The 144,179-nt window shown below is 38.8% G+C and overlaps 2 protein-coding genes and 1 non-coding gene across 3 annotated transcripts; 1 reads left to right on the plus strand and 2 right to left on the minus strand.

The window, feature by feature from the left end:
• Positions 1-26,080: 26,080 nt before the first annotated feature.
• On the minus strand, positions 26,081-92,540 carry LOC124802800 (cilia- and flagella-associated protein 70-like). The gene is made up of 4 exons (XM_047263802.1): positions 92,463-92,540; positions 90,969-91,099; positions 49,019-49,139; positions 26,081-26,199 (listed from the first exon to the last, which is right to left on the minus strand). Exons 1-4 carry the CDS (start codon positions 92,538-92,540, stop codon positions 26,143-26,145), a joined length of 387 nt encoding a protein of 128 aa, XP_047119758.1. The 3' UTR covers positions 26,081-26,142.
• Positions 92,541-116,753: 24,213 nt separating this feature from the next.
• On the minus strand, positions 116,754-135,807 carry LOC124802801. The gene is made up of 5 exons (XM_047263804.1): positions 135,776-135,807; positions 133,813-133,985; positions 128,889-129,034; positions 119,753-119,899; positions 116,754-116,873 (listed from the first exon to the last, which is right to left on the minus strand). The coding sequence occupies exons 1-5, from the start codon at positions 135,805-135,807 to the stop codon at positions 116,754-116,756; spliced, it is 618 nt and encodes a 205-aa protein (XP_047119760.1).
• Positions 133,550-133,624, plus strand: Trnat-ugu. The gene has a single exon. It is a non-coding gene; the product is annotated as a tRNA-Thr (tRNA).
• Positions 135,808-144,179: the final 8,372 nt, after the last annotated feature.

A 144,179-nucleotide genomic window follows, 5' to 3' on the forward strand; every position in this document is an offset into this window, starting at 1 on the left:
CTTGTGTGTGTTTGCAACGTTACCGTCCCATTGAGTACATTTTTGGAGTAAGGGACATCTGTTCACCACAGGGCGAGAGGAGGGTGCTGAGCACGATACATTTCCTCTCTTTGGTAAGCATTTTTGTATGTTTTATACTTTTGGAATTTTGCTTTTTCATGTTGAGTTCAAAATGACCTTTTTCAAGATTGAAATGTACTAACTTGATATTTCCTCACATCAGGTCAACTTGTGTGTGGTTGCAAAGCTACGCTCCCATTGAGTACATTTTTGGAGAAAGGGACTTCTGTTGCACCACAGGGCTGGAGGAGGGTGTGGAGCACGATACATTTCCTCTCTTTGGTAAGCATTTTTGTATGTTTTATACTTTTGGAATTTTGGTGTTTCATGTTGAGTATAAAATAACCTTTTTCATGTTTGAAATGTACTAACTTGATTTTTCCTCAAGGCAGGTCAACTTGTGTGTGGTTGCAACGTTACGGTCCCATTGAGTACATTTTTGGAGAAAGGGACATCTGTTGCACCACAGGGCGGGAGGAGGGTGGGTAGCACGATACATTTTCTCTCCTTGGTAAGCAATTTTTTATGTTTTATAGTTTTGGAATTTTGCTTTTTCATGTTGAGTTTAAAATGACCTTTTTCATGTTTGAAATGTACTACTTTGATTTTTCCTCACATCAGGTCAACTTGTGTGTGGTTGCAACGCTATGCTCCCATTGAGTACATTTTTGGAGAAAGGGACATCGGAATTTTGGTGTTTCTTGTTAAGTATAAAATGACCTTTTTCATGTTTGAAATGTACTAACTTGATTTTTGCTCGCAGCAGGTCAACTTGTGTGTGGTTGCAACGTTACGGTCCCATTGAGTATATTTTTGGAGAAAGGGACATCTGTTGCACCACGGGGCGGGAGGAGGGTGCGGAGCATGATACATTTTCCCTCTTTGGTAAGCATTTTTTTATGTTTTATACTTTTGGAATTTTGGTTTTTCATGTTTAGTTTTAAATGACCTTTTTCATTTTTTAAATGTACTGACTTGATTTTTCCTCACATCAGGTCAACTTGTGTGTGGTTTCAACGTTACGGTCCCATTGAGTACATTTTTGGGGAAAGGGACATCTGTTGCACCACAGGGCGGGAGGAGGGTGTGGAGCATGATACATTTTCTCTCTTTGGTATGCATTTTTGTATGTTTTATACTTTTGGAATTTTGATGTTTCATGTTGAGTATAAAATGACCTTTTTCATATTTGAAATGTACTAATTTGATTTTTCCATGCAGCAGCTCAACTTGTGTGTGGTTGCAATGTTACGGTCCCATTGAGTACATTTTTGGAGAAAGGGACATCTGTTGCACCACAGGGTGGGAGGAGGTTGCGGAACACGATACGTTTTCTTTTGTGGTAAGCATTTTTTTGTGTTATGAATCATGTCGAATTTATTTTAAGAAACTAAATATAATGACTGTGCCTGGCCTGTATATTTATAACTGCCTTGTCTTTGTTAAAGGGAATCTTAGTAAATTTGATTTAAGAACAGTTCATTACCATAAGTGGCCATACAATTTATATGCCATATGCTAGGCTTGCAAAGCACATAACAGTTACAAATATCTTGTACCTGTCTACTTCAACAAATTACCTGAAAATGCCTACACAGTGCCAGTAAATAAATTTAAAACTGGTCTTTTGAGGTGGATCAAATGTAAAGTAGTACTTCATTCTGTTCAAGAGTTCCTTGAGTATGTGACAGATGACCCACTTTCCTTATGAGAATGAACTATAAATTAACTTCAGACTAAACATATGTCACACTGTGCAACTATTTTGTTACTGTTTCATGTACTTATTGTTAATTATCTGTTTGATTATTTATTTTTCATACACTGAACTGTGTAGTTCATTTATCTTGCAATTGATCTATTAGGAAAATTCTTGTTATTTACATTTGCACAAATATGTATTGCATCAATCCTGGATTATTACATTGTAGTTAATAACATCTGTCATGTTGAAGTGTATATTATTATTATGTAAACATGGACGACACCAATTGCATGTAAATATGCTCAACGATGGAATAAAACATTTGTATTTAAATTGCAAAGGAAACGCGCCATATACTGCAACAAAACACAGTGCTCATATAGGTGTCTGCCAACAGCAAAATGTGTCAAAGGCTTTAGGAAGACTATGCAATACTTCGTAACAACAAATTGCCTCCAATGAGCGTGACGTCACAACTGTTTACATTAGATTCATTTTAGCCATGGAGGTCTCCATGGTTTTAGCAGTTACGAGCGGGATCATGCGCATGCGCAGTTGAGTAGTACCTTCTCCCGCTTCTGGGTACAGGAATGTGGTTGTTGGCTGCTTAAGCAGTCACAGCAAGCATCCGGATGCTGCCGGGAAAATTTTTACTGCAGCGCCCAAGCTATTAGATTCATGCATGCGCAGCAGGCCCAGATCTAGGTGGGGGGGGGGGGGGGGGCAAATTCATATTCTTGAGAGGAAAAAACCTTGTTTCACAAAGCGACTTACCATCCAGTGCACGTTAGTCTGTCGATTATTCATATGACTTTGAAACGCATCCCTGTCGGTTTTTGAACACATTCTAAGTTGATTTCTGAATGGATCGTAAGTTAATTTGTGAATGCGTGCATAGTGTACATGATGTTTCTGTCAAGGGAATCTGCGTCGCATATAGAAACAAACTTTCCTACAGACAAAAGGGGCTATATGAGCTCAGCGGAGGAAGGCCGAACGGATGAATGCCAACCGCTGATTAGATTAGATTAGATTAATACTTGTTCCATAGATCATGAATACGACACTTCGTAATGATGTGGAATGTGTCAGGTTAATAAAAGATGTCTGTACAAGATATTACATTACACAAAATATTGCATGACACTAATGTTTAAGTTGTTTTTTTTCTCTCCTTTAATTTATATCTAAAAATTCAGCCAATGAGTAGAAGGAGTAGTCATCTAGAAATTCTTTTAATTTATTTTTAAATGTTGCTTGGCTGTATGTCAGGCTTTTGATGCTGTTTGGTAGGTGACCAAAGACTTTTGTGGCAGCTTAATTTACCCCTTTCTGTGCCAAAGTCAGATTTAACCCTGCATAGTGAAGATCATCCTTTTTCCTGGTGTTATAGCTATGCACACTGCTATTACTTTTGAACTGGGTTGGATTATTAACAACAAATTTCATAAGTGAATATATATACTGTGAGGTTACTGTGAGGATCCCTTGATCCTTAAATAGATGTCTGCAGGATGACCGTGGGTGGGCTCTAGCAATTATTCTGATTACACGTTTTTGAGCAATGAATACTTTTCTACTCAACGATGAATTACTCCAGAATATGATGCCATACGAAAGCAGTGAATGAAAGTAGGCATATTAAGCTAATTTACTGTGATTCTTATCACCAAAATTTGCAGTAACCCTAATAGCATACGTAGCTGAACTCAGACGTTTCAGCAGACCATCAATGTGTTGCTTCCAGTTTAACCTCTCATCAATGGACACACCTAAAAATTTTGAAAATTTTACCTTAGCTACAGACTTCTGTTCAAAGTCTATATTTATTACTGGAGTTGCGCCATTTACTGTACGGAACTGCATATACTGTATTTTATCAAAATTTAAAGAGAGTCCATTTGCGTAGAACCGCTTAATAATTTTGTGAAAAACTTCATTTACAATTAGATCACTTAGTTCTTGGTTGTGTGGTTGATTGGGTTTGAGAATTATGAGCGTTGTTATAATCCATAGATTCAGACAACAGGAGTGGAAATAAACGAATAACAGGTAAGAAACACCTGGGTGTATCCAAGAAAGTGAAATTTTGGCAGAAAATTTTTGGCCAGATCGCTGTACTAGTAATGGCCAGTTGTACAGTCCCCGGCTAGCAGTCGCTTAAGTTCTATTCTGGAAGAAGTGCGGAAAACACGTTGTATGAATATGTAACAATGCCTAGCTGGAGAATAATCGCTGGATAACTAAACTGGTGATTCTGGCAGAGTTAGTGAAGTTAACCTGCGAATAAGCTTTGACATTGGCAGGAATAATTACAGAATTAGGGATAACAAATCTGTTTGTAGGAAGGAGAAGAAACGGGGACATTACACAAATTATGGAACAATATGAAGAATCCAAGTCTGTATACAAATTTCGTACTACTACTTTTCGATCTCATGCTTGAGAAACTGGAGTGTATGAATGAAGTGTGAAACTATTTCATAATGTAAAGCTTTTTGATTGTAGTAGGCCTAATAGGCATTTGATATTGGTACTTCGTGAATTATATTCTGCCATTACAAAAAAAGACCGTTTGTGGCAAAATAGTCTCGTTTATTTGGAGTGTTACAATAGTTGCAGTATTAGAAAGACCTATTTTGTTTTATCTAGCAGACAGTGACAAAATAGACGTAATCTGATCGGGAAACCACACCAGTATTGGGTACTGTTTTTATTAACAGCTTTTTCAGTATTAGACAACAACATTTCGATTTTTCATGTAGCAAAACGTTTGACGAGCTTTGATGAGGTAGTAGATTCTTTCACAGAAAGGAAAGCGTGCCATGTAAAGCTGTAGCAAGATTAGAGAGAAAAAACTCTAGGAGCTAAGGATTGAAGAAATGTGTATTGTCTTGCTTGTCTCATGTCTTTACTGGGTTTCTGTATCCTATATTTAATTTTCTGTCAAACAAAGCAGCAAGTTGTTAGCTCATAGGGATAAAGAGTGCAAATTTTCTGAAGATTTTTTTTAAAAAAAGAGGGATAGGATGTCAAACAGGCCGACTGTAAGCAGGAGAGGCATCACAGGACATTTTAATTTCCACTGTCCTGAATATGGTTTGATGGCATCCATTACATGATATACACGTTTCAATTCCACAGAGTGAAATACAGTGACGTGCGATAGAAGAATGCTGTGTGAAGAGGCATGGCACTGCACTTTGGCTCACATCAAATAACGAGCATTACATTTCCTTGCACTCATATGTTTTATGCATCAGACTCATCAGAAAGATGTGCGCTACAAAATGAATATATTTTTTAAAATTCGATTTTTTTAAAATTTTTGACGTCCTATCTCAAACGCTCGAGGGAGCGGCGGGGTATTGCCCCGGTTCGGAAATATCATAGATCCGGGGCTGGTGCGCAGAGAGTCCGAGTAATAGTGGGGAAGTGGGTAGTCTCCACGTGGCCAATTGTTTACATTTAGTGATTTTGCAGTTTCCTCTTCGTTTACAGATCTCACGTCAAATGAAAACAAAACAGATTTCTGTGGCCGGGAGCTATCAAGTGAATTAAAATACGTTTACATAATTATGGAAGGCTAAAATGTGTTATTAGTTGTAGATTTTATTTTATTTCCACATTTGTCACAGTCAAGCATTAATTTCCTTGCAGAACAATGAAGTTATTTTCTTTTATTAATCTTTTCCACTGAGGCAGACAATATATTTGAAACGAAGTGTTTAATTCCACACACTGTTCGCTGCATTTCAAGAGCACGTTTTCAACTTCTAGACCGTATGGCATTATGCCATAATAAAGAATGAAAGATAACACAGTACTGGTGCTCTAGGAAAATTTACAGCCTGAAAACCACATTGAAAAGCTAAATATCAGGTCGTGGCCTACCTCACTGGGAATCTGGACATACGAATTTGCACTTTAAATATGCACTTTAAATGTGCACATTTTAGCATGGGTCACGAAATTATGATGCTCTTGGAGTATCCTCTGATGTCTTGTTTCTTTTATGTTTTACACGTACGAACATACGGGCTCCCTACGACATCGTAGCTGCTCTAGTTTGGTGACGCCTGTCATCTGGCTCTCTCTGGCAACTGCAGAAACGAACCTATTTTTAACAGGTCGTGGGAAAATATTCCGAATGGTGGTTTGAAAAGTGTTACCATCAGAGTAAATTTCCTTTTACACAAGTTGATTTATGTGCGAGAATGTATGGTGAATTTCTTAAATCACAGAGTGTTTGACTCACATTTAAAAATGAACTCTTTGATGACAAGTCCATTTAGATGAATTTTGGTACCAGAAGATCAGACATTTATGTCGTTATTAAAAATTTTACTAGCACATTTGTGTGATATATCTTAAATTGTAATACGCGCATAAAAGAAACCAACATTATATGTGAAAGCTTAGCTTCTCTTGCAGCGTATTAATTTTATAGATCAATATTATATGTGAAAGCTTTATGTTTCGTGTAGCAACACTATGTATATTAATTTAAACCATTAACTTTTTCCGTTTGTGTATTCGTGCTACTTGAGAGTGATGTTTGTGGTGGAATTCGAATTTATACTTTCGTAATATGAAATTATGCAGCGTACATGTTGCTGCACATCAAAGATCTTTCAAAAACGTGTTTTTTCACAGTGTTTAGTTTTCTTAAGTGCCAGGTGTTATATACACTGATCAACACCCACATGATAATAAAATTTGCTTTATTAGGTGTAGCCAGGACACCACTTAATTTTACAACAGATAACCTCCTTTGGAAAATAAAAAGGCTTTTCTCCTGTCCAAAAATTTAGTTTCAAACACGAATATACAATCTTAATAAAATTGACTTTTATAACTGAACTGATTTTACGTTCCTTGTAGTGCTCTCTCGATGCTCTTCAACGGATGCCGAGGAGTTCTGCGCGCCACTTCCGGGTCGAAGACTGACGTATTGAAGACAGGCACCTGGTCGATCCGGCTGCGACGATGTTTCCCTCTGGCGGCGGTCCGCGGTGGGTTGAAAGACGCCTCTTTCCTTTCCTGCCAGCTATTTAATATGGCGGCTCTAGTCTTCCTCCACGGATTCTGTCGTGAAGATTGGCGGCCATTTGCGATACTCTATTGGTGGATGGTGATGTCATCGTATTACCCTCCCGTCAGAAAAAGGGGTCGCGGACGTGCGTATTCCACAGCTGCTTTCATGTTTGGCGGGAAACGCCCCTAGTGCCGGCTGGCGGAATGCGCCGGAACTACGTTGCAGGTGCGGCTTATTCTGCAGCGGTAGCCACCCGTTGTATTTGCGTGCCTGTGCACGCCACGGCACTGGGGAAATTCTATCCCCATGTAGAAAACCATAATCATTCAAAGGACTAATAAGTTATACAGTTCCGACAGAAAATATACTGTCAGTTAACAGGGAAAAAGTATGTTTTCACCCTGGAGAAAGTGTCTTTTTAATCAGGAAATCCTGGAATTTTTTTTCCTTGTCCGCATATACACCCTGAATTTCTTCTTCTGTCACGTCATCAGACAATTCCTTACTTCTCAACAGACCACCTGCATGGCTCTTCCCACCTATCCACTCTGTCCTCTGCATTTAACAGTGGAAGTCTCATTACATTCTTTGAGTTTCACTTAAAGTTGTTTTGTCTTTTCAGTGTGCTGAGTTAGTCCTTTTGATGATCATTTTTCCTATAGCCATTTTGCCTCCACTTCCCAAAGTTCCTACGTATTTATTTCATTCATAAGTGATTTATATTGCCATATCCTGCCTTTCCCTGGAAATTTTTGTGCTTATTTCTTTTGTCAATCATTTGAAGGGTTTCTTCTGTTACCCAAGGTTTCTTCACAATTCCCTTCCTTGTACCTACATTTTTCTCTCCAAGAGTGCTCTTTTTGGAGATCGCCTTTCCCCATCAACTGAACTGCTTACTGTGGTATTCCCTATCATAGTATCCATGTCTTTAACAAACTTCAAACATGTCTCATCATTCACCAGTACTTCAGCATCCCACTGCCTTCCACACTGATTCTTCTATACAGTCCTCTTAAACTTCAGTCTGCTTTTCACCATTACTAAACTGTGATCTGAGCCGTATATCTGCTCCTGGCTGCACCTTATAATTTCAGAATATCTGTCTGACCATGATGTAATCCAACTGGAATCTTCCCATGTCTCCAGGCCTTTTCCAAGTATACTCCGTAATCTCCGATTCTTAAATAGAGTAGTTGCTATTACCAGCTGACATCTATTACGGAGCTTGATTGGTCTTTCTCCTGTCTCATTTCTTCTACCAAGTCCTTATTCTCCAGTAATCGTTGCTTATACTCCTTCCCCTACAATAGCAGCATAACAATCCCCTATGATTTTTATACTGTAATTGGATAGTTAAAAAAATTTACTCATCAAGCAGTGGCAGAGAAAACACACATAGAGGTACTAATCAAGCCATGGAAAATCCAGGATGAAATGTAACAATACACGAGAAGGAAAGTTGCCACTCACCATATAGTGGAGATGCTGAGTCGTGATAGGCACAACAAAAAGATCCACACAATTGTAAATATAGCTTTTGGCCATTAAGGTCTTTGTCAGCAGTAGACACACGCGCACACACACACACACACACACACACACACACACACACACACACACACACACGCAACTTGCACACACGTCTGCAAGTTGTGTTTGCATGAGAGAGAGAGAGAGAGAGAGAGAGAGAGAGAGAGAGAGAGAGAGAGAGAGAGAGTGAGTGTGTGTGTGTGTGTGCGTGTGTGTGTGTGTGTGTGTCTATTGCTGACAAATTCGCTAATGGCCGAAAGCTATGGTTGTGTGAATCTTTTTGTTGTGCCTATCACGACTCAGCATCTCCACTATATGGTGAGTGGCAACTTTCTTTCTCTGGTATTGACACATAGAGGTACTGAAATTTGCAAGCTTCCAGAGTCAGTGCAAGGCTTTCAGAGCCAGTGGCCCCTTTGTCTGGCAGAAGGGTTGAAGGGGTAGGAAGAGGGGTGAAGGAAAAGGACTGATGAGGTTTATTTTGATGTATTACCCCATGAGTATTAGATTTTTCTCTCTCTTTTCACATACAGAATTTGCCGTTCAGTGTCCTCACTCCCTTCGTTTTCTCATTGTGACATTAGCATGCATATCTAAACTATTGTTATTATCAATAGACACACAAACAAACACAAACATACACACAAAATTCAAGCTTTCACAACAAACTGTTGCCTCATCAGGAAAGAGGGAAGGAGAGGGGAAGACGAAAGGAAGTGGGTTTTAAGGGAGAGGGTAAGGAGTCATCCCAATCCCGGGAGCGGAAAGACTTACCTTAGGGGGAAAAAAGGACAGGTATACACTCGCACACACGCACATATCCATCCACACATACAGACACAAGCAGACATATTTAAAGACAAAGAGTTTGGGCAGAGATGTCAGTCGAGGCAGAAGTGTAGAGGCAAAGAAGTTGTTGAAAGACAGGTGAGGTATGAGTGGCGGCAACTTGAAATTAGCGGAGATTGAGGCCTGGCGGATGACGAGAAGAGAGGATATACTGAAGGGAACCTATCCGAACTCCGGAGATGGGAGCTTTCCCTTCAGTATATCCTCTCTTCTCGTCATCCGCCAGGCCTCAATCTCCGCTAATTTCAAGTTGTCGCCACTCATACCTCACCTGTCTTTCAACAACTTCTTTGCCTATACACTTCTGCCTCGACTGACATCTCTGCCCAACTCTTTGTCTTTAAATATGTCTGCTTGTGTCTGTATGTGTGGATGGATATGTGCGTGTGTGCGAGTGTATACCTGTCCTTTTTTCCCCCTAAGGTAAGTCTTTCCGCTCCCAGGATTGGGATGACTCCTTACCCTCTCCCTTAAAACCCACTTCCTTTCGTCTTCCCCTCTCCTTCCCTCTTTCCTGATGAGGCAACAGTTTGTTGCGAAAGCTTGAATTTTGTGTGTATGTTTGTGTTTGTTTGTGTGTCTATCGACCTGCCAGCGCTTTTGTTCGGTAAGTCACCTCATCTTTGTTTTTATATATAATTTTTCCCACGTGGAATGTTTCCTTCCATTATATTGCTATTATTATTATCATTTGTTTGCTGTCAAAACTGATGAGAAGAGCTCTTTCACTGATCAGAAGAGCTCTGTCACTGAGCTGTTCACTGTAGATTAGCCTTTGTCCTATCTTCCTTTATATAACAAATACTACTACTGTTATACAATTTTCTTCTGTTGTGGAGATTATAAACTATTATAATCTTTGGATTTCCATTTTCATATTTTCTAGCTTCCCTACCACGAAGTTCTGACATTCCATATTCTGTATCCTTTCGTTGGTTATTCCATTTCTTTTCCCAAGGTTACCTCCACATGGCAGTCCTCTCCCAGAGAAGGGGGACTAATCCAGAATCTTTTACCAATGAAGAGATGATCATGACACTTCTTTCAGTTACCGGCAATGTGTTCTTTGGATACACACTGCGTGTCTTTAATGCAGTGGTTTTCATTGATATGTGCTCTGTTTGCTGTTGATCATTGCTGTCTTTTGCCTTTTAGGGGCAGTTTCCCTTTCTGAGGACAACAGAGTGCCCTGAACCTCTGTCCACTTCTCTACTCTCTTTCAGAAGGCCATTGATAGAATGAGGTGATTTCTTTGGCTAGAAGTGTTCAACCATTATTGTTGATGAATTTTTATTCAAAAGATAAGCATTGAGTAGTTTGAACTGTGGACCCAGGAAATTTTGATTATTAATGAAAGTTGACATCCCCAGACAGCTAGTTCATCTTACACTTTATGAAGACTGTAAATGACTGCATAATCTGCAAACAATCTAAGAGGGCTGCTCAGATAGTCTCTTAAATCATTTATGTAGGTTAGGAACAGCAGAGGGCTTGTAACACTTCCATGGGAAATGGCATGTATCACTTTTGTTTCTCTTGATGACCTCCCATCAGTCAGTAAAAAATGTGATGTATCTGACAAGAAATCATTAATACTGTCCACAAGTAAGATGATACCCCACAGGAAAGCAGTTTTATTAAAAGCCAGTTATGAGGATTGTTATCAAAAGCCTTCTGGAAATATAGAAATATGACATCAACTTGAGATCCCTGTTGATAGCACTAATTACTTAAGTGAGTAAAGAGTCAGCTGTAATAATAATATGAAAAGGATAGAGTGCTACTCACCACACAGAGGAGGCACTGAGTGACAGACACACACAATCAACAGGGAGTGCTAGACATTGAAAGGTGTTGGACTAAATCCTTCACCTGATGTAGGTAAAATAAAATACACAGCTTTTCACATGCTTCACACACACACACACACACACACACACACACACACACACACACAGTGAGAGAGAGAGAGAGAGAGAGAGAGAGAGAGAGCAAATGTCATCTATAGGTTCTAAGGTCCAACTGCGACAGATTCTGAGATGAGCAGCAATGTTTGCTGGGGTCGATAGTGGGGGTGCAGAAGAGCTGTGGAAAGATGAAGGGCAGGGAATACAGGATATGAATGGGGATAAGTGTACTGTTACATGTTCAGGGCAGCAAAGTAGTCTGCTAGGTGCAGCATTAGGAGGCTGTGCAGGGAGGGGGAGGGTAAAAGGGAGAAGAGAGAAGCAGAGAAGAGGGAAAGACTAAGCAGGTGCACTGGGAGGATAGAAGGTGGCTGGAGTGGGGCAGGGGAGGAAATAGGCATGTGGTGGAAGGGACTATGGAAGGTTGAGGCAGGGGGGGGGGGGGAAGGGGGAAAGGGGGAGTTTACAGGAATGAAGGGTATGTTTCAGGTCGAGTACACACCAGTGCTGTTCAGAAAAGCTGATGTTGCTGAGAAGAAACCATTCGGTTTGTCACATCTGATATGACAAGCAGAACCTCTCTAAATATGCTAAGGATATTAGTAAAGCCCACACAGATTGAAATTACTCTCCTAACCTTGTCCAGAAACAGTCTTCCTTGCTTTGTCTCCCAGTCACCTGCCATCCCCCACATACCCACTGTCCAGGCCCAAAAGAACACTCCTCTCATGACTCAGTATCACCCAGACCTGGAACTATTGTATTACATTCTCCACCTCATTCTCTTTTCACGGCCTGAAATGAAAATATCCTTTCCAACCCCTGCACAACGGCATCCTGCCATCCACCCAAACTACACAGCATCGTTGTCCCTCCCTACTGCTCGTGGTTAATACCCGTGAAAAGACGTAGAGGAAAGATCTGCTCCTGTACATCCTCCTATTACCACCTTCTGCGATCTGGGAACAGGCTTATCCTACCCAATTGGAGGCAGGGCCACTTTGGGGTCTACCAATTTAGCCACAATCTACTTTGGCATGACAACTACCAGTCTGTCTGTCAGCAAGAATGGCCACCTGCAAACTGTGGCCACAGACGGCTGGACCACTCAGTTGCTGAGCATGCTGCCAAACATGATGTGCTTCATCACTTCAATGACTGCTTCACATCCTGTGTGTTTGGATTCTTCCCATCAACACTGACTTTTCTGAATTGCACAGGTGGGAGCTCTCTCTGCAACATGTCCTTAACTGCTATAAACCCCCCCTCCCCCTGATCTCAACTGTTGTTAGTCCCTTATCCCTTAGTCCCTGTTCTCCACCTGCTTATCCCTTTCCTGCTCCAACACATGCCCTCTATCCTTCTCATCTCTGTCCCCCTTCTGACACAGACAGCTGCTGGGCTATAATACTTGAAGATGACATAGCCGTGTGTGTGTGTGTGGGGGGGGGGGGGGGGGGGGGAGTTTTTTTGTGATGAAGGACTTTGTGCAAAAGAATTTCCAATTTCTTTTTTCAATAAGCCTGTCTGCCACTCAACGCCTCCTCCATATGGCAAGTAGCACTCTATCCTTTTCATATTGTTGTTAATCCATCTCAGATATTCCATTTTGTAAGAGCAAATTGTTTTTGTCATTAATGATGTTTTCTAAATCTGTGATGGCTGTTTGCCAGTATATACTTTCTTTGGGGTATTTTATAGAGCTGAAACACAGTATTTATGCAAAAATCCTACTCTGAATTGATGTCAGTGATATTGGTTTATAATTTAATGGATTACTTCTACTTCCTTTCTTGTGTACTGGGGTATGACTGGTGTAATTTTCCAGACTTTAGGTACATTTCTTTCTTCAACTGAGTGAATGTATGACTGTTAAAAATGGAGTAATTTCTTCAGCATGTTCTGAAAGTTACGTAAATGGTGTAAAGCAAAAAGAATCTTGTCATGCATTATTTCATAAACTAATCATTCTAACTGCTCACTCCTCACATGTTCACAAGATTGTAATCTTCTTACATAACAGACACAAATTATGCAAAGAGAAGTATTTTAGCCACAATACTTCACAAGAACAAAGAGACTTTTATGCCTAACACACATCAAGTGAAATTATGTACCTGGGGATGAAAATATATAATTAATTAATAGGCAGTAAAATACTAATTATGAAACTGGATACATAAAATAATACTGTAACAGACTGTGTGTGAGAAATGCTACTGTTTTGTAGAAGAATTTAACCTTTATTTGCTTACTTGAGGACAACAGCTTTTTTTCTCTCCCCCCCCCCCCCCTCGAAGGAGAAGGAATAGTAGTAAGATAAACGAATGTCCTTGCATAATGCAAGCTATTTTGTTTGATCTGGTGCTGCACAAAATTTAACTATTAAATAGGGCCATGTGTTTGGAGACATAGATTTAGTATTGAATTAATTCTTTGTAGAATCGTATAATTACTTGGTTGGGATCTAAACTGAATGAGTAAAGTTAAGAGATGTTATCACTGTTCTGCTCTGTCACTGTTGCTGAAGTCTAACAGTGATTGTACAATCTCTGGTCTGGTATAACCACACATAAGCATTGGTTAACACTACTTTTGCAGGTACTTTTAGTGTAATTCCTTACTGTCTCTGTTTTTGTATTTACTGTGATTATTAAAAAAAAAAGTACCCACAAGAGTACTAGGGGAACTCTTAGTCATTAGATCACAAACTAATTAGAGTAAGAATAACATGAATTAGTTAACAATAATGAGCTAACCCCTTGACCATTGCGAACCCACTATATTAATTGGTATGGTTAAGGAAGTATGTGATATCGTGGCTTACATGCTAACAGTGCCAAATATAATCCTTGCAGCATACCCCAGATGCATGGTTAAAAGAAAGGGTAATATATGTTTCTGGCTATGTGTTCGTAGGGAATTGGAAAAACCTATATGCTACTAACATCACATGAAACAGGAGAAGGGTTAGGCAGGTGTAAATAAACATGTACCATAGCTAACTAATGATATGGTAAGATCTGGGCAATACCCTACTGAAGATGATGTATGGATATCTTGAGCTTATAACATTGAAACACTCGCAGGAGGGCACTTTAGCAGTGTAGTGACTGTGCAAGTTCAATATATAGAAGTTAGTTCTAGATGCACAAAGGATTAGGTTATATAAAACATAAGGTGTACAGACACTTCATATGTTGGTGTGCATTACAGTTGCAGACAGTCAACATGAGTCTGGACAAAGAGAGCAGGATTTTACTCATAAAGTTCTTTTATCAAAACAACAGCAATAGTGCTGCTAGTCTTTGTGAGTATCGATGCATCAAAGTAATAGAGAGAAGTCGATTTTCCGCACTATTGTTGAAGAACATGATTTGGAAATTTGTATTAACTGGTGATTTGGGATTTGCTCTTGGGAGAAGCTGACAGCCAGTTGTGCCACAAATTGTTGAAGAAGTTAATATTAGCATGGCTGAGAATGCTGAATGCAATGTGGGATCTTCAAGCAGTGCATGAGCTCAACATCCCATGGCCACCATTCAAAAATTTCTGTGAACAACTGTGAAATGGTATATCTAGTGTGGTTTTGTGGTTCCAGAGTGTGATGGATGCAGATGGTCATCACATTGAGCAATGTTTGAAACCTTGAATGTAAACATTGTATAGAAGTAAGAAATGTTACTCCCTCATCTGGAAATTAATATGTGTTTCTTTCAATGGTTCATTCATTTGCTCTCTTCCACATGTCCTTGCAAAAGTTTCCACAAAGTTTCACTGTCCTATGATCAGTCACTTTTCATGGGGCCCTCTCGACCACCAAAATTTCATTATAAGCACCCTGAATATATAAATTTGTGTAAGAGAATGATGGGATGGACAAAAGGATAACCTACACTAAAAGGGGAGTTAGGGAAATAATACAAGGACACTATCTCAGCAGAGAACAATGATCATATAGGCATTGCCTTTCAGTGATGATTAGTGTATGTGACAGTGTTTATAACGGTAGTACACTATTGTTAATTTTTAGGTTTATTCCAAGATAGTGAAATAAACAAACTCACTGGGTGCTGTAATCATGAAAAAATTCAAATGAACAATGAGACAGTGGTCTGACCTTTCTTTTTGCAATAATGACATAGAGAGTATAAGTGTATTGGTAGTGATAAAAGAAACAGAAGTTTGAAAATACCAATCAGCATGAGACTTCTCTGAGATGAGAATTAGATGATTTCAAATTCAAAGATACATACTTCAGTATATGTTGCAGCGTATATCCCAAGAATTGTCTGGGGACAAACCCAGTTCAATAATGGTTACCAGGTTATTGCTATGCATTGTGGAGGACCTATATTTTTGAGTTGGTAAAATATCTGTTGTATATGGATTAATACTTGTACCTTTGACAGTTTATAGTCATGTGGAATATTTGAAGTACCAGGTGGAGTTCATAAGTACTTTTCTCAGAGGAGGTTAGTTTCAGCTTAGGATAAGTAATCTAATCAATGGTTTTAACTAAATTTCTGAATGAAATGAATAGAGGAACTTATTCATGCTTATCAGTTCCTTGAGTGTCCGTATAGAAATATGAAGATGAACCAGGTGCCCAAGAGGTGGTAGTAACTAAGTGGAGGTTATAAATAACAAAGCAGTTGATTTCTGTTGATAGTCCACACACAGTGATCTACATCTACATCTACATTTATACTCTGCAAGCCACCCAACGGTGTGTGGCGGAGGGCACTTTACGTGCCACTGTCATTACCTCCCTTTCCTGTTCCAGTCGTGTATGGTTCGCGGGAAGAACGACTGTCTGAAAGCCTCCATGCGCGCTCTAATCTCTCTAATTTTACATTCATGATCTCCTCGGGAGTTATAAGTAGGAGGAAGCAATATATTCGATACCGCATCCAGAAACGCACCCTCTCGAAACCTGGCGAGCAAGCTACACCGCGATGCAGAGCGCCTCTCTTGCAGAGTCTGCCACTTGAGTTTGTTAAACATCTGCATAACGCTATCATGGTTACCAGATAACCCTGTGACGAAATGCGCCGCTCTTCTTTGGATCTTCTCTATCTCCTCCGTCAACCCGATCTGGTACGGATCCCACACTGATGAGCAATGCTCAAGTATAGGTCAAACGAGTGTTTTGTAAGCCACCTCCTTTGTTGATGGACTACATTTTCTAAGGACTCTCCCAAAGAGTCTCAACCTGGTACCCGCCTTACCAACAATTAATTTTATATGATCATTCCACTTCAAATTGTTCCACACGCACACTCCCAGATATTTTACAGAAGTAACTGCTACCAGTGTTTGTTCCGCTATCATATAATCATACAATAAAGGATCCTTCTTTCTATGTATTCGCAATACATTACATTTGTCTATGTTAAGGGTCAGTTGCCACTCCCTGCACCAAGTGCCTATCCGCTGCAGATCTTCCTGCATTTCGCTACAATTTTCTAATGCTGCAACTTCTCTGTATACTACAGCATCATCCACGAAAAGCCGCATGGAACTTCCGACACTATCTACTAGGTCATTTATATATATTGTGAAAAGCAATGGTCCCATAACACTCCCCTGTGGCACACCAGAGGTTACTTTAATGTCTGTAGACGTCTCTCCATTGATAACAACATGCTGTGTTCTGTTTGCTAAAAACTCTTCAATCCAGCCACACAGCTGGTCTGATATGCCGTAGGCTCGTACTTTGTTTATCAGGCGACAGTGCGGAACTGTATCGAACGCCTTCCGGAAGTCAAGAAAAATAGCATCTGCCTGGAAGCCTGTATCTAATATTTTTTGGGTCTCATGAACAAATAAAGTGAGTTGGGTCTCACACGATCGCTGTTTCCGGAATCCATGTTGATTCCTACATAGTAGATTCTGGGTTTCCAGAAATGACATGATACGCGAGCAAAAAACATGTTCTAAAATTCTACAAGAGATCGACGTAAGAGATATAGGTCTATAGTTTTGCGCATCTGCTCGACGACCCTTCTTGAAGACTGGGACTATCTGTGCTCTTTTCCAATCATTTGGAACCTTCCGTTCCTCTAGAGACTTGCGGTACATGGCTGTTAGAAGGGGGCAAGTTCTTTTGCATACTCTGGGTAGAATCGAATTGGTATCCCGTCAGGTCCAGTGGACTTTCCTCTGTTGAGTGATTCCAGTTGCTTTTCTATTCCTTGGACACTTATTTTGATGTCAGCCATTTTTTCGTTTGTGCGAGGATTTAAAGAAGGAACTGCAGTGCGGTCTTCCTCTGTGAAACAGCTTTGGAAAAAGGTGTTTAGTATTTCAGCTTTACGTGTGTCATTCTCTGTTTCAATGCCATCATCATCCCGGAGTGTCTGGATATGCTGTTTCGAGCCACTTACTGATTTAACGTAAGACCAGAACTTCCTAGGATTTTCTGTCAAGTCGGTACATAGAATTTTCCTTTCGAATTCACTGAACGCTTCACGCATAGCCCTCCTTACGCTAACTTTGACATCGTTTAGCTTCTGTTTGTCTGAGAGGATTTGGCTGCGTTTAAACTTGGAGTGAAGCTCTCTTTGCTTTCGCAGTAGTTTCCTAACTTTGTTGTTGTACCACGGTGGGTTTTTCCCGTCCCTCACAGTTTTACTCGGCACGTACCTGTCTAAAACGCATTTTACGATTGCCTTGAACTTTTTCCATAAACACTCAACATTGTCAGTGTCGGAACAGAAATTTTCGTTTTGATCTGTTAGGTAGTCTGAAATCTGCCTTCTATTACTCTTGCTAAACAGATAAACCTTCCTCCCTTTTTTTATATTCCTATTAACTTCCATATTCAGGGATGCTGCAACGGCCTTATGATCACTGATTCCCTGTTCTGCACATACAGAGTCGAAAAGTTCGGGTCTGTTTGTTATCAGTAGGTCCAAGATGTTATCTCCACGAGTCGGTTCTCTGTTTAATTGCTCGATTTTCGGATAGTGCACTCAGTATAATGTCACTCGATGCTCTGTCCCTACCACCCGTCCTAAACATCTGAGTGTCCCAGTCTATATCTGGTAAATTGAAATCTCCACCTAAGACTATAACATGCTGAGAAAATTTATGTGAAATGTATTCCAAATTTTCTCTCAGTTGTTCTGCCACTAATGCTGCTGAGTCGGGAGGTCGGTAAAAGGAGTGAATTATTAACCTAGCTCGGTTGTTGAGTGTAACCTCCACCCATAATAATTCACAAGAACTATCCACTTCTACTTCACTACAGGATAAACTACTACTAACAGCGACAAACACTCCACAACCGCTTGCATGCAATCTATCCTTTCTAAACACCGTCTGTACCTTTGTAAAAGTTTCGGCAGAATTTATCTCTGGCTTAAGCCAGCTTTCTGTACCTATAACGATTTCAGCTTCGGTGCTTTCTATCAGCGCTTGAAGTTCCGGTACTTTGCCAACGCAGCTTTGACAGTTGACAATTACAATACCGATTGCTGCTTGGTCCCCGCATGTCCTGACTTTGCCCCGCACCCGTTGAGGCTGTTGCCCTTTCTGTACTTGCCCAAGGACATCTAACCTAAAAAACCGCCCAGCCCACGCCACACAACCCCTGCTACCCGTGTAGCCGCATGTTGCGTGTAGTGGACTCCTGACCTATCCAGCAGAACCCGAAACCCCACCACCCTATGGCGCAAGTCGAGGAATCTGCAGCCCACACGGTTGCAGAACCGTCTCAGCCTCTGATTCAGACCCTCCACTCGGCTCTGTACCAAAGGTCCGCAGTCAGTCCTGTCGGCGATGCTGCAGATGGTGAGCTCTGCTTTCATCCCGCTAGCGAGACTGGCAGTCTTCACCAAATCAGACAGCCGCCGGAAGCCAGAAATGATTTCCTCCGATCCATAGCGACACACATCATTGGTGCCAACATGAGGGACCACCTGCAAATGGGTGCACCCTGTACCCTTCATGGCATCCGGAAGGACCCTTTCCACATCTGGAATGACTCCCCCCGGTATGCACACGGAGTGCACATTGGTTTTCTTCCCCTCTCTTGCTGCCATTTCCCTAAGGGGCCCCATTACGCGCCTGACGTTGGAGCTCCCAACTACCAGTAAGCCCACCCTCTGCAACTGCCCAGATCTTGCAGACTGAGGGGCAACCTCTGGAACAGGACAAGCAGCCATGTCAGGCCGAAGATCAGTATCAGCCTGAGACAGAGCCTGAAACCGGTTCGTCAGACAAACTGGAGAGGCTTTCCGTTCAGCCCTCCGGAATGTCTTTCACCCCCTGCCACACCTTGAAACGACCTCCCACTCTACCACAGGTGAGGGATCAGCCTCAATGCGGGCAGTATCCCGGGCAACCACAGTCATAGTCCAATCAGGGGATGCGTGGGACGAGCTGGCCGTCCCCGACAAACCCCCATCCGGACCCCCAGAGTGATGCCCATTGGCAGCAGCCTCAAGCTGTGTGACCGAAGCCAACACTGCCTGAAGCTGGGAGTGAAGGGATGCCAACTCGGCCTGCATCCGAACACAGCAGTTGCAGTCCCTATCCATGCTAAAAACTGTTTTGCAAAGAACGTCTGAACTAATCTACAGAGAGCGCAAACAAATCGACAAAATTTAAACGGTTATTAAAATACAAGATTGCCTAGTAAATGCAGTAATGCTGCTACTTGCGCACTGCTGACACTGCTCGGCGGCGGAAGGAGACTAAGCGAAATTACACTATTCAGGTACTAAAACGCGATGCTACACTCAAAAATACTATAATACGCCCAAAATTTATGAATTAAACAATGCAAGTACCAAAAACACGCAAAGAAATTAAGAATTAAACTATGTAACAAATGAGTGAGCTAGGAGTATACGACTTGCTGCTCAGCTGCTTATCCAACGGCGGCAGGGAGCACACTGACTGTGACCAACCAACACTGGCCGTTCAAAACAAAAACAGTAGACAAACGACTACGCGAATTTACACTATTCAGGTACTAAAACGCGATGCTACAACTCTCAAATACTATAATACGCCCGAAATTTATGAATTAAACAGTGCAAGTACCAAAAACACGCAAAGAAATTAAGAATTAAACTATGTAATAAACGAGTGAGCTAGGAGTATACGACTTGCTGCTCAGCTGCTTATCCAACGGCGGCAGGGAGCAGTTTTTAAATGATAGGTTGCAGTTCTTTTTGTGGATGTGAGGTTGATTTCTATATTGAGGGATTTTGGGAATGGTGAGGAGGCAAGGTTGGATGTTAAGAAACTCAGGAAAGTTAACAGGGAATGATACGGGAGCAGTGTGGGCTGATAATGGTTAAATGAAGGAGTAAATTGAGTCAGAAAGGGTTCAATATTGGTTTTGGGTCGAGTCTCATTGGTAGGAATATTGGCAAAAAAGTGTTTCCACTGTAGGGATTGGCAAAAGAAGAGAAGGTGTGTAACAAGCATGGTATGACTGAATTTTGCAGCAGAAACACCACCTTGTGGTACAGAGGCTTTCGGAGGACTGGCTCACAATTATGTTAGGAGTCTGTTTAGGCTCTGGGATCTGGATGAAGGTTGAGGACATACTATCCACATTCCTCTAGAACCTCAAAATCTGCTCTCTCATTCTATTCACCTCGTCCAAAATAGCCGAAAATGCTACCTTTTATGATGTTGATGTCCACCTCAGTACATCCTTATATCTCAAACCTGCTGCCTCCTTTTTGACAGCTGCCACCAGTTGCAGACCAGGAACCCATGATCATTGCACCTGTAGTTATGAGCTTTCCTCCAAATATGCCAATAGTTTCACTGAGGTCTTCACAGACTGAAATAACCCTCCTAACCTTGTGGTTGAAACAGATCTCCCATACCTTTTTTCCCCAGTCATCTACCACCCGCAACATATCCACTGTCCAAACAGAAAATGGCATTTCTCTCATGACTCAATACCACCCAGGACTGGAGCAACTATATCACATTCTCTACCATTGTCTTAACTACCTCTCATCATGCACTGAAATGAGAATATCCTTTCCAGTCCTCCCACAGTGGTATTCTGCTACCCAGCCAACCCATGCAATATCTGTGACCATCCCTACTTCACACTTGCTGCCAATGCCTTGCCTCATGACTAATACCTCAACAATAGACCTAGATGCAAGACCTTTTCCATACATCCTCCTACTACCACCCACACCAGTCCTACAACATACTCTTTGTTTCCGTAACCTCCTGGCCTCAAGTTCTGATAGCCCCTGTCCTCCACATGCTTTTCCACATCCCTTCTTCCACACCCGTGCCACACATCCCTTCTATCCCATCAATGCACATACATAATCTTTTCCCTTTCTCTGCTCCCCCCCCCCCCCCCCCCCCGCCCCTCCTCCCTCCAAAGCACAGCTTTTCGATGATGCAATTAGCAGCCCTATCCTGCCCCACCCTGTCACTGCATGCAGTTAACAGGTAGCCTACCACCTTCCTCAACGCCATCCCTGCTGTCCCTCCCATTTCGTGCCCCACTCCTCTTCCGTACCCCCATTTCTCAACACAATCAGGTTGCTACTCACCCTGGATGCTGTCACAGCTGGGGCTTAGAGCCTGATGACAACAGTGGCCATGTGTATATGTGTGAGTTGTGTTGGCGTGAATGTTTCGAGTTTCCTACTTGTGAAGATTTTCAGTATTGATAAATCTGGAAGTTTTACTAGACAAACTGACTTCATTATGTTGAGTAACATCACTAATTGTAAGTAGTTGGCATAATAATAAGAAAGACAATCTAAAATTTTCGTTACTGTTACAGTGGCACATTGAAAATGTTGCCGGCAAGACACTTACAGTTATCAGTGGCTCTTGTGGGAAAATCTGGCACTGCCATGAGATTGTATGTTCATTTAATGTGCAAGATCAATCTTACTACTATTATTGATCTGAAACTTAACATTCAAGTGATCCAAAATAATAGTAGTTCTTGTTGTAGAGAAAATGTAAATTAGAAGACATATTAAATTTCCCTATGGAGTCATATATATTGTGAGCACTGTGGATGCTGTATTTGAATTTATTACTGCCCCACAAAAATGTTGCTGTGCAGGATATTTTCTTAAATCAATTGATCTGTACAGTGTATTGTTTCTGATGTGCATAAAAACTTTCAAGAAATATTTTCTACTGCAGTGGGCTGGTAGACTACAACCATCCTGCTTTACAATGTTTATAATTTTCTCCAATATGGTGGTTTGTACAATGAAGTACATGAATACCATCTAAGATATTATTATTACCGTTGTTAAAAATATTTAATGCCAGCTGATCTAACTTGCTTCTGAGTTCCTGATTACTCTAATGAAATATGCAAATTTTATTGCTATCATCAATTTGAGTCATTGCAATTGTTCAAATCAATCATGGTGAGCCATGTATTTAGTGAAGTAGATGTACTTGCTGTGCTGTTTCTACATTGTTTGTCATGATGGTGCTACTACTGTTGACAGCCGTTGATTGTTGTGCTGATATGATTCTTTGTATAGTTGTATAGTAGCTGTCTTCATTTCTCTCACTGCCACTATTGCTGCTGTTTGTGTTGGTTCTGCTGTGGCTGATATTGGGTTTGCTGCTAGTGTTGATATTGGTACTGCAGCCACTGATGTTGGTTCTACTACCACTATTGCTGATGTTTGTTTTCTTTTGTTGTCATCATCATCATCAACAACATCATCGTTGTTGTTGTTGTTGTTGTTGTTGTTAGTGGTGATGCTGCTACATTTGTTGTTCTTACTGCTCCTCTTTTCTTTGAAGATACTGGTACTGCAGCACACAGTATGTAATGTTTCCCCACTTTGGTTTTAATCTTATTCTTATTGTATCATTTGCTAATGTGACCTGCTGTTTTCTCTTTGTCTCTGATTTTATCTTGCAGCTTTAATAATGTATCATTGGATGGTACGGAGCAGGCTTTGGATGCAAGTAGTCCAGAGAGACAGTTTGAACAATTTATTATTTAAATAACATCTATCAGATCAAAGTTCACTAGTGCAACTAATTTCACATAACTGGAGAATAGGTCATAAATTTTAAAAACACCATTAATCTATCTGTTTACATTAAAAACAGGCTGGCCAAACAAAACTGAACAAATAATCAAAAATCTAGAAAAAGATTATAGTGTAGTAGGAGTAAATTTAGACCTCTCAAAAGCTTTTGATGCTGTGAACCAGGACATTCTCTTAGAAAAATTGGAATCGTTGGGTATACATGGGATAGGAAAAAAAGGTTTGAATCATACCTAAAAAACAGAACACAGGTTGTAGGACTGACACCAACTTACTCCAACCACAAAATAAATTCAGTATCAGAGGCAAAAAATGTAGAAATAGGAGTACCATAAGGCAGCATCCTAGGGCCCATAATGTTTCTTGTCTATATAAATGATTTTCACACCTCAGATGATGCAGCCAAAGCAATAATATTTGCAGATGATAATAATGTGATAATAAGTGCACCAAAGCAATTGCTACCAACAACTGCTGATAAAGTACTAAATTACATCCACTCTTGGCTCAATGCAAACAGGTTGACATTAAATGTAAATAAAACAAATTATATGCAGTTTGGGAAAAGATGTCAAAATGTAAATCTCGATCTGGTGTGGGGTGACAAAGCCTTAGACAGAGTGACATCCACAAATTTGCTGGGGATTCATGTGGATGAAAACTTAAATTTTAATGACCACGTAATAAAACTTGCACAGAAACTTAATTCAGCCTGTTTTGCTCTCAGAATTATTGCAAATGTTTGTACCTCAGAGGGTGCCAGAATGGCATATTTCGGCTATTTTCAATCTCTTGCCACATACGGAATAATATTTTGGGGTTCCACAACAGGGCACCTAAAACAAATTTTTTTGTTGCAGAAGAGGGCCATCTGAATAATAACTCACAGTCATCCACAGACACCCTGCAAACCAATATTCAAAAAGTTTAGAATACTTACTATACCATCATTATACATATACAAATGTGTATTGTATGTCAGGACCCACATTGCAGATTTTCAGACCTAATGCCGACTTTCATAACTACAATACCCGTAATAGTGCAGCACTCCATACTCAGCGAACAAAAAGAACGAATACACAAAGGCATGTGAGCCATATCGGTGCAAAACTGTACAATGCACTGCCAGTCAACATCAGGCAGTTACAAGATGATAACAAATTTAAAACAGAATTTAAAAAATTTCTAGTAGAACAATGTTTTTATTGTGTAAATGACTATGTAGGTCAATAAATTTTTTCTAATGATATTTATAAAGGCAAAATGGAAAATACTCAATATGTACCTAATCATTCATTACCTAATCATTCATTACATTTACATACTTAAAGGACAGCTGTTGTGTGATGTAAATATATACTTAAACAGTGTTGTGTATATAAGGACTTGCGGTTTAGGGAGGACAAAACTAAAGCCTTATGAAAAACAGACTATGCATTTAAAATAACAAGCAGGGATGTATATAGGCTATATTACTTTCATTGTATTATTATTAATCTCATTGTATTATTTTGTTTTGTACTTTTATACGTATATATTGTTTGTGTCCATTTCTTTGAAATGGCTTGACAACATCCATACAATATTTATTGTCAATGGATGGATAAATAAAATAAATAAATAAAATATTTTATATTCTGTCCAGCAAACTGGCTCACTTATATAACATCACAATCTGATCCATTGGTCAGTATACAAAATGCTTCAGGTCTCGACTTTGCCGCAGCAGGGTGGTACCCAAGTTAATCACAATGTAGATGCTCCCCTGCTCATCCACAAAGAAATGTCTTGTTATACTGTCAGTGACCACCCACATCCACTGACTGTAGTGCTGGCACTTATCTAACACGTACTTGTAGCAAAATGGCCACAATTTTAATGCACTTTAACACTTTAAATAGTCCCCCAAAATCTTAATAACTTCTGTCATCATTAGCATGAATATCAACTCTGGCCATAGTGCCATTTAAGTAAGCAGGTAGCATACAATTTTAATCTTACACTATTCTAAAAGACTTGATAATATATACAATTAAAGTAGCATGCCCTTTTAAATACAGCAGTGCTTGTAACATTCTCCTGAAGTGCACCCATTATATTAGATCTGAGTTCAGTGTGACTTGAAACACCTGCAAGAGTCATGCAATGTACAGTAAGGATGCACGTTGTTTTAGCACCTACAGAGCACAACAGTTGTGTGGACACAACCACCATGCTGATAACACCTTCTTATCACAGCAACATAACACAGTACATATTAATTCAAGTTGCATTAGTCAAATATCTCTGCTACGTACCATTTATAAACACAGTGTATTTCACTCTGCCTAAAACAGAAAACTAATAGAAGGTGTGTTCTTCTGCCATGAATTCTGTTTAAAAGAGTTCACTTACTGTTTCGACACAGTGTCCAACAGCATCATTCAATTGAGCAGATTCAGTCTTCATGCAGTCCCACAAGCATATGTCAATGGTAATGTCAACATTGAGTGCAGGCTGGACAGCTTTCCCTTCCAGACCACAGGAAGCAGTAGTATCCAGCAAAAGTCACACTGCTTGGGTGGGATATACAGGTCTATCTGACAACCAACTGATGACTCCTTTGTTAGAAGTCCATTCTATCTGCCTCATACTGCTCAATGATACTGACTGTCCTAACTGCTGCTGAGTATGCTTCTTGCCACTGCCTCAGGGTGGCACTACTGTACTGTACAGATTACTTCATGCTAAACATGTGCCAACTCATGGCATAATATGTCATAAATAACATTTGGATCTTAGTTTACTGAGAATGATTTTCTGAAAAATTATTTTTGGTGGTTGATGGATATGTAATGCAGTAGTTACATGGCTGCTGCAAAAAGAATGAAAATTTTGAGTTTCTCTTTTTTCAATTTTAATTTAATATGCTTATCAAACTACATGATTCCTGCTAGTATTACACCACTTTAAGCTTGATATAGTGTTGAGTTTTCTGTCGTTTGCTGTGTCACATATCACATTGTTGTCCTTTTTTTAAATGGGATCCATATGATGACGTGTTTCTTCTTTATCATCAGTAATATTTTGATTCTGTGAAAATATCATTTTTCAGTATAACATATAAATCTTAATTCTGCATAGCTATATAAAATTCATGTCAATATATAAGAAAGTAGTCAAATTTAAATGTATTTCATATGAAGAGAAAAAAAATTCTTTGCATCAGTATCTGTCAAAATTATGAAAATGCACACAATAAATAAGCCAGCTTTGACACACAATGTAACCCAATTACAACAAATTCTCCATTGTATATAAAATATCATCGTCACATGGATCACATTATTCTGGATAACGAAGATGGATTATGAAAATGGACAAAGCCCAAAGCTAGTCAGCCAGTAAATAAACAGCAACTTTGGTGTTAAACATTAAAAAATGTCTTTTTTTCAATAATTGAGAGCTGCAAGACATGACATAATAATAATGTCCATCCTAGAATGTTGCTCAAGTGAGTGGAATCCATACAAAATTGGACTAATAGGGTTTACTGAACATATGCACAGAAGGACAGCATGAATGGGCACAAGTTTCTTTGACTCATGGGAGAGTGTTATAGAGATGCAGAAGAAACTGAACTGGCAGACTCTTGAAGATCATGTAAATTATCCCTACAAAGCCTGTTTACATAATTTCAATAACTGGCTTTAAATGATGACTTGGAATATACTAGACTTCCCCCTCCCTTTACATATTACTCCTGTAGGGATTATGAGTGCAAGATTAGATTAAGTACAGCACAAATGGAGGCATTTCAATAGTTATTATTCCCACATTCCATACATGAATGGAATGGGGCAAACTGTGGTAACTTGTAAAGTGGGGTGTATATTGTGTCATGCTCTTCACAATGGTTTTCAGAGTATAAATGTAGATTCCTTCTTTTTAGTAGCACTGCATTTGTTTATACTTGCAAGCATGAATGAGAAATATTAGTTGTAATTTTTGTCTGTGCAATGTAATACCTTTAATAATTGCCTGTAGCACTGACTGTACTCCTCTTCTCTGTCTAAGTGAAGATTGACAAGGCAAAGGTATGCCCAGATATTGGGACACTGTGGATCTAGCATATTAGCCTCAGTAAATGCTTTCTCTGCTTCTTCCACGTCACCTGCCTAGTAGAAGGAAAGATTTACTTACATGATCATGATAATTATGATTTCATACAGAGTACAGTACTACTTTGGAGTAATTCACTGGGTTTCTGTACCATATTCAAGTGGCAGAAGAAAGCAATTAGATGTAAATTAGGTCTAGCACAAATACAAAGCTGCAAAAATCACATTGAAGTACATAAGGTAATGACATTGCCTAGGAGGTATACCTACATTTGTTTAATATATGGTAAAGAATTTTAACTTAAGATACAAAGTGCATGTCAGTAATACTAGTAGTAATAGTAATGTAGATCTTTCATACTCAGGGCTGACATTGACACATAAGAGCCATAAGTAGCTAAGTTTGAAATTCATAAATTCATAAAGACAGTGAGGAATCGAATTCTTAACAGCTTTAAGTACGTCATGGAAGTGCGGTTCATATTCACACATTAGTCCCATGCCTATCGCAATGTACAAAATGTGCATGATATAGGACATTGTCATGTAAATACAGAATATATGTTAAACACAATATATAGGTTACATAAGAGAAAATAAACACACAAAAATGTTTTGCCTTTTATTATATAATTTAAGAACAGATTCAAATTGGGGAATAGGTTTTATCAGCTAATCAAATGTTCAAAGTCTTAAAAACACACACAAATGAAAGGTATTATGATTGTCACCTTCCTCCCTTCCTCGTTATTATAATGATAATAATGTCAATGACTAGTGTAGGTTTGCCTTCATGCACTTACACTCATCAGCAGTGTGGAAAATATTTTTTGTAAGTTATTCTTTTTTTGACACTTTTTTTAAATGTACTTTTGTTCCATGTTATGGTGGAGCAAATAAAGAAAATGGCAACATGTTTGCTTCCTTAAAAGTTGGTTTGGTTATAGTATGTGGAACTAGACAATTAATGATTTTTAAGATTTTTAATTTTCTTTACTTATTTTTTACATTAAGAATTTTTTTCTGATATTAACATTTCCGTCTTCTCCTCTGAAAGGGTTGCCACATTAAATACAAAATGTACCAAACTATGGTATGCTGTTTTTGCTGTATTAATGTTGCAGGATTGGCTAGGAATTCTGATAACATAGAAAAGGCTGTTTAATTTCTTTAGCAGTTTTTCTCTATTTTTTTCCCATTGCAGTTAGTTATCAGTCCATACACCTAAGAATTTAGTGGTGACACTTGCTTGATTTTACTGTCTTCTATTTCTACAGTCACTATGTGGGTCAAGTATTGTCTGGATGTATAGAATAAAATGTGTACTGTTTTGCTAATATCCAACAGCAACCCATACTTAAAGTCAAAATAGTAGCCTGCTAATAGCATCTCTAAACTCAGTTCTCATTTACTGAGCTGAGCATGATTATTGCATTATAAGAAGATCAAGACAATGTTATTTGTCATTAACTCTTAATTGGAGAGGAAAAATACCATAAAATATCCCAAATTTTTCTTTTCATATTGGTGATCATAAATTTTAGACAACATTATTAGATCCCTTGTTACTTAACTTTGGAAAATTTCTAGTTTCTTTCAGCTACAAAATCCCTCTCTTGGAACAATAAGCAGTGGACCATATTTGTCTCAAAAAGCAATCATCATATAAAAATTCAACGAGAGCCAAAAACCTTTCTGTTTGGCAGTCAAAAAAAAAAAAAGTGAGAGAAACAGAGTTGCATCTGGAATTTTATCCTACATGCATTAATTAAATGTTCCTGGCTGAAACAGAAACAGTTTACCCACATTTGGTACAGCTTTTGTGACAGAATAATGGGTGAGGTAATCAATGATCAACTCCAATTCAATGGAATGGTGCTGCTGTGGGTGGGATTGGTACCAGATGCCTGGAGGTAAATGCAGCTTGTGTTTCCATCATTGGGATTCCTTACTGCGGCTCACACAGTGTCTAAAGGATTAGTAGAGCTGCTGGCCATACATCCATACATTAATCCTTGTTCCATAGATCATGAATACAACACGTCATAACGATGTGGAACATGTCACTTTAACATAAGTTTTCTTTACACAAAATATTTTTTTTTAATACTACTTCATATCTATGAATTCATCTATTGAGTAGAAGGAGTTGTCATTCAGAAATTCTTTTAATTTGCTTTTAAATGTTGGTTGGCTATCTGTCAGACTTTTAATACTATTTGGAAAATGACCAAAGATTTTTGTGCCAGCATAATTCACCTCTATCTGTGCCAAAGTGAGATTTAATCCAGAATAGTGAATATCATCCTTTCTTCTAGTGTTGTAGGTATGCACGTCGCTGTTATTTTTGATTTTATGTGAGTTATTAATGACAAATTGCATAGGTGAATATATGTATTGCGAAGGTACTGTGAATACCTGTTCCTTAAATAAATGTCTGCAAGGTTATCTTGGGTGGGCTCCAGCTATTATTCTGATTACACGCTTTTGTGCAATGAATATGTTCTCTCTTAATGATGAATTGCCTCAAAATATGGTACCAGATGAAAGCACTGAATGAAAATAGGCATAGTAGGCTGATTTACTGATATGTTTATCACCAAAATTTACAATAACCCTAATAGCATAAGTAGCTGAACCTAATCGCTTCAGCAGATCATCGATGTGTTTCTTCCAATTCAATTTCTCATCAGTGCACACACCCAGAAATGTTGAGTATTCTACCCTAGCAACAGACTTCTGTACATAGTCTATGTTTATCAATGGTGTTGTGTCATTTACTGTACAGAATTGGATATACTGTGTTTTCTCAAAATTTAGTGAGAGAGCATTTGCAGAGAACCACTTAATAATTTTCTGAAAGACATTATATCCAATTTACTCAGCTGATTCTTGCTTCTTGGGTGTGCTTACTATTCTTGTATCATCAGCAAAAAGAACTAACTTTGTATCTTCATGAATATAGAGTGGCAAGTCGTTAATATGTATTAAGAACAATAAGGGACCCAAGACTGAACCCTGTGGGACACCATTCTTGATAATTCCCCAGTTAGAGCACTCTGCTGGTTTTTGTAGACTATCTGTACTGTTAATTTCAACTTTCTGCATTCTTCCACTAAAGTATGAATTAAACCATTTTTGCACTGCCCCACTCATACCACAATATTTAAGCTTATCTAGAAGAATTTCATGATTCACGCAATCAAAAGCCTTTGAGAGATCACAAAATATCCCAATGGATGATGTTTGGTTATTCATTGCATTTACTATGTGATCAGTGAAAGCGTATATAGCATTTTCTGTTGAAAAGCCTTTCTGAAAACCAAATTGACATTTTGTTAGTACTTCATATTTACAAATATGTGATGCTACTCTTGAATACAGTACTTTTTCAAGAATTTTGGAGAAATCTGTCAGAAGTGAGATTGGGTTGTAGTTGTCAGCATCAGATCTAGCCCCTTTTTTATGCAATGGTTGAACTATAGCATATTTTAGTCTATCTGGAAAAATTCCCTGTTTCAGTGAGCTACTACATATGTGGCTGAGAATCCTACTTATTTGTTGGGAACAAGCTTTTAGTACTCTGTTGGAAATGCCATCAATTCCATGTGAGCTTTTACTTTTGAGTGAATTTATTATTTTTCTAATTTCAGTAGGAGAGGTGGATTGAATTTCAATTTTATCAAATTGTGGAGATACTGCCTCTTCCACATACTGCCCTGCATTTTCTAATAAATAGCTGGAACCTATTTTCTCTGCAACACTTAAAAAATGATTATTAAAAATGCTTTCTACTTCTGACTTCTTGTTAACAAACTTTCCATTGTGTTTGATAGAAATACAGTCTTCCTGTGCTCTCAGTTGGCCTGTTTCCCTTTTCACAATATTCCAAATTGTTTTAACTTTATTATCAGATGTGCTAATCTCAGACATAATCCACATACTTCTGGACTTTTTAATAACTTTTCTTAATACAGTGCAATAATGTTTCATTGTTTTGGGATGATTACTCCTCCTAGCTATAAGATACATTTCCCTTTTCTGTTTACAAGATATTTTTATCCCTTTAGTAAGCCATGGCTTTTTACATGGTTTCTTACAATTATATTTCAATATTTTCTTAGGGCCACTCTTTTCCAATATACGCCCAAAGGTATCATGAAATAGGTTAAATTTTAAATTAGCATCATGTTCCCTGTACACCTCATCCCAGTCTAAGCTTGCAAGCTTTCCCTAAAATTTTGAAGAGTTAAATCGTTAATGGAATGCACTATTTTTGAGGACTGTTTTCCATTACTGTATGGAGCTACATCATATACTGTAACTAGCTGTGCATCATGATCAGACAGACCATTCTTAACAGGAAAAGTTTTTATTTGATTGAATTTATCTTGGTCTATGAAAACGTTATCTATCAGTGTGCTGCATTCCTGTACCAGCCGAGTAGGAAAATCAATAACTGATCTCAAATTGAAAGAACCAAGTAATACTTCAAGGTCAAGCTTTCTGTCTGACCCTTTCAGAAAATCTACATCGAAATCCCCACAAACAATAATTTGCTTTCCTTTGTCTGACAGGTGGCAGAACAAAGAATCAAAGTTTTTCAAAAATAGTTGAAAATTTCCCAATGGGGACCTATACACAGCTACAATTATAAAAATGGCTTTATTTAGTTTAAGCTCACATGCACATGTTTCTATGTGTTGCCCTATACAAAATTTTTTAGTTTCCAAATTTTTCACACTATGACTGATTTTAACATGGCAACTCCTCCTCTTTCCATAGTGTCTCTCCTTACATGTGCTGAAAGCTTATATCCACCTATATATACCACTTCCATATCTGTGACTATATGATGATAACTATATCTGATCCTGTCTAGAGGCTTCATGAATCCCAGGTGAGCAGATGTTGATGTGCTGTAGGAAAACTTCAGGATAGCTGGTCATAGAAGAACTGGAATTGCAAGCACCATTTCTCATGTACAATGTTCCCTTTTATTAATTTTAATTGTTGTTTGGTCAGTTCCTCTTTCTTCAAGGCTTCTATGGTTTTCAGCAGTGCTGTATCTCCTCTCTGTCCAGCAGCAATGCCATTTAATGCAGCAATGACAAGTTTTACCCATACTGCTGTGTTCTGCCTGAGGATTCCTTGAAAGGCAGTCAATGTGCTTGCATTTGTGTTTAGTTTTGTAAATCACTGTGATGTCATATCTCTGAAGTCTCAGTGCCCATCATGCCAGTCAGGCTCCAACTCTGGGTAGGTGTATGAGTATAACTACAGAGCAGCAAATTGAGTGTTCAACATTTTGTGTTTTTTCCTCGTAGTATATTTATTAAATTTTGTGCATGTTTCCCTCTTTAAGAGGTTTAATATCACATTTTTGTAAGTATAAATTCATTCAGTCTCTAGCACAATGGTTGCTCACTGAACAGCCAGCTATATAGCTCATTAACATTTCAGCATCCACTGGTGACACATCAGGAGGATAGCTAATTGCATTTCTAAACTGTCTGCTTTACTTGTTCACCTCTTCAGTTAGTCTTGCTAAGATGGCTAGAATGTGTGCGTGCTGTGAGCAGATGCAGGAGGAGCTGGGCACAGTTCACAAACAGCTGAATGTGCTTTTGGCTATGGTCAGTCACCTTCAGGCTGCTGCCTCAGGGTGTAACAGTGGCAGAGAATCTGGTGCATCATATGGAACATCTCAGGTTTCACTTGTTTTGCCCAGGGGCTCTGCTCCTGAGGCACCTCCTAGTGCACTGAATGTGATGGATCCACCCTCACAGCAGGGTAAGTGGCGCGTGGTAATGCATTCGCATCACTCAAGGTGGAGGGCCAATGGCCAATCATGTACAGGGGGGAGGGGGGGGGGGGTTACTAGTTATTGGGAGCCCCAAACTTTGGCATGTTACAGACTCCCTTAGACAGATAGTGTTCAGAGCTGTAAATGAAGCCAATGTTCACACAGTATGTCTACTGGGGGAGGGCTCATCTGAGATGTTGAAGTGGCCTTGCCTGTGGCTATTGAGGGAGCAGGGTGCAGTCATCTGCATGTTGTGGGTCACGTTGGCACCAAAAACACCTGTCACATGGGCTCTGAGACTTCATTTTGCATAGGCGGTTGTCAGAGGTGATGAAGACTGCTGGTCTTGTGCACAGGCTGCAAGCACAACTCATAATTTACAGCATCATTCACAGAGTTGAGGAGGGTCTTTTCATTTGGAGTTGAGTGGAGGGTTTCAACCAAAGGCTTTTTTGACTCTGTGATGGTCTTGGCAGCAGATTTTTAGGCCTGCATTATCATGTGGGGATTTGTAGGACTCCCCTTGATAGATCAGGTGTGCACTACACAAAGGAAGCAACTACGTGGGTAGCAGAGTACTTGTGGAGTGCACATGAGGTTTTTTTTTAGGCTAGGCAGTAGTTTGAGGTGCTCTGATGAAAACTTACCATTCGATACACAGCAAGGGAAGTCAGTGTTCAGAATAAAAAAACTTCAACCATCAAAATTTTATCAGTAAGCTGTCAAAATATTCATAATAAAGTTCCTGAATTTATTGCCCTCCAGGAAAGTTCTTGCATTCAAATTATTCTTCGGACTCAGAGCTGGCTAAAACCTGAAGTGTAAAGCTCTGAGATATTTAGGGAATTGTGGAACATATATCAGAAAGACAGATTAGAGGCCATAGGAGTGGAAGTGTTCATTGTATTTTACAAAAATATTGTCTCTACTGAGGTTGAAGCTGAGTGTGACCGTGAAGTCATCTGGTTGCTTATAACAGGTGTAGGTGAAACCAAGTTCATCGTTGGATGTTTTTACCAGCCACCTGATTCCACTGTGACAGTTATATAGTCATTCAAAGTAGGTGTACGGTCAGTAGCGCATAAATACTAGTTAGAGGCAACTTTAGCCTGGGGTGTCTATGTGTTCATTGTGGAAGGGGTGCTACAGGCAGAAAGTTATGCAAAATACTTTTGCACACTTTTTTTGAAAATTATCTTGTGCAGCTAGCTCGGCATTCCACAAGCAATGGAAATAGCTTAGACCTTATAGTTACAAATAGGCCTGACCTTATTGACAATGTCAGTATAGAAACAGGGGTTAGTGATAATGATGTCATTATAGCAATTATGATTATGAAAATTAATAAATCAGTCAAGAAGGCTAGGAGAGTGTTTCTGCTAGATAGAGCAGATAAGCAGATTGTAAGTCGTGATCTGGAGAGTTATGTGTCCAGTTAGTGGATAAAGGATAGAAAAGACTCACCATGGTTTAATAACAAAATTAGGCAGTTGCTGAGAAAGCAGTGGTTGTTGCACTCTCAGTTCAAAAGGGAATCAACAAATGATGACAAGTGAAGGTTAATAGAGAATCATGCATCTGTGGAAAGATCTGTGCGTGAAGTGTACAACAACTACCACCATCACACCTTAGTGAAAGACCTGGCAGAGAACCCAAGAAAATTCTGGTCTTACATAAAATCTCTAAGCGGGTCCAAGGCTTCCATTCGTCATTTGCTGACCAGTCTGATGCAGCAGTTGAAGATAGCAAAACGTAAGCTTAAGTTTTAAATTTCATGTTGAAGAAATAGTTCACATAGGAGAATTGTACAAGCATACCATTGTTTGACAATTAAACAGCTCCTATATGGACAACATAGTAATAAGCATTCCTTGCATAGAGAAACAACTGAAAGATATGAAGGCAAATAAATTACCAGGTCCGGTTGGAATCCAAGTTAGATTCTACAGCATTGGCCCCTTACCTAGCTTGGATTTATCATGAATCTCTCGTACAGCACAAAGTCCCAAGCAACTGGAAAAAAAGTGCAGGTGACTCCAGTATATAAGAAGGGTAAATGAACATACCCGCAAAAATACAGACCAATATCCCTGATTTCTGTTTGCTGCAAAATCCTTGGACATATTCTCAGTTCGAATATAATAAACTTTCTTGAGACTGAGTAGCTTATGTCCACAAATCAGCATGGTTTTAGAAATCATTGCCCATGTGAAACTAAGCTTGCCCTTTTCTCACATGATGTACTGCAAACAATGGATGAAGGGCAACAGGCAGATAGCATATTTGTAGATTTTCAGAAGGCATTTCACACAATGTGCTAGTGCAGGCTGTTAACAAAGGTACGAGCATATGGAATAAGTTCACAGATATGTGAGTGGCTCAAAGACTTTTTAAATAATAGAACTCAGTATGTTGTCCTCAATGATGAGTGTTCATCAGAGACAAGGGTATCACCAGGAGTGCCCCAGGGAAGTGTGATAAGACTGCTGTTGTTCTCTATATACATAAATGATTTGGCAAACAGGGTGGGCAACAATCTGCAGTTGTGTGCTGATGATGCCGTGGTCTACAGTAAGGTGTCAAAGTTGAGTGACTGATGGAAGACACAAGACGACATAGACAAAATGTCCATTTGGTGTAATAAATGACAGCTAGCTCTAACCATGGACAAATGTAAGTTAATGTGGAAAAGTAGGAAGATCAGGCCTGTAATGTTCATATACAGTATTATTAGTGTCGTGCTTGACACAGTCAAGTCATTTAAATATCTGGCCATAACACTGCAAATTGATATGAGGTGGAACAAGCTTGTGAGAACTGTGGTAGGGAAAGCGAATGGTCGACTTTGAATTATTGAGAGAACTTTAGGAAAGAATGGTTCACCTGTAAGTGAGACCACATATAGGGTGCTGGTGCAACCTGTTCTTGAGTACTGCTTGAGTGTTTGGGATATGTACTAAGTTGGTTTGAAGAAAGAGAATGAAGCAATTCAGAAGCGGGCTGCTAGATTTGTTCCTGGTAGGTTCTAACAACATATAAGTGTTATGGAGATGCTTCGGGAGTTCAAATGGGAATCCCTGGAGAGAAGGCAATTTTTTTTTTTATTTTTTTTTATTTTATTTTATTTTATTTATTTTTTTTTTTTTTTGGTTGAGAAAATCTACAGAGAAAATTTAAAGAACTGGAATTTGAAGCTGACTGCTGAACGATTCTACTGCTGCCAACATACATTGTACATAGACAGTCATTTCTCCCTCACTCTATTTGCGAGGGAATAGAAAAGGAAAAGACAACTAGTGGTACAGGGTACCATCTGCCACACACCATGTGGTGGCTTGTGGAGAATTTATGTAGATATAGACCTAACAAGGTAGTGGAAGGTGATCTGTCACACCAGAGAATTGTTTGCCAAATAAAGATGGCTGGAACTTGCTGTTGGTCCAAATAACCACAAGTCGCTCTTTTCCAGATGTAGAGTAGTTCATCTCAGTCTTGGAGAGCACTCTGGAAACATAGGTCAGCACCATTTCAGCACCTTCCTGAATTGGTGCTAGAATTGCACCTATCCCATAATCACTTCAATGTGAACTTCTATCTCCACATTCTCATTATACTATGCTAGGACTGGAGAACATACTAGTTCCTTCTTAAGGACAAGGAAAGATCTTCTTGTACCTTGTTCCTCAAAAATTCAGCATTGTCTTGCAGTAGTTCTTGCAAGAGATGGGATTTGGTACAGAAATACTTTATGAATCACTGGTAGTATGAGCACATTCTGAGAAAACTTCTCACATCATGAATGTGCCAAGAAGTTGGAAAATCTCTGACTGATCTTACTATCTCTGGATTGTGACAGACTCCTTTGGTATTCATTAGGTGCCACAAGCTTTTTTTTTTCCTTCCTTGTGTGATGAAGAGACACTTTTTCAGATTCAGGTCGAGGCCTGTATCTGAACACACTTCAACATGGTTTTTAGACAGCTTAGAAGGTTTTCAAACATTGTCAAAAATTGATGATGTCATCCAGATAACAAAGACACATTGTCCTTTTAAAGTGTTGAAGCAGGTCATTCGCCATACCTTTGAAGGTTGCTGGAGCACTGCATAGTCCAAACAGCACAACTTTGAACTCATAGAGGCTGTCATGAGCTATGAAGGCATTTTTTCCATCACCTCATCGACCTTGATTTGCCAGTAGCCCTGGTGCATGTCTTAAGTTGAAAAAAACTATGCTTCTTTCAAGCAGCCTAGCATACATCAATGTGTGGCAGACTTATTTTTCTTAATTTTGTTCAGTCATGTACAGTTATTCTTTACAAGGATCACAGGAGAGGACCAACAACTGTCTGAATGTTCAATGAAGTCATCTTGCAACATCTTCTCCACTTCCTCTCAGATTATCTGTCATTCAGCAGGTGACAAGCTATATGAGTACTGGCTAATTGGTCGATGATCCCCAGTGTTGCTATGGAGTCTGGAGCTAATGAAGGAACTGTCAGTTTATGTTGATGATGTATTGTTAGCCACACCCACCGCAAAAAGCATTGTAACTATTTGGAACAAGTATTGTGTTGGTGGAGACATTTGATGAATCTGTCAAGAAATTAGAGGGAACAGAATAGGCATGATCATTTGAAGCATTTAAAACACAATTTGGGCTTGCAAAAACACCCAAAAATGAAGGTATATTATAAAATACACAAAGTGGTATTCTTTCGTTGGTAAAAGAGAAATCAGGAAGACTGGAAGTAGTGATTTCTGAGTCAACATGTTGATGCTCTGAATAACCTGATTCACAAAAGCTATGGTCATTATTCTGGTCAAAAGTGTATAGCTTAATTACAAGAGACACTGATTTTTAAGATCATGTGAACGTGGGTGCAGAAGTGGATCAATGCATGTGACCAGGTCAAAAAGTATAAGCTGCTTCTATACCAATTCAGCGCTTTTGTCAAAGCATTCAAGTGGAAGAACCAGGCAATTAATCACTGTGAATCTGTTTGGTCCATTGGCTGTGCCAAGAGGGAGCTGCTCAAGCCCAAGCCAACTGCTAATAATCCAGGGGACTTGGTGTTGGCAAAGACGAAAGAGAGGTCAAAGAAAGTGCCACAAGAAATCAAAGAGTTCTACTAGTGTATCATGGACCATTTCTTGTGCAGTGTTCACCACATACCAATCTTTATCACCTGGTCTACCCAAAATCTAGAAGAGTTTTTCGGCTAAGGAATGTTCTTCTTTTTCTTTTGCCTTTGTCCTGCTTTGACACAGTGTCGGCATTGTTGTTAATGAATTTAGCATGGTCAGTTTAAGGGGTGACTGGATGTCCTTCCTGTTGTCATCACATAACCCTCCATGGATGGAATATGTGTACCTAGCTGTCTGAATGTAGTGTTATTCATGTTAAAGTGAAAGAAATTTTTCAAAATACAAATCATGTGACTGAGGTGGGACCTGGGTACCAGCCCAATATTCACCTAGTGGGTTGTTGGAAGTAATTTAAGAACTACATCCATGCTGGGCAGCACACTGACCATTGTTGTTAATCTGATAGGTTGATTCGATCCAGGGCCAGCTCACCTCCTGGTCCTGGCAGCTGCACTGTAACGTGTACAATTACCTGGGTGGGTGGTGTAAGGAATTTTCTGGACCTAAAAAGGTACATTCAGTAAGTATCGTATTGTTATAAGTGTAGGGGATTTCCTGTGCTTTTGAAATGAACAGAGTTAAGATAAAATAGAAACTAGTCATTATTCTGGCTAAAGCAGGATCTGGGAGTTATGGTCAAAGATAGTGGCACCTGAATAATGTTTGAATGGTTTAAGCTAAAAAGATTTAATGAGGTCTAAGTATGTAGGAAATATGAATGGAAATGAAGTATCAGTTTGAAATGTACAGTACGTATAAGGGAAAGGTTTAGTTTTAAGGAGACAAATGCCTTGTGACAATGACAGTTGAATAATCTGTAAATGTTGTGCAGTAAGCTAAGAAAACAGACTGAGTAGCATATAGCTCTAGAGTAATATTAAGGTGAGAAATCATAATATTTCATGCTGTTGGTAAATTCTGGACTGAGATGCATCAAACACCAGAGTAGGGTTAGATTTTTGAAAGTGCATAAGACTAGGATTATTGCTGTGAAATAAAAACTGGGGTGCTGTATGTGCCAGAAAATGTGGAGAATAAGTTGTGTACGTACTCAGATATCTAATGGTCTAACCAAGAAAGTGTGATAGTCAAATAAAACTTTGTGCATCTGATGTAATGAATGTACACAAACCAAACTGGGGGAACACTGGACCTCAACAATGTATTGAGATTTTATCAGATTTGTTTGCTGTTCAGATATCGATGTGCTAACGTCTCCCATAGTGTTGTTTTAGAGTAATGCATAATCAGATTTCATACGTCGGGGCACTGTTTACTGACAACTGCACTGCAGCTAAGGGCCAGTATGTTTAAGAGGATGAGGGTGTGCAGTTGGAATTCAAAAGTGCAGGCACCAACAGGTAGGTTTACATTGCAACTGAGTCACACAACCCTGTTAGGCCTCCCCTCCCTGGTACAGTCAGTTTGTTCAATAGTGCCTTGTTGGTTAGGATTTGGGCAGTTATTTTCTTTTGATGTAAGCCAATGTGTTTTGTTGTAATTATCACCAAAAAGACTAGATTCAATTAACTTCAAACATGCGAGGAAGTAATGGAGATACTCCAGGTTGAAGCACCTGGACAGATTGGCCATAAATGACGAAGATGTCGATGAGATTTCCTGGCATCTTAGCAATACTGTCATACATAGAGAATTTCCATTTGTGGCAGCCTCACCTTCCTAGATGGTTGTCTTGCTTAGTATTCCTGACTTTGCCTGTGAGATGAGTGGCCGGGACCTGTTTACAGTGACAGAGAATGGCTACGGCATTTGGGGAGTAATCTCATCCAGGGTAAGGTGACAGGCTTTGTTCAATTTGTTGATTATAACTCTCTGCAATTGACACATGAATAGGACTGCTGTAATGGCTGGTATCTTGAGGCATAATAATCACTCAACACTCATATTTTTTCTCAACAGTAGCATACAGTATGTCCACAGTTGAAACATACAGGTATGTTGTCATTCACCCTCCAAATGTCTGCTCTTTAATGGGGGAGGAGATGGTTGTACTTCAATTGGTCAGGTGCTGGACTGTTTTTTGATGGCTGTGGCATGAATCCAAGTTGCCCAACTCCATATTTCATGGTGTATTTCAGTGGTCGCAGGTACTGAAGACCACTAAAGCTCTTTTTCAACATTCTCATGATGCACTGATCAAAAGTTGTGGCTGCTCTTTCTTGTGCACTCAGTCCAACATTTATGACTACCATAAAATTGCTTGAGGTGCTGGCACCACTTGATAAAGTGAAGGGGGTCAACAGAAGTGAGTGCTCACCTACAAGATCTATATGTTCAGTTAAATTCAAAGGCAAAAGCAGTAAGATAAATAATTTATGTAGTAGACAGTCCTTTCTAGCTATATGTATGGAATTATGAGTTACTATCATTTGATGTATTCAAAAAAACAACAGGTAAAGTGATCATTCCAATTGTAACTGAAGTGAGAGTTAGCACTTTTTCTGCCGACCCCTTAAGTTGCCATGTTGATGTTACATCCTGTTCCAGAACAGCTTGGTATATGTCTTCTGTGACCCCTTTCATCAAGTGTGACATTTTGTCAGTTTCTGTTATAGTGCCTTCTGTCCACAAACCAACACAGTTTTAGGAAGCATTGGTCATGTGAAATTCAGTTTTCCCTTTTCTCACATGATATCTTGTGAACCATGGATGAAGCACAGCAGTCAGATCCATATTCCTAGACTTCTGGAAAGTGTTCAACATGGTGGCCCACTGCAGACTGTTATCAAAGGTACTGCTTCCCAGGTACATGAGTGGCTCAAAGACTTGTTTAGTACTAGAACCCAGTGGGTTGTCCTGGACAGCAAGCATTCACCAGAGACAGATGTATCATCAGGAATGCACCAGGGAAGTGTGACATGACCACTCTTGTTCTCTACATGCATAAATGATCTGACGGACAGGGTGAGCAGCAATCAGCAGCTGTTTGTTGATGACACTGTATTGTACACAAAGGTGTCATCATTGAATGACTGAAGGAGGATGTAAGATGACTTAGACAAAATATCTAGTTAGTATGAAAACAATCCTATAATATTAGAATACAACATGAGCAGTGTGCTGCTTGACACAGTCATGTCAATTAAAAATCTAGTCATAACACTGCAAAGGGATATGAAATAGAATGAGCATGTGAGGTTGGTAGTTGGGAAGGTGAACGGTCAACTTAAGTTTATTTGGGAAGTGTGATTCATCTGTAAAGGAGATTGTGTGTGGAACACTAGTGGGACTGATTCTTGAGTGCAGCTTAATATGTGAGATCCCAACCAGGTCAGATTAAAGGAAGATATTGAAGCCATTGAAGCCATTCAGAGGTAGGCTGCCAGATGTCTTTTCATGACATTATCAATTTCATTCAACTGATTCTGTGTGTCCATTTCCATCTCTTACATAACTGTAATATTAACAGTAGACCTTAATTTTTTTGTCTCCAGGAATTTTATTACCTTTACAAATATCCCCATAGTTCTAGAATCATCCCCATAGTTATCATTAATGTTTGATATGTTTGCAAATTGAATAACATGGATGATAGGGTACAGCTCTGCTTCACTCTCTTCTCAACTACTGTCTTCCTTTTATGTTTTATGGCAGCAGCCTTGTTTCTGTACAAAATGTAGATAATACGTGAGACCTAAGTTTCTCCCAACATATACAATGTTCAAATAATTTATGGGAATGCATATAGGTGACATCATCAGCAACTGTTGATATTTTGACAGTAGCAGGCCCTGTCATTCTCAAGGCAGAACTGCAGCAAGTAAGTGATGTGAAGGGAATTTAAAACCTTGTTTTAAACACACCCTCACTTGGCAAAGGGTGAATATTTTCCACCCAAGGGTAATATAACAACAGCTGAAAGGGCTGCTTTACATTCACTTGGAGTTGATCCAGATATTGTTATTTCACCCACAGATGGGGGCAACTCTACAGTTGCTTCGGACAAGCAAGATTATGCTCAAAAGATGCAGTGTTTTCAGCATATTGCAGTATCAGTGCTGATCCCACAAATAGTGTTGGGAGAAAGATTTAACAACCTTGTGAAGAAAAGTTGCTTGTCACAGGAGACTATCAAGAGTTTTCATTCTTATTGTTCAGTTTCCTGTAGGTTGTATGGTCTCCTAAAGGTCCACAAGGAAGGGGTTCATCTCATGTTGATTGTGAGTAACACTGGTACTCCGACATATTATGCAGCAAAACAACTTGCTATTCTGCTAGTAGGTCCATGTGAGCATCACATTAAGAACCTGGTAGAGTTCTTATATCACTTAGAGGGAATCCATTTGAATGAGTCTGATGTTCTAGCAATTTTAATGTGGTCTCTCTCTTCACTCATGTTCCTCTGTCTGATTCATTGCAGTTGACTGAGGTTAGGCTTGGTGTTGAATTAATAAACCATTTTTGACATGTGTTGACTTTCACTTACTTTTTATTCAATGACCAGAAGCATAAGTAGACAGGTGGAGTTGTGATGGGAAGCCCATTGTCACGTATTATTGTCAATTTGTTTATGGAAGACTTTGAGGAACATGCCTTGGAGTCATCAGCTTAGAAACCTGCATGTTATTTTCTTTTTTTTTCAGATATGTAGACAATACTTTTGTTGTTTGGCCCCATGGCAGTGAGAATTTGAACATCTTTTTAGAACATGTGAATTCAATCCACCCAAATACTTGTTTTACAGACCGATGACCTCACTGTTTGGTCTCTTCCCCCAAAACAACCACAACCCAACTTGTTTCACAATGGGTGTGGAAAAGGATGATGTATAAAATGTGTGGCAGGAACTACAAATTGGCTAATGCAAGGCTGTTGAAGCATGTATAACTAGGAGTAATATAGATACCACGTATAATAAGATTAAAGAGACCTTCCGAGAAAAGCAAAGTGACTGAATGAATATCAAGAGCTTAGACGACAAGCCAGCACTAAGCAATGAAGGGAAAGTTGTAAAGTGGAAGGAATATGTAGAGGGACTCTGCAAGGGAAACGAACTTGAAGACAATGTTATAGAAATGGAAGAGGAAATAGATAAAGATGAGATCTGGAATATGTTACAGCAAGAAGAATTTTATGGAGCACTGAAAGTCAAAAGAAGACCTCTGGAACAGATGACATTCTGTCTGAATCATTATAATCCCCAGAGAGTCAGTCATGACAAAATTATTCACCTGATGTGCAAGATATATGAGAAAGCATATACCCTCAGTCTTCAAGAAGAATGTAATCATCCCAACTCCAAAGAAAGCAAGTGCTGACAAGTGTGAATTTTACCAAATTGTCAGTTTCATTTGTAATACATGCAAAATACTGACAGGAATTATTTACAGAAGAATGGAAAAACTGGTAGAAGGTGGCCTCAGGGAAGATCAGTTTGGGTTCCAGAGAAATGGAGAAACATGTGAGGCAATACTGACAGGTGAACAGAATGTATTGTGTCTTGAAAACAGATTATAAGATGAGCATCAACAAAAAAGTAAAACAAAGGCAATGGAATATGGAAATTAGTTGAATTAATTCAGGTAATGCTAAGTGAATTAGATTAGGAAATGGGACACTAAAAGTAACAGATGAGTGTTCTTATTTGCATGGCAAAATAACTGTTGGTGGCCAAAGTAAAGAGAATATAAAATGCAGACTGGCTATAACAAGAAAAGAATTTCTTAAAAAGGAACATTTGTTAACATTAAATAGCAATTTAAGTATTAGGAAGTCTTTTGTGAAGGTATTTGCCTGCAGTACAGCCTTGTATGGAAGGTAAAAGTGTAAAATGAGCTGTTCAATCAAGAACAGAATAGAAGCTTTTAAAACGTTGTGCTACAGAAGAATGCTGAAGATTAGATGGGTAGATAGCATAACTAATGAGGGGGTACTGAATAGAATTGAAGAGAAAAGAAATTTATAACACAACTTGCCTAAAAAAAAAAAAAATAAATAAATAATGTAGACGGCCATGGGTTGAGCGCAGTCAACAGGTTCACAGGTTCTAGTGGATGTAGGTTGCAATAGTTGTTTGGAGATGGAGAATCTGGTACAGAACAAACTAGTGTGGAGAGCTGCATCAAGCAGGATTTCAGACTGAAGACCACAACGACAACAACAACTATAATCACCTCTGTTCTCCTCTATTATTTCCTGCTTTTATTTGTTTTTCACTTCAGTATTATCTCTTGAGCTAAACTCTACAAATTGTACTTCTGGAATTTCATGATAATTAGTCTGTGTATTAATACTACTGTATTTTTTCCTGCACCTCCTACCTCTTATGAGTCAGGATTGGAATAATTTTCTTTCATCTAATGCCTACACATCTTATTCTGCTATTTGTATGCTTGCACTCTTAGTTTATCTCCTAAAAAGCTGCTTAAAGAAACCTAGATACTAAATAATTATATTTTTAATTTTTCGCTGTCAACAAAACTTCAGTTGCTCCTTTTCACAAGCTCCTGAGCACATTACGGTATATTGATAACAGGTGCATGCATGAAACTGAGGAAGACAGGACTACAAAAAGTTGAAGATGTCCTGAGCACGTGATCATTTTTTGTCTCAATTTCAATTCTGTGTATTCTTAGAGATTTTATTTGCATCTAATTAAAAAGTTCTGAATGAAATTATATACCAGTAGCCTATAAAACAAATGAAATGGAAATATTTCTGACAATGCTGCTGGGCATCAGAAATAACATTAAAATCAAGGCAAGGTGTCGTAAGAGAAATAAAGTAAAATGCAATAGTGCCATGCAAGTGTCAATTTCCCTATTATACAGCATGAAGAAAAATTGGCACACTTGGATTTTGCAGTGTGATTCCTCACATACTAGCAATACAAAAAAGTATCTCACAAAGTTTCGTCCTGCACGTATTTCCAGCAATAAAGTGACATTGAAGATTGGCTGTCTGGCAACACAGTAATCACATATATGGTAACTACCTCTGTCAGGATACAGTAGTAGTGCTGTGCAGCTGGTGCAATGGATAGCGTGTTTTGCAAAGGTGCATAACAAAAACGTGGTCAGACAAGTTAGAAATACAGCTGAAACAAATGAACTGTCATAGGACAGAATAACTACAAAAACAATATCAATTTCGAGATGCTAAAGGTGGCTGCACAGTTAAATAACTCAACACCTACTGTTCATTTATACTACATGCAGTTTGTCCACTCAAACACCAGATGTAACACAATAGCAACCACTGACATTAATAATTTCCATATTAATGACTGCATGACATTTGCAAAAGAATACATTGTCCTTAGATGCTCAACGTGAGCCCCTTGCATGTCCAAACATTGTGCAATGTGCTGGTTTATACAGCTCTAGACTCTGCAACATGACTGCATACACAGATACAAGAGCAGCATGAAAATGCACTATCAGTTCTTCCACATGTGTTGACAGAGTAGAATACACATGCGCCTAAAGCATCCCCACAGGAAGGAATCCAGGGTATTTCAGTCAGGTGATTGCGGAGGCCATACTGCTGGACCTCAACCTCCAAGCCATTTTTTCTGGAAATGATCTGTCTAAATACCGTCTCACATTTATTTCAAAGACTGGGGGTGCACCATATGTTGGAACCATAACCTCTGTGAACATAAAGTGGAACATCTTCCAGTGTGTCAGGCAGATAGTTTGAGAGGAATGCATGGTATTCTTCTGCAGTAGTCAACTGGTCAGGCAACAAGCAGGGATCTACACTCCTGTCTTGTAATATTCTGGACCAGATGTTGATGCCAAAGTAAACTTGATATCCACAGTCGCAGGTGAAGTGCAGGTTAATGCCACAACCAATGGTTGGCACTGCACATATTGAAGACAGCCTCACAAGTGAACACTGCTTCACCTGTCCATATTACTGTGTTTATTAAGTTGTCATAGGCTTCCTGTTGTTGTAACTATTCACAGAATTGCATCCGCAGATGGCAGTTTCCAGGATGCAGGAGTTGCGTTAAAGAATAATGATAGGGGTGCAGCCCATACTTCAGCATGTCAATGACTGTGCATTGTGAGACATGCAGCTACCTTGCTATGCTATGTGTACTTTACTGGGGTTCTTGGTGTATGACCTCCAGAATAGCTTCCTCAGTAGCTGGAGTATGGTGCGTCTGTGGATGACCTCTGTCATGCGATGGTGGAGGGAGAGGACTTGTGCCCCGAAAATGAAGCTCCAGATGACAAAACATATTTTTATCTGACTCACATCAACCAGAATATCTAGCAGCATATTCATGAGCACTGACACCAGCCTGGTTATCAGATGTACTAAGGACCAGAAGCATATCCACATATTCATTGTTTGTATATGTCATATGTCTGCCACACTGCATTGGATTAACAGAAGAAGAAAATATGTGTACAAATATACATGGAGTCTGTCAGGAGCACCTTACCCCACCACTATCAAGTGGTCCTTGTTTGGTGAACAGCACATACAGTATAAACACATCATTAATCACAGCTGGCTGTTCCACCTAACATGTGTCACCTCTCTTATAGCTTTTCTTCTGCATGATTCATCATGACACTGCTACTTGTGAAATGTTTGTTTTCGAATTACACTGTTTCCTTAATGGTAATGAACGTCATGTTTCCACATTTCTCTCAATTATAATAATAACAATGATAGTAATGCATGGAGTTACTTACTAAACAGCATGTGCTTATACACTCAATGTTGAAGGGCATAATTAGTGGTTTCATGGTGATAATACATACAAATGATAACTGAGCTTTGAAATGTAATGGACCTGAATGTGAGAAGAATAATAGTAGGTATTAATCAGTGGGATCTTGGGGAGGCTACACAGAAAATAGGGTTGGAATCTAGTAGATGCAATAGTGCAAAGCAATTCATTTTGTAGAAGACCCACGTTAATCACTGTATGGTGATTAAGATGCCAGATACTGTACCATACAGACCACATTTAGCAAATAAAAGCAAATATTCCCAGACCCAGAACTAAACCCTCAACCTCCTGCATGCTAACATAAAAATGCTATCCACTGCTCCAACTGCACAGCACTACTCCTACATGCTGACTGAAGAAGTTACGCCGGCCGAAGTGGCCGTGCGGTTAAAGGCGCTGCAGTCTGGAACCGCAAGACCGCTACGGTCGCAGGTTCGAATCCTGCCTCGGGCATGGATGTTTGTGATGTCCTTAGGTTAGTTAGGTTTAACTAGTTCTAAGTTCTAGGGGACTAATGACCTCAGCAGTTGAGTCCCATAGTGCTCAGAGCCATTTTTTTTGAAGAAGTTACCATACATGTGATTACAGTGTTACCAGATTGCCAGTCTTTAACATCCATTTACTGCCAGAAATATGCACAGAATGGAATTCTAAGAGACATTTTACGTTATTAGTATGTGAGGAATCATGCTGCAAAGCCCGAGTGCACAAATTTTACTTCATTCTGTTTATCAGCAAAAATTTTGCATAGAATATGAGGGTCACTCCAAAAGAAATGCACACTATATATTTTTTAAATCCATCTTTTATTCTACATGTTTGAAAGTTTTGCAGTGTGTAGATACATCCTTTAGGAACAATGTTTTCATTTCTTCACATAATTTTCATTTCTCTCAACTGCCTTATGCCATCTTCGGACCAGTGCCTGTATACCCGCACGGTAAAATTCTGGATCAAGCTGTTGGAGCCACTGTTTAGCACCATACACAAGGGAGTTATCATCTTCAAACCTTGTTCCGCAAAGAGAGTCTTTCAGTTTCCCAAAGAGATGATAGTCACATGGAGCCAGGTCAGGACTGTAAGGCAGATGTTTCAGTGTTGTCCATCCGAGTTTTGTGATCACTTCCAAAGTTTTTTGACTGACATGCAGCCGTGCATTGTCATGCAACAGCAAAACACCCTGCTTTTGCCAATGTGGTCGAACACGACTCAGTCGAGCTTGAAGTTTCTTCAGTGTTGTCACATATGCATCAGAATTTATGGTGGTTCCACTTGGCATGATGTCCACAAGCAAGAGTCCTTAAGAACTGAAAAACACCATAGCCATAACTTTTCCAGCAGAAGGTGTGGATTTGAATTTTTTTTCTTGGCTGAATTTGCATGATGCCACTCCATTGATTGCCTCTTCATCTCTGGTGAAAAATGATGGAGCCATGTTTCATAACCTGTCACAATTCTTCCAAGAAATTCATCTCCACCATTCTCGTACTGTTCCAAAAGTTCACTGCATACTGTTTTTCTTGTTTCTTTGTGAGCCACTGTCAACATCCTGGAAACCCACCTGACACAAACCTTTTGTAGCGCCAACACTTTCAGTATTCTGCAAACACTTTCTTCCCCTATTCCAATGAAGCGCGACCATTCGTTCACTGTGATGCATCTGTCAGCAGTCACCACTTCATTAACTCTCTGCACATTGTTTGGAGTGTGTGCAGTACAAGGCCTGCCACTGTGAGGACAATCCTCAAAATTGCCGTGCCCGCTTTCATCACATAACCTGCTTGCCACCGACTAACTGTACTGCGATCGACAGCAGCATCTCCATACACCTTTTTCAACCTCTTGTTGATGTTTTCCACTGTCTCATTTTCACAGCACAGGAATTCTATGACAGCGCATTGCTTCTGACAAACGTCAAGTGTAGCAGCCATCTTGAAGACATGCTGTGACGGCACCACTCACGGGAACAGGTTGAACTAAGTTTGAAAACAAGCAGGAAGGATGTATCTACACAATGTAAAACTTTCACATATGCAGAATGAAAACTATTTTTACAAAAATAGTGTGCATTTATTTTGTAGTGACCCTCGTACAATTAATGTGTCAATATTTGTAACATTCTCTTACCATGAAACAAGCAGAACCATAACCTAACCACGTTCTTGGGGTTGGAGAACTGAGACACGCTTCAAGGAAATTTTCTTTTGCTTTTTGAAAATTGTTTATTTGCACATTATATATTCCAAACCTGAAAGAAAACATTTATCATTACTACTATATTTTCTCAGCTGTAAATAGAGGCATTATGGTAAACAGTTTCATTACATTCTGAAGTAATAGGTTACATTTATAATTTGTTATAGTGCATGGAAACAAAAATAATTGTGCCTGATTGTACTGTGACTCACAAGTTTGTAATCAGTTCTGTTCAGTTCAGAAACTACAACTTGTGTATGTACTATATGCTCTTGCAATACAGATTGTGTTCCAAATTCTCTTTCCTGGTCTGATTCTTTTACATCAAAAGAAGAAATGAGAAGACAGTTTCATAAAAATTACTTAAAACTGTTTTATATAATCCACAGTGCATATTTGTACATTAAAATGAGATAAGAAGTTGCTGTTCTATTATTATATTAATGTAATTTATAAATGTGCCAATGTGCAGTAGAGTAGGTACACATCCTCATCTCTGTATACCGTTTCCAATCGAGAACATAATTATCACAAAAGTATAAGATGAGTCATTAAATCATCCAAATAATAGTATGTGAATGTGTGCTCATACTTCACTGCAATTTAATTGTAAGCATATTAAGCATTGCTGAAATAATAAGGCATGCATGGATGGTACAATGGGCCATGCACCCTCCAAAGGCAGACATATAGATTTAATCTCGGTACAGCACACAATTTTAATATATCACATACCTTCATCGCAACACATGCCCCATTACAACCTAGAAATATGTCATTTCAGAAGGAGGCAATGTTATAGTTCAGTAACTTATACGTAGTTATATCTAAATCATTGCTTCATATTTATTAACTTCTCTATCATTTCAATCTGACAGTTGCACTGTCCATTAATTTTTCTTCTGTTTCAGACAGTAAGTAAAAAAATATAATTTTGTAGCAGAATCAAACAGTAATAATACTGCATAAAGTAGATACCATAACCACATATCTTTCAAATTATCCTTTGGTTATCTGTCTTGTGGCAGGTTTAGATTTTATAACCCTCCATGCTTCTCTGTTCTTTACTTTCCTCTCCATTCTTTGGTACTCTCCTTGTGGTTTACTGGGAATCAATCCAGCGTCTAGTATCTTCTTCTGCCCTTCCCTGGAATAAAACCTTCAATTGCCTCTACTAGAAGGCAATCTTATGTAAAATTATGTCCTATCCAGTTTAACTTCCTGTTCTTCACTGTCAGCAAGATCATCTGATTTCCTCCAAGCCATCTCAGTACTTCCTCGGTCCTGACTTTATCTGTCCAGATGATCATCCTGTGCCATATCCACATTTCACAAGTTCCAGTTCTTTCAGAGGAGGGTATTGTTTCTAACAATATGGTGACTTTCAAGATAAATGTGATTCTTGCAACTATAGAAAAAGATAAAAAACTAATTTCCATTTAAATTGTGCCTTTCTGTGGTTCTTAGGGGATTTTCTGAATTTTGGTACAAATACTTTTGATGATCTCTCACCAAGGATAATGCAAGGATTGGAAATTGTGCAAATGCAAAAGAAAAGCAAATGCCTCCTTACTACTACTACTACTACTACTACTACTACTATGGTAGTAGTAGTGCTAGTAGTAGTACTACCTACCCCTTCTATAAACTTTCTGAGTATCTCAATTCAAGAACTTAAGTTTCCTGTTTACTTACTTACTGATCAGCACTACAGTCCTTGTACAGGGTGAAGCAGAGGAAACTCATGTTTTTTGAACCACTAATATGTCGTGACAAGAGGGGGTATTGACCTTGAATGAATGTTGGCAGACTGCCCATACAATGCAGTTTCAGTTGCTATGGAGCATTGGAGCATAGAGCATCATGTGTTCGTTGTCGAGCAGTACTTTTGAAACAATGATTGCGTAGTCACAGTGCAACGTCTTTTCTGTCAAAATTTTAGAGTTTGACGTCGAGGTGCAGTGCTTGATTAAAATACTGTACACTGATGGGTTGCAGCGTTTAGAAATACTGGATCTGTAATGAAAAAGAAACCACCTGGTCTTCCCCATTTCAAAGATGGGGATTGTTGAACCCTATTTTTTTGAAGAGGAAGGAACTGCAGTTACTGTGACATCAGCGGGCTACGTTAAAATGTGAAACATTTTTCTTCATCTAGAACTTGAAAGGCATCAAGTGAACATGAGAGAAATATGGTTTCAGCAGGATGGTGCCACAGCTCACATGGCAAGAGCATCCATGGAAGTGGTTCAACAAATGTTCCCAGGACATATTATTTCGAGATTGTGATATTTGCTGGCCCATTCGCTCACCCGATTTGTCGATATGCAACTTATTTTTGTGGGGATATTTAAAATCGAAAGTCTACATGAACAAGCATCACACAATCAATGACCTGAAGAATTCCATTCATCAGGAAATTGAAGCGGTGCTGAATGAAATGTTGGAGAGAGCCATCCATAACTTTCGGGAGAGAATCCAAATTTGTATCCAGCAAGAAGGACGTCATCTCCAAGACACTATTATCCGAACCTAATTAAAGTATGTATATTTCAAAACTCCATTAAAGATCTATCACTTAATGCTTGTTTTTATTATTTTTATCAAACCGTGTCCCAATCATTAAATAGTGAAAAAAATGTGTTTCTGCTCCACCCTGTAGAACCTTGGCCTCCTTTGTCACCTGCCTATATCCTTCTCTGTTTGTCACTTTCCTTCTCCAATTCTTGATGCCCATTGCTTTGATATCCTCCTCCATATCTTCAAGCCACATTTTCCCTTCTGCCTTTGAGCTTTACTAGAAACACTTTCTTAACACTTCAAGTTTCTTGCATTCTCTGTATATGTCCTGCCCATCTTATTCTTCATTGCTCAGTTTTCACTATGATGCTCCTCTGTCTAAAAAGCACCAGTAGTTCTGCAAGTTTTCCTGTTCTCCAGCTTTCTTCCTCTCTCACTGCCCCAAATATCTTTCTCAAAATCTTCCTTTCCCATCTTAATAACCAGCCTTCCTCCTTTGTGGTAATCATCCAATAATTTACTGTAGATCTTAATATAGTCAAATATATTTGGATTTCTGTACTCCTGCTAACAATTCTGGACATGAATATATCCTGCAAGGAATAATAACATCAGTTCCCATCTGCTACCCTTTCTTGAATTTTTGCCGCTGTCCTATTATCTTCTGTTATCATCGTGTGGGGTGGCGGGTGGTATAATTGTTAAATGTTCCTTTTATTTATTTAATGCTGTTGTTTGCCGTTCTCAACACTGGCTCTCTAACTACAATATTGGCAACCAGAAAGTGATTAGCAAAATGTGAAGCCTGTAATTAGAATTCTTAGTGCCCACTTCATCTGAGAAATACATTTATAGCTACAGCTTATAGCTCTGAGGAATTAGGAGATTGTCTGGGATTCATAATCAAAAGCCATTCTCTCTAAAATGTTCACTATATTCTGAAAGTCACAGACCAAAAAGAATCCACACAATCCAACTACCAGAGCAGTTCAGAGTCTAATGCACTGATGCAACTATAACTGTTCAAATTAAATGTTTAAGTGAATGGTCGCCATAATTTGATGATAATGTTCATCAAACACCACGCTAATAATGGTAGAATGTCTGTCCTGCGGCGGCACATGAAAATACGACATACACAAACTAAAGATAGATCATTAACGTCATCCCAAAATTAACACTTCACTCAAAAATGATTTCATGGTTACGCGTATCCCAAGTAACTTATTACTGCATCCGAGGCTGTTTATATCAATGATACCGACACGACGCGACTCCCGGCACAGGTGGTGTGCTAATCAGCATCTGGAGAGAACTGGGGCCTTCCTTTTCTCGCACAGCATTCTTACATATAAAGCCGCAGTGCGGACGGCTAAGGGAATGCCTGATCAAATCTCCTCTCCCGACTAGCCGCTGGGCTAGTAATGCACCACTTTAAGTTATCGAATAAATCATTGCTTCCTTTGCTGATGGCTGATGAAGCTCTCAATTTAAATGTGCAATCAGCACACAGGTAAGTAATCATAATAAAAGTCTGATGTGGCAAGTCAAATATTTTGGGCGAGATAATTAATTTAATTACACTACACGCAGTAGACGAGCTCTGAACTTGCCCTTTGGAGATACGCTATCGCTATAGTTTTATAACTATTCAGTTGAAACTTCTCACATCTTTGTGATTATAGCGGATCTCCCTTCTACTTAAATTTAAACATCCTAGCTCTATTTATTCGCCTTCTTAATCTATCTTGCTTCCTTAATTTCTAAGACCAAAACCAGAAAATCATGAATTTCAACTAAAATTTTAATTTGTGAGATCCAGTATACTGTTTCTACTAAATTATTATGCAAAAGGAACCTAAATATAAATTTTTTAGTTTCTAGCTCTTTTCTGTTGTGCCAATGATTTTCACAGAAAAACGTCCAAATTTCGAAAATGGTTAAAGTTATTGAACTGATATCCAACACGTATTGATTTTGTATTACTCCTGACATGCTAGAAACGTTTCAGGTTATTTACTTCATTTTTAAAGTATTGCGCAACATTTATGACGTCAGAGCTAGTTACAGCGGACTGGCTGGCTCACAATGGAAAGACTGATGTGAATTTTATAAGGCGTGAGTAGACTGTTTCCCTACAATCGGAGCAAGGTATTTACCAGTCTTTGGTACTCTTTCCCATTTCTCTATCACAACCAGGCTCTCCCATTTCAATACACTTTGTTTTACTTGTATTAACTTCCAGTCCTAACTCCTGTGCTGCTCCTTCTAATGCGACCTAATTATCCTTCAAAACCACAAACAAATAATTAAGTAAAAAAGGCAATCATTTTCTTGCAGATAAATAACATGTAGCTATGCAACCACATTTCAGAGGGCAGTAAAATCACATTTATTTTTGTTGGTGGGACATCCACAATGTTCATGATTGAAATACGCACTGCAGTTTTACATCAGCAAAAATAATCAATTTTTGAAAATATAATGCAAGTCGATAGATAACAATTGTGAATTGTGATTTGTTAGTCTCATAACATACACTTACAAATCATGTGATTTGGTACAGGAGACACACCAAAAATTACAAACTAGAATCTAATATTAATTTTTAAAACTATATTTAGTCTATGTAGCAGTACCTACATTTTCTTATAAAATAAGCATAGGTAAATATCTTTCTTGCTAATGGACAATTTTTTTTTCCACAATGTGATGCTAATTTATGGTTGGATTCTGCTCAAATTATCAGTTCATCTCCCATGAACTCTTCTAATGAGTAATAACATTTGTGTATAAGAATTTCATGTAACTTCTTTTTTAGTATCCTTAGTTCCATGTTTAGTACGTTTTTGCCTTTAAGTTTGTTATAGTCTTTCATGCCCATATATTGTGGGGTCTGAGCATATAATTTCAATCTATGGGCACGAAGCATAAAATTATCTTTATTCTTTGTACTGTATGGATGATCAAATTAGTTTTTAATGAACAATTCCGGTTTGTTATGTAAAAATATCATTAGCTCGTATATGTATAGGCAGTGGACAGTCAAAATTTTTAGTTTCTGTAATAATGGATGACATGATTCTCTTTGCTGTGCAGTACACATATTTCTGATAATTTTCTTCTGGTGCTTCAGTACACGAAATACACTCCTGGAAATGGAAAAAAGAACACATTGACACCGGTGTGTCAGACCCACCATACTTGCTCCGGACACTGCGAGAGGGCTGTACAAGCAATGATCACACGCACGGCACAGCGGACACACCAGGAACCGCGGTGTTGGCCGTCGAATGGCGCTAGCTGCGCAGCATTTGTGCACCGCCGCCGTCAGTGTCAGCCAGTTTGCCGTGGCATACGGAGCTCCATCGCAGTCTTTAACACTGGTAGCATGCCGCGACAGCGTGGACGTGAACCGTATGTGCAGTTGACGGACTTTGAGCGAGGGCGTATAGTGGGCATGCGGGAGGCCGGGTGGACGTACCGCCGAATTGCTCAACACGTGGGGCGTGAGGTCTCCACAGTACATCGATGTTGTCGCCAGTGGTCGGCGGAAGGTGCACGTGCCCGTCGACCTGGGACCGGACCGCAGCGACGCACGGATGCACGCCAAGACCGTAGGATCCTACGCAGTGCCGTAGGGGACCGCACCGCCACTTCCCAGCAAATTAGGGACACTGTTGCTCCTGGGGTATCGGCGAGGACCATTCGCAACCGTGTCCATGAAGCTGGGCTACGGTCCCGCACACCGTTAGGCCGTCTTCCGCTCACGCCCCAACATCGTGCAGCCCGCCTCCAGTGGTGTCGCGACAGGCGTGAATGGAGGGACGAATGGAGACGTGTCGTCTTCAGCGATGAGAGTCGCTTCTGCCTTGGTGCCTATGATGGTCGTATGCGTGTTTGGCGCCGTGCAGGTGAGCGCCACAATCAGGACTGCATACGACCGAGGCACACAGGGCCAACACCCGGCATCATGGTGTGGGGAGCAGTCTCCTACACTGGCCGTACACCACTGGTGATCGTCGAGGGGTCACTTAATAGTGCACGGTACATCCAAACTGTCATCGAACCCATCGTTCTACCATTCCTAGACCGGCAAGGGAACTTGCTGTTCCAACAGGACAATGCACGTCCGCATGTATCCCGTGCCACCCAACGTGCTCTAGAAGGTGTAATTCAACTACCCTGGCCAGCAAGATCTCCGGATCTGTCCCCTATTGAGCATGTTTGGGACTGGATGAAGTGTCGTCTCACGCGGTCTGCACGTCCAGCACGAACGCTGGTCCAACTGAGGCGCCAGGTGGAAATGGCATGGCAAACCGTTCCACAGGACTACATCCAGCATCTCTACGATCGTCTCCATGGGAGAATAGCAGCCTGCATTGCTGCGAAAGGTGGATATACACTGTACTAGTGCCGACATTGTGCATGCTCTGTTGCCTGTGTCTATGTGCCTGTGGTTCTGTCAGTGTGATCATGTGATGTATCTGACCCCAGGAATGTGTCAATAAAGTTTCCCCTTCCTGGGACAATGAATTCACGGTGTTCTTATTTCAATTTCCAGGAGTGTATGTTATTGGAGCTCCCCCAGAAAATAATGTCACATCTTATCACTGATTCAAAGTAACTTAGATATGCTACTTTGCGAGTGGACATGTTAGTAGCTCTTGATAATATATTCATGGCATATGCAAAGCTACCCAGTTTGCTGCACAGGTACTCAATATGTGTGTTCCAGTTTAAATTCTTATTGAGGTGTAGACCTAGAAACTTGGCAGAATGCACTTCTGTTAATTCTTCACTTTTATAATATATACTAATTTTTTGGTCTTTTGACTGATTCTGAATTGGATCAAGTTTGTTTTTGATATGTTAAGCTTCAGACCATTTAACTGGAACCATGACTCTAGCCTGTCTAATGTACCAGTGACTCTATCAGGAATTTTTTTGGTTTTTTTGCTTTCCATCAAGACAGACGTGTCATCAACAAAGAGAACGGATGGTGAATTTATGTTTAATGGTAAGTCGTTGACATATAATAGAAAGAGGATTGGACTGAGGATCGAACATTGCGGGACACCCTGTGCTATTGTTTTCCAGTCTGAATGGTAGTTTACACCATTTGAAGAGGTGATTGTTCTTTGTTTTCTATCAGATAAGTAAGAAGTAAGCCACTGAAGTACTACACACTTAATCCCATATTTTTCTAGTTTGTGGATTAGCAAGGAATGATTTATGGAATCGAAAGCCTTTGTCAGGTCGCAGAAAATTCCGGCTACTTTACTGTTTTTCTCTAGAGCTGTGCTAATTTTTTCTATGAAATTATTTATGGCATCTGTTGTATTTTTCCCTTGCTGAAAGCAAAACTGATTGCACAAAATAATCCCCTGTGATACAATAAATTTTTGGAATTGGATAGTAGCTACTTTCTCGAAAATTTTTGACAGCACTGGAAGGAGGGAGACAGGACAATAATTCCCTATGTCTTCTCTTGACCCTTTCTTAAAAAGTGGTTTTATTTCTGTGTATTTTAATGATTCTGGAAACAACCTTCTTCAAATGATTTGTTGATTAATTCAGCTAGTGGAGTACTTACTATTTTGTACACTGATTTAATTACTGTCGCAGGTATCCCGTCCCAACCCACCAAATTTTTATTTTTGGTGATAAGATAATGTCTTCTATTTCTTTCATTGTAATATTTCTATATTTCATGGGAGATATATTTTTTCGATCAAGCCCATATGGACATAAATTTTTATTGTAATTTGTAACATTGACGTTTGATTTTGTCACATTGATAAAGAATTTATTGAAGTGTTCTGATGTTGGAGCAGGATTTACAATGGTGGTGTTTTCATGCTTTATTTTACAAATTTCATGGCTGCCGACTTTAACGTCCAATTCTGATTTAACAACAGACCACACTGCTTTTGATTTATTCTTATAGTTTGAGATTAGTTCGCTGTTAAACATTTGCTTTGCTGCCTTTACAACATTTTTGAAAACATTTTTATAATGCTTCACATATTCAATAAAAGCTATATCTTTGTTATATTTCAGCTCTTTGTGCAGCTGCCATTTCCTAGCACTAGAAATTTTTATTCCTTCTGTTATCCAAGTTAGTTTACTTGTCACTTTGGTGTTGGTACACTTAGGTGGAAAGGTTTCACAGCCCAGTAAGTCAGATCAGTTGAGCACTGTATTACCACAGGACACACTATGGATTTTTCTGCCACGAAAATCTTGCCCCCAGTGAAAAGTTTCTGGGATTCAGTAATTAAAGAATCTGTGGAGATACGCCTAGCGCAAAATCTTATAAATTGTGATGGCGGTTTTAACTGGACAAGGATTGGGATCTGATGATCTCTCTAATTTCCTCTGGGAGAAGACATTTTATTCATAATGACACGTTTGGCGAAATCTGACGTCTGTTTTTAGCAACGCGGGTGCGTATTCTGGCAGAGGGCGGTCATGTAGTTTTCACCTTTACGTATGTGCCTGCGCACCATAGATTGAACAGTAGTTCCAGAGGGTGCGGATTTTGATAGAGGACCCTCCTGTGACAGAGGCCAATGTGCATGCGTTTTCGCGTCAATTTTTTGCTATAAAGTTGACTCTGGGAACTTGCAGTCTCCAGTGACGGACACTCACCTGAAGATGGCTGGATGATTGCCAGCTGAAATATCATGGCAAGAAGTCAACATGATCCAGCTGCAATCCTGAAATCTCACCGAATATTCAATATACCAGGAAAACTTCAAGAATCAAAAAATTTATGAACATCTTCAAACACATAATTTGTCAGAATGTTATCAATGCTGGTTGCTGACTGGGAATGTTCTCTGGTGTATTCTAACAATTTTAGTTTGAAGGCGGATTTTTTTTTTTATTAAAGCAGTGAATTTGTCAGCTTCATGGCATTCACTGAAGACATTGATGTTGAAGTCAGCTGCTGTTACTACTTTTTTCTTTTTTTCTTTAATTAGGATTTTGAGCATATTTTCAAATTTATACAGGAAGTGGTTCGTTATTTGATTTCCTGGGATTCTGTAAATTGAAATTACAATAATACCTAGATGTACAACTAGTTCTACACAGCAACTTTCAAAGCTACACTCCTCATTCAAATGATCAAACTCATTCCTTATTTTAAACGCTATGTTAGAATGAACGAGTATACATGAGCCTCCATGTGATTTATTTTATCTGCACTAGCTAGTAGCTACAGTGTAGTTTTGCATTTTATTTAGAAATTTTAGAGTGTCTTTCATCAACCAACGTTCGTTTGGACATACAATTTTTACAAATTTGTATTCAGACAGAAATATTTGCAATTCATCTATTTTACATCTACTATTCGAGGAGTTAGAGTTTAGACCATTTATATTGTAATGCATAATATACATGGTTCCAGATTTATTTATTACTGTGGGTAGATTTTCATTTGGTAAGCATTTTGATATTATTTGGTTTATTTATCTATTTTATTTTGATCCAACATCAACTGATTACAAAAAAAGGTTTTTTTGTTCCAGTCTTTTGGATAAGTCAGAGCCTTACTTACTTGAGTCACATATTATTGCCTGGCACTTTTATCTACACAACTTTTTCTAAATTTAGTTGAGAGAACAGTGTTACATATATGGACTATACATAAAAACAATTTGTTATTGCAATACTTAGATTAAGGAATCTACAGCTTGTGACACAGATCTGAGATTCAAATATTTACGGTTTTTTACACAGTCTAAGATCTGAGATTACATATATTTTCAGATAGATGGTCTTCCATCATATCAGTGTACTAAATCTAGAAACTCATCTATTGAATATACAGGATTGTTTAGGAACCATAATTTTAATTTTGGTTTTAGTTTTGTAATGGGCAATTTGGAGATATTAAGATGGAAGCATTCAGTAGCTTTATGCCTGCATAGTGAGGGCTTTTCTCATAAAGTGTTGTTCTATGAGAGATGATGTGAGCTCTCTCTCTACCTCTAGTGTTGTGATCATGTATATCTTTATTAAGTGTTTTGTTACTGTTTACTGCCGTGATTATCTTCAGTACATACAGGTTATGAACAGTTAGTATTTTAAATTCTTTAAACAAATTTCTGTAGGACTCCCTGACACATTTATTTCCCATAATTCTAAGTGCCTTCTTTGTAAGATAAGTACACTTTTCATATTACCTTTACTGCTGGATCCCCATACCTCTATCCCATAGCTTAGATGAGATTCAAATAGTGCAAAATATATTTGCCTCAGAGTGGTGATGTTACAAAATGGTGTCAATTTTCTTAGGACATATATGGTAGTACATAGATTTTTGCAAATATCATTCACATGATCAGACCAGTGTAACTCTGCATCAAGTGTCAGGCCAAGAAATTTGGTAAAGTATTGTTTTTTAATGTATGCATCACCAATTAAAATTTGATTTTCATGAGTTTTTTGCCTCCAAGGATAAAATTAAATATAGACAGATTTATTTATGTTTAATTTCAGTTTGTTTTCATTAAAATACTGCAGAATTAAGCCTGCTGCAGTATTGGATTCCACTTTGAGCTGCGAATAGCTTGGATTTCAGCATATTAACGTGGTATCATCTGCATATAAGATAGCTGTTGCATGGTTTTCTTATGGACTGAATATGATTAAAATAAATATTAAAAAGAAGTGGTCCTAATATTGACCCCTGTGGAATACCAAAATTTATGTAAGTGGTGTTTGATTTGTATGCTCCCTCTGTAGTGCTAATAGACACAAACTGCTTCCTATTTGTCAAGTAGGACCTCATCAGATTATGGGCTGTGCCTCGTATGCCATAGTTCCACAGTTTGTCCAGCAATATGGTCTTATCAACGCAGTCAAATGCTCTTTGTAAGTCTAGAAAGATGCCACATACATGTTCTTTATTATCTATTAGTTCAGTGACACCTTCGATTAAGTTGGATGCTGCTGTAATGGTGGATGATCCCTTGACAAACCCATACTGCCGCTTAGAAATCACTTTTTTGCATACCAGGAAGTTCGAGATTCTTATGTATATTACTTTCTCAAAGATTTAGGATATTATTGGAAGAACAGAAATGGGTAAAAAGTTTTCTACTAGATTTATGTTTCCTTTTTTAAAAATAAGTACAACTCGAGCAATTTTCAACTGGTCTGGTAATAGACCATCTTCCATATGAGAGTTGATAACTGTTGATAAAGGTGATGCAATTTTATGTATACATTTCTTAAGAGTGTCCAGACTAAGACCATCATATCCTGCTGCATGGGAATTCTTTAAGCTACTCACTAGTTTAATTGTTTCTTCTTTACTTGTTGGCGTCAACAATATACTTCCTGACACTGGTATTCCTCTGAATTTGTATTTATGATTTTTAAGCTGATAGTTTATGCTGGAGCCAACAGAAGCAAAGTAATTGTTAAATAGATCTGCTATCTTATTCTGATCAGTTTCTATTGTGCCGTTAATCAGCAAGTGATTTTCAGTTGTATGTTTCCCAGCTTTACCTATTTCTCTAGTTTCTAGACACTGGTGTTCCTCTGAATTTGTATTTATGATTTTTAAGCTGATAGTTTATGCTGGAGCCAACAGAAGCAAAGTAATTGTTAAATAGGTCTGCTATCTTATTCTGATCAGTTTGTATTGTGCCGTTTATCAGCAAGTGATTTTCAGTTGTATGTTTCTCAGCTTTACCTATTTCTCTAGTTACTAGTGACCATGATGTTTTGGAGATATTATTTGAGTTCTGAATGACACTTTCAAAATGTTTCTGTTTTTCCGAAATTATGAGGTCTACATAGTATTTCTGATACTTTTTGAACTCTTCTTTTAATTTTTTATTGCTCAAGTCATTTAACATAGTATACTCATACCATCTTAGTTTTTCTCTAGCCTCAGTGACTGAACTTGATATCCAGTTTTGGGTTACAGCATGTGAATGAATTCTCTTTTCTATTAATGGGCAGGCTTGATTGAGAATGTAGAATATTTCACTCGAGAATTTGGCATAACTATGATGTGTTGTTAGAATACTGTTCCAATCCACACTCCTTAGCATATTATTCAAATGAGTTATATTTTGGTCTGTATTCATCCTAATATATCTACAGCAACTGTGTGTAGGAACCTTTTCTATGTGCACACTTAGTTCTACTGCATTTTTTTGCTCACATGTAATTTTGCATCCTCCTCACTGCTTATTCGTTTCCATTCATAGTACGTTTTAAGATGTGGCATACATCAATAAACATTTTATTAAGCAATTTGGAGCCTAGCCTGTTTAGATGAAGGCCATCTATCCCCAGGCATTTGTTACACAAGATTTTGTTTGGGTCTATAAATATTGCTCCAAGATCATTATAATGTTCCCTGATATTACTATTTATCCTGTTTACATATTTATAACTTACTGACCTGCTGTATATTATACCACTGATAACAATTTTTGAAGTCCTGTATAAGCTTCTTGCTGCTTCAGTTAAGTTTTGTGTTTCATTGGTGAGGTCTTCTTCACTGGAGCTGCAAAGAGAATTCATTCCTACGTGAATGAACACACCCTTGCAGTTTTTTGGAGAAATTTGAGGAGATCATTCTTTTGAGTTTTGAATGTTATTTAAATGTTTGTTTAGTTGCTGTGTCCTGATTCCTGGATGTATGTCGATCTTTGCATTCAGCACGATGATGTTTTACAGCATAGAATCGCCAATAATAAGAAATTCATTATTTTCGTTTTTGACTTCGGCAACATGAGGACTTTCCTTGTTTTTCTTGTAAGTAACACTATTCCAGTGGTATTTGTTTCTTGAATTTGCATTTTATAGTGGTTTTTCAGAGTCTGCTGTCGATGTATTTGGTGAAACTGTGGCAATTTAGTTTTTGACATTTAGATTGCAGCCTCACATGCCTTCTTTTGTTGCTTAATTCCTTGCTTAAGAGACAATATTTCACATTTTAGAGTGTCAATTTCTGTTTGCATCACTTTTATGATTTCATCTTTCATCTTAACAGCCGATGCTAGATGTACGTTTTCTTCGTGTAAGCAATCAAAACAAGACCATTTAAAGTTTTCACTTATGAATTTAAGGCATGTTTTCGAGCATTTGTCATGCATCTAAAAGTTGCACTTTAACACATGCTATTCCTTTCACTACACGTTTTTGACATTTCTTGCATGACAAACTGTTTAATTTGTTTTTTTTTTTTCGGAGAGCACTGTGTCACTGCACTTTTCACTGGGTGCCATCTTGGACTTCAGCAGTGGCAGGAGAACACACATATAAAAGATTTACGTATGCGAGCTCTTGGAACCAGTGGCTCCTGCTGGCAGAAGGGTCAAAGGGGAAGGAAGAGAAGTGAAGGAGAGTGGTTGTTAGGGTTTAAGAAAAGGGATAGAGTTTGGAAAAGTCACCCAGAACCCAGGGTCAGGGGATACTTACCAGATGGGATGAGAAGGAAAGACTGTTAGGGACTGGTGTACTCCTAAGTTGTTTTGGAGGGATTAGCAGTACCAGGATTGGATGCAATGGCCCGGAAAATCTGCTTTTGAACTAGGCTGATGGGGTAATTACATCCACTGATGGTTGAGGTGAGAATGGTGGTGTATTGGTGTTAATAGTCTGCATATGAACAAATACATTTGCCTGTCACTCAGTGTTATCCTGGTTTTGAATGTATATCAGATACTTTGACAAGGTCATGACTTCCTAAAATGATGTCTATTGCCTTCCACACCTTCCAGTCTCTGCAATATCATTGTGAGACATTACTCTCCTGCTGCACCCACGTGTCTACCCTATGGCTCCTACCCCTGTGACCAGCCCCACTGCAAGACCTGCCCTGTGTACCTTCCTACCACCACTAATACCAGCCCTGTAACTGGTTAAACAAATAGAGAGCCACCTGTGAAATGACACACATCTTATACTAGCTGTTAAATAAACACTACCTGGCCTTTTACATCAGGATGACTACCACTAAGTTTCACCACACATGCCATCTGGATTCTTCCTCTTGATACCAATTTCTCAGAACTCCATAGGTGTGAACTAGCAATACAACATGTCCTTGGTTCTTGCCACCCACCAGGCCTTAATTTACATTAATTTCTTTGCTTTCAGCGTTTCTTCACAGTAATTGCTCCTTTCTTCACTCTGCTTTAATTTTTCTACATCTTTCATTTTCTGACCTGTCTATTTTTTTGTTCTCTCCCTTCCACCTCTATCACATACCTTGCACTTGTCTTTTCACTCTTGTTAACTCATGCAAGATCTTTTAGCAGTAATCTCTGTCTTGCATATTACTCTGTCTTCCACCTTTAAGGTCTCAGGTTTTCAAATCTCATCTGGTGCAGTCGCCAACAATCAGTCTTTCCTTCTTGTCCCATCTGGTAGGTCTTCCCTGACCCAGAGTTCTAGGTGACTTTCCCGAATTCCACTTCTTTTGCTAAACCTCACTAACCCTTTTCCTTCACCCCTTTTCATTTCCCTTCAGCCCTTCTGCTGTAAGAAAGAGCCATTGACTCCAGTGTATTCTCTTGCTGCCACTTCCTGAACAGATTTTTTATCTATCCAATTACACTTAGTTTTACATTCATTTGTTGACTGAAGTTTTTACACTGATAGGTTTTTGGGACTCAGCCCCATCATCAGCTGCGCTTGTAAGTTAAAATAAAACAATATCTCTAAACTGCAAGACCATAAACAAGCTAAGAGTAATAGAAAGAATAAGGTAATTGGGATCACATATACCCGCTCCATTGAGCATACCTGTAAATTGTAGATCAAAGCATCCATGTTGAAGCTAAATTGGAAGGCAACATGTCTACTGTCCATACCTCATCAGACTGAATACCCAAATGTGCCCACTCAACAAACACTTTCCAACTGTAACTGACATAAGTCATCCTTATTCTGAAAGTGCTGTCAAGAGGACATGGCATCTAAATAACCCACATAAGGCCAGATTATCACTATGTGGGAAGCAGGAAACTGAGACAACAGACTACAAATGATTTCAATCTGTAGCTGCCCATACAAAAGGACCAACTGATCAGATGTTTATGTAGCACTGTCTTTAGAAAGCAGCACACATCTACCATGTAACTGGATCAAAGAAACCTCTATTCAAGTATCAGTGACTAGGAAAACAAGACACCTGAAACATGACACTACCATGCTGCAGCCATAGTATCAATATATCCCATCTACCAATGGAAAGAGACCTGAGAAGTGGCACTATGGGCCACATCATGTAAATATTCTGTAAGAAGTGCACATCATGGGCTGAACCGTAAGTAGGGTAATGGTCAAAGACACAACAAAAATCGGAACTCAGAACTTGTTGTAGATAAACACCCCGAAGTAATTAAGGCATATGTGTGACAGATGTTCACTCTTAAAGAAAACTGGACAGCAACCACAGTTAATGGAACATGTAGCAAACCTGAACTCAAAATAACCACAGAACACAAATACTCTCACAACTTACTACTAAAGCTGAACAACTGCTCAATGCCAGATGCATGTGAAAAATAAATCAGTATGTGCTGAAGTTAGAAATACTACATAAATTACAGAAAGAAGCTGTTGCCATGAATAAAACTCTAGGCCACCTAATTAAGAAAAAAAATATATATAGTTAAAACAGCAACAAAATCCAGAATGAAATTTTCACTCTGCAGAGGAATGTGCGCTGATGCGAAACTTCCTGGCAGATTTGCCCATGAAACGCAAAGGTCCTGAGTTCAAGCCTCAGAATGGCACAGTCTTAATCTGCCAGTAAGTTTCAATAACAATATCATCAACCACATGGCATAATGAATAACAATGCCATAGTCTAGAACCAATGGCAAATATGCCCAAACATAACATAAATGCCAGATTGTGGGGTACCTCATGAAGAAAAAGTTGAAATTAGTATCCAAATGAAAAAAGGAGACCACATTACCATACAATATTCAGATAACGTAGTGCTAAAACAGCTTCGAAACACTAGCTCCAGGCACTATGGTACAGCACCAACAATCCAAGTACTATAGTATAGGTCCAACAGTCAAAGCTAGCTATAGAAAGTAATGGGATATTGAAAGAATTGCACAAAATTATTCAAACAATGGAAAATCCAGGATGGACTGTATCACAAAACTACTCAATTTATTCATATGCTAAGCTCTACTTGTTTGTTAAGAGCAGTGTCAGGATTACTAGCCAGTTCTGATTCCCAGTTGTCATTGTCTTTGACCTTTGCCCTATGTTCCACATCCACGAGGATCTCCTCAGCATGGATCTATGGAACGAAAAACTAATCCAATCTAATCTAATCTAATCTAATCTACACAGCCATGTTTACAGTGGTGTGGTCTGCAGCACAACTGCTCATTTCTCCTTCCATTGGGAGATGGGATGCATTGGCACTCTGTTCAAGTGTTTAGTAGGTGTTGGCTGCGGTACAGTAGCATTGTGTTTCATGTGTTTTGGTTTCTCAGTTCATGACACTCAAACAATGGCTTCATTGTCCCAGTTACATGATACGTGCACGCTGCCTTCCAATGACAATGCTACATAAACATTTGTTCAGTTGGACCTTTTGTAAGTGCAGGTACATATTACATAGTTATTACCCTACTTTTTCAACTTTCTGCTTCTGACAGAGTCTGATCTGGCTTATCTGGTTTATTTACACTCCATTCTCTCTTGCCAACACTTTCAGGGCAAGGGTGACTTAAATAAGTAATAGTTGAAAGGTTCTTGTTGCATGGCAACATATGGATATTCATTCTGATGAGCCATGTATGAGAGATGTATTACCTTGCAAGTTATCTTTGACATTAATGCTTCAACCCACTATTCATAGGTATGCTAAATGCAGAGGATTTACGTGATCCCATTTATATTTTTTTCTATTGCTGTTAGCTTGTTTATGGTCTTGCAGTTTAGAAATATAGTTTTCTTTTAACGTACAGATACAGCTGGGGAGGCTAAGACCATGAAACTTGTTAGTATAAAGCAAACATGGGCAACCTATGGTAACATGCATGCCTGGTTTACATACTTACTGCAGCTCATGGGCTGCCTCATAACATGACAGCAGTGCTACTAGTGCATAAAGTCAAAACTATAGTTTCCATGACCTTAATGTTTAGGGGGTAATATACTGATATGAATAGTACTCCTTACCTGACATGTCACATCAACATATAATGCCTCAAAATATGTGTTTTGAAAGTATATTCATTTTACGTTCACTCTGAATTTGTTCTGCAGGCTGGATTGAAACCAATCACATGCTGTATGTGGCCCATAATCCGCTTGTTGCCATCTATGGCGTGAAGACTTCAGTCAATAAGTAACTGTACAAACAGTGTTTTTTTTCATCATGAGAGAGAGAGAGAGGGGGGGGGTTGGGGGGGGGGGGGCTGGGAAGAGAATTAAAAACTGATATGCGAGAAGAAAGGGGGAGCAAGGAAGCAAGGAGAGTGGTAAGCAGTTAAGGAAGTCAGAATAAGTGACTAATGATGAAAATTAGTGGAATTTAGGCCTGGAGGATTGCAGAAATGGAAGGATATGGTGGAGTGATATTTGCTGTTTACTCTAGTTTAGAGGAGAACATGCAAGAGGGGGAAGAGAGGAATGAGGAAGGGTGGAATCAAATTGTCATGGATACTGAAATAATTACTGAAATGTTTAGTGTTGTGCTGTGCAGTATGTCCATCAACTGAGTGATTGAACTTAGGGTTATTTAAAAAGTTTTACAGTGATGATTCATGTGTGTACACAGCCATTTAATGTCATATTCACATACAACTCTGTGTAGTACCTAAAATACTGCTAACAGATGATGAGGCTGCAATCAAATGTGGTTCTACTTTTGATTAGACAGGAAATGCCTGTCACTGGACTGTAACATTAGGTGTTGGTTGTGTGTAAGGAGGATGCATTACACATGGTTTACCTACCAGAAAATGACCTACGGGGCACACAGTTTGAAGGAATAGTGGCTTGTATAAACTAGAATATAACTCGGGTTAGGTAAGCACTAGAGAATAACTTTGGACAGTATAACAAGATTTTGAGTGGAATATCATTCGTCACATGAAACAGCAAGAGGTAGTCAAGGACCAAGCACAGGAAGGAAGCGGCACTGAGTGCAGAGAGGAGTGTTAGTCAATGGATGCTTCACAGTGCTGATAGGTTTGTTAATATCATTAGAAGAAATGACATGAAGAATTTGTCTGTTTTTAAAGGCTCTGGTAAGTTTACAGCATATTGGGTCATATGCAGGTTGCCATGGCAGATTATGAGATTATGCTTACATGTGAGTCATGGCTGCACAGAGAAAACATTAATTATATGGAATGGAAAGTAGCTGTCCAGTCAGTGATACATTTTATAGATGATCTGACTTGAAAAGAGTTTTTATGAAGCTACTGAGAAAATGCAGGTTGCCATTCATATAGTATCTCCTAGAACTGAGACTGACCTGATGAAGCAGGTTTGAAGTTCTGGAAGAAAGAACAGATGTGTTCTTTGTGATGGTTCCAGCAAATGAAAATGCCAACAGTACACCTGAAAGAATTCCTCTAGGTGGTCCACGAGAAGGCTGGTTCGTGAAGATGCCATGTATGTACCTACAGTACTTCTGCAGTTTTGTTTGTAGATTTGAACTTCAAAGCAAAAATAATAATTGGTCTGAATGCAGCTGATCAAAACAATTAGGAACAAGATGGTGTGTTTTTGATGTCAGGTGGAGATGGGAGAGAAAGTCTTCTATGGTAACATGATTATGGGGTATTTTTACAAGGACACATCATTTATAGTGACAAGCAATGTTTCTGGTGCTAATTATTGTGACCATCCCAGAACAACCAGCATGAACCAGTATTCTGAGCGCAACAAAATACTACAAGCACCTTTATCTAAGTCTCAGTGAATACAGTTAAGTCTATCAGTGGATACAGTGTCAACTTTATCCAACAGTTAGTAAAGGTGCAAAGATTTTAGTCTATATGTTACAAGTGCCAAACCATTATAAACAAGTCCAAGCACCATATTGAGACACAAGGTCCAAATAATGGAACCAAATGATAGCTTTGAATGGGAAGTTACGATCATTCTGACTTTCAAGTCCAGATATGGAAAATAATGTTCACTTGTTTATTAAGTGTACGTTGCCTGATCACTTGAAGGTTAAGTCCAACTACAAGGATAATTTGATCACTTGGTGGCTAAGTCCACAGAAGACAAGGTTGATTATCACTTGGAGACTAAGTCCAACTAGTAGATTACTGTTTGCTTGAAGGCTAAGTTCAACAGGTCTGTGGTTCGTGGTGATAACAACAGCTCCACATTGGGGCTTGGCTGCTCATTGACGTGCTGGAGAGGAACTGATCCAGGATTGGCTCCATGAATGGAACTGGGTGCTAGGTGCTGGTCAACCATTTAAGCACTCATAATGGTGCAGAAGGTTACATGTCCTACTTCCAGGTGGACACATGACCAGTGTAGAGAAATAGCCTGGTGACTACCACCACCTGTGGTGATGTGGGAACCATGGGTGGCATTGCTGGCACAATGAGTTTGCATGGAGTCTTCCAATGGACAGTTAGTAAAAGTCTTATCTACCAGTGGTGGATACCAGCTTGTGCCATTATTTACTGTTGGTAGACTACTATAAACTGGCAGTTGACACCTACTGGTTCAGGAACCTTGGCTGTGTTACAGTCTAGCTTAACTCCTAGGGTATAGCACTAGGATACAACATTAATAAATAAAATATCTGTCTACTTGTCAAGAAGCTTGTGGAACAATGTAGGACTACTAGGGGTGGCTGTAGCTGACTTCGGTACGATTGATCATAAATCACTGGAGCATGTTCTTGAAGTTTTTTCTGTATGTACTTAAGCTGTTGTTAATAACACACACACACACACACACACACACACACACACACACACAGAGAGAGAGAGAGAGAGAGAGAGAGAGAGAGAGAGAGAGTTAATCTTCAGTTTGACAGATTAGGCACAATAACTAACATTTATAAGTTTGACTGCATGAAAGCATGTTCTATAACTCTGATTACTAATTTACGAGTACTAAATTAATATTCACCCAGATCAAATTCTGAACTGAGTTCAACACATGCATCACATATAAACCCATAAGTGATTTGGTAAAATACTTCCAAGTACAAATTAGCTTTACATTATCCAAAATCTAAGTTCAGAATATCACAGACAAATGTTGAAAGTCTCCAAGTGAACATCCCAAAATAACTCAAAGTCTATACATGATACCCCACACTGATGCAAATTATAAATTTGTAGTGGAAACAATGTAGGACAGGATAGATTGCTACTTACTGTAAAGATGACACGTTAAGTTGCAGATGTGCACAATTAAAATACACTTACACATAAGCTTTCCACCACAGCCTCATCAGGCAAACTAAGAGAAATACACACCATTCATTCACACAACAAGCACACCTCACACGACGTGACGGCCAACTCTGGCAGCTTGAACCAGAATGCAACTGTCGTGGAATGGAAGCAGCAATGTGGAGGGGTCAGAGAAGTGGAAAGGATAGCAGTGTACAGGTGAGAGGGAGAAAAGAGCACTGTGTTATGGAGTGTGCAGAGACTAGACTGCTGATAGGCACAGATTCAGGAAGTTTGGAGGGAAGGGAGGTGGGGGAAACAGAGTGAAAAAGGAGAGGAGTGGGGAAAGATGGGCATGTGCATTGGCAGAGGCTGGCACACAAAGAGTGTGGGAGATGTGAATGGGGAGGAGGTGACAGGGCAGAGGGAGTGGAAGCTGCTGGGTGGATGGAGTGGAGACAGTACATTATCACAAGTTGAGGCTGGTATAATTACAGGAGAGGAGAATGTGTTGTAGGATAACTCCCATCTGCGCAATTCAGAAAAGCTGGTGGTGGAGGGGAGGATGGAGATGGCTTGGGTAGTGAAGCAGGAATTGAAATCAAGCATGTTATGTTCAGCTGCATGTTTTGCCACAGGCTGCTCTACTTTGATCTTGGCACAGTTTGATGGTGGCTGTTTATCCTGGCGGGCTGCTGGTTGGTAGTGATACCAACATGAAAAGCTGTACAATGATTTCAGCAGAGCTGGCGTATGGCATGTCTGCTTTCCCAGATGGCCCACACTCTGATGGAGTAGGATAAGCATGTCACAGGACTGGAATAAGAAGTGGTACGTGGATGGATTTGCCAGGTCTCTCACAGGGATATGATCCTTGTGGCTAGGAGTAGTGATTAAGAGTGGCATAGTGATGGACTAGGTTGTTATAGAGGTTGGGTGGGTGATGGCACACTGCTTTAGGAGGCGTGGGACAGATCTCAGGTATGATGTCCCTCATTTCAGGGTATGATGTTAGTTTGTAACAGTTTCCAACAGTTCGGTGAATTTCACCCAGAAATTTACCAAGTACAGAAGTCACATTTCATAAAAAAATATTTGTTTTTGTAATGTGTAATGAGGATCCTCATTAAGTCCAGCTAATATATGTGATCTTGTGTGATTTTAGCATTTTGGTGTTGTGGTTTATTATTATAATTGTTGCCCTTTAGGAGAGCAATTGAATTTGAATTCATGATTTCATCTCTGGACATTTTTCTTTGGTATTGTTATTATTATTACTATTATTTCTTTCCTTTCTCAGACGTTATGTCTGATTAAAAATGGAAAGTGACATGGACCTTGATCAAGCATGACTTCCTTTTAACTGTACGGTGTATGCTACATTGCATTTAGGAACTTTCGGGTAATTGAACATGTATCAATAATTACAGATTTCTGTAGTTGTATATATACGTTTGGATGTAGCTGTATTGCATTGATGTACTGGTGGATATTGTGTGATATGACTCTTGTAGTTGATAGTATAATTGGTATAATGTCAACTTTAGCCTGATGCCACATGTCCTTGACTTCCTCAGCCAGTTGGATGTATTTTTCAATTTTTTCTCCTGTTTTCTTCTGTATATTTGTTGTATTGGGTATGGATATTTCAATTAGTTGTGTTAATTTCTTCTTTTTAATGGTGAGTATGATGTCAGGTTTGTTATGTGGTGTTGTTTTATCTGTTATAATGGTTCTGTTCCAGTATAATTTGTATTCATCATTCTCCAGTACATTTTGTGGTGCATACCTGTATGTGGGAACATGTTGTTTTATTAGTTTATGTTGTATGGCAAGTTGTTGATGTATTATTTTTGCCACATTGTCATGTCTTCTGGTGTATTCTGTATTTGCTGGTATTGTACATCCGCTTGTGATGTGATCTACTGTTTCTATTTGTTGTTTGCATAGTCTGCATTTATCTGTTGTGGTATCAGGATCTTTAATAATATGCTTGCTGTAATATCTGGTGTTTATTGTTTGATCCTGTATTGCAATCATGAATCCTTCCATCTCACTGTATATACTGCCTTTTCTTAGCCATGTGTTGGATGCGTCTTGATTGATGTGTGGCTGTGTTAGGTGATATGGGTGCTTGCCATGTAGTGTTTTCTTTTTCCAATTTACTTTCTTTGCATCTGTTGATGTTATGTGATCTAAAGGGTTGTCGAAGTGGTTATGAAATTGCAATGGTGTAGCCAATGTATTTATATGAGTGATTGCTTTGTGTATTTTGCTAGTCTCTGCTCGTTCTATAAAGAATTTTCTTAAATTTTCTACCTGTCCATAATGTAGGTTTTTTATGTTGATAAATCCCCCTTCCTTTCTGCTTAATGCGAATCTTTCTTTTGCTGAATGTATGTGCTGTATTCTATATTTGTCGCATTGTGATCGTGTAAGTGTATTGAGTGCTTCTAGTTCTGTGTGACTCCATTTCAGTACTCCAAATGAATAGGTCAATATTGGTATAGCATAAGTATTTATAGCTTTTGTCTTGTTTCTTGCTGTCAATTCTGTTTTCAGTATTTTTGTTAGTCTTTGTCTATATTTTTCTTTTAGGTCTTCTTCAATATTTGTATTATCTATTCCTATTTTTTGTCTGTATCCTAGATATTTATAGGCATCTGTTTTTTCCATCGCTTCCATGCAGTCGCTGTGGTTATCCAATATGTAATCCTCTTGTGTAGTGTGTTTTCCCTTGACTATGCTATTTTTCTTACATTTGTCTGTCCCAAAAGACATATTTATATCATTGCTGAATACTTCTGTTATCTTTAGTAATTGGTTGAGTTGTTGGTTTGTTGCTGCCATTAGTTTTAGATCATCCATGTATAGCAAATGTGTGATTTTGTGTTGGTATTCCAGATTAGATTAGATTAATACTAGTTCCATGGATCATGAATACGATATTTCGTAATGATGTGGAACGAGTCGAATTTTCCAATACATGATATAATTAGGTTAATTTAACAACATACTTAAGTTAATATAACAACTTTATTTTTTTTGTGTTTTTTTATTTTTATTTTTTTAATATATATATATTTTTTAAATTTATATCTAAAAATTCCTCTATGGAGTAGAAGGAGTTGTCATTCAGAAATTCTTTTAATTTCTTCTTAAATACTTGTTGGTTATCTGTCAGACTTTTGATACTATTTGGTAAGTGACCAAAGACTTTAGTGCCAGTATAATTCACCCCTTTCTGTGCCAAAGTTAGATTTAATCTTGAATAGTGAAGATCATCCTTTCTCCTAGTATTGTAGTTATGCACACTGCTATTACTTTTGAATTGGGTTTGGTTGTTAATAACAAATTTCATAAGAGAGTATATATACTGAGAAGCTACTGTGAATATCCCTAGATCCTTAAATAAATGTCTGCAGGATGATCTTGGGTGGACTCCAGCTATTATTCTGATTACACGCTTCTGTGCAATGAATACTTTATTCCTCAGTGATGAATTACCCCAAAATATGATACCATATGAAAGAAATGAGTGAAAATAGGCGTAGTAAGCTAATTTACTATGATGTTTATCACCAAAATTTGCAATGACCCTTATTGCATAAGTAGCTGAACTCAAACATTTCAGCAGATCATCAATGTGTTTCTTCCAATTTAATCTCTCATCAATGGACATACCTAAAAATTTGGAATATTCTACCTTAGCTATATGCTTCTGATTAAGGTCTATATTTATTAATGGCGTCATACCATTCACTGTATGGAACTGTATGTACTGTGTCTTATCAAAATTCAGTGAGAGTCCGTTTACAAGGAACCACTTAGTAATTTTCTGAAAGACAGTATTGACAATTTCATCAGTTAATTCTTGTTTCTCAGGTGTGATTACTATACTTGTATCATCAGCAAAGAGAACTAACTTTGCCTCTTCATGAATATAGAATGGCAAGTCATTAATATATAATAAGAACAACAAAGGACCCAAGACTGACCCTTGTGGAACCCCATTCTTGATAGTTCCCCAGTTTGAGGAATGTGCTGATCTTCGCATGTTACGAGAACTACTTATTTCAACTTTCTGCACTCTTCCAGTTAGGTACGAATTAAACCATTTGTGCACTGTCCCACTCATGCCACAATACTTGAGCTTGTCTAGCAGAATTTCATGATTTACACAATCAAAAGCCTTTGAGAGATCACAAAAAATCCCAATGGGAGGTGTTCGGTTATTCAGATCATTCAAAATTTGATTGGTGAAAGCATATATGGCATTTTCTGTTGAAAAACCTTTCTGGAAACCAAACTGACATTTTGTTAGTACTTCATTTTTACAGATATGTGAAGCTACTCTTGAATACATTACTTTCTCAAAAATTTTGGATAAAGCTGTTAGAAGGGAGATTGGACGGTAATTGTTGACATCAGATCTATCCCCCTTTTTATGTAAAGGTATAACAATAGCATATTTCAGTCTATCAGGGAAAATGCCCTGTTCCAGAGAGCTATTACATAGGTGGCTGAGAATCTTACTTATCTGTTGAGAACAAGCTTTTAGTATTTTGCTGGAAATGCCATCAATTCCATGTGAGTTTTTGCTTTTAAGCAAGTTTATTATTTTCCTAATTTCAGAGGGAGAAGTGGGTGAGATTTCAATTGTATCAAATTGCATAGGTATGGCCTCTTCCATTAACAGCCTAGCATCTTCTAATGAACACCTGGATCCTACTATATCCACAACATTTAGAAAATGATTATTAAAAATATTTTCAACTTCTGACTTTTTGTTCATAAAGTTTTCATTCAATTTGATGGTAATACCGTCTTCCTCTGCTCTTGGTTGACCTGTTTCTCTTTTAATAATATTCCAAATTGTTTTAATTTTATTATCAGAGTTGCTGATTTCAGACATGATACACATACTCCTGGATTTTTTAATAACTTTTCTTAATATAACACAGTAGTTTTTATAATTTTTGATAGTTTCTGGGTCATTACTCTTTCTTGCTGTCAGATACATTTCCCTTTTCTGGTTACAAGATTTTTTTATACCCTTAGTAAGCCATGGTTTGTTACAAGGTTTCTTACGAGTATATTTAACTATTTTCTTGGGGAAGCAGTTTTCAAATGCATTTACAAAAAATGTCATGAAATAAATTATATTTTAAATTGGCATCAGGTTCATGGTACACCTCATCCCAGTCTAATATTATATCCATAATTTGTATTATTTAGCATGTTGGATAGTTGGTTCAGAGCAAGGCAGTACCAGAAAAGACTTAATGGGTCTCCTTGGTATATTCCACGTTTAATCTGTATTGGCTGTGATGTGATATTATTTGAATTTGTTTGGATATTAAGTGTGGTTTTCCAATTTTTCATTACTATGTTTAGGAACTGTATCAATTTAGGATCTACTTTGTATATTTCCGATATCTGTAGTAACCATGAGTGGGGTACACTATCAAAAGCTTTTTGGTAATCAATGTATGCATAGTGTAGCGACGTTTGTTTAGTTTTAGCTTGATATGTCACCTCTGTATCTATTATCAGTTGCTCTTTACATGCTCGTGCTCCTTTGCAGCAGCCTTTTTGTTCTTCATTTATAATTTTGTTCTGTGTTGTGTCATTAATTTCTGTGTAATGACTGAAGTTAATATTTTGTATATTGTTGGTAGGCATGTTATGGGGTGATATTTGCTGGGTTTGCTGTGTCTGGTTGATCTTTAGGTTTCAGATAAGTTATTCCTTGTGTAAGTGTATCAGGGAATGTGTATGGGTCTGCAATGTAACTGTTAAATAATTTAGTTAGATGTGGATGTGTTGAGATGAACTTCTTTAGCCAGAAATTTGCTATTTTATCTTTTCCAGGAGCTTTCCAATTGTGTGTAGAATTAATTGCTTGGGAGACTCTCATGTTGCAAAATTATCACTTCTGGCATTTGTGGTATCATCTTATATGTGTCTGTTTCTGCTTATATCCACCGTGCATGTCTGTTATGTTGTACCGGGTTTGACCATATGTTGCTCCAGAAGTGTTCCATGTCTGTTATGTTTGATGGATTGTCTATTTTAATGTGTGTGTTATCTATTGTCTGGTAAAATTTCTTTTAGTTTGTGTTGAATGTTTGGTTTTGTTTCCTTCTATTTTCACTTTTTTGTATCTTCTAAGTCGTTTGGCCAATGCTTGTAATTTCTGCTTCTTTTCATCTAATTGCTCTATCGCTTCTTTTTGTGAGATTTTACCTAACCTTTTTCATTTCTTGTCTGATATTTCATTTCTTATAAATTGTGTTAGCTGTCCGATGTCTTTTCTCAGTTTTTCTATTCTGATCTGTAGCCTGTGTTGCCATACTAGTTTTGTGGGTTTCTTCTGTGTGTTGGTTGGTTCTGATCTCTGCCTAGTGTGTATAATTAGTGTAGTGAGTGCTCCTATATAAACCAGTAATTTTAACTCTTCCATAGTTGTATTTTCACTTATTTTATTGTTTCTGATTGTGTTGATAGTTGTTATTGTTGTTTCAACTTGTGGGTTATTTGGGGGGTCTATGCAAGAATGGTCTAATGTCTGTATTTGTGTCTTTGTATTCTATATATGTCAGCTGAAATTTTTCTTCTATATCTAATATGTGTGTCACTTCATGTTCTATTTGTGCTTGTTCTGGTGGCTGTCTTAAGATTTTGTTTTCCTCTGATTGTTTAATTGGTTCATGTTGTTCTTTGTTTGTTTGCTCTGGGATGTTTGAGTCCATTACTGTATTTTCTTCTTCTTCTGATTGCACATTATTTTGTTCCAGTATTTGTTGTACTTGTTGTTTGATGTTTTCTAATTCTGAGTGGGGTATCCTGTTATTTTTGATTATTACATGGATCTGATCAGCTAGTCGTTGTTCTGTTAAAAATTATAATTCTGGGTATCTGGTAATAAATGTTGTGTATACTTGTGATCTGTATCCAGTTGTGTTGGTTCCTAAGTTTGTTGCTTGGTAATAACAGAACATAACGTGTCCATTAACTTCATCTGACCATCTCATCCTCTGTCTTTGTTTTCCTTCTAGACTGGTTGCAGGAAGCATATCCTGCAAAACATCCCTATTTGGATTTAAATCATTTTCCGTGTGGCTAGCAGTGTCGTTACCATTGTGGATGGGCATAGGGTTCAAGCGTTGTCCCCGACCATGACAGTGCTTGTCCGAGGCTTCATTAGTTCTGTCCTGAACCAACTAATCACACTAAAAGGGGGTTAGCCCTATTAGCGGTTTGTTCTTTTCGTCGCCTTTTACGACTGGCAGAACATACTGGAGGCTTATTCTTTTCCTGGGCCTCCATGGGGTTTATTATTATTATTGTTGTTCTTATTATACATTTTTAGGGAGTTAGTATTGTTCTCTTTTGTGGTTTGAAGAGATTGGTGGCATGCACAGTGAGACAATGTTGCATGGTGGAGAAGCCATTTGAACAGAAAAGGCTTTTTGAATATTGTTTGTGAATATGTTGAGACAATTTTTCTCTTGTGTAGATTAGGTTTTCTTTTATTGTGTTTAGGTTACTTTGAACATTTTTTTTTTCATTTAAGGTCTGAAAGTGGATAATTGTGCATGTAGCTCAAAAGAATTCAGAGGAATTTATGTTTCTTCTTCTTTTGTTCTCATTCCACAGATTGGTTGGTAGCAATTCTCACTCTTCAAATTTCCCTGTCTTCTGTAAGTCTCTTCAGCTCAGACTGAGTTGTCCGTTTCAGATCTTGTTCCATCTACCAGATGTACTGAATACTTGGTCTTCCTTGTGCATTCTTCCCAGGTATTTTTCCTTATACTAATTTCACAATGAAGAGACACTGTCTATACAGGCACCCAACACACTGGTCTTTTCCCCCCAATATTGTTTCCAATAATTTGTCATACACAATATCAACAAATACTAAATAGTAATGTTTTGCACACTCTAATAGAACTTCATGAACAGACTAGACTGGCGTTGGGGCAGCATTTCCTTATGGTATCGACTCCATCATCATGCTTGCTGCACATGATGCAAAGGGGGCATCTTGAAGCCAGCTGCACATTGGCAGCACAGTCACATGACTTACTGCCAGCTTCTCAATGTGGACAGCCTGGTGTGGTGTCGACAGCATACGCCACCACAGAGACTACCGAGCTTTTGCATATCTGATACACATATTTTTATGAACAAAATTGTACGTAGCGTTTGAATGAGCAAACACTGGGAGCAGACTCAAGTGAGATGTTACATGTTTGTTAGGTCAACCAGGAGGGATTTCAGACTGTCAATTTTGAGTGATGTCTCACCTTTTAAAGAGTGGCATGTGAAAAATCGTCATTTTAGAAATTACACAATTATTTGAAAAATGGCTAGGTTAGAGTTTGCTGTTTGGGATATAAGTACTGATAAAAATTTGGTTTGTGAAAAATATGTTTGTTAAGGAATTTAGAAAAGATCATGGCATCATTTTATACATCCATACATCCGTGCTGATAATATCAGACTTATGAGTACAAATGCTGTATTGAAAATTGTGGTAAATTATGTAAAAATCTTAATAAATGATGTGTTAAATTTATGTAGTGTCTCACCTTGTGCATTAAAATCAGGCCTACAAAAGCATAATGGCAAACTTTCACATTTAAAAAGCTCGGAGGCAAAATCTGCAATGGAAAATGTAGCTACTTCAGAAATTCAGTTTTAATTATCCCATAAATCAATTAATTTCACAGAATCTGAAATATGTTATTTAAAAGCTGAACTGCCAATCTCTATAACTAGTGGTTTCACTAAGCTCAGAAATACATATTATCTCACAAGGTTTTACTTATTGCTTAATCAGGAGGAAGTTTCTATTTGGGATAACCTTTGATTAACTGATTTTTCCAGTAAAACGTAGCTGGTATTTGTGATATCACAGATATTTGATTTATGGGCATAAGGCAATGATCTGACACATAATTCCATGTGTAATGTTTTGTCTACAAGTATTGGAGGCATCATCAGAGTCTATAATGACTCAGATTCAAACAAGACCAGCATGCCAGACAGTTTATATGTATCCATGGCAACAGCCAGTTTGTGATGTCATCAGATCACAGCCTAAGATCATGGAGTTGTGCTGAAATTTGCTATGGAACCTGTAGTGAGTAAGATTTGGCACTGTTCTTTTACTTAGCACTAAGGCCAACAACTTGTATAATTTCAATCCAACTTCTTTTCTGTTGAAATTGTTATTGTGCTTTTGAATTTCAAGGGTTCTTTGTACATTTTATTTTAGTAATCATTAGGTCCTGCTGAAACCACAGATTCATAGAAACTTATGTAGTGTTTTCCCAGTTCTAGTGCATGATCTGCTACTGCTGATTTATCCATATTGCCTAGGCAACGACTACTCTTGTGCTCCTTTTGTCAGGTTTTAATGCTTTTTTGTAGTTCCTAATGTATACTAGACAGCAAGTGCAAGCAATTTTATGTACACTCACTGTGGCAAGCTGTGGGCATAGATCCTTTGCTGTGGTCAGATTCTTTCATACCCTCCTTATTGGTTTAAACATCATGTTAATACCACTGTATCAATACTGTGCTTTCAGGTATTTTGCTACTTTCTCTTTAGCTGGTTATTTTTAATTCAAAGCTGTAGACCTTTTAGGATGCAGTGCCCTGTCTATTTGTTTGTCAGAGTAGCCGTTTATGCTGAAGGCCATTTGTAAATGATCAAGCTGGTCCTCCCAGTACTATGGTTCCACAGATTCTTTTAGCCTTGTCCACCAATGTTTTGATCATTCATCTTTTCTGCTTGAGATGGTGACTGGAATATTTGTAAAGGTATCTACATACCTGAGTGAGTGGGCTTTCTGTAGAATCTATCCCATAAAGTTCCGTCAACTTTTCTGGGTGTGTGTACACCCAGAAATGCAATCAGACTTTTTTTCCTTTTTCCACAGTGAACTTTATATTAGAATTAATATTACTCATAAAACTCAGAAATTCACAAATTCTTTTTCTGGAAAAGTATCATCCATGTACTGAAACCAATGTCATGATTTCTTCTTCACCATCTCAATGGTTGTTTCTTCAAATGTTTCCATGTAAAAATTCACCACAACTATGCTGAGTGGGTTCCCTACACCTTCATCATCAATTTTCTCAAAGAATTTGTTATCCCACTGAAAGCAAGTTAATGAGAGATATGGTGTAAAGAGATCTGCCATATCCTTTGTGAAAATAGTTTCCAACTGTGACAGCTTGTCTTGGAATATTTTAACATTTTTCACCATTTTCTAGTGTTTCAGTTCCACCCACATCATCATACAAATCTTATGTATTAAATAATATTCTAATTTCATCATACCAGAGGCTGAATGTACTTCTGTCTTTAAGCAGTTGTACATGACAAAGTTCTTTGTTTCCTTGAAACACCTTTTAAGTGGATTTTATTATATTTTATTTTTATATTCTTAGAGCTCTGTGCCCATAACCTGTTGCGTTTTTTTATTACATTGTTTTCTATTTATTGGGAGTATAATAAGACACACGCACAGATTAGAAACTATGTAAGTTGCTATGTTGCTATGACAACCAACCACACAGGTTTTCATTTAGAAGCACTTAGATAACTCACACTGCTCGTTTTATGATTTCCAACCATTAAAAACACACACAGTACACATTATTTTTTATCTGTTCTTCAACACTTTCATCATCATCATTATGACAAATAATGTTAATAAACATAAGATTGAAAATCTCTTCCAATGACGTAATGTCTGACTATTTTAAAAATCATTTAAAGCTCCTTGTAATCAATAAATGGACTTAGGAAATACAAAGTCTACCAAGGAATATGGTTATCATTTCTGTGAACTTACACTGTGAACAAACATTACAGGAAACCAAGGAAAATTTTGGAAAAGAAATTAACCTTCAGGCAGAAGAAATTGTAACTTTGAGTTTTATCAGTGACATTGTAATTCAGTTATTCTCTCGGAGACAATAAGGGACTTGGAAGAGCAGGTGAACAGAATGGATACTGTCATGAAAAAAAATTATAAGATGATCACCAGCAACAGTAAATCAGAAATAGTGGCATGTGGACAAATTAAATCAGGCAATACTGATGGAATTGGATTAGAAATGACAGCCTAAAAGTAGTAATTGAGTTTTAATACTTGAGCAGCAAAATAGCTGATGATGGCTGAAATAGAGAGGATATAAAATGAAGAATGGCAGTAGGAGGTAAAGCATTTCTGAAAAAGAAAAACCTTGTCACACTGAATATAAACTTAAAAATGCTAGTGTGGTGTCGATCCACGGATCGATAGGCCAGAACATCATATGTGTATTATGTCTTCGAGTTGATCTTTGTTTGCATACTTTCGGGACCTGAGTTCCAGCCTAGTCTTCGACCTGTATGTTTGTTGTGTAATAAAAGTATTGATGATTAGAAGAGAGAACCATGGTCGTTACCTTACCACCTTGATATCTCCTTCAGTGGTGACCCCGAAGTTCAAATAATCCGCCAAACCAAGTACAAAGTGACTACCGCGCCGGCTTCCGCGTTCTGTGTGGACCTTTGTCCGCTACACAATGGCCTTCTACAACACACCACCGTTGCCCGGTTTTCACCAGCAACAGCAACTAAATTCAAGCACGCCAGGTGTAGTCGGTGCCCGACGTGAATTTCTGCAGTCCTATAGCCTTGAGAACCCAGAGACCTCGTCAGGTGCAGAGGTTTTGAACATGACGCCAGCAGTCTCCGACTCCAGCTTTGTTAGCTCCGAAGTGCTTCAGTTTTCGCCCCACAGCAGTACAAGAAACAACTACACACTGATACCGAACTTTAATGCAAGTACTGTAAATAGTAGGGAGCATAGGTTTCATAATGTGCCACAACAGGATGCCTTTTTGAATGTGCAAGCTCCACATGTGTATCACTTCATGCCGGTTGCACACTATGTGAATGACATTCGCCAGCCTGTTACTCTGAGTGTTCATCAGTGCAGTAATTTGAGCGCATCAGTTTTCACCAAGCTCATCAGTGACCCTGTGATGGACAATTTCATTGCAGATATGGAGGACCAATTGCATAATAACCTGTCTAGCAACCGCCGTGACCACTTTGATCTTCTGCCGCAACAACCGGTCCTGCTTCGCTTCACGCCGGGCTTCCTGCTAACGGATTTTGCTTGCCCTCCAGCTACTATGAACACAGAGTTAACTTTGACTTGCATACTCCTGTGTCCATGAGCGGCTGACCGCATTCTTCGACTGCCAGTTCATCGACTCTACCGAAACTTCCGGCCTTCAAACCATCCCACCCAGAATTCTGGTTCAATCTGGTCGAGCAAACTTTCAGTGTCTGTGCACTTGATGACAACGCCCATTTCACATGCCTCATGAACCACCTCCACAACCGTGTTGACTTAATTTAAGTCACCTCCTCCAAACGAGAAGTACACTACAGCTAAACAAGCAATACTGGAACGTGTCTCCAAGACAAGAAGAGAAAACGTTCAATGCAACATGCCAGATGCCACGCTTACCGTGATTTGGAGGGAAAAGCTGCCTCTGTCTGTCCAAACAGCCACCTCCGCCTACGAAGATAGACCAAATAGTGAACACTTGCGTGCCGCCGACCAAGCTTACTCCGCTGTACTACGTGAATGCCATGCCCAGCAGTCCTGCAGCTATGCCAGTTTCCAACCACAACCAGGGCCCCAACTTGGATGCCCCACTAAACCTAAATCTGTCAAGCCTGCTGCACTACTGGCACCTTCATGTCTGCACAACAACAGCACATCTGACTCTGTGGAAGATTCTGGGCGGCTGCCGTCTGACCACTCACAGGAGCAGATGTCAGCCCATAAATACTGTTTCTTCCATGCAAAATTCGGGGATCAAGCACGCAATTGTAAACTGCCATGCTCCTACCCAAACGTCAACCACAGGTAGGCAGTGGCGCCACCTCCTGCGACGTAAACAACAGGTGCCATCCCACGCTCCATTCTGTGTCCAACACTAATGCTTCAAATGGATGAGTCTATGTCTGCGACTTGAACTCTGGCACAAACTTTCTCATTGACACGGGCGGAGATGTTTCCCTACTTCCATCTCGTCTTGCTACCGAAAAGATCCGACTACACAAAACTGTCCTACATGCTGTAAACTCATCTAGTTTCTCGTGCTTAGGTTCTACTTCATATGCAGTGTCCCTCTCGCCTGAGTGCAACCTAAAGTGGTCCTTCCTGGTGGCTGACATCGACGATCCCATTTTGGGCATCGACTTTCTACAACACCACAAACTGTGGCCTGACCTTGTCAAGAATACAGTGTGCCACCACCCTACGCAGGAACACATCCCATGTGCTTCATCGAGTGTCAATAGTACTGCTAAACAGGTCCACCTGGCTAGGAAGTGTAATAACCCCTCCTCCAAGCTACGCTGTTGCCTCAACGACTTAAGTAATGAGTTTTCTTCGGCAGGGCAGCAGCTTGCAGCAGACGACGCCTTGGCAACACACAAGGTTAATTGGTGCCACTACTGTGTTCTTGTGCCCGAGTGCACTTGTGACCGTGTGCCACATAAACTGTACAGTGTCCGCGCTCCCATCAGCTCTAACTGCGTTAATTTGAGTGCACATTCATCCCCCTCCTTGCTTGGGCAGCTAACTTCCCAGGCGCAGGTTAGTGTTTTTGATTTACTGCCATCAGCTGTTCATTCGCACCCGCTACCACCACCAAGCTTGACAGCGGCGCCTTCGGTTACTAATAAACAGTGTACCAACCTTGTTTCGCGTGCCTCACTTGTTTGTCACTCCCAGCCACCCAACAGTTGGCACTTAAGCAAACTTTTGCCGTCCGTGCCACAACCCAGTCTAGCGGCCACCACGCACACTATACAACAGACAGTCGCCTCGTGTACCATGTCGTGCATTTCCGTGGTTACAGACGGCACTGCCCACAAACCTCGCTTGCAAGATGGACTGCCTATCTCTTGCCAACCACGCTGCCTCAAGCCAGAACTCATGAAAGTGGCTCGCGAACAAATAGACAAGCTTTTAACAACCAGTGTCATCGAACCATCTGCTGGATGCTGGGCCTCGCCTATCCACTTTGTCACAAAAAGCGACGGCACCTGTCATATGGTTGGTGTCTATACTAAGTAGAACTCGTACTATCATAGACAAGTATGCGGTTCCTAACGTTGCAGATTTTAACCATGCTCTTGCATCCGCCAAATATTTCTCGGTAGTGGACTGTAGGAGGGCCTATCATCAAATTCCGATGGCACCAGAGGATATTGAAAAGACAGCTGTTACAACACCTTTCGGCCTTTTCCAGTACCGGTTTATGCCCTTTGGCCTCTGCAACACTGCACAAACTTGGTAGAGATTCATAAACAAGGTGTTGTTTCATCTGAATTTTTGTTTTGTTTACTTGGAGGAAATTCTTATTTTCAGTCCTACTTTGCAAAAGAGTAAGGAACATTTGCAGATTGTTAAAGACCCTCTTACCACTGCCAGTGTTGAACTGAATAATAAGAAGCTCCAGTTGCACCAGACTTCTGTAAGATTCTTAGGCAACATCGTGTCAGCTAAGGCCCTCACTCCTCCCAAGAATAAAATCAAACCTGTTTTGGATTTGCCATGCCCTCACTCATTTAAGGAGATGTGCAGGTTCATCAGAACAGTTAACTATTATAGGAAGCACTTGCCTGCTACAGCCAAGGTTCAGGCTCCCCTAACAGACGCCCTTGCTGGCAAAAATATGACCGGTATCTGCCTGGTCCCCTGGACCCCTGCCATGGAACAAGCTTTTGACAAACTGAAGCACCTACTAGCAAATGCAGTGACTGCTGCCCACCCGCATCCAGACGCTACATTTTTTATTACTGTGGGTGCCAGTGATACCACAGTAGGTGCTGTCCTCAGCCAAACTGTCAGAGATACTACCTCTACTTTGCAGTTCTTTTCTAAGAAGCTCAATGGTGCTCAAAAAAAGTACTCAGCCTTTGATAGGGATCTCTTGGCAGTTTACGAGGCTGTGAAACACTTTCGCACCAAGGTTGAGGGTAGGGACTTCTACATTTTAACCGACCATAAACCTTTGGTTGCTGCTGTAAAGAACCCCCTGACCGACACTCCACCAAGACGCTTCTGTCATTTGGACTTTATATTGTAATTTACCTCTGACATATGATACATCAAGGGTGAACGGAATGGGTTCGCAGATTTTTTGTCTCGTGTCAGTGCTCTCACAACTCTGATAGACCTCTCTAACTTGCCTCAACTGCAGTCTGCCGACATGGACACTATGGACCTTATTACCGATCACAGCTCGTCACTCAAAACCGTGGGATCCACCTTTCCCAGTGTCATAGGCGAGGTTTGGTGTGACGAATCAACTGGTACGCTGCGTCTCTTCATACCCAAACCTCTACAGAGACAAGTGTTTGACAAATTACACAACCTAGCTCATCCAGGTGTGAGAGCCTCCACCAGACTTATTTAAGAGCACTTTGTCTGGTGCAACATGCATCGCGACTGCCAAGCCTGGGCCTGTGCCTGCATTTTGTGCCACAAAATAAAGTTTCATAAAGTTTCGCGGCACCCATCGCCCCCACTAGGCAGCTTCACCGCTCCTCCCAGTCGCTTCCAGCACATTCACATCGACTTGGTGGGCCCCTCACACCTCCAAGGGTTACGGATACGTGATATCTATTATAAACAGAACCTCTCATTGGGTGGAAGCTGCCCCGCTACCCAATATTACATCCGAATCAGTGGCACGATCCTTCATAGACACTTGGATTTCACGCTTTGGCTGCCCTGGTTACTTGACGACCGACCAAGGCCCTCAATTTGAGTCTGCCTTGTTTTCTGAACTATGTAGGCTGTATGGCATCAAGAAAATTCATTCAGCATCATACCACCCCCAAAGCAACGGCCTCGTGGAACACTGGCATAGGACACTTAAGACAACCCTACGTTGCCATGGCCTCCTTTGGACAGAAGCCCTGCCATTCATCTTACTCTGTTTGTGAGCCTCTTTCAAGGAAGACCTTAAAGGCTCAGTGGCCAACTTCGTCTGTGGCCAGTCCCTTACACTGCCAGCCGAACTTGTTGCTGCTACTCCAGTCGCCAAATCATCCGAACTGCCATCCTTGGTAGAACGGGTGAAGTTACACTGTAACAAGCTTCAACCCCCACCCCCTACCAGCCACACTCCACTGCACATATATGTTCCCAAGGCGCTCGACACTTGTGAATTTGTGTTCCTTCGTGACGACACTGTAAAAGCTCCGTTACAGCCCCCTTACACAGGCCTGTACAGAGTTGTCAAAAGAACCAGTAACACAATGGACATCGTAATTAAGGGCTCAGTAACTACTGTCTCCCTCAAAAAGGTTAAACCTGCACACGTCAAGTTTTCCCCTACCTCACCCACCATTGAAGAGACCACACTCTCTGGCCACCCTCGGCCTTCTTCCTCTGCTCATGATTCGAGTAAACTCATGCCTACACCGGCCCCGTCAACGAGCCCACACTCATTCCGGAGTTTTCCGCATCCTGGCTCCCATAGCAGAGGCCCCAGCTCCCACGGCTCTAATATAACAGTTCCATCTTCATGCGACAGCACACCGTGCCGCTCTTCTAACCGGTGCATCCCGCAGGTTCCTGCCACACCCACTCAGACCTCACCGTCTGACACTCACCCCTCTACTCACAGCACACCGCCCTCACCCTGCTACGGTTTCCCCACCCCACCGGCTCAGCATACCTCTCTGTTAGCAGGCGCCACTTATGAGCTCTCTACCCACGTTCATCCTAATGACATTTGTGGTTTCTTTGTTGTCATTAGTGGTGATACCGCATTAGTGCTGCTTGCGTGTGACTATTCGTGTGACTTATTAGTTGGTGTGTCTCAGTGTGTAGTGAAGCATTTCAAAATCTCTCGAAGTGCTACGTGTGGCAACCTACATGCTTATGTTAGGCCAAGTGGAAAGGTGATCATTAGATTCCCTGCCAACGACACTTTTCCACACCAGCGCTCCCGCACCAGCCGACGACTACAACCGCCGATGTCGCTTCAAGACTTCAGCATCAGCATTCCAGGATGTGGTCTATGCTCTCCTCCCACACGGCCCGTGAACATGGCGCAGAGGAACTCACTGTAACCCACTTAAACTCTCACCAACCCCCCCCCCCCTCCACCTTCGAGTACGTACTCCATACTGCAGGGTAGGGGGGGGGGGGGGGGGCTATGTGGTGTCGATCCATGGATCGATAGGCCAGAACATCATATGTGTATTATGTCTTCGAGTTGATCTTTGTTTGTATACTTCCGGGACCTCAGTTCTGGCCTAGTCTTCGACCTGTACGTTTGTTGTGTAATAAAAGTATTGATGATTAGAAGAGAGAACCATGGTCATTACCTTACCACCTTGATATCTCCTTCACTAGAAAGCCCTTTCCAGAAATATTTTTCTGGAGTGTAGCCTTCTACAGAAGTGAAACTTAAGATGAAAAACAGTTCAGACAAGAAGGGAATACAAAACATAATATTCTCAAGATGGCTGCACTTACTACAGTTCTACTCCTTAAAAATACATATATATTTTCTTTTTTCATTTATGTAATACATATGATTTAGTTACATGAAACGACCAATTTATTATTAAGTCCAATGTTCACAAAATTTAATTGTTCACTAAGTATGCCCATTATGTCTAACTACCAATAAATAATTAATTTATCAAAAAATTTATTTAAAAGGTACCATAATTAAACATTTTTGATACCTACATAACACATGGAGTTGAGATTTTCAGTAAGCAAAAGCAATTTGTAAAATAATGTACCTCAGTCAAAACCTCTTCAGCCCTCTTTTCAACAAGCATTATGGTTTTCCCAAGAACTTTCTATTTCAGAAATTATTGATAATTAAAATTACCACCCCGGTAAATACTTGTGTTATTTGACCTTAAATGTGTTTTTTTGCCATAATTTTTCTGACCTAGGAAATAATTTTAGTTATCACAATAATGTGTTGGTTGAGAAATTAAGCAAATTAACAAAATTAAGAACCTGTGAAATTTACATGTAGCTTGGTAAGTATTCATTAATGTTTACATTGTATGCCCAGCATTGTTCTTATTATTTTGTTAATTTTAAAGTTATCCAAACCATTTTTAAATAGTTATTACTATTATGTTGTGAAATAGACTTGTTATTTTTCCCAGTATAATTCAGTATCCTCTAAATTTGCTCTCTTTTGTATGAATTACCTGAATGTATATCCATATTTTGTAATTTATTCTTATGTTCATCTATAAATGTGAGTAATGGAAAATGCTTCTGTCAGTGTGTGTAGAGCAAGCAGCAATTTAACATTAACATCTCAATGTTCATGGTTAGTATTCACTCAATCATCATCTATGTATAAGAGTTAGCTGTACATGATAAGAAAGCATCAAGTTAACATCTCAATTTCAGTTGGCACCCAGTAACTAAATTGCTGACACCTGTATGTTGTTATTCCATGCCAGTGTAAATGTATTTGTGCTAGATCTTTGTTTCGGTGCTCATTTAGTCACCAACTTGTAAACATGTGTAAATGTCTTACTATGTTTCATTAAAAGAATAGGAGACAGAAAAAATACCGAAATTAAGTCACCATTGTCAAAATACTCCACAACGTAGTGCAATTACTACCTGTGATCAAAATGCTGTGTGAACTCATGTGGACAAGCTGATCATCATCATAAGACTATGAATGATAATAAATATAATAAGAAGCCAAGCTAACTAGTACGGTGTTGCATCCATTACTTAAATTTTTTATAGGATCAGATTACAGCAAGGAACCAGATACCAAAAAGACATCAGTGAGACCAATGTGGCAAATTCAGGTTAGTCAAGTTTCAAATAGATATTTAAATATAGTACTAAAGAAGACTGTTGAAGATTTGCTGTGCACAATCTGATTAAAAGAAAGGATCAGTTAGGGGCGGGGGATGCTGTAGAGGGAGACTAAGGCTTAAATACGGCAAGTGGGTTCAAATGGACATAGGCTGCAGCAGTTGTCCAGAGATGAAAAAGCTTGCAGAGAATACTATAACATGGAGAGTTGCAATAAGTTGGACTTGGCACTGAAGACCACAACAACAATAACAACAACAGCAGCAGCAGCAGTAGCAGCAGTAGTGGTAGTCCCAGGTGAGAAAGGGACATAGGAAGCTTAAATAGCTTTTTAACATAATGTAGTGACTATTCATCTAGCAGATGGGAAGGCATAGGTCTCATTCTCAGAGATGGGGTGCAAGAAAAAGATTATTAGAATAATAAACCATGCTAAGTACAGAGACTCCTGTAGACCAATTTTTAAAAATCTCAATATACTGGCTCTTCCTTGCTTATATATGTATGAAATACTAAATTTCACAAAAGGAAGTATTTTAAAAGATGGAAATATCATCAAGTATAACTGTGATTTCCACCCTCATGATACTAGGCAGAAGCGTTATTTGCATGTCAGTACAGTAAGTACAAACATTTGTAAGAGAGGAGTGTATCATACTGGCATAATGCTGCACATTCACATGCCATCCTATTTGAAACATATGCAAAATTTACAAAAGTTTAAAGTGAAACTGAAAGAGTACTTGCTTGACCACTGCTTCTATTCTGTTTCTGAGTTTTTAGAGTGCCAGAAAAGTATAGTGTAACTGCTCAAATATTCTTAACCAACCTATCATTTTATTTTATTATATAAATGTTGTCATTAATATTCAACATGTATTGAATAATTTTTAATTATTTATCTTTTCAAAATAACAATGTGTATGATGATGTATATACTGTACCAACCTGACTTGTCCTACATTGCTTGTGCAAAATATGTACCTAAACATGATTTACAGGACCAATAAAGAAATACAAATACAAATCATAGTTAAGGATGAATTGATTGGGTTAAAAGAGCACAGTTTTGTAAAGCTTGTGCTGGGATGGCATAATTAAATAAAATCATAGGATCTGCGTATTTATCTGGTATAAGTAAGCGGGCCTGAACAACAAAACTCATTTGACTGTTGAATAGGATGATTTAATTTTGCTTGCAAAACTAATTATTGTCAACAGAAAATTACAAAGAAAATCACACTTGTGTGTGTTTCAGAGTGGATGGAGATAATGCTAAATTCACAATAGGTGTTCTTAAAGTAGGAGCAGACAATATATAGATACCTTGCATAAGAGGGGACTTCAGAAAGTAAGTTCCACATTATTGTGACAGACCAAGTAACTTTTATTGAATGCTGCACAACACTTCAAAATGACACAGATGCATGACACTAGTTTTCAACATAGTCACATAGTCACCGAGTCTCCATAGCCAATGGTCAGAATGTTCTACCAATAGCTCATCTGCCTGATAATAGAAATCCCGTCCTTGATCATGGAACCATTTGACAACTGCCGTGTGAGCACTCTTTTATTGAATAATTTATGAGTTGTGAATTTACTCAACTGCCTGGACACTATTGTCTGTAGTTGATCTTGGTGGCCTTCCTTCCTCATCATCACGATCCTCATCTGTGCAGCCTTGGTTAAATTGTTGGCATCATTTCACCATGGCTGGATGCAACATTGTATTGGTCCATATACTTCCAGAATGTGATGGTGAATGCTGCATGTGATATAGCCATTTTGTCCGTAAGAATTTTAATTTTGGTGTATGTTTCCAGCTGCTGTACCATTTGACTTCCATGTCATGACGCACCTGTTAACTGTGTCACAGCAGAACTGAGTCTGCAGGAAGCCCGGAACACTTACTCTGTTTTCATAATGCATTGCTCTTGTTTTGCAGTGGTCTTAACATGGAACAACAAGTGTAATTTACTTTCTAAAGTCCGCTATGAAAAATTTAAAACAGAAGTAATGTGTGAAACATTAGTTTACCTAATGTTTACCAGGTGTAGGTTTTTGGGACGATCTTCAGCATCTACAACGAAGTTATAACATTCAGCAGCCTTTTTTTTATCACCTAGCTTATAGTAACAGTGTCCTATGAGACTTCGGGCAAGATAATTCTGTGAAAAAAAGTCATTAAAAAGAAAATTTCACATGTTGTGTAGTGCAAGAAATTAGCAGAAGCAAGTGATAGATGCAATAAACAGTGAGCATTCCTATTCACATTTTATATAAAAAGTATTTGTACAACCAAATTTAATAATGATAATTAAGTGAGAGATTTATAAATTGTACTACTGCTGCAACATTTCTGAGTTGTTGTTGGTGCACACAATAGTATAAAATACTGTAAGAAAAATGGATTTTTTAAGTAGATATCAATTTACCTTTGGCTCTGGAAGAAATTAATTGCAATTTCCTTGCAATACAAAAATTTAAAAATATCAGATTTGCAAGAGATTGGTTGTTACATGACACTTTATAGCTGTTTCAGTTAATAGAAGAGATGATTTTTTAAATCCCATACCATGTACATTTTCTTTTAGTAGGAATTAAAAGTGCAAAAAAAGTAAAAAATTTAAAAAATTAAAAATCTTGAAAGAATAATTAACAAACAGAACAAACATCTATGCCAATACTGAAGAACTGATGTACAGAACATCAGTAGGAGACCCAGACAGCAATAGCCTACAAACACTGCAACAGAGTCTAGTGGTTGACAGAAGCTTGAAATTAAAAGTTGATCTCCAACCTTGATAGAGAGTCTTACCCAAACAATTTTATATGTGGCATCAGTTTCTATCTTTGGTGAATTTGAGTTTATTGTCTAGTGAGACAAATAAACCACATCAATTTCCCATTAGCCTATCCTTTCAATACTGTGATGTAGTGGTTAGTATTGCTGGCTGGTGTGCTAAAGGTGACTGGTTCAAACCTGACCAGCAGCAGTTATTTGTTATTTTGGATTTAACATTTGTGGAAAGTTTTTGAAATACCTTATGTTTGTATAACCAGAATATTCAATGTTTGTATAAATAACTGCACTCTTCATCCAGGAGGTCAGTTGTGTTCTGGCTATACACTGGTGTCAGAAAAAAATTCTACCAAGGAAAGGGAGAGTGTGAGTGTGTGTGTGTGTGTGTGTGTGTGTGTGTGTGTGTGTTCAGGCAACAGATGGATTCCAGAAAATGGTAAGTCAGCTGCACATCACCACATCACACATCTGTCAGTGTATCTTGGAGTCATAGGTCAGATCCAGATGAAAAGACTGAAAGGACTCAACTGAGTCACCAAATACAACAGGTGGGATGACATGATGGGTTTGGTGAATATACACTTTCACTTGGGTGACACATACAAGCAATGGATGAACAACAGTGAATAGAAGCTCAATAGCTGGGACAAATTCCAGGCTAAGCTGAAAAAAACATCTGGTGACAATTAAGTCTGTTAGGAGAAATAAAATTCAAGAAAAGTGCCAACATCATCGTAAAATGACATGGTCATGCATAAAGAATGGTTTGGCCTTTCACAAATTGTGAAATTTAAAATTTTCCCCATGAACTAAATATTCAAAAAGATTTCGGGCTTGCAGCCGGTCTTCGTTAGCTTCCATCCACGATATTTCGACTGGACAACTGCCAGCCATCCTCAGGTGAGCCATCGAAGACTGACGAAGACGCCCTCCATTCCGCAATATACAGCGTGCAGCGAGTATTCCGCTCACGCATCAAAATCATATTGACAGACGAAACACACTGCCCACCAGCAGCGCCCTCGCTGGTGGAACTGCAGAACTCAGCTGTCTTCGGCGTTGTCAATTGCCGTGGCCATCGGAGTACTCTGATGTCTTCGTCTGGAGCAGATCTTAGAGATGATGGGGTTCCACGCATTATCTAGCTGGTAGCCTGGAGAGGGTTTTCAAAGAGAATGGATAGCAGATTAGTAAGGCACTAATAATCAAGCCAAACAAACAGGGAGTAGAGAAATACGAGAGCACGCCTACTAAAACTTTAGCTTTTCTTTCCGTTGTTGGCAACATTTCCTTCAAAATTGTAAGAATCCTCCACGGTTTCGAAGTGAAAGTGATTTTCCGTCCACCGTCGAAGATTTCCGACCTGCTGGGATCAGTGAAAGACGATCTGGTATTATGGAAGCCGGGAATTTATAAAATACCTTGTCAGTGTGGCACGTCGTATATAGGACGAACATTGCAAACAGTAGAAGAACGTTGCACTGAACATCAACACTGTACTACCCTTTTGCAGCCAAGCAAGTATGCAATTGCTGAGCATTGCATTTCCACTGGACACTCAATGGAGTATGACAAGACAACAATTTTGGCCACAGCAACGTCCTTTTAAGACTCTGTCATAAAAGAATCAGTGGAAATTCACATAACAGACAATCTTATGAACCGTGCCAATGGCTACCAGCGAGATAATGCGTGGAACCCCATCATCTTTAAGATGTGCTCCAGACGAAGACATCAGAGTACTTCGATGGCCGCGACAATTGACAACGCTGAAGACAGCTGAGTTCTGCAGTTCCACCAGCGAGGGCACTGCTGGCGGGCAGTGTGTTTCGTCTGTCAATATGATTTTGACGCGTGTGCGGAATACTTGCTGCACGCTGTATATTGCGGAATGGAGGGCGTCTTTGCCAGTCTTTGATGGCTCACCTGAGGATGGCTGGCAGATGTCCAGCCAAAATATCGTGGATGGAAGCTAACGACGACTGGCTGGGAGCCCGAAATCTTTTTGAATACTTTCATGAATTGTTTGGCCTTTCACAACATTGTGAATCCAAATATGACAGAAGTCAACAAAATGTCTCATTTGATGAAAGGAGTTACAGAAGACAAATACCAAGCTCTTCTGGTAAAGGATGTCACAACAACAGAAGAATCCACCTAGGGGTGCAAGCACATGAAGAAAATGCAACAGAAAAAGTTGGACAAAAGAGATACGACCGACTCCTGAAAAAGAGATATAACTGACTCCTGAATGTGGTCCCTATGGCCGTTGTGGAAAACCGGCATGCCCTGGCTTCTCCAATACAACAAATAATAAGAGAATATATTTGTATTTACATTTGACTATCAGATCATAAAGATTGGACTTGGTCAGCTAGGGTTAATGCTGCCAACAACAAACGAGAACCCAGTACTCAACTAATGCAGGTACAACCAGCTCCTTCACTGAGTATAACATCACATGGAAGGACAGACAAGTATAGTTGACTGATGGTAGCAAGCTAATCAGTTTCCCATGGACAAGGTCACTCCTGAACACACCATATCCACTCCCCATTACTGTACAGAGAACCAGAGAACCAACCACTCACTTAGTTGCCAAATTTAGGAAAACTAAACAAGGTGACCATCTGTGGATTTGAGTGCACCACAGACTAAAATTCTCCAAGAAAAACAGTTACCAAGATTTTTAGGACATCTTATTGATGTCATCATTTCCAGCCAACAGGAACATCTATTGCAAGAATAACTGTCAATGACAGAACAAATCCCATCAAATTTGATGGTTTAACAAAATGTCATGACGTCATCCTCAGATTAGATGCCTTACAGGCCTTGCAAGCAATCATAAACTGTGGAAGATCAGGAGCTCCAGGTTCATGAAGTTCCAACGAGCACATATAAAAAAGATTACTTCAGGCAGTTGTTTGACCCCAGTACCATACCCAATAATAAAGCTATATATAAAACATGAAGGCTAGAAATTACAATTTAAAAAGTAACCAATATTATTTATTTATTTTATTTTATTTACAAACACAAGATAGCTTAGACATGTTGCATGGAATCTGTGCTGTGCACCTGCATTTAATTCCGCATAATTCCTGTGGATTTGGAATCCCTCTGACCACAAGAGGGCATGGAGCATTACTGTTGCCAGCAGAGGGTAGGCTAGAGGAGAAAATAGTTAAGGGCTGCGGAGACCTGGAGAAAAAGTGGAGAGTGTGACATGGGCAGCGAGGAGAGCAAGTGTGGTGGCTTGTTGTTGTGGCCCAGCATCTGCCATGGCCTGGCAGACTGGTGTCTTTGCTCACTGTGGGTTTGGCGGGGCTGAGTGTTGGTCACAGCTGTGAACATTGCTTCTTAAAAGCTACTTTGGCAGGATCCACAGTATTCGGCATGTCCTCTACTATTGAAGTTGCAAGCAGTTTGTATCCATTGTGGTACTGGGTTGGAGATGGTCTGACCTTTGCAAGTACTGGACGTGGTCTGGTGGTTGATGCTCGTGGGTTTCTGACTACAAGTAATCTTTGTTACTTTCTTCTCTCAGTGCTCTCTAAGCAAGCATTTGTCAACGGGCACAGGATTTTACGAGAAATCACAGTGAGCATCAGATTAGTTTGCACGTCACTTGGTGTCGTGTGGTGGCTATTTTGACTCCGTATCCTGGTTGCCCAATGTTATATATATATAAATGTGTTATTCATGAAGGTTTTGCCTGTTACTACTGGAATTCAGTTCTGTCAATGTGTGTGGGCTTGTGGCTATCATTATTCCAAACTGATTTCAGAATCTGAGGGTATAGAATGCATGATGGCTAGTATCATGAGCTTGAGCTGTTTACTAAAAATTGTCTGCATAAAAAAAAAGGGGAAATTTTTGCCTCAGTATCCAAGTCAAAGTTTCTTGCACAATGTTTGTACTTTTCTGCATTTGTAGTATGTTAAGTTTTACTGAATAATTAACGAGTTGCCTCTGTGTTACAGGATAGGTGATTCTATCTCTTGTTAACTGTACTCTAGTTAAATATGCCTGTGTACCATGATTGAAATGTTTAATAAGGTTTTCTAGTACTGTGGTAGCAGCAACCTACATCCTATGTTAGTGGAGAAGGAGGAATTATTGTTACTGGTGTTGCCTCTGCCACCGCCTCTATCACCATAAATTTGAACCACATTTGTCAGTCATTTTGGCTACTTCAAAGGCAATGGCATTTTGATAAATACTGGCAATAGGTGATGATTGATATCTCTGACATACTCATTTGATCATATGTTTTGTTGTTTGTAATGTAAATTTATTTTTACTTCATTTAATATTCTTTACTTAAAGGAAGTGATTTTACACTGTGGCCATTGTAAGGTGTTTGCTATCAGTTGTGTTTTTGAAATTTAGCCTTTTCAGTTCTGGAGGCAATTTGATGTTATTCTTGGATTTTTACTTTTTAAAAATACATTCATTAGTGTATTTCGAAACGTTAATAAATTCATTATGGCTCAGTACCTTTGTACTCAACACCAGCTCCCTAGTGCATTTCAATGGTAGCGGAGCATGGTTGTAAACGAGTGGCAGGGTTCTGATCCAGTCTAGTGGTAGGGGTAAAATTTTATGATTAAATTTATGTGAATCAAATTAATGTTTGGATATTTTTGGTTTCAGGTGTATTTGTTAACGATGGTGGATCATGGTTCCAAGACCAGTGGTCAGAATTTCTTATTTGACAAAACAACAAATTAAGTATGAGCTGGCTGAATATGGGGAAAATCAGGAAGGCAGCGTGGCTGCAGCAGCACAGTGCCTGCAGGTTGCTGAGGCTTGCACTTGTTGGTATGTCCATCCCATGAAAAAATCTATCCAAATCACATAAAAAATTGCATACAAATGGCAAGCGCACACAGTTGCTTTCTACCAGTGACAAATTATGTGGGAAACATTTGTGGCCTTTGATCATTTTTAGTTCATAAAGATGGTTTGCAATGTAACTACTATAACAATATTTTTGTAGTAATGTATTTAAGATTCTCCAGTTCTACACTGATGCCAGAATCATTTAGGAACAATTTAAAAAAAAGCTAAAATTTATCTCCAGGGGTGGCATGATGACATGTGAATAACAGATTTGTTGGTGGTTGCGTTTCTGAAAACGCCAATATGGACTTTGCTATCTACTGGGTGTAACCATAAGTCAAGGAATTTAGCACTCCATCCAAATACACGTTCTCATAAGTAAACAGAACTTTTGGATGGAGCACACTAAATTCATTAGTCAGCATAAAAGTCTAGGACATTTCACCATTAAAAACAGCTACAATATCATCAACACAAGACTGGTAAAAGAAGGATTTATTGCATACTGGTGAATTTCTATTGAAAAAGTTACCTTCAAGATGGTTCACAAAGATGTTCACCAGAAAACAAACCAAGTAACTATTAATTGAGAGTCCATCACATTGCTTTTAAAAGTGACTGGTAAATGTAAAATAATTGTGTGATGTGAGCAGTCATAGGAGAGAAGTTACCTTAATAATTTACTCTGTGATCATGCAGTTGTTCTTAAATAAATTTTATTGTGTGAGGAGGATAGTCTCCTATAAGGGGAAGATCATATATAAATTTTTGATATTTTATGACAACAGGCATGCTAGTTGTGGAAAGGTCTGTCTCTGAAGTAGAGTAACCAGGTCTTTTTAATGGGAAACTGCAAAATTCTGCTCAAAGATAAATTCTTTTTTCAGCAGTTGCAGGAGAGACTTCTGGGTGGACTCTCCAGGGTTTTGTAAAGTTTTCATAATATGATATTTGAAGCTGAGTCACATTTATACATTAGTTATTAACCATAGATTTGCTTTATACTTTCGAGATTAAGGGTTGCTCACTACTGCTGGCATGTGCCTCAACACATCCTTTCATATGAAAACGTTTTGGTACTTAAGAAATGCTTCTACATTTGTTCCCCATGGACGACCTCGCAATTTTTGTGCATCTCACACTAACAGTGTTGTAGGCCTCTAGTACTTAATGCTACAATCTTATTTAAATTTTAACCTTTTTAATTTTTATATCACCTTGGATTTGTGCCACCAATTACCTCTTGCATACATCTTTGATTATTGTCATGACCAATTAAGGGTCCTTTAAGCATTCTCATGTCTTTGCACTACAGCACGCATTTTTATTTATTATTTGTTCTTTGGCTCACATCTGTAAATAGATTATCCACAATTATTAAAAAAACTAGTTTCATATCAGTTTCATACAGTACTTCTAGTAGCTCTCATAATTTGCTGATTAACCCTCACACATATATGGCAGTTAAACAATAATTCACAACTCACTGACACCATCTGCCGTAAGCTACTGATGCTGGGTGCACGCTTCTGTGTGTTCCTGTGCCCAGTACTATTTGTGTAGCCTGAATATAAGCAATTACACCCACAACTTGTTTACATAGTGGCAGATCTAAGTAGAGCCAATCCTGTTTTGTATTCATTGGAGTACGTTGCATGCCTCAACAAGGTAACCTGTAATTTTTTCTTTTTCCTTTTTTCGTGCTGTGCAATATATATTTTAATGAAAAAGTTGGTCACTGGGTCCTGACCATTTTACAGCTCCATTCTGTTTATTTATAGGAAACTGCATAATGTTTTTGATAATTTGATCAGGGTATTTATTTTCTGGGACATTTGTATGCTTGGTATCCCATGTGCACAACACCACCTAATATCAATATGTTGTGTCACACTTTCTTGTCAGTATCTCCAATTTTGCAAAATGGGGTCATGCCACTGTTTTGTGTAGGGCAATCTGAAGTTGCCTGAATCAGGCAAAATATGTCATTGGTAAATAAATAACCAAGACTGTTTCTTCATATTATGTTACTGCCATCCATGCTATGAGTCCAAAAAAGTTCAATTTTGGATGTTTTTAACTCTGGTGTTGAGAAAAGACAGACTAATCAGCCAATGATAAAAACACTGTATCAACACCGACAATAATTCACCAATTAGCAAGCACTCATACAGAGCTAAATGATGGATAATCCCAGAGAAAGTGGAGAAGGTGCTGTAAAATGACATCAGTGAACCATCAAAGAGTCATTTGTACTCTCCAGATGTCCTTTTCTGTGCTGAATACTGATGACTGAACAAAATCATGAAGTAACATGTCTGTCCATTACCCTGCATTAATGACACCATAGACTGCTTGAAAGGAGCACATTATTTCTCAACTATGGAGATGTGGGGAGGCTACTGATAAATTGAGGTTGATGAGGTTGTGCAGGAAAGACTGCCTTCACAACTGCTGATGGCCTCTATGAGTTCAAATTATACCATTTGGACTATGTATTGTTTCAGCCACCCTGTACATATCTGCTCTGACACATTAAATAGACAATGTGTCTTTGCTTTCTGGATGACAGTGTCGTTTTTGGATGACAGTGTCGTTTTTTCAGCGGTATCTGAAGAACATTTAAGCCACTTCACAACTGTATTGAAGTATGAATAAACTGCAGGCCTCCAGTTGAATCCGAAAAATTGTCCCTTCATTGCACAAGAAATAAAAAACTTGGGGCACCTAGTTAACAGCAGTGGGGTCCATCCATATCCAGAGAAAATAAGAGCAGTCTCAAATTTTCTGCCTCTTTGGCACATTCATGATGTGAAAATTTTAATCAGAATGTGCTCGTACTAATGGCAATTCCTAAAGAACTTCTGTACCAAGGCATGTTCCTTGCAAGAGTACTGAATGAGACACAAAATTTTCCTTGCTCTTAAGGAGGTGCTAACATCTTCTCCAATTGTAGCATAATATGATAAGAATGCCTAAACAAAATTTTACACCAATGCTAGTGGTTTTGGGGTATGGGCCATTCTAGTATAAATTCAGAAACATGTTGAGGTGATAGCTTATGCTTTCAGAGCAAGTTAAAGAACAACTATTCTACAACTGTGAAAGAGTGCCTCAAAGTTGTTTGTGCCATCAACAAGTTCTGGATGTATTTATTTGGGAAACAATTCACCATTGTGACAGATCACAATTCCTTATGCTGGCTGACTAGAGTGAATGATCCCTCAAGTTCACTGGAGACATGGGCACTGAGGCGTTAAGAGTAGGTCATCACAATGACATACAGAAATGGATGCATACACAAGGACTCCTACTGTCTTACAAGTAATTCTTTGGCAGAACTCAGCAGCATGGGTGAAACCTCAGTCACTGCTGCATTAAAAGTGACTGCTGCTGAACAGAGGGAAGATACAGGAATTAAAAACTGACTGAAGCAGGATTCAAATTAATTAATGGAACTGTGATGTGATGGGACAGAAATGGTCACTTGTCATCTCAGCTCATCTGTAGTCAGTGATTCTGAAGTATTTCCACTAAGCTCATTCGTGTGGTCACTTGGAATTCGTGAAGACTCGAGATTGAATCAGACACAGGTGCCACTGGGCAGGTCTTTATTGATGCCTTAGACACTATGTAAGCCAGTGTAAGGAATGACAATGATGGAAACGTCTCAAGAAGTTACCTACGGGGCATCTTGTACTAATACCACCTGCAACAGTGCCATGCCATTACACCAATTGGAAACAACCTCCAAGGAGGTTCCTGTAGCTGGCAGATGGGAATTATTGGGTAATAGTTTGTAGTAACTGCCTTATCTGGTATTCTGTCACCACAGCCATGCCAACCACTAAAGCTCTAAAAATTACAAAGTAGAAGATATAACAAAGTAGAAGATATCATTTTGAAGCATGGAGAACCACATGTGATGATCTCTGATAATGTAGAAGTTTTCTGGTCAAGACCAGTGCCGGAAGTAATTTTCCATTATGACTTTACACACACAATAATGCCTACCATCTGCATACAAACGGCCTCACAGAACACTTTAGTAGGACATGGGCCAATATGCTCCCAATGTACACGTCCAAAGCTCATGGTCTAGTGGCTAGTGTTGCTGCCTTTGGATCACAGGTTCCCAGGTTTGATTCCTGGTCTGGTTGGGGATTTTCTCTGCCTTAGGACTGGGTGCTTGTGTTATCATCATCATCATTAATCATCATCATCATCATCATCATCATCATCATCATCATCATTCGTGACAGTGGCTTGATTGAATTGTGTGAAAAGTCGGACTGTGTAAAAACTGGAATTTGTTTAGGTGCTGATGACCACGCAGTTGAGTGCCCCACAAACCAAACATCATCTTCATCTCAATGTACACTGATGCTGACCAGAAAGATTGGGATAAAATACAGCCTGTCATGACATTAGCATACAACATAGTGAAGCAAGACTCTTACAGGCGCCACATTGTTCTTTCTGCTCTGTGATTGTGATGCCAAACAAACAATTGAGCCAGCCGGTGTGGCCGTGCGGTTCTAGGCGCTACAGTCTGGAGCCGAGCGACTGCTATGGTCGCAGGTTCGAATCCTGCCTCGGGCATAGATGTGTGTGGTGTCCTTAGGTTAGTTAGGTGTAAGTAGTTCTGAGTCCTAGGCGACTGATGACCTCAGAAGTTAAGTCGCATAGTGCTCAGAGCCATTTGAGCCAAACAATTGATACACTGTTCCCATTTAAACTAGGCATTATTCAGGATGACTGTATGAAACACTCATCAAAAGTACTGAAGGATCAAGACAGCTAGCATGCATACGGACCCTGGATAGACCAGGAGAGGGGCCAAGAGTACCTTAATGCCAAGAACAGGCCAATGATATACCCTAGGAGACATGGCATAGGTTTTTCAAACCAGTGTGAAAAGTAAGATTATCAGAGAAGAAACTAAAGTGCTACTTTGGCTGTATCATATGCTTCACTGCTTGTTGAAGATCACATATGAAATCAAGAATTATGACCCTTCATCAAGAAGATAAAATCGCAGAGACTGATATCCACAGCCTCCACATGAAGCCCCACGGGGCCCAGAGGTGCAGATTGATGACGGGAGCATGAAAAGAACTGAAGACACACTTGATGATAATCCCAAAGAATATAATCATAATGGCTACCTTTGATACTCATCATAATGAAGAGGATGTATCAACAAGCTAGAATGTGAGTATCTGTTAGTGTCACCATTCAGAGAAGCACTGATGAGATCTAATCCAGGACACTGCAGTCAGCTCCAGTGAGGGCTTCTGAAATGGTGCTGCTGTTTCTCCATGACAAGGACGATTGTGGTGAGCTCTGGTGCATATAGCATGGTGTAGTAGTTAGCATTGCTTGCTGGTGTGCTGCAGGTTGCTGGTTCAAACTGACCACCAGCAATTATTTGTTAGTTTTAATTTATAATTTACAGAAGGTTCTTAAAATATCTTAAAGTTTGTAATGTTTGTATATCTGGAATATTTGATGTTTGTACAAATACCTGAACTTGCTGTCCAGGTGATCAGTTCTGTCCTGGCTTTATGTTGATGTCAATTATGAACAAACTTTCAGTTCTAAGTGTTGTACTTTATTGATGGCCCTTTGGATTTTCACTTGAGTGTGTTTTCAATGTGACAATATACATTTAGATTTACTAAAAATTCTCACTGTTGTAAACTTTTTGGCTAGGCCAGTTTTCTGTGCCTAGTCTTTGAAGAGCTTTGCTGCCTTTCAGGACTTCTTCAAACTCTTGGGATCATGTTGTGAATGTTCCAGCAGTGATATCAAGGAGTTTACCATTTCGTTAAAATTCCCAGTTCTCCTACAGCTATCGTTATCTGTCTCAGATTGAGAGTCAACCGCAACCCCCCCCCCCCCCCCCCCCTTTCAGTGTACCTCACACACAGTGGATAGGGATCCCTGATGTGTAGTGTACTCTTGAGTGATTTAGCAGAACCATACAGTTTTCCGCCATATTGCACAGTATCTTTGAAGTCTTTGGTTCAAGTCTTCTATGCAGCTCTGAACTACAGGGCCCCAATCAGTTCTGGGAACAATACTGCACACAATCAAATTTGTTTAAACTCAGTGAGCAGGGCTAGTGTTCACTACATTCTCTGCTAGTTGCTGGAATGAGTCAAGTACGAGTTTGGAGTGCAGATGACAAACATCATTTGTTCCAATAGACTACAACAGAAATTATTTCATGCATTAATTAATAATTCAATTCTTAGTTCACAAATATAAAAAAATCAGGTCTTATCCTTGTGCAGTTTACTACACAGTAACTACACTGCAACATTACAGAGGTTGACTAGAGCACTGCGCTAGGAAACATTGATACAAAACACAAGGCTGTGTGTAAAAGGTTGCACCTGCCTCAGGAGGTGAGTGACAAGAGGAGTTTTGACATAGCTATCTGATGGAGTAGGCAGTTATTAAATGTTACAAGGTGGCAAGGAACTGAGTTACTAGCACTATTTTAGCAGTCACTACCACAAATTCAGAAAGTGGTGTGGCAAAGTGTCACAAGGGAATTTTAATGCCCCAAAAAACAATTCTAATGAAGGAAAGAAGGGAGATTATGATTTAGTGCCCTGTCAGCAATGAAGTAATGGGAGATGGGGCACAAACTCTAACTGTTTCAAGGATGGGGAAGGAAATCAACCATGTCCTTTTAAAGGAGAAATCCTGGCATTTGCCTGAAGTGATTTAGGGAAAGCATGGAAAACCTAAATCTGGATGGCTGGACTGGATTTGAACCATCACACTTCTGAATGTGAGTCCAATGTGCTTGTGCTACCTCACTTGGTTTTAATGGAGGAAGATGAAATGGGCAATGAGGTAGGTTTAGACAAGGCTAAAGATAGGGAAGCTGATTTATGCTGTGCTCATGGCCCAAAGGAGAAGATATTTTAGGGAACAAAATAGTACCATGATTGGTAATAACAAATCCTGGAGAGCAACATAAAGGAAATGAAAAAGCAAACATGTTTGCGGTGGAAGCAGGTTTTGGTTGACCATGTTCAGTGGTAAGGATGGGAGGTGTTCAGAAAGGGTGTAAGCTGCCAGAGAATGTAGAGTATGTAAAATGAACCAATTCACCGTAATGATACTGGAACAGCTGTTTAAGTAAGTCGAGGGGGCAGAGTACTCTGCTTCAGCTGAATTTGACAGCTGCATGACAGACATTTGTAATATTTCTGGTAACAGTGGGGTACAGCATGCTGTATGCTCAAATAATGTCTTGTGAAGTGATGAAAACTAGGAAGTTTATGATAAAGTTTGAAGTTATGGGGAGCAGATGGGTGCATGCCATGTTAGTATTTACCATTCAGAATAGAATGTGAAGTACAGAGAGAGATGTGATGTTTGCCTGCTTTATTTTATTGCTGATAGTCCTCAGTGTTGACATATTACATTTTTATACTGGCTGCAAATGGGGGATGAAAGTTCAACACTGACTACTGTAAATGATGTAGTTAACAGTTGCATTTCACAGTTCTTTACTTTCACTGTTCCCGACCCCCCAAAATTACACAGTTCTATGGTCAGTTCACTGTTGTTAAATGTTAAGCCTCATTAACAGGTTGCGGGCAAACATCAGGATACTGCTACAATAGTTTGCTGTTGAACATCTATGAGCAGTAGATACCTAACTACACAGTTCACAGTTTTTGCAGAATAATAAGGTATGTGTGACACTATTTCTCAGATAGCTTGAACAGACATTGTCATTACCTTAACACATGACCTATTTGTGTTACATTAATTCCATTGTTAAGTTATTGCATCATCATTGCTTTAACTGATCCAGACTTCCCATCTGAAAATTGGCCGCTGGCCGGAGTGGCCGTGTGGTTCTACGCGCTACAGTCTGGAACCGAGCGACTGCTACGCAGGTTCGAATCCTGCCTCGGGCATGGACGTGTGTGATATCCTTAGGTTAGTTAGGTTTAATTAGTTTTAAGTTCTAGGCAAATGGTGATCTCAGAAGTTAAGTTCATAGTGCCCAGAGCCATTTTTGAACCAAAATCGGCCGTGCACTGACCGACTTGGGACCAAAAATTGGGCTTTTATATACCCACACAATAACAGGTACTGAAACTATACATTGTTCAATGTTTAATTTACAGAAATTACAGTTAAAACATAACTCATTCAATTAACTGAATACATCAAAAAATTCCTTCTTTTTAACAGTTTCTTCTACCACAAAGGTTAGGACAAATTATTTGTTTAAGTAATGAAATTAACAGATATAGTTATACAAACAACACTTTTGACAAACATGGTACTAATTTTGGAATTAATTCAGGGCTGTCTACTAATATGTTTTCAAATAGAGCCAAATAAATACTTTAAGAATCCTAGTAGTTCGTCTTCCAAATGTTTATAATTATTACAGAATTTATATTTGTTTGAGAGTCAACAACAGAATCTAAGTCACGAAACAATTACTGATTTTGCCCTATAACAAAAGATATTAACTAGGAATGGTCAAAATAAATTAGGAAATTAATTACACGCACAAAACTAAGCACAAAATTAGACCTGGTGCTATAGTCCTTAAGACTGAGGGCCAACCATTATGGAAATGCAGATAAATGGTGATTAGGCAAAAATGAAAATAAAATGAATTTAAGGAGGCAGATGGAAAAACAAGAGAGGGAGTAAAAAGATCCCAGTTTGCTTCATCACAGAGAGAGCTGCACAAGACATGCTTGGGTACAGATTTTAACAGAAATGGAAGTGAATTTGTGTTGTAGAGTACGAGAAAACTGTAACTGTCAAAACCTTTGGAGGCAGTATGAACATGTGCTGCCACAGAAAATGGCGAACCAAAGTTGTTAGAGGGGAGTGTGATTTCAGAGTGATGAACATACGGTTACTTTTACTGCTTCCAAAAATGTGGTAATCTAGGAAATGCAGGTTTGCAAGGGTTTAAACAGTTGCTTGAATATACCAGATGCTGATGAGGCATAATGTGATTTACTTATGCCTAATCCTTACATGAAGGGATTTTTCCTATTAAGTTGTGCGTGATTAAAAGCAGTGGTGAGTGCCATGAGATAGAGGAAGACATATTAGATGAAAGTGAGTTAGAAAGGTAGCATCATTGAAGAACTCTTGAAGTATGCTAATACGAATAATATCATTGAACTGACTCTTATTATAAGCAAAATTTTGGATGAAGAGCTGCTTTAAAGAGGGTTGACATTGGCACTAATACATCTTATACACAAAAAAGGAGATGTCAGACGCTGGGAACAGCAGAGGAATATCATTAATGCCAGAGATCTATACAATAGTCTCAAAACAAATGCTGAACAAGGGAAAAGCAACTGAATTCACAAACTGGTTGTGTATCATGAAGGCTTCAGACAAGGTAGATCATGCATAGAACAAATCTTGAGCCTGAAACTGGTAATTGCTTATCAATAACAGTGGAGACCCCCCCATGAACCATGGACCTTGCCGTTGGTGGGGAGGCTTGTGTGCCTCAGCGATACAGATAGCCGTACCGTATGTGCAACCACAACGGAGGGGTATCTGTTGAGAGGCCAGAAAAACGTGTGGTTCCTGAAGACGGGCAGCAGCCTTTTCAGTAGTTGCAGGGGCAACAGTCTGGATGATTGACTGATCTGGCCTTGTAACACTAACCAAAACGGCCTTGGTGTGCTGGTACTGCGAACGGTTGAAAGCAAGGGGAAACTACAGCCGTAATTTTTCCCGAGGGCATGCAGCTTTACTGTATGGTTAAATAATGATGGCATCCTCTTGGGTAAAATATTCCGGAGGTAAAATAGTCCCCCATTCGGATCTCCGGGTGGGGACTACTCAGGAGGACATCGTTATCAGGAGAAACAAAACTGGCGTTCTACGGATCGGAGCATGGAATGTCAGATCCCTTAATCGGGCAGGTAGGTTAGAAAATTTAAAAAGGGGAAGTTAAGGGAAGGTTAAAGTTAGATATAGTGGGAATTAGTGAAGTTCGGTGGCAGGAGGAACAAGACTTTTGGTCAGGTGAACACAGGGTTATAAATACAAAATCAAATAGGGGTAATGCAGGAGTTCGTTTAATAATGAATAGGAAAATAGGAATGCGGGTAAGTTACTGCAAACAGCATAGTGACTGCATTATTGTGGCCAAGATAGACACAAAACCCACGCCTACTACAGTAGTACAAGTTTATATGCCAACTAGCTCTGCGGATGACAAAGAAATTGAAGAAATGTATGATGAAATAAAAGAAATTATTCAGATAATGAAGGGAGACGAAAATTTAATAGTCATGGGTGACTGGAATTCGTTAGTAGGAAAAGGGATAGAAGGAAACATAGTAGGTGACTATGGATTAGGGGTAAGAAATGAAAGAGGAAGCCGCCTGGTAGAATTTTGCACAGAGCAAAACTTAATCATAGCTAACACTTGGTTCAAGAATCATAAAAGAAGGTTGTGTGCATGGAAGAAGCCTGGAGATACTGACAGGTTTTAGATAGATTATATAATGGTAAGACGGAGATTTAGGAACCAGGTTTTAAATTGTAAGACATTTCCAGGGGCAGATGTGGACTCTGACCACAATCTATTAGTTATGAACTGTAGATTAAAACTGAAGAAACTGCAAAAAGGTGGGAATTTAAGGAGATGGGACCTGGATAAACTGACTAAACCAGAGGTTGTACAGAGTTTCAGGGAGAGCATAAGGGAACAATTGACAGGAATGGGGGAAAGAAATACAGTAGAAGAAGAATGGGTAGCTTTAAGGGATGAAGTAGTGAAGGCAGCAGAGGATCAAGTAGGTAAAAAGACGAGAGCTAGTAGAAATCCTTGGGTAACAGAAGAAATACTGAATTTAATTGATGAAAGGAGAAAATATAAAAATGCGGTAAATGAAGCAGGCAAAAAGGAATACAAACGTCTCAAAAATGAGATCGACAGGAAGTGCAAAATGGCTAAGCAGGGATGGCTAGAGGACAAATGTAAGGATGTAGAGGCTGATCTCACTGGGGGTAAGATACATACTGTCTACAAGCCAGTCCTGACAAAACTCAACCATCTGGTGAGCTAGACGTATGAGACAGGTTAAATACCCTCAGACTACAAGAAGAATGTAATAATTTCAATCCCAAAGAAAGCAGGTGTTGACAGATGTGAAAATTACTGAACTATCAGTTTAATAAGTCACAGCTGCAAAATACTAACATGAATTATTTACAGACAAATGGAAAAACTAGTAGAAGCCGACCTCGGGGAAGATCAGTTTGGATTCCGTAGAAATATTGGAACACGTGAGACAATACTGACCTTATGACTTATCTTAGAAGCTAGATTAAGGAAAGGCAAACCTACATTTCTAGCATTTGTAGACTTAGAGAAAGCTTTTGACAATGTTGACTGGAATACTCTCTTTCAAATTCTGAAGGTAGCAGGGGTAAAATACAGGGAGCGAAATGCTATTTACAATTTGTACAGAAACCAGATGGCAGTTATAAGAGTCGAGGGACATGAAAGGGAAGCAGTGGTTGGGAAGGGAGTGAGACAGGGTTGTATCCTCTCCCCGATGTTATTCAATCCGTATATTGAGCAAACAGTGAAGGAAACAAAATAAAAATTCGGAGCAGGAATTAAAATCCATGAAGAAGAAATAAAAACTTTGAGGTTCGCCGATGACATTGTAATTCTGTCAGAGACAGCAAAGGACTTGGAAGAGCAGTTGAACGGAATGGATAGTGTCTTGAAAGGAGGATATAAGATGAACATCAACAAAAGCAAAATGAGGATAATGGAATGTAGTCTAATTAAGTCGGGTGAGGCTGAGGGAATTAGATTAGGAAATGAGACACTTAAAGTTTTTTATTTATTTATTTAGCATCCAATAGATCACACGTGTGGTATAGGATTTGTCATTTGATTACATGTAACACGTAACAACACATACACATAATAAATTGACAAACATATACAAACAGCAAACAAATTACATACACATAATACATAAGTAGTGTACAAGAATTTATTACCCAAGAAACAAAAGTATGTGCTCATGATAAACAATTTTAGATCATGAACTATGCCTTATACACAAAACGTATTACGGATATATACAAAACGTATTACGGATATTTAACAGATTGTTTGTAAGTATCATAATTACAAAGTTGAAAACATCATTAAATTAGTTTGAATTTTTAAAAAATAAGTACAGGTTTCAATTGACAGTCTGAGACAGGTATTCATTTACACTGTAGTAGCATTTTTCCATCAAGTATTTTTTTACTTCGTGCTTGAAATTATTTTTGCCTTTCAATTCTTTAATTTGAGATGGAAGTGCATTTAAAAGGTTTATTCCTAAGTGGCTAACATGTTTCTGACTTCTAGTTTTGGCTACATAGGGAATGTGGAAGTCTTTACAATGCCTTGTATTGTGATCATGGTAGCTTGAGTTGGTTTGGAGATCGCAGCTATATTTACTTATCATTTCCAGGGATTTAAAAATATATATTGATGGTATTGTAAGTATCTTTAGTTGTCTGAATAAGGGTCTACAGTGAGTTTGTGGTGGGCTGTGTGTCATGATACGAATAGCTCTTTTTTGCATAATAAAGATATCATTTAGTCTTGACCTGGTTTTTCCCCAAAAACTTATGCCATTGTTTGCATCTGATTGGAAATAACTAAAATACACTGCTCTAATACATTCTTTGCTGGATACCTTGGATATTATTCTTAAGGCAAAACATGCTGAGCTAAGTTTCTGAGTAAGATATACACTATGTTCATTCCAGTTTAAATCTTGGTTAATTCGCATTCCCAGAAACTTTGTGGTGCACACTTTTTGTATTTGTTTGCTATCCAGCATAAGGCACATATTTTCCCCTTGACACTTGCTTCCATACTGTATAAAGTTTGTTTTCTTTGTATTTGATGTCAGCTTATTTGAATAAAACCATGACTGTATGTATGAGAGCATTTTCTCTGCTGTAGTACACAATGATTCTTTTATATCACTAATTATGATACTCGTGTCATCTGCAAATAGTAGAATTTTGGCTGAGCTGTCTGGAGCCTGTATATCATTGATATAAATTAGAAATAAGAATGGGCACAGAATGCTACCCTGTGGAACACCTATTTCAATTTGTTTTGGTTCAGATATGAGCTTAAAATTGTGAAGATTGTTGGATGACCTCAGCTCAACAACTTGTGACCTGTTTTGCAGATAAGATTCAAACCATTTTTTAACAGTACCCCTGATACCTATTGCTTCAAGTTTCTCTAGTAATATTACATGGTTCACAGTATTGAAGGCTTTGGATAAATCTAGATCAATTCCAACAACCTGTTTATTTGACTCCAAATTTCTTACTATTTCTGTTGAGTAGTCCAATATGGCTGTTTCTGTACTGTGCCCTGCTCGAAAGCCATGTTGACTGTTATTTATTAGTTTATGTTTTTCTAGATATTTTGTAACCCTGATTTTCATTAATTCCTCAAGTATTTTGGAGAAGGCTGGGAGGAGAGATATAGGTCAGTAATTTTATATTTTATGTCTGTCACCATTTTTGTATAGAGGCATCACTTTAGAGATTTTAAGTCTGTCTGGAAATATCCCTTCACTAAGGGACAAGTTTGTTATGTGCACTATAGGTTTGACAACCCATGGAGCAATTTTCTTAATTATTGATACAGGTACATCATCCAACCCAGAGGACGTTTTGGATTTCAAGCATTTAATGACTTTTAGAACTTCATGCTCATCTGTTGGGATTGCCATCATGCTGGTATTTACCATTGGAGTCGTCACAGTTGGTTGTTGCTTAAATTCACTACTTAAAGTGAGGGAAATATTTGCAAAATAATTGTTTACATAGTTTGCCATGGCATCTTTTTCTATGGGAATATTTTCATTATTTTTAAGATTGATTTCCTGTTCTTTAGTTTGACCCCCCGTTTCTTTTTTTACCATTTTCCACATCATTCTGGACTTGTTACTAGCCTGCCTTATTATAAACTATCATTACTTAATAATTTTGCTTTTGCTATTACTTTGCGGTAAGTCTTTTTGTATGTCCTCACATACTCAACAAACTGCTGATCATGACATGTTTTTAACTTTAAACTTAGTAATTTCATGGTTTCACTTGACTTTTTAATTCTGGGTGTAATCCAGGTCCCTTTGGATCCAGATGATCTGTAACTCAAAAGCTTTTTTGGGAAACACATTTCAAAGTATGTCATAAAAGTGGAAGCAAATATATTGTAAACATCATTTGTGTTCGTTTGTGCCAGGACCTCTGACCAAACTGCATTTTTAAAATTATTTTTGAACTGATTACAATTTTCAATAGAGAAAAATCGTTTGTACTCCTTTTTATTTACCTCCTCCTTGGGCGTTGCAGTGAGATTAAAGATTAGTGTATTATGATCTGATAATCCTATATTCACATTTGTAACTGCAACTTCATGTGTGTCCACATTTGAGAAGATGTTATCTATTAGGCTTTCACTGGAATCTGTTGTTCTAGTAGGAGCTGATATGTGGGGGAACATGTTGAAGCTTTTTAGTATGTCTAAAAACTTGTTTTTTACTGGACTCTGGACCAATAGATTAATATTAAAGTCACCACAAAGAATTATGGTAGAGTTCTCATTTGAGAAAATGTTGATCATTTCTTCCAAATTCTTAAGAAAGACTTCAGTATCTCCAGATGGTGACCTGTAAATTGCTGCAACAATTATTTTCTTCTTTAAACTATATAACTGAATGGCTACTGCCTCAAAATCCTTTTCTATGATTAATGGTTTAGCCTCGAATCTTAACTTAAATTTAAGCTTGGGATTTAGATAAATGCATGCACCACCACCTTTGGCATTTTGCCTACAGTACTGACTGGCAAGTTTATATTGGCTTAAGTTTATGCTGTTTAGTTCACTGTCCCTGCACCAATGTACCAGAACACATAAACAATCAATATGGTCACTATTTGCTGCTACCTCAAGTTCAAGGTACTTGTTTTTAAGGCACTGAATGTTCAGACTCATAGTTCGTAGCTGATATGAACAATCTGACTGACCTGTAACTTTACACTCTGTTGATGCATTTTCTCTTACACTGTTACAAGAATTCATACCTTGTTGTAGATTCCTCTGCTTGCAAACATTTCCCTGTTTCCCTGTTATGTGCTGTTGTTCACTGTTTTGCCCCAGCGAAAATCCTGGCTTCTCAAGGGTGGCTGCCTTCTTCTGGTGTGATGACTGCTCCTATTACCACTGCTGCTGCTGTGTGCTGTTGCAGTGAATGCCAGTGATTCTGGTTGCTTGGTTATTGATGTTGGAACTACTGCTTCTGATGTTGCTGTGACTGCTAATGATTCTGGTTGGTTGGTTTTTGATGCTGTAACTACTGCTTCTGTTGTTAGTTCTGCTGCTGCTAATGTTGGTCCAGTAGTAGGTTCCCCTGTTGCTACTGTTTTTTGGATGGTCCATTGTGTGCTGCTGCTGTTTGTGCTGGTGTTTCTGCTATTGGAGATTTATACCATTCCAGTTCAGTGGCTGTCACTTTGTGATTACATTTAATTGCTTCCCTTATTAAGGTTCCTAACCTGGCCTTCCCATTTCTGTTAAGGTGAAGCCCATGTTTCGTAAAACATTCTCTATCAAGTGTGCTTGGGTCAATTAATTTCACATTGCTGAATAGCCTACAACAACTTTTAAGTTTCACATTAATTCTATGAATTTCCTTATTCACACATGACCATTCAGGTAAATCATGCCTGTGGGTAAAGTTCACCAGTAAAATGTTTGTATTTGACAGTACTAGCAAAACACTCAAGAGCTGTTTATACATTTTCATAGCATTGTTTTCGTAAATGTCTTTAGCTCCAGCACAAATTACAACACTGTCCTGCTTGTCATAGTTATATTTTACGATGGTTTTCGTCACTTCTTTGAAAACAGCACCTGGTTTAACCATGCCTGTGACTGTCGTTGATTTGTTAATTACTTGCAGTTCTTGAGAAATTCCTTTGGCATGACTATCTCCAAAGATGTCGACTTTTGATTCTTTCTTCTTTGTCACACACGTCGGTTTTTGTTTATTTGTATTTTCACTTTGTTGCAAAACGTCGTATTTGTTTTCATTGCAGAATGTGATAGATTTTACGGAGTTTGTTATTCTTTTAGTGGACAAGGGCTTACCTTTGAGCGACACTTTTATCCACTCGGACGTTGTTTCGCTGTCTTGCATCACTTCACTAGTGTTTTGCTTATCCTTATTGCAGGCATCACTACTATTCGACAGAACACTATACCTGTTTTTATCTGCAATTATAATTTCATTTGCTGCCTTTGATGCCTGTCTATTGCTTCCTTTCTGCTTCTCATAACTCACCAGGTTCCCGTTTTGTGGCTTAATTGTTTTATCATTTAGAATATGGCGCAACTTCTTCAGCTCAAGTGGTAAAGGAGTTTTGCTATTTGGGGAGCAAAATAACTGATGATGGTTGAAGTAGAGAGGATATAAAATGTAGACTGGCAATGGCAAGGAAAGCGTTTCTGAAGAAGAGAAATTTGTTAACATCGAGTGTAGATTTAAGTGTCAGGAAGTCATTTCTGAAAGTATTTGTATGGAGTGTAGCCATGTATGGAAGTGAAACATGGATGATAAATAGTTTAGACAAGAAGAGAATAGAAGCTTTTGAAATGTGGTGCTACAGAAGAATGCTGAAGATTAGATGGGTAGATCACATAACTAATGAGGTATTGAATAGGATTGGGGAGAAGAGAAGTTTGTGGCACAACTTGACTAGAAGAAGGGATTGGTTGGTAGGACATGTTCTGAGGCATCAAGGGATCACCAATTTAGTATTGGAGGGCAGCATGGAGGGTAAAAATCGTAGAGGGAGACCAAGAGATGAATACACCAAGCAGATTCAGAAGGATGTAGGTTGCAGTAGGTACATGGAGATGAAGAAGCTTGCACAGGACAGAGTAGTATGGAGAGCTGCGTCAAACCAGTCTCAGGACTGAAGACCAGAACAACAAAAACAGTGGAGACAGAATTTTATGCTCATATTCAGAGACTTTGATACAGAATTTAGTGAACAGATTGCACAGAAAATAAGAAACACAGCATCCTCAGTCAAGTTCAGATGAAACCTTCTGAGATCTCCAATACTGTCATTCAATACCTCCAATTAAAAATCTTTGTTACATAAGCTGTTATTGGTGTATTTGCATTTCTTCAGCAAGTCAATCAGTTAGGTAAATGCTTTGTTGAATAGAATAAGAAACAGTAGTGCAGAAGACTATTTCTAAAATTGCTGTTATAATGAGCAGAAAGATTTTTTAAAATACACATCTTGATTTATGAAAGTGTTTTGGTTCTAATCAACATCGTCTAGTTTTCTAGGGGATAATGTTTAGGTCCAGGGTTTTAAATATAAATGAAGATACTTATTCAACTTTTAAATACATCATGATTTATTTCCAATTCACAGTGGGCAAACAGTCAGCTTCATGCCATAGCTTGTGCACTTCGCTAAAGGGAGACTTCCACATATTTTATAATAAAAACTGCCTACAAACTGATAAGATTGTATTACATTTAAGGTACATTTTCAATTAGAAGTCACAAGTTTGAATAAAAATGATGTACACAAGGTACACTTAATTTGGCAGTGCCCAGACCAAACATACGAGGCAGCTATAAAACAAAGACTGCTCTACATAAAAGCTAAACAAAGACTGTTCTACATAAAAGTCAAATAAATACTGCCCTAACTTTTGGTGCATAGCCCAATGATATATTGCAGCTTGGATTTCTAGGTTTTCCAGGACCAGTAGTTAATCAAAATCATTCTGCTACATATTTTTCTGCATACATAGATGAACAGTTACAAAGAAAATATGACTCCTGAGATAAGCAAAATTTATAGACATCAATTTTGAAATGGAGATTATATAAACTCTGTGAAGTATGTCACATGGCTAAAATAACAAAGATCTTCTACTCTCTTCCAAGTGACTGGAAAATTATAACAGTTTCTTAATGTAATGGAAAATAAATGTTGTTACATATGGATTGGACCTCATTCCCAGCAACTCCATAATCATGATAACTGATTGAGGAGTACAAGTTCAGTTCACAGGCTGATTAAAGGAACTTGAAGTTGTGCAATATTTCATCTATCTTGGGTCAGTCATCTGTGAGATGGGAAACTGGTGATGAGATAAAAAGATGAACCACACTAGGGCAAATGGCTATGAAGAAGCTCAACAAGATATGGCAGAATAGGGCAGTAATGAACACTATAAAGGTCTGGCTTGTTGAAACACTTATGTTTTTCATCTTTTTGTATGGTTCTGAGACTTGGACCCTTAAAGTCATAAACAAACAGCACATCAAAGCACTTGAGCTATAGCCAGGCACAGGAGGCTGCACATAAAATGGAGAACATCACTGAGCAACTCAACATCTCCATGCGCCTTTCTTCTCATGCTAATCAAAAAATTCTACCTTTCTTTGGCCACATTGTGAGAAGAGAGAATCTAAAGAAAGAAGGTCTCAGGTCTATCTCCTCAGCAGAGAAGCTGGTAACTATCCATGATGGAGACACTTGGTTCATGGGGACACACCATTCAGAAATGAGCACAGCAACCTGTGATGAAAAGTTATTAGTGATAGCATTATTAAAAGGATGGATTGTTACTCACCATATAGAGGAGATGTTGAGTGGTAGACAGGCACACCAAAAAGACTGCTGAACATTTGAGCTTTTGGCCAAGAGGCCTTCTTCTAAAGTAAACAACACCAACATTCATGTAAGCACAAGCCACACACACACACTCACACACACACACACACACACACACACACACATACACACAACCACTGCCACAGAGAACAGATGGCGAACAACTGTGCTTGACGGAAAAAGGAATCTAGATGGTGGGGGTAAATATATATGTGTGTGTGTGTGTGTGTGTGTGTGTGTGTGTGTGTGTGTGTGTGTGTGTGTGTGTGTGTCTCTGTTGTGTGTGTGCGTCCTCTTTTTATTATATTGTCATTATTCCATCCTGGATTTTCCATTGTTAGATAAATGTTATTAGAAAATTTTGTAACCAAATATTGCATAAAACAATATTATGCCTGTTATTGTCATATGGAATTTATAGGATGATTAACTTCTTTAAAAATCAGAGATAGGAATGGAGTTTCAAAGTAGTACAGATGACATGGAAAAGAAAGGAGTTTAAATAAATGTTCCCACACAATACATTTATCCCATAGGCTCTCCTTTTGAATACCTGATTTGTCATTTTAGACAAAACATAGCTAATAAAACAGTGGAATCACAAATTTTGTCAGTCAGGATAGGTACAATTATCTGTTGTTCATCGAAAGTCTCTGCCTGTGATTCAGATTTCTTATAGTATGGCCAAACAGGGGTCAGTCAGGGAGATGGATTCTCCCTTTTGCTCTTTAACCGTATTCTTGGTAAGGTGATCTGGGAATGACGATGAGAAACGAAAGCAATGTGTGGCCTACAACTGGGGTGCAGGAAAAAATGAATCAGGATCAATTGACTGTAGATGGTATTCTGATATTGTTGAAATCATTAAAATAGGTGAATAACTAAACCATGCAACTACAGAAATACATAGCTAAAGCAGGCCTACAAAAGTCTGTTGAGAAGGCACAGTATATGACAAACAGCAAAGCTGTCCTAGATGGATGACAACAGGAGGAAGGAACACTCAGAAGGCAGTGAGATTCAAATACCTAGGAAAACAGATGCAATGGTCTGTCAGAAAAAGAAGCATGAGTAAACAGAATGAAATAAGCTTACTAACTATGAACATCTAATATAAGAAGAATATCTTGATCAGTGCAAAACTGAGACATCACTAGATATTGATATATCCTGAAACTTTAAGCACAGCAGAAAGTCTGAACTTAGTATGAACAGAAGCACTTTAGAGACTTGAACTTGTTGTTGTTGTTGCTGCATCTGGAGGATGCTCAACATTGCGGTCATCAGTGCCCATATGCTAACTGTGTGAGAGGAATGGGGCACACAAAACCAGGTAGCCTAAAATACAACATATGACTGCATACACTCTCTTGCACTCTTTTTTACATGAACACACACAACTCTTCTAAATGGTACAATGGAGCAAATGAATCAAGGCAGGCCATTACAAACAATGATATCTGATCTGGACAGCCACTAAGAGGCAAGTTCAGGAAAGAAGACTGGTGGAGCATAAAAATAGTAACTGGATGAGCCAGTTGTTCTCTAACATACTAAAAGCATCAGCCTAAGAGCTTAAGCAGAAGTGAAGACAAAACACAGAACTGTAAAACACAAGCCACAATCAATTCATTATCACCTAGAATTAAGGGCAAGATCTGTCAGTAAACCAGCTTGAACACTCTCATCATTATATAAAATACAGTCAGTTAAAATGTGGTGAACCATAATCAGCACACCACATGCATCACAAACACAAACAGGTGGATCTTCATGACTGAGGAGGAACCCATGGGTCAGGGGGCTGTGTCCTGTTCGAAGTCAAGTTAAACAGACTTCATCAATTCTAACTGGCCGAAAAGAGGTGTGCCATGGCCCCAAAATCCTTTATTGATCATAACTTATTTTCCTTCACACTCAGTCACTCCTCCTCCCAAAAACACATGACAGGCCTTATCAGTAATGACAGTACAGCATGCAGAGGGACAGGGCAGTCCGTTACATTGGGAAGGGTACATGCCTCCTTGGCCGTGGTATCGGCCAACTCATTCCCACAGATACCCAAATGTTCTGGTAACCAGCACAATGAGATCTCCTTTCTTTGTTTGTGCAAATGCTGGATAACATCATGGATGTTCTGGACAGTTCTAGCTGCTGGGTATGTATACTAGATTGTCTGCAGTGCACTAAGCGAGTCAGAGCTGAGGAATTTGGATCCATGTTCACGTTTCATTTGAACCACAGCTTAAAAAATTGCATAAAGTTCGGTGTGACAGATAGTAAATGCACAAGGTAGAGGGAACCTAAAGATAGGGGCAAGAAAAATGACAAAACAACTGACAGCATCCCCCTCTTTAGTCCCATCTCTGTGTACTATATTAGAGACCCGATACTCATTTAAAATGGTAATAATTTTATTCTTAAAAACAAAGTCTGGAGTGAGCAATTTGTTGTGCTCTGTCAAGTCTAAAATTATTCTAGGTTTCAATAACAACCAGGGTGGAGTTTTGCACCGAGCCTCCCTCTGTATGTATGGTGGAGACATTCCCAGATTGAATTAAAGCTGCTTTGCTCATATACTGAACAGTTTCACTCCTCATGGACAAGTGCAATAGAGTCATTCTAAGGATTCAAAGATATTAATTGCTGCAAGGAAAGTCAGAAAAGTCAGGAACTTGAGTGCCTGTTTAGCCACAAGGAAGTGCCGCTGAGCAGCTAATGGTGACTCCCCTGCCTCTGCACATAAGCTCAGCATAGGGCTTGTCCTATAGGCCCCAGTGGAAAATCTGATGCCCTTGTGGGGTACAGAGTCCAGTTTCTTTAAATATGTTGGTCATGATGGGCCATAGACTGTAGAACCATAATGAAGAGGTAATCACAGAAAACCCTTGTAGAACAGCAGCAACCAGAATCTATCTGCACCCCATTTCTTCCCATTCAAGCACTTCATGAAATTCAGTGCTTTAAGGGCTCATGTTTTGAGCTCCTTGAGATGTGGCAACCAAGTAAGTTTGCTATCAAATAACAGACTTAAAAATCACATTTTTTCCTTAAAATGTAAAACCATATCCCACAGCCTTAGTTCCGGAGGTGTAAAAAGAGAACCATTGTGGTTAAAATCAATACATACTGTTTTCTCTGAGCAGAAATTAAAACCTGTCTGAGCAGACCATTCTTCCAGCCACTTAAGTGTCATCTGTAGCTGACGAGGGCTAGAAGTGGGACAGAAAATAGAAAAATCATCCGCAAACCATGAGCACTGCACGGGATCCCTCTCTGCAGATGATATGCTATTGTTCGCAACTATGAACAAAGTCATGCTTAAAATGCTCCCCTGTGGGACACCATGAACTTGAGGAAATCGATTAGAAAGAGTATTCCTGACTCTGAACCAGAAATAACGTTCAGTAAGAAACAGATTCTCATACAGCAGTAGTGGAAGCTGAGCAATTAATGGACTTCAGAAACTCATGCCATGATTGCTTCTTGCTCTCCTTCACTATCTGTCAGGCTTTGGCTCTTGCTAACTGAAAGGCTCGAAGGTTCTCTGCTGTCGGACCATGCATGAATCTGCAGAGTGCTGTCTGCCTGTCCTGTATAGTGCCACTACACTGACCGTTCCACCAAGGGACAGTTTGCCTTCTGTGGCAGCCTGATGATTTAGGTATGGATGCATCAGTGACAGCATAGATTACATTGAACTTTTAGAACAAAGAATTCTCAGGAGGATAACAGAACTTCAAAGAACAGGAGATGATCAATATTGAAAGTGGATGAAACAAGAACTGTATACCAAGATAGAGACAGTCTTGGACATCATTAGGAAAAGGAAGAGTGTGTTCTTTGGACCCATGCTTAAAATGGACCATGGGATGTTGACACATCAAATAATACAGTTTATTGTGACAAGAAAATCAAAGTACACTAAACCCAAGAGGTGCAGAGGGATCTGGAAGAAATGGGAATACAGAAATCAGTTATTTACAATTGGATGATTCTCAAATAAAAGATTCTGGCTTTTACAGGTATTCAGGATAGAAGTAGACACAGTGCAAAATCATAAAAAGACAGAAGAGCAAAGAAGGTTGCAAAACGTGAGAATGGAAGAATACTGGACAAGGTTAAAGACCAGAAGAAATGAAGTGACCTAAATAACATGATATTCAAATGACCAAAACAAAAAGAAGAAAAATATTACAACAGTTATCACTGAAGTTCAATTGAGGCTGCAGTATTGTCACCGCACAAATGTATGGAATTGCACATTAAAATCACTTTCCAAAAGTAGTGTACCAATGTAGTTTCAATTCTGCATTTTTAAGAAGTCTTTCTTGCAGATTCTATTGTTAAATTATTGTTGTTATTCTATACCTGTTCTCACCTTGAAATCTCCATCAACAATTTGTTGCAGATGTGATATGGCATCATCATACCGCCCTGATAAGTAATGTCCAACAGATAAATAGTATCTGTAAGCAGTGGAAGTCCCATGCAGTAAGAGCTCTTGTGACAAGGCCAGTTCTGAAAACTGTAATATTGTTTTGCTTACACAGTGTTTGTAGTAGGTTGATACATGGTTACATACACTGATATATTTTTCATTCTAAATCAATATGAAATGCGAGCTAGTTTTATAATTGGTTTACCTGTGTTAGTTAATGGTAGTAACCTGTGGGGGACTAAGCATAAGAACTTGAATACAGTGAGCTTAAATTAATGCAGATAGAATTTAAAATCTTTGATATCTGTGCAGTGAATCTCTGATTCAAAATCCAATTCTCAATAAACTGAAGGAGAAAGTGGTAACTTTCTTTGATAAAAGCAGAAAAAATGACATTTAGTTTTTCATCCAACAATCCTGTTGCCTGTTTCTTTATCCTTTCTGATAGTTTCAGTTGTATACAAAATCAAATTTTGTAAGAGAAATTATGGCTTTGTGGTATCAATGTCCTTTGAGTCCCTAATGAAAAGCAATGCACAGACAGACCTGCCTGTATTTTTATCAGGCAGTGAAATGGAAATCAAGGCTATAAACTGCATCAGCAGGGTGCAGTGTTCTGCATTTAAAGCTAGCACTGGTAGATGTCATGACCAAAACAGCTGCAATGGACAGACTCCTTGATAGAGATTCCAAATAAGGACATGAATACAGGTAAGTTCAGTCAGTCAGTATACGTGTATGAAGCTTTCATTGATGTGCAATAGTTGCGTATTGTTGTGAACTGCATTTTGTTCATGGACTTTTGAGTTGGATATGATTTGTATTGTTGATACTCTGCTTATAATGGTTTTGAGTTTTGTCTATGGATAGTGTGTACTATTTGACACTTAAAACCACACTTGCGCTAATTTTGACTATTAGCATAGTACTCATTGTTCCCAGTATATCAGACAGTGTTTGTGAATTCACAGTCTTAAATATCACTTTGCAGGACTCACCATTTGTGTGCCTAAAGAAAGATTGTATTTGTATCTTGTGAGATACTAAAAATTCCACTCCCAAAAAATTAATCAAATCTGACCTCCAGAAGGGAAAAGCAAAGATCACTTTGAAAATATGCAACAAAAATAAAAAATACACTCTTACTAGAAAAATATTGAATATGTCATTCCATATTATTTGCTATTTTTTTCTATTCTAATACTGATTTTCACCTCTGCTGCAAAATCACAGATGCTTAAAGAGTCAGTTCACAATGATGAGCCATTGAACATATTTGACATTTGTGGAATTAACATCAGATGTGAACATGAACCCATTGTTTTCCAAGCTTATTAGACTATTTAGATTGTTTGAATAAGAGACATGAATAATGAGTTAAGTGAAAGGGGCCAAAATAAAAAAAAAGTGTTAACCCAAAAAACATATGGTACATAGATGCCAATACTAATAAGCTCAAAAGCAGGCTAAATGCCACAACCATCTATAGTGGTGCATATAAGGCTCAGCAGATGACATGAGAGGTATGTCTTGGACTTGGTAAATTTCTGAGTCTAAAGTGGGCTACTAAGACTTTTCACTGCAGTTCTCACTGACACAGTATATGTATCACATGTTGCAGGATATTACTTTAGTACTACAATATTTTTTAAATTTCTTTTGGACTTTGTTTCAAGATATTCCTTAACATTGTACTGTACAGTTCATTATGAATTCTAATGGTAATCTTCTAAGTGAAATCTGTTGATTAAGACTTCAATTTATGGTTTTCAGTTTTAGTTTTTACATTGTCTTTCAAAAGTGGAAATCAACAGTAACACAAGTAAAAAAGAAAAAAAAAATGAAGAATCAACTTTGGATGTAAAGAATCACAGTTGAAATGAAGGTAAAATTTATGTAAACAATAAAAATGTGTTAGTAGAAGGAAAAACAGAGGCTAAAGAAGAGGTATGCATAAAACATTTATTTTTAATATTGAATGTTACTATCTCATATATGACTAGTTTTCGGAATTTTTTCAAAGGAACGACCTACTACTCATTCCTTACTCTGCTTGATGGCAGAATCTATGTCTTGCTTTGTTTCAATTAAGCTACATGTGAACTATGGCGTGTTTGGGTCTCACTTAAACAAAGAAGATTCTTCTCCACAACTTCTATGCCCTTAAAAAAAGGGGGAGGAGGGGTATCATGGTCAGTTTGATGAGGCAAAGGACAGCAGACAGGAAACTAAAGTTTGTTATTTGTTGGGAGATGGGACGGTCAGTAAGAACATTTTTATGCATGTTCTTTTCAATAATTAATGATCTGGTGTCACCCAAAAAAGGAGTTAATATAGTGTTCACAGGATAATAGGACCTAAAACAGTAAGGGGCTACCACTTATATAAGGTCTGTTCAAAATAATCTGGAACATTTATAATTTTGCGACAATGGTATGTTGGGGCGAAATGTCGTTGACATCCCTGCACACACATGTGTTTAATGTGTAAGTGCTGGAAGTTTCATTGTGGTATGTCTGTTAGTTATTGTTTAGTACTGTACTGAGTAGAACATTGTGTTGCACAATTTGCGAATTTCGAGATGGCAGAGTTAGAGGAGCAAAGCGTCTGCATTAAATTTTGAGTGTCTGCATTCAATTTTGCATGAAACTCAGGACAACCTTTACAATCACACACCAAATGATGCAGGAAGCCTATGATGATGAGTTAAGTCATACTCAATTTTATGAATGGTTCACATGGTTTAAAAATGGCAAGACGGAAGTTAAAGATGACCCTCTTTCAGGACGCTGTTCAACGCCTACCGATGATGTTCATGTCAGGAACATCAACAAAATTGTGCATGCCAATTGAAGGGTGGCAGTCCAAGAGATTGCAGGTGAACATAACGTTTCAGTTAGATTATGTCATGCAGTCCTGACACAGCATTTTGGAATGCATCGTGTTACTGCCAGTTTGTCCCATTGCTCATGAGTCAAGATCAGAAAGATCTTCACCTGTGAAATCACTGTGCTGTCTCATCCTCCATATTCTCATGACCTGACCCCTCTGGACTTTTTTTTGTTTCCAAAGTTGAAAATCCCATTGAGAGGATGAAGATTTACAAAGACAGATAAGATGAAAGAAAATTCGCAGATGGTGCTTCGCGTGGTCCAGCAAGAGGTGTACTAAGACTACTTCTGGAAGTGGAAACGGCAGTGGGAGTGGTGCATCAATTGTGGAGGAGAGTATTTCAAAGGAGACCATGCACAATAAGTAAAAGGTGAGTGTAGAAAAATTTTGTGGACAAAGTTCCAGAGCTTTTTGAATAGACCCCATATATTCAAGGACTTGGTTTTACCATTGCAACCATAAAAATACAGCTTGTCAGTTGAGTAGAAGAGTTATCTGCAACTGATACTGCCATATTATAATGAAGGTAATAGAGCATTCTTAGAAGAATTAATGAATTAAAACTACTTTGAGTTCTTTACAAGTAAAATTAAGGCTTCAAAATAATTAGTCATATGATAATGTACTTGTGCAATGTTGTTATTAAAAAGTACCAGAGAAGCTCGAGATTTATTATTCATTGGCATTTACTTTGCTTTTTCTAGTAAGAGTATGGCACTTTGCACACTCTACATTTATCTGAAAAAATACTACTTTTTAGTCTCAAGAAGAAGGTTAGTCAAAAAATTAGCAATATTAATATGATTAATACCCTACATAATAAAAAAAAGAATGGTTCAGGTTTTTTATTTAAAGATTTTTGACAAAATGAATAAAATCAAATAACTCAGAATAGAATTTTTGGCACTCAGCTTGTTATTAATGTCTGGTCTTCATTTTTGCTTACATACTCTTGACAGTGCTTTACTATTCACATGGCATACTATCTTTCTCAGTGGTTTCCATGCCATAGTTACACTGGTACTTTTTTTTATCTTGCTGTTTGGAGGTGGCGCAGAGATTAGCACACTGGACTCACATTTGGGAGGATGACAATTCAAACCCACGTCCGACCATCCTGATTTAGGTTTCCCATGATTTCCTTAAGTCACTTCAGGCAAATGCCGGGATGGTTCCTTTGAAAGGGCACAGTCAATTTCCTTTCATCCTTAATCAAATGGTACCAATGACCTCACTGTTTGGTCCCCTCCCCCAAATCAACCAACCTACTTTGCTGCTTGAACATAACCAGAATCATGCTAAATGCACAATTTTCATAGATCAAAGTACCAACACAGGTAGTTCTATTTTGGCACAATTACTATTACATGTTTTGCATTAAAATGGCTCTGAGCACTATGGGACTTAACATCTATGGTCATCAGTCCCCTTTGCATTAAAAATATCAATAACTTGAAAGAACCTTTGTAACTATGCAAATGGAAACTCTGCAGTTTTTGAGAGGGTTTCAATGACTATGTTAAGTTACTTACGTAAATAAAAAACTGACACATATTAAGTAACAAAGATTGTAAATATCTTATTTTATACCATTCTGACTGAAATTTTGTTCATGTTGTGTACTCTGTTCATGTGAGCTTTGTTTTCTGTTAACTGAGGTAAGTCTGTAATCATGGAAATGGGATACCATTGATAGCACATCTTTCTTTTGAAACTAGATATTTATACGCAAATGGTTAAAAACTTTGTTCATCAAAATGGCAATTAAATCAAAAATAAGGAAAGGCAAACTTTCAACTGTAGTTGACTGATGCATGCCATATTAAAAAATATGGCAGAACAGAGAAATTACTAGCTTCTAAGCAAGCATTCTTTTTCTAGATAAAGTAAACCCTCTTACACATGTGATGTCCTGAGGTTAGTTAGGTTTAAGTAGTTTTACGTTCTAGGAGACTGATGACCTCAGATGTTAAGTCCCATAGTGCTCAGAGCCATTTGAACCATTTTCTCTTACACATGTAACCATATTATACTTCCACATGCACCCACTCATAGCTACAGGTGATTGGTGGCCTTTCCTTATTTTTTACTTTTATTTCCACCCTGAAATCTCTGTTATTCTAATACAAACTGCAAATAAAACAATTGTTTTTTCTTTAGAGAAATTTTAACAGAAATCAAACTAAGAGGACAGTTGTTGATGATATCCCTATGCAGATAACAGGTAGTGTGCCAATGATGTATGCAGGGCAGTTATAGCTCAGTAAAATTTATTGAACCATGACAGACAGAGGCCTATCGTATACTGAGCATGACTCAGAACACACTGCAGTCTTTGGTCAAGTCTCAGATATTCCACTTACAATTCATAAGTGACGTATATTGCAGAGGGTGTGCCCACGCAGTAATTAATATATTATTGGCATGAAAGAAGATGCATGTACTATTATAGGGTGTGGCATCAAACATCTTTGAGAAATCACAGGAGTGAGACAAGTCTACAGTTAGAAATTAATTGCTTATGTTACATATTTTATATACATGCACTAATACTGTATGTCTCAGTCTTTTATGAAACATCCTTGGAGTAATTGACCAGTCATAGACCTGAAGATGGAACCTACTGAGTCAGCTTAAATTCTTTTGTAGAGACATCTTTTTAACAAGATGAATGATTATTTTCAGTATCTTACTGGTAGGTTTTAAATTGTAGCACATTTCCAGGGGCAGATGTGGACTCTGACCACAATCTATTGGTTATGAACTGTAGATTAAAACTGAAGAAGTTGCAAAAAGGTGAGAATTTAAGGAGATGGGACCTGGATAAACTGACTAAACCAGAGGTTGTACAGAGTTTCAGGAACAGCATAAGGGAACAATTGACAGGAATGGGGGAAAGATGTACAGTAGAAGACGAATGGGTAGCTCTGAGGGATGAAGTAGTGAAGGCAGCAGTGGATCAAGTAGGTAAAAAGACGAGGGCTAGTAGAAATCCATGGGTAACAGAAGAAATATTGAATTTAATTGATGAAAGGAGAAAATATAAAAATGCAGTAAACGAAGCAGGCAAAAAGGAATACAAACATCTAAAAAATGAGATCGACAGGAAGTGCAAAATGGCTAAGCAGGCATGGCTAGAGGACAAATGTAAGGATGTTGAGGCTTATCTCACTAGGGGTAAGATAGATACTGCCTACAGGAAAATTAAAGAGACCCTTGGAGAGAAGAGAACCACTTGTATGAATGTCAAGGGCTCAGTTGGAAACCCAGTTCTAAGCAAAGAAGGGAAAGCAGAAAGGTGGAAGGAGTATATAGAGGGTCTATACAAGGGTGATGTACTTGAGGACAATATTATGGAAATGGAAGAGGATGTAGATGAGGATGAAATGGGAGATACGATACTGCGTGAGAAGTTTGACAGAGCACTGAAAGACCTGAGTCGAAACAAGGCCCCGGGAGTAGACAACATTCCATTAGAACTACTGACGGCCTTGGGAGAGCCAGTCCTGACAAAACTCTACCATCTGGTGAGCAAGATGTATGAGACAGGTTAAATACCCTCAGACTTCAAGAAGAATATAATAATTCAAATCCCAAAGAAAGCAGGAGTTGACAGATGTGAAAATTACCGAACTATCACTTTAATAAGTCACAGCTGCAAAATACTAACGCGAATTATTTACAGACAAATGGGAAAACTGGTAGAAGCCGACCTTGGGGAAGATCAGTTTGGATTCCGTAGAAATGTTGGAACACGTGAGGCAATACTGAGCTTACGACTTATCTTAAAAGAAAGATTAAGGAAAGGCAAACCTACATTTCTAGCATTTGTAGACTTAGAGAAAGCTTTTGACAATGTTGACTGGAATACTCTATTTCAAATTCTAAAGGTGGCAGGGGTAAAATACAGGGAGCGAAAGGCTATTTACAATTTGTACAGAAACCAGATGGCAGTTATAAGAGTCTAGGGGCATGAAAGGGAAGCAGTGGTTGGGAAGGGAGTGAGACAGGGTTGTAGCCTCTCCCTGATGTTATTCAATCTGTATATTGAGCAAGCAGTAAAGGAAACAAAAGAAAAGTTCAGAGTAGGCATTAAAATCCATGGAGAAGAAATAAAAACTTTGAGGTTTGCCGATGACATTGTAATTCTGTCAGAGACACCAAAGGACTTGGAAGAGCAGTTGAACGGAATGGACAGTGTCTTGAAAGGAGGATATAAGATGAACATCAACAATAGAAAAACAAGGATAATGGAATGTAGTCTAATTAAGTCGGGTGATGCTGAGGGAATTAGATTAGGAAATGAGACACTTAAAGTGGTAAAGGAGTTTTGCTATTTGCGGAGCAAAATAACTGATGATGGTCGAACAAGAGAGGATATAAAATGTAGACTGGCAATGACAAGGAAAGTGTTTCTGAAGAAGAGAAATTTGTTAACATCGAGTACAGATATAAGTGTCAGGAAGTCGTTTCTGAAAGTATTTGTATGGAGTGTAGCCATGTATGGAATTGAAACATGGACAATAAATAGTTTGGACAAGAAGAGAATAGAAGCTTTTGAAATGTGGTGCTACAGAAGAATGTTGAAGATTAGTGGGTAGATCACGTAACTAATGAGGAGGTATTGAATAGGATTGGGAAGAAGAGAAGTTTGTGGCACAACTTGACTAGAAGAAGGGATCGGTTGATAGGACATGTCCTGAGGCATCAAGGGATCACAAATTTAGCATTGGAGGGCAGCGTGGAGGGTAAAAACAGTAGAGGGAGACCAAGAGATTAATACACTAAGCAGATTCAGAAGGATGTAGGTTGCAGTAGGTACTGGGAGATGAAGGAGCTTGCACAGGATAGATTAGCATGGAGAGCTGCATCAAACCAGTCTCAGGACTGAAGACCACAACAACAACAACAATAACATCTTACTGATTTCTGCCTCTATTGCCTGACTGCTCCCTTGAAACAGGCAGTAGTTAGTAGTGTCTGCAGCATCTGCTTTAGTAAATCAAATGCATCCTATAAACTATCCTTGTCTATCCTTATGCCTTCTCTTTTACCCATCTTCTTGCTATATGACTGAAAGCTCAAGGTGCAAAACCTGTCAGAACATACCATTTCAGTCTTGTTGTGAGTGTATTATACTCCATTGCAGAAAGCACTACTTTTGGCAACCCCTGCATAGCTTCCTTTGTGGAAAAAATCACCAGGTATCTGATCTCTTCCATAAATAGGCAATGATAAACAGAGACACTGGGCATGCTTGACCGTCCAATTTCAGATCACAATAATTAGCACAAGATTGCAGCTTCAGTGAGTGTTGTAATTTGTGTATCTAGATCATTCCCTTCTCCCTCCATCCAACAGCAGAATGTACGTCTTCCCAACACTTTTTTTTTTATCCTACTATATTCATATCTTCAACCTGGTACAAATCCCCCTATTATTCTTGGATACCTCTCATACTGCATTGTCTCTACATTGCTCCACACTGATTTACTTGATTTACTAGCCATCTTCCCCACTCCCACATACCTTTCTTATGCACATGCGCATCTGGAGCTGATTGCATGTACAGTAGACAACTCTGTTCATGAATTCCTGTCCCTTTCTCCCTGTCCCTCCCACTTCCTGCCGATCATATCTCCTCACTAGAATCCTCACATCTTGCTTACTCTGCCCATCCATTACACCCACCCCCAAGACAAATACCCCAACTGAATCATTATGTTGGGAGAAAGAATGACTCTGTGTGTGTGTGTGTGTGTGTGTGTGTGTGTGTGTGTGTGTGTGTCGTGTGTGTTTGTGTGTGCGTGCACACATCTGTACATGGCCTGAAGGAGGATACAATATACATAGCTGAGTAAAGAGATCTTGTGTAGATGCCTATTTGCAGGCCAGTGTTGCCTTTATATGGTAGTTAGTTGTCTGTTATTTATATTATTGCCCAATTCAAAAAGTTTGTCCTCATTTATCAAGGGGGTGTAGACTCATGCATATTATTATATGATGGTTACAGCAGATATTGTTTATATCTTCAGCACTCAAAAATAAATTTGACATTTTAGGTTGGCAGACAACTTGATCTGCTCAAACTTTATACTATTACATATCTCTACCACTGATTCAGCAAACCAGAATTCGTCTATATTTATTAGAATGAAATGTTTCAGATAACAGTATGTTTCACCTGATATGCATGAAGTTGCAGCAGAAGTTTTGCAGTTAACAGGAACACTGATTCATCCTTCATTGCTGTTGGTGACCATGCCAAAGGCTCACTTGACATACATAGGTAATTCAGCTCCTCTCTATACTGGGTCATAAGTTTCTTTGCTATATATAATAAAAAACACAAAGCAGTTGTAGTTGATGTACAACTACAGCAAAAGAAGATTTCATTTTTTAAACAATTTTCTAATTTTGATGTCACTATAACCTGATACTACATTTTCTTCCTGTAAGTACTGAGTAACAATTTTGTACTTCTATACATCCTTAAAAATGAATATTCTTGTCAACATCTATGTGTGTTTAAGATTCCAGAGAGATGTTATGATAACAAAAGTAGCATGAAAATTTTATAACCAACATAATATTTTTGGGTTTTCACAGCTTTGGCATTATGTAAGTAAGATATTTTTTCTCGAAACTTTCTGATTGTGGTATTTAATGCACATATACAAAGGACACAACTTTGTGGAAGATATTAAGGGAAGATGAGTAATTTTCAAGAGCTCAATGATAATGTAAGGATAACTATTTTCTGGTAACTGGACTAAAACTTGCAACCATAGTTGAGAGTAGAAGCAAACCAATCAGAAAGCAAATTCTATTGAAATATCAAACTTTGGGGAAAAAATTGAGCATCCAGTTCTTCTTATTCCATTTCTGTGCTTGGAATCATATTCAGTACAAATTGGATAACAGAAAGGTGTTGCAAATAAGGACCAGGAGGAAGAGATGACAATTTTCTTTAAAGGAATTTTAGATGAAGATTGTGAAGGCACAGTGCACATGAATCTTTGTGTTATTAGCATGAAAGAAGAAACGAGAATTGTGATGCTACAATTTCGAGAGAAAGAGAATGACATGAAGCCACAGGATGTGAATAATGCTGCTGGAAAGATTCAAGTGAAACTAAGTAGCTAACAGCGCTTGCCAAGCATCACAAGGAAAAGTTGAGAGAAACATTTTGGTGCCACCAAGATGTATTTTCATTCCAGGCAGGACAAATGAAAGGATGTATTTGCAAGCTAAAAATACAACATCATGCAGCATTTCAAATAATATCTTACTCTGTTGCATGAATCAAGAAGCCTGCTACTGACTAAGAGATTCAGAGAATATTAGATATGTGTATCATTAAGCAATCATAGAGTAAGGAATGAATCAAAATTAAACTGTCAGAATAGTTCAAAATGGCTCTGAGCACTATGGGACTTAACTTCTGAGGTCATCAGTCCCCTAGAACTTAGAACTACTTAAACCTAACTAACCTAAGGACATCACACACATCCATGCCTGAGGCAGGATTCGAACCTGCGACCGTAGCGGGCGTGATTCCAGACTGAAACGCTTAGAACCGCTCGGCCACACTGGCCGACTGTCAGAATAGTATTAGATTCTATTAGATGCTAATCAGCAGAATCATTATTTCACAAATGGATCAACCTGAGAATTCTGAGAAACTATCACAATGATTTAATGGTGTCAAAACATCTGAGCAGTTTAGACCTCACAAAAAATACACTATATTTCTACATAATGGTAAGACACACCAATATAAAGAACTGCATTTGGTTTGAATGTGTCATCTGCTGCCTTTATGAGAGCATCTGATCAGGTAAAAGGGCCAGAACTACCTACGTCCATTACTACCTGTGTTTATGGTATTTTAATTGGTTCAGCATCATAGGAGGAACATTTTGACAGTTAATATCATCTCATAAGTGCATTTAAGAGAGCTGGACTCACCATAAACTTGCTGAAGGTGGCGTCTGGAAGGGAGCAAATAATATTTCTAGGACGTGTGATTATTGGAAAAGGGACTTAACCTGAAGACCATTGAGAACTTACACTGGATGTTACCATTGCTTCCTTGCTGGACACACCCTTTTGTCACATTATATTTTGAAATTAGTAAAGAGAGATGCAGTATGACCTGGGGAGAGGAGAAGCAGAAAGCTTTTGAAGATATTCATTTCGAATTGCTAGCAGCACACATTCTGACCCACTTGAATTTGGCTCAACATTTTACACAGGCTCAGATGGTATTGAGGATGGGATAGGTTTCCCTCTATTTCAAGTGTACGAGGTCAATAGTATGTGGGCACTACATGACTGCCATCACCAGCAAGACATTAACTTTGTGGGAAACAAAGCATGTCATTACTGAGAGAGAAGAATTGACCATTGTTTGAGCTTTTAGTAAGTTTTGATTCTATCTGATACATCACTGTGCACACAGACCACTATTATTTTTAATGAAATGTAAACCGAAACACAATCAGCTGACAAGATAGACACTTGCTCTTTAAAAATATTCTTCCTTCTCATCTTGTCTGGTAAGTCTCCTCTCACCCAGGCTTCTGGGCATCTTTGTCAAACTCTCCCCATTTCCTACACTTCACTAGTCCTTTTCTTTCATCCTTCTTCTTTCCCTTTCAACTCTTCAGCCAGAGGAAGGAGCTACTGGTTCCAAAAGTTTGCAGAATTCAGTATATTTATATGTGTCGCCACTTGGTGAGTAGATTTTTTTCTTTCTCTATCCAATTACATTATAAAGTTATAAATAACTTACATATACAATAAATAGACAATAATGGTCACAGACTGAAGAAAAATATATGTATAAAACTCTTTGTGATCCAGATTAACGGTGATCTAAAACTGAGGTAGCACAATAAGTTCAGTTTTGGATACTGCTAGCTGTACATCTCATGAGTTAACATGTACACAAAAATGCTAGCTCCTTTTTATATATGAAATTATATTCTTGTATCATCATCATCAACACTTTATCTTTCATATGTTGGTGACCCATCACAAAATCCTGTTAACAGTCTGTCTCCATTTTCCCTGGTCTTCTGCATCTCAAAGTAGGTGGCCCAGTGGTTTGTTTGTCTTATCCTTTATCTGGTCTATCCACCATCTCAGAGGTCTTCCCTGCAATCTTTTCCCTTCAGCGTTGCCTTGGATGATCACCTTTTCCAAGGTATCATCCTATCGTCGAATTATGTGATCGAAGAACTACAGGAATTGCTGGAAACTTATACTGGACAACTTCTTCTCCATCCTGAGTTCTTGAAGGACTGATTTGCTGTCTGTTTGTCCATCCCTACTATTTGCTGCAACCTCCTACACGTTCACATCTCAAAAGCATCAATTCTTTTGTAGTTCCCTTCAGTGCCACAAAGAAAAACTGAAAACATCAGGGATTTCAGCACTCTCAGCTTAGTATGCCTGGTTAGGGCTCAGTCTTTTCACATCACTGTCAGCTTTGATGTACCTTCCATACTCAGTACAATCCTATGTCATATTTCCTGTGTAGAACCACCCTCTCTCTGAACCACTGAGCCCACCCCTGAGCCCAAGGGGTAGGCAAAGTGATCTACTTCTTCCTATGCTGATATTCTGATAGTTCATCAATAGCTTGTAGTGACTCACTTGTGTGATCTTAGACTTTTTATTATTAATTGACTTTTTATTATTAATTGACAATCCACATTTCTTGCTTTCTCTCTTAATTCTATCCAGTAGTTCCTTCATTTCCACTTGCAGCTCCACACAGTGTGGTGTCATTAGCAAATCTTAAATTACTGATGCTTCATTCTCCAATTTTGATCCTACCAGTCCTGCCCTTAAGGCATTTTCTCATAACGTATTCTCCATAGATGTTAAATAGAACCAGTGATAGAATGCATCCCTGCCTAACTCCTTTAAATGTTTAAAAGGACTTGAAATAATTTTATCTAACCTGGTTGTTGCCTTACTATCAGAGTAGAGATTTCTGATAAGCATAATAAGATGATCAGGAACACCCATTTCTGTTAGTATGCCCCACAGTTCTTTTCATTGGGCACAGTCAAAAGCCTTGCTACAGTCCAAGAAAAAAAGGAACTAATGTAGTATTGAATCCCCCAAAATTTTCAGTGATCTGTCTGACATTGAGAATCTGCTCTTGTGTACCTTTATTACATACAAACCCAACTTGCTCTGGTGGTATTTCTTTATTCTGGGATAGCAAACTAAAATTGGCGAAGCATTTACTCTGGAAAAAGAACAACAAAAGTTTATTGAAAGTAAATAACTACACTTCTTGGACAATCATCATCAAAGCTCAGGCAACTCTTGTACTCATTTACACATTTATTCCTGAATGGTGGATGTGGCTAATAAAAAATCAGTTTACACAAATGCAAAATGATTCACAAAAGTAGTTTTACATACATTTTATTTCCTTGTTTAGCATTCAGTGTGGGGTAACAGTGCGAGAGTATTCAGTAAATTATCTGATTATCTAAATTTGTTAACTGGAAAATACTGATAGTAGCATAATAAGTTACAAATAGCTACTCATGTCCGAAAGTACAGACACCATATCCAATAAGTATATAGTTCTGGCAATTATGGATATGGATATGTTTGAAAGAAAAGACACCATATCCATACAAGTATTTAGTTCTGGCAATACTGGCTATGACCTTCCTCTTCTGTGGGGATGCACACATATTACCTGAACTCTTACGGGACTTGGTAAGAATGTCTTCCATGAGTAGTGAATGTGTTGGGTAGGGACAGTGCAGGAGGCGTGCACGAGATAGTCCCAGCAATCGCACTGTCCTCTGTGCCCTCGGTGGCTCAGATGGATAGAGCATCTGCCATGTAAGCAGGAGATCCTGGGTTCGAGTCCCAGTCGGAGCACACATTTTCACATATATCAATGCCCATCTGTTCTTTTGGACATGTCCAAAAGAACAGACACCATATCCGTATAATTATATAATTACTGGTGAGGTGAAAATACTGTTCGCTTTCATTTTCTTAAATTTACATGTATTTAATTTACTTTTCTACTTTGAGATTAGAAATGTCACTTAAGCATCACTCACCTTTCCTTAGGGCAATATCAGCACCTTCATTCTTTTCAATGCTTACATAGAACAAGTGCAATATTATCCATGCTTCCATAATACGAGGGTGGAAATAAATGGCAGCCCCAAAGAATAGCTCTGCCTCCTGCCGATCACCATTTGTTGAATGAAATATACCATACAGTAATAATCTGTAGCCAGAATAAGAAGAGCATACTCTGTTTTCCTTGGTTAAATACATAAATTATTTGGAATGCATACATTTACATAACAAGGACATCAAAGGTGAGCCAAGAAGACTTCAGAATGAATCATTCTGCGTAGAATGTCACAGCTGAGAGACTTCCTGACATATTATAATTAAATGATACACCCAAATCCTTACATTACATGGGCAATAGTCTTATTGACTGAGCTATCTAAGCATACTTCACCTTTTGACCTTCAATTCTGCCAGTACTTCTCTGTCACTCTCCAAACCCTACAAAAGATCTCTTGCATATCCTAGAAGAGCAGGGAGTGTAGATCCAGCACGCTATGCAAAAGAGAATTTGAAGAGTTTTGAAAGTAGAAGGGAGGTGCTAACACAACTGAATCTTTATAGTTGGGTGGTGAGTAGCTCAGGCAGTAAAAAAAATTGACCACAAAAGACAAAGGTCTGGTTTTGAATGTATTCTAGCACAGAGTTTTAACCTGTCGGGAAATTCCAAGAAGAAGTCTTTTCTTATATTTACTGCAATTACCGTATTTATCTGATTATGAGATGATCCTGAGGATATGATGATTCCTTTTTCTTGAAGAGTTGAACTGACCTTTTTTTTTTACATATTATTCTTTCTATTCTTTTCTTCTCAACACATCTGGTAAGTAACCCCTGAAATGGGTTATGGGCAACTTTTCCCAACTCTTGTAGTGCCTCGAGAATTTTGGGGTAAATTCTAGAGACCCTCGTATTTCCACTGTCGCGAACATGCGTTATTTTAGAGATGAGTGTGGTAAAGTAGAATTGTGTCCACTGCACCACAATTATGTGTGTGCAGGACGGACATGTATCGGAGGGATGATTGGCATAGGCAGGTAGTGGCCGAGCCCGCCTAAGAAGTTACACGTCCAGCTTAAGGAATAAATGCGTTGTACTCCATGCGACATCAAACATTATTGTGTGAACATTTGAATGTTGTTGAAAGAAGAGAAGAGACAGTTACTTATTCATCCTTTCTCTTACTTCCGTAAGATTTGGGCTGTTGTCTTGTTAAACTTGGAGAGATTTGTAGACTGTATTTATGGACAAATGAATGTGATAGTTTCAGACAGACTGGAAGGTGTCGAGGTTATGAAAAATGTTTTAGTTGAATGAAAACTGTTATGTGTGATGAAAATACAGCGAGATTGAGTTCAAAGTATTATCAAGTGTATGGAGTTATTTTAAAATATAGAAAATTCCTCCAAAGTAGCATCTTATCTTCAGAGAAGAAGTTGTGCAGGACAATGCAGCTGCCTATCATGTAAAGAAGATCGGCGAAGCAACTCCAAGTAAGTTCGATAGCCAAGGGGGAGTGTGAGTCTTGCACACCAGTACCACACTGCCATCCTTAATCACCAGAAACCACCAGACTCTACTCATGTCCTAAACCTCACCAGTCCTTTTCCTTTGCACCTCTTCCTTCCTCTTCAAACCTTCTGCCAGGAGGAGGATCCACCGGCTGCGAAAGCTTGCAAATTTGTCTACCTTTGTATGTGTGTTCTCCTGCTGCTGCTTGGTGAGTAGAATTTCTTTATCTATCCCATTACATTAAACTATTTCGCTGATATTAAGTATGTGCTTAAAAAGTTAACATTATATCTATTCTGAATTCAAGCCATTTATTGACTATCCAGATTTTGGTAATACAAGGAGAAATAAAATAAACAGAATGGAAATGACTTACATTAACTTTTATCTTCACTTCTCTTTTTGCCTAACATCTAAGTCATCACTAACATCACCACCATCATCATCACTGGTATTGTCATCTTAATTTGTAATCCTAATGCCACATCTTTCTTCCTGGCACTCCTCTCATATTATGTCATGTTCTAAACCATCCATGTCATTGGAAATGCAGTACATTTTGAATAACTTCACTGCAGGATTACTTCAAATTCAGCAGTTAAGGACTCATTGGCTAGCATGGATACTCCCCCCTTCTCCATCCTTCTCTCCCTGGAGTGAGGGAATAGTCTCCTTGAAGAAGTAACTGACTGTAAAAATAATATAATGCAGGACTTCATGGCTGGTAATTGTGTTATTGCTGATATTTGTTTTATGGGCATAGGACCATTGTCCAAGGCATAATTCTCCGCCAAGTGTTTTGTAACGCCAGAAATGCATATCCTCCTATTTCCATCTATTGTACTATAATTTTTTTTCTTGTTTGTTACCTCAATATATGACATTTCTGTGTCTTTATATATTGTAATTGTTTTAATATATATATATATATATATATATATATATATATATATATATATATATATATATATATATATGCATTTATGTCGATGTCTAATTGGTTTGTTTTGTAAATATTATTTGTATTTTACGCTGGGTCTTTCCTAGGGAAAACTATGCTATCGAACGAATACATCGATAGGTCATGTGAAGAACTTAAGTGTGTAGGATCTTTGGTAGTGAACTCTGCTGCGTGGAGTGCGGGCAGAGGGAGTCTGGCTGGAGTAGTGCAGTGGAGCAGGTGTGTTGTGTGACGCTCCCGCGAGAGTTGCCGCGCTTTCGGAGTTTGGCAGCATGTAATTGCGCTCGACTTGCGATGATAGTTTCTGACATGGTGTCGCGGACGGGAAGCATTAGCTGGCGCACATCAAGAGCCCGTTTCGTCTGGTGACCGTGTCGAGAAGAAGGCACGCCAACATCCAGCTTCTGCAACAGCGACGGCCGAGAATGAGTGGCTGTCGCCACCTCCTCGATCGATGACTTCAAACCTTCAATCAACCAACAAGGAAGACTAAAAGCACGTAAAGTTTCAGAACTGTATGGCAGACCTCAGCTTTTCAAACTGTTCCATTTGCCTCGCAAAATTACAGCAACTTAGCATGAATCTTTGTTGCTCATTGTCCCAATTGCATTGCCAAGCAGGGTCCCTTCCTTTTCCGAAATGAACCCGAGTGTCGTTGAAATTCAAACGCCAGCATTAAAATAATATAATTAGATTTCACTGCTTTAATTTCAAAGTTCAGTTAAAGTATTCATAGCTGGCTACAATATTTAGGTTACACGAGCACAAATTAAGAGTGCGAGTTTTGTTAGCATATTTTAGCTTACCTGTGACTGCAGCTCAGCTTGGTACGTACTAAATTTTACTATTGTTAATTGTTCAGAATCATTTAATTCAAGTTCAAAGTTAAATCTCTTGTTTCTAAATTGTGTAGAGTCAAGTTGCTTTTGAAATGATTGTTGAGGTAGTCCAAGACTAACCGAATTTTACTGAATTTCGATGTGCTTCAGAAAGAAAGCTCACTATTAACTTCAGTCACTAAATAACTTTCGATTTTCCGGTTTTATTAATTCTTTTGCTAAATTAAGTCAGAGTGTAGCGAAATTTATTACTTCTGACAAACTTTCAGTTTTCACACTACACGTGTCAACCTTCAGTTGCCATGCTTCTAGTGCTAATTATATGTGTAATTACCTTTCTTTTTCAGTTACTATAGTAATTGTCCTTAGGACTGGCGACCGTAATTTCCCCCAAATCTCAAATATCTAATTACCGCTAGTTAATTGTTAACGTAATGGCCGCACATTTACTTTCTTCATTAACTTTACCCCTTTTCAAAATTAATTTCCACCAGTTTCATTTGCATTTTTCCTTTCATTTAGATGTAACCCTTTCCTTCCTCTTTACCGACAGATTAACCTCGGTGACAATTGCTTTTCCCAAATTTCCATTAGGTACACGCGGTTTAATTTTTCACTGTCATTAAGGTCGATAAGTGAGGGGGAGGTTACAGTTTCATTTTCCAATACTGGAGACATCATCAAAAACTTTAATGTCTCAGAAAGCAGTTACAGCCTCAAACAAGCTCAGCAAACTGAATTGTTCCACACAACAGTTGGTTCATGATGTCATCAGGATGCTGCCTAAGATAACAGTGTCATGCCAACGGAGCTTGTATTGGGGAAGAGTTGGTGTTATTTGTTTTATTTAGTACTAAGGCACACAACTGTCTAGTTTCAATCCTTCATCTTTTCAGCTAAAATTGTTTTTGCAGTTTTGAATTTCTGTTGCCTCTCTCTACATTCTATCACAGTAATGTCTAGATCTTGCTAAAACCACAGTGTCAGAGACATGAATTTGGTGTTTCCCTGGTCCCAACATTTGATCTGCCACTGCTGATTTTTCCATCTAGCCCAGGTGACAATTGCTCTTCTGTTCTGTGGGGTGTGTGTTAATGCTTCTTTTGGTAGTTTCTATGTCCTCTTGATGGCAAGTGCAAGGGATTTTATATACTTCTGATGTGGCATGCAGAATGGATTATGTCCTTTACAGTGTTCAAATATTCAAGCATCTTTGGTGTTGATTTAATTACTATACCAATACTAAGTTTTCTGAGTACTCTGGTGATGTGATCTGTGAGAGTTTTTACAAATGGAGGGAAAACTGTCCCCCTAGTAACTCATTTTTTCATTAGAAACTCTAAACTTTTACAGTGTAGTGCCTTATCTATCTTTGTAAGAGTAGCTATTTCTGAGGGCAGTTCATAAATGATCGAGCTCATCTTCCAAGTACTGTAGTTCATAGATTCTTTCAGCATGGTCCACCAATGATTTTGAAAACTCCATTTTTCTGTTTAGAATGACGACTGGAATTGCTATGAGGGCACTACACCATAATAGGTCTAGAGATTCTACTGAGAAAGAATGAGCTGAAGGGAAAGTTTTCCTCTCATTTGTAAAATCTGTCATGGAGCCGCATCATCAAAGTACTCAGAAGATACAGTATAGACACAATGTTTAAACTAATAAGAAAGATGTGTGAATATTTCATCACTACAAAGCTTATTTGAAACTGTTACTGCTTTCTCAGTCACTAAAGCATCTCCAGCATTGGAAGACAAAATGTTAGGCAGACAATTATGTCTTTGACCACGAACTTATGCCCACAAAACAAATATCGATAATATAACTGTAAAGCTATCACAAGCTAGTCTTAAAATAGCTTTTCACAATGACAATTTGAAAGTATGAGCAATCCTCCCAAACCCACCCATTGTTGTAAACCATCACTTTCCATCATCATTAGAACCTTCATAACATCATTTGCAACCCATGTAACATTCCTATCCCACTATCTGTACCCCAAAGTTTCTACCCCTACAACTGTTCCACTCTATGCGTCCACTTACTACCACATACTCCCGGTGCACTACCAAAAATTCTACATCAAAGGCAGAGAAACATGGGAACCATGCATGTCGCTTGCCCACTAATATGTGTTGACTGCATGGGTTTTTACATAGTAATGGCCATCACGAAACTACCTGAGCACATGAATCAACACAGACAAACACTGTACCTTGAGATACTCAGCAGCCAATTGCTCAGGATGATCTTCAAAGTGATTAATTGACTTATGTGGGAGATACACCACAGGGGCCATTTGGATCCTTCCATCGGGACCAGTTTCCCTGAACTATTGCGCCTGGAACTTGCTCTCTAACAAATCCTTGTGTTCAGCCAATGTAATTAACAACCTTCCTCTTCCCCTTGTTGGTAGTATTTAATTTTTTAGTTAATCAGTTACGTCTTTAGTAAGTACTTTTTATCATCATTGCTCCTCTTTTGTTCTGTGATTTATTTTCATTTCCCACTGTCATGCTAGTTCTTAATTGCAATATTTATTTCATTTCTCATTACCTTTCCATTAAATTCATCTTCAAATTTTCACTCTGTACTTCTAGCATGTCTCAAAAATGAGATCGACAGTAAGTGCAAAATGGCTAAGAAGGGATAGCTAGAGAGATACTGCCTACAGGAAAATTAGAGTGTCCTTTCCACACAAATATATATATATATATATATATATATATATATATATATATATATATATATATATATATATATATATAAAAAACATTCCACGTGGGAAAATATATCTAAAAACAAAGAAGATGTGACTTACCAAACGAAAGCACTGGCAAGTTGATAGACACACAAACAAACACAAACACACATACAAAATTCTAGCTTTCGCAACCAATGGCGCTTCATCAGGAAAGAGGGAAGGAGAGGGAAAGATGAAAGGATGTGGGTTTTAAGGGAGAGGGTAAGGAGTCATTCCAATCCCGGGAGCGGAAAGACTTACCTTAGGGGGAAAAAAAGGACAGGTATACACTCGCATGCACACACACATATCCATCTGCACATACACAGACACAAGCAGACATTTTCTGAAATAAAATGTCTGCTTGTGTCTGTGTATGTGAGGATGGATATGTGTGTGTATGCGAGTGTATACCTGTCCTTTTTTCCCCCTAAGGTAATTCTTTCCGCTCCCGGAATTGGAATGACTCCTTACCCTCTCCCTTAAAACCCTACATTCCATGTAGGAAAAATATATCTAAAAACAAAGATGATGTGACTTACCAAATGAAAGTGCTGGCAGGTCGACAGACACACAAACAAACACAAACATAAACACAAAATTCAAGCTTTCACAACAAACTGTTGCCTCATTAGGAAAGAAGGAAGGAGAGGGAAAGACCCACATCCTTTCGTCCTTTCGTCTTTCCCTCTCCTTCCTTCTTTCTTTCTTTTCTTTCCTGATGAGGCAACAGTTTGTTGCGAAAGCTTGAATTTTGTGTGTATGTTTGTGTGTCTGTCGACCTGCCAGCACTTTCATTTGGTAAGTCACATCATCTTTGTTATTAGATATATTTTTCCTACATGGAATGTTTCCCTCTATTATAACCAATATATATATATAAAAAACAAAGATGAGGTGACTTACCAAACGAAAGCGCTGGCAGGTCGATAGACACACAAACATACACACAAAATTCAAGCTTTCGCAACAAACTGTTGCCTCATCAGGAAAGAGGGAAGGAGAGGGGAAGACGAAAGGAAGTGGGTTTTAAGGGAGAGGGTAAGGGGTCATTCCAATCCCGGGAGCGGAAAGACTTACCTTAGGGGGAAAAAAGGGCAGGTATACACTCGCACACATGCACATATCCATCCACACATACAGACTATATATATATATATATATATATATATATAGTCTGTATGTGTGGATGGATATGTGCGTGTGTGCGAGTGTATACCTGCCCTTTTTTCCTTCCAAAATATATATATATATATATATATATATATATATAAAAACAAAGATGAGGTGACTTACCGAACAAAAGCGCTGGCAGGTCGATAGACACACAAACAAACACAACACACACACAGAATTCAAGCTTTCGCAACAAACTGTTGCCTCATCAGGAAAGAGGGAAGGAGAGGGGAAGACGAAAGGAAGTGGGTTTTAAGGGAGAGGGTAAGGAGTCATTCCAATCCCGGGAGCGGAAAGACTTACCTTAGGGGGAAAAAAGGACAGGTATACACTCGCACACACACACATATCCATCCACACATACAGACACAAGCAGACATATATATGTCTGCTTGTGTCTGTATGTGTGGATGGATATGTGTGTGTGTGCGAGTGTATACCTGTCCTTTTTTCCCCCTAAGGTAAGTCTTTCCGCTCCCGGGATTGGAATGACTCCTTACCCTCTCCCTTAAAACCCACTTCCTTTCGTCTTCCCCTCTCCTTCCCTCTTTCCTGATGAGGCAACAGTTTGTTGCGAAAGCTTGAATTCTGTGTGTGTGTTGTGTTTGTTTGTGTGTCTATCGACCTGCCAGCGCTTTTGTTCGGTAAGTCACCTCATCTTTGTTTTTATATATAATTTTTCCCACGTGGAATGTTTCCTTCCATTATATATATATATATATATATATATATGTCTAAAAAGAAAGATGATGAAACTTACCAAACAAAAGCGCTGGTAGGTCGATAGACACACAAACAAACACAAACATACACACAAAATTCTAGCTTTCGCAACCAATGGTTGCCTCATCAGGAAAGAGGGAAGGAGAAGGAAAGACAAAAGGATATGGGTTTTAAGGGAGAGGGTAAGGAGTCATTCCAATCCCGGGAGCGGAAAGACTTACCTTAGGGGGAAAAAAGGACAGGTATACACTCGCACACACACACATATCCATCCACACATACACAGACACAATGTCTGCTTGTGTCTGTGTATGTGTGGATGGATATGTGTGTGTGTGCGAGTGTATACCTGTCCTTTTTTCCCCCTAAGGTAAGTCTTTCCGCTCCCGGGATTGGAATGACTCCTTACCCACATTGGAATGACTCCTTACACACATACAGACACAAGCAGACATATTTCAAATATGTCTGCTTGTGTCTGTATGTGTGGATGGATATGTGCATGTGTGCGAGTGTATACCTGTCCTTTTTTCCCCCTAAGGTAAGTCTTTCCACTCCCGGGATTGGAATGACTCCTTACCCTCTCCCTTAAAACCCACTTCCTTTCGTCTTCCCCTCTCCTTCCCTCTTTCCTGATGAGGCAACAGTTTGTTGCGAAAGCTTGAATTTTGTGTGTATGTTTGTGTTTGTTTGTGTGTCTATCGACCTGCCAGCGCTTTTGTTCGGTAAGTCACCTCATCTTTGTTAGAATCAGATGGAAAACTAGTTCTCAGATGGAAAACCAGTTCTAAGCAAACAAGGGAAGGCAGAATAGAAAGGTGGAAGGAGTATATAGAGGGCGATGTCCTTGAGGGAAACATTGTGGAGATGGAAGGGAATGTGGATGAAGAGGAAATGGGAGAAATGATAATGCATGGAGAGTTTGAGAGCACTGAAAGACTTAAATCGAAACAAGGCACCAGAAGTAGTCAGCATTCCATTAGAACTACTGATAGCCTTAGGAGAGCCAGTCCAGACACAACTCTACCATCTGGTGGGCAAGATGTTTGAGACAGGTGAAATACCCTCAGACTTCAAGAAGAATATAATAATTCCAATCCCAAAGAAAGCAAGTGTTGACAGGTATGATAATTATTGAACTATCAGTTTAATAAGTCACAGCTGCATAATACTAACATGAATTCTTTACAAACGAGTGGAAAACTGGTAAAAGCTGACCTTGGGGAAGATCAGTTTGGATTCTGTAGAAATGTTGGAACACGTTGAGGCAATACTGACCCTATGACTTATCTTACAAGATAGATTAGGGAAAGGCAAACCTACATTTCTAGCATTTATAGACTTAGAGAAAGCTTTTGAAAATGTTGACTGGAATACTCTCTTTCAAATTCTGAAGATGTTGGGGGTAAAATACAGGGAGCGAAAGGCTATTTACAATTTGTACAGAAACCAAATGGCAGTTATAAGAGTCAAGGGGCATGAAAGGGAAGCATCCAAACATCCAAAATATAATTTTCATGTAGTGTAGGGAGCATTCTCACTGCTTTGCTTGATGTCAGTTGTATGTATGTGATGCTATCAAAAAATGATTTATTTTTAGCAAAATTTTTCTCCAAGGGGCTTAAACAATACGAGAAAGATCCAATCAACACTAGGTTCAAGAATACTGTAAACTGTATTTCTTGCCTTGCATCGGTTCTGAAATTTAACTTGATAAATATCCACACTGTACAAAGGGCCAGATATACTGACTCCTGCCAGTGTCTAGTTAGCTTTATGAGAGCTTCTGTGCAACAATATCTGTGGTAACCCATTTATAGGTATAATGATAATGAAAGGTTTTACATTCACCTGCAGGAAATGCGTGATGTCAGCTTGCTACACATTTTCCAGTCACTGCCACTACATCATTTCAAACCATTGTGGATGACAGTTTACTAACTGTAATTGGCTATACACTAATAAATTAGCTACAGTCTCACAAATTATGGTCACTAATTCTAGAAAATGCTATAAATATTATCTAAAAGTTAATTCACTATGTCACAACTGTGATCTTTACAGTCTAAGTATTTCTCACAATAAAGCCAGGTATTGTAAGCCTACTGACTCATTTCATAACATTTCCCACAAATCACAATACAGTACATTTTCTGAATATTTTGCATATAGAAATCTATTGTCCTCCTTTGCTGTGTGATAGTAGTAGCAGTAGTAGTAGTAATAGTACTTCAGTCATTCCAGTTGCACTAATACATAATTATTAGTTCACACTTCACGATTTCATGATTGGGCTGGTAGTTAGAACTCAAAACTTGTTATGAACTTAATTAAATTATGTGCAATTTGTCCTTTCTTTACTTATATATGATGCAGCACCGCAGCCAA

The sequence above is a fragment of the Schistocerca piceifrons genome, chromosome 6 (genome assembly GCF_021461385.2).
Source record: "Schistocerca piceifrons isolate TAMUIC-IGC-003096 chromosome 6, iqSchPice1.1, whole genome shotgun sequence".
NCBI classification, from domain to species: domain Eukaryota; kingdom Metazoa; phylum Arthropoda; class Insecta; order Orthoptera; family Acrididae; genus Schistocerca; species Schistocerca piceifrons.

Bases quoted from the DNA above. Each gene is read 5' to 3' on its own strand.
- LOC124802800 (XM_047263802.1), bottom strand. From the start codon at position 92,540: ATGGGGAAAATTTTAAATTTCACAATTTGTGAAAGGCCAAACCATTCT. The intron at 91,100-92,462 runs GTTGGCACTTTT...TTTTTTTCACAG, and splicing joins CCATGTCATTTTACGATGAT to AATTATCTTGCCCGAAGTCT. The intron at 49,140-90,968 runs GTAAACTAATGT...GTTTTCTTTCAG, and splicing joins CTACACCTGGTAAACATTAG to GTTTGGAATATATAATGTGC.
- LOC124802801 (XM_047263804.1), bottom strand. From the start codon at position 135,807: ATGACAATACCAGTGATGATGATGGTGGTGAT. The intron at 133,986-135,775 runs GTTAGTGATGAC...TTCTGGCTACAG, and splicing joins GTGATGATGATGGTGGTGAT to ATTATTACTGTATGGTATAT. The intron at 129,035-133,812 runs GTGAGTGATGCT...TATTATATATAG, and splicing joins TGATATTGCCCTAAGGAAAG to CAAAGAAACTTATGACCCAG.